Source organism: Oncorhynchus clarkii, chromosome 10, assembly GCF_045791955.1.
Source record: "Oncorhynchus clarkii lewisi isolate Uvic-CL-2024 chromosome 10, UVic_Ocla_1.0, whole genome shotgun sequence".
In the NCBI taxonomy this organism is placed as follows: Eukaryota; Metazoa; Chordata; class Actinopteri; order Salmoniformes; family Salmonidae; genus Oncorhynchus; species Oncorhynchus clarkii.
Genome location: NC_092156.1, coordinates 50856596 through 51000774, shown reverse-complemented (window position 1 = coordinate 51000774; position 144179 = coordinate 50856596). Strand labels below are relative to the sequence as shown.

The following is a 144179-nucleotide window of genomic DNA, read 5'->3' as shown; positions in this document are numbered from 1 at the left end:
CTACCTCTGTATTTTATGCGAGAGTCACTCTGGGAGCAATCAGGTGACCACTTACGCAATGTAGCCACCTATGGCTATTCTTCAACATAAATGCGTAAAACTACATCACAATGCTGTAGACACCTTGGGGAATACGTAGAAAGCGTAAGCTGGTTGATAGCACATTCACAGATCAATAGGGACTCATTGGAATGCAGCGCTTTCAAAATATGGGGCACTTCCGGATTGGATTTTTCTCAGGCTTTCGCCTGCAACATCAGATCTGTTATACTCACAGACAATATCTTTACAGTTTTGGAAACGTTAGTGTTTCCTATCCAAAGCATATATATGCATATTCTAGCACCTTGTCCTGACAAAATATCCCGTTTAAAACGGTAACGTTTTTTATTCCAAAAATGAAAATACTGCCCCTAGAGTCGCAACAGGTTTTAGCTTAAGATTTACACTCTCACTTTTGATTGAAGATTGAGATCCATTTGCAAGGCAAACATCACTAAGCTTGAGACTTTGCTTACATCAACAAGAACCGCACACACTTCTCCACAGCCCAGTACATCACTGGAGCCAAGCTTCCTGCCCTCCAGGACCTCTATACTAGGCGGTGTCAGAGGAAGGCCCTAAAAGGCCAAAGACTCCAGCCACCCCAGTCATAGACTGTTCTCTCTGCTACCGCACGACAAGCGGTACCAGAGCGTCAAGTCTAGGTCCAAGAGGCTTCTAAACAGTTTTTACCCCCAAGCCATGAGACCACTGAACATCAAATAAAATGGCTACCCAGACTACTTCCATTTTTCTTAAAACTGCATTGTTGGTTAAGGGCTTGAAAGTAAGCATTTCACTGTAAGGTACCTGTACCTGTTGTATTCGGCGCATGTGACAAAAACAATTTGATTTGATGTGACAAGAGTGTGCACAGAAGAATTACCGTAGATAGATACACCATCAGTGCAAATTGCATCTGGTTCATGTTACCTGTGTGTGTGTGTGTGTGTGTGTGTGTGTGTGTGTGTGTGTGTGTGTGTGCGGAAAAGAGGCCTTCAAGGAGAGTCCTGCCTGGACACCCCTCCTCACTCCAGTGCCTGTCTTATTTCCAGCTGCTTACATTGGACAAACAGCCAGGATGTCTGGAAAGCAAGGACACATTTTAATTACTAAATGCCTTTATCCAATTATAGCTTCCTTTTCTTTCAATGTTCTTTTTTTTCTCCTTTCTGGTTTTGGACAACAGCTGCCGTGATCTAACGATGTGTCCTCGTTAAAACCGGGGATGGACAGATTTTAAAGGGAGGGAGGGAAGGATGGATGGAGGGATGACGTGGAGGCTCTGAAAAGGAGGGGGGGGGGGGTTTCCACCCAGACTGGCTATTGTCCTGGTCTGGCCTGTGAGTGGAGTGGATGGAGGTGCGATTGTAACTGTAAGTAACTCTATGCCACGTGGCCTACTCACCCCTTTACTGGACTGATATCTGTCTGTCAGTCTGTCTGACAACCACACCCAGCCAACTGGACATCTTCAGGTTTGGTCGCTGTCTCTGTCACTCCTGACCTCTGACCTCTTATCCCTTTCCCATGATCTTTAGTTTGACAGCAGACCAGACTTGAAGTCACCAAAGTCCACCAAAGATCTCTACATTGGACAGCAGTGAGTAGATATCCACATGAGGGCCAAATACATCATATATTACTACAATAGTACTACAAGAGCACATCTATTGCAGAGGTCACCAAAGTTCCCATAAGACTAAAGTTAACAGCATTCTTGCATAAGAGCCTACTAGTAAAACATGATATATTTCAGAGCATATGTGACCCTTTTCAGGAAACTAGGCGTATGTCACGAGTCACTTCTTCACAGGGGAGTTGTTTGAATGTAAACTTTTTTTTATTATCAAAATGCCTTCTTGAACATGAGAAGTTTCAACGCTCCGTATAACACAACAGCCTAACCAGCTCTGCTAGGGCGAGCAATGTTCAGTGAGCTGTTCTGTCATTTATGTCTGGAGGTAGCTAGCAAGTTAGCTTGGGTGCTTGACTTCTGTTGTTAGTACAGAACGCTCTGATCAACCCCTAAAGAGATTCCTTTTCTTTCAATGTTCTTTTTTTTCTCCTTTCTGGTTTTGGACAACAGCTGCCGTGATCTAACGATGTGTCCTCGTTAAAGCTTAAGAGGATGTGAACAATGCTGAATGTGTGTACACAAAGAAGGGCTCTCCAGTAGTAGTACCAAAAGATTCAAAGGCCATTTTCTCAAAAGTCAGTTTACAAGTTGATCAACTTTCAAAGCAATTTCCCATGTGTAGTGTATGATATACCATTTTGTTGCTCTGAATCTTTACTGTTATCCAATGTAAAAAACACAATTTCAAATATTGCTACATAAGACCGATTTGAGCCAGTCGGTCACATATCTCCACAAAAATAACATCTCAGATAGCTGTTGTGTGCTGTGTTTTTCTAAAAAAAAGACTTATTTCTAACTCTTCTTGGTAATGGCGAAGGGTGGATGGTAGCCTAGCGGTTACAGCATTGGGCCAGTAACTGAAAGGTCACTAGTTCAAATCACCAAGGTGAAAAATCTGTCGATGTGTCCTTGAAAAAGGCATTTAATCTTAATTGCTCCAAAGATGCTGTTTATAATGGCTGACACTGACCATGACCCCAGTCTCATGTGGGAGTTGGGATATGCAAAAACACACTCCCAATTCATACGTATGTGTATAATACACACTTGAACATGTGTGAAATAGAACAAGCACCCACCAAATGATTATATAATTGGCTGGTGATTATCTCTGACAGTTAGTTGGCCAGAGATAAAACATTAAATGTTCATTAAAGATAAGCTGACAGACAAACAAAAAATATCTGGCTACAGCAAAATAGTCTACATTGGGAAACCTATGAAGTTGTAACTGAGTTACATACTGTAATGTACAAGCAAGCAGGAGTAACATACAGTGCCTTGCGAAAGTATTCGGCCCCCTTGAACTTTGCGACCTTTTGCCACATTTCAGGCTTCAAACATAAATATATAAAACTGTATTTTTTTGTGAAGAATCAACAACAAGTGGGACACAATCATGAAGTGGAACAACATTTATTGGATATTTCAAACTTTTTTAACAAATCAAAAACTGAAAAATTGGGCGTGCAAAATTATTCAGCCGCTTTACTTTCAGTGCAGCAAACTCTCTCCAGAAGTTCAGTGAGGATCTCTGAATGATCCAATGTTGACCTAAATGACTAATGATGATAAATACAATCCACCTGTGTGTAATCAAGTCTCCGTATAAATGCACCTGCACTGTGATAGTCTCAGAGGTCCGTTAAAAGCGCAGAGAGCATCATGAAGAACAAGGAACACACCAGGCAGGTCCGAGATACTGTTGTGAATAAGTTTAAAGCCGGATTTGGATACAAAAAGATTTCCCAAGCTTTAAACATCCCAAGGATCACTGTGCAAGCGATAATATTGAAATGGGAGGAGTATCAGACCACTGCAAATCTACCAAGACCTGGCCGTCCCTAAACTTTCAGCTCATACAAGGAGAAGACTGATCAGAGATGCAGCCAAGAGGCCCATGATCACACTGGATGAACTGCAGAGATCTACAGCTGAGGTGGGAGACTCTGTCCATAGGACAACAATCAGTCGTATATTGCACAAATCTGGCCTTTATGGAAGAGTGGCAAGAAGAAAGCCATTTCTTAAAGATATCCATAAAAAGTGTCGTTTAAAGTTTGCCACAAGCCACCTGGGAGACACACCAAACATGTGGAAGAAGGTGCTCTGGTCAGATGAAACAAAAATTTAACTTTTTGGCAACAATGCAAAACGTTATGTTTGGCGTAAAAGCAACACAGCTGAACACACCATCCCCACTGTCAAACATGGTGGTGGCAGCATCATGGTTTGGGCCTGCTTTTCTTCAGCAGGGACAGGGAAGATGGTTAAAATTGATGGGAAGATGGATGGAGCCAAATACAGGACCATTCTGGAAGAAAACCTGATGGAGTCTGCAAAAGACCTGAGACTGGGACGGAGATTTGTCTTCCAACAAGACAATGATCCAAAACATAAAGCAAAATCTACAATGGAATGGTTCAAAAATAAACATATCCAGGTGTTAGAATGGCAAAGTCAAAGTCCAGACCTGAATCCAATCAAGAATCTGTGGAAAGAACTGAAAACTGCTGTTCACAAATGCTCTCCATCCAACCTCACTGAGCTCGAGCTGTTTTGCAAGGAGGAATGGGAAAAATGTTCAGTCTCTCGATGTGCAAAACTGATAGAGACATACCCCAAGCGACTTACAGCTGTAATCGCAGCAAAAGGTGGCGCTACAAAGTATTAACTTAAGGGGGCTGAATAATTTTGCACGCCCAATTTTTCCGTTTTTGAGTTGTTAAAAAAGTTTGAAATATCCAATAAATGTTGTTCCACTTCATGATTGTGTCCCACTTGTTGTTGATTCTTCACAAAAAAATACAGTTTTATATCTTTATGTTTGAAGCCTGAAATGTGGCAAAAGGTCGCAAAGTTCAAGGGGGCCGAATACTTTCGCAAGGCACTGTATATTAAGTCTCAAGTTCTCTGTTTCTCCCATGAGTGCTCTGAGATGCACTTCTCAGACCTTCAATGTTAGCTGGCCATGATACTCTAATAGTATTTTCCAGGGCAAAGGATGACTCAGCTTTTTAAAAAGGGAGTATTAGGTAGTGGCTAGTCAGTCACTATCACAGGATATCCACCTACACTGCAGCATCCTCCACAACTCCACAATGAAAAACAGGTTCCCACAACCACAATCCTCCAGACGTGACTTACTGGGTCAGGAGAAAGAAGGGAGGGCGGTAAAAAAGAGGGGGGGGATCATGACCACTGTCAAGAGAAAGGAGGGAAGGCAGTAAAAGATAGGGAGAAAAAGAGCGATGACCCGAGAGAGTTAATGACGTGGAGGATGATATTTAATGTAGCACAGTTACTGCCCTTCCTCCCTGTCTGAGTGGTCCAGTCCAGAGACACAAGCCTGTTTCCTGATCCCTGACCTCTGACTCCTAGCTTGTATAAACCAGACATGGTTCTGTCTCATGTAATATTAAAACACAACGTTCACTGGTGGAAAAAACTCCTCCAGAGTTCAGACACGTACACCAAAGGCAGACACTGTTTTTAGAACAAATATATATTTTTCCCTCAGCAGAGCTCAAAGACCAAAGACAGTTATACAACGTAGGCAACCAACACTGTTTAAAGAACAAAGCACTTTTTCCCAGAACTCAAAGATCAGACCCATCTTCATCGGATGAAAACATTTGCATCTCTGCACGCTCTGCTTCATTTTCAGCCGCTGTCTCTGTCTACACTTTGGAGAACACACAAAGACAGACGCTCATCTATAACTTTGTTCTTGGCCCCGCTCAATCATCCTGTCAGAAGTCATGTGCTGTCTTCACTAAACCACATCATATTTGTTTTTCAATGCTAAGCTTAATCCACACAGTGCTGACAGAACCCTGGAAAAATTAAAAAAGAGAGATAGATCCCTGTCTTTGCAGAAGAGTATAGAAGACATGTTGCAAAAGAGAGAGAGAAAAAGAGAGAGAGAAAAAGAGAGAGATTAGGTTTAGATCTCTTACGTTTAGATCCAAACCACTACACTACACATATTTCTGCAGCGCATGCAGGGAGAATGGGCCCTGCCATTTCCCCTGACTTAGAGCTCTCTGGTCAGTCCAACCTTTCCAATCACTACTCTATGTACATATTTGTAGAGCATTTGTTGGCTTTCGCACACCGTTTGTCAGTTTAGTAAAATCCCTCCTGAACATTAACATGTAAAGTGATATCCAACACAGATCATGGATGCTCTCTGGAGGAGCTGAATTCTCCATCCAATGGCCAGCCAACATTCCACATCTCCAGTGTGGACAGTTCTCCCACCAACAGGGAAGGGAAGAAACAGGAAGAGTTCAGAGACACATTCATTGTGTAGTAGAGAAAGTGTGCAGATTGAAATGGACGATCATTGATTACTATTGCCTGACAAGTGTCTACAAATACCTGTCATTTGAACTGATCGAGACTTGGTTGACTTCTTCACCTTCAAGTCACATTCCTGATTCACACAATTGGGTTTTCAAACAGTGTTATTCCATCTTGTGCATGTGGAAGTTTTCATATTGGGCTGTTTTTAATTTACTTCTGCCAATAACAGATATCGAATAACAATTGTAATTCAGAGTTTTCAACATGATGTGGACCTAATATTAGCTTGTACTGCCCCCTCCTGGTAGGTACTCTTACCTGCTAATGACCATAGATGGTGTAAAGATGAGTCTACAGTGCCCTCTGTTGGGTGGGAGATCATAGTACAGGCTCTTATACTCCCTTCTGGTAGTAATAACATATTGGTAACTGCGGACGTGTGGACATTCACATTTTACACCAACATGTTCTGCAACTAGAACGTTTCCGTAGAGATGAGATTGACTCACACAAACACGACTGAGTCACAACACATGATCTGTGAAAATCTGAGACATTTTAGAGGCATTTTGCCACATAAAGTAGTTGACCTGTGGATGATGGTTTTCTATGCAGGGAGGCATTCATGGAAAAACCATTGCGCTCTCCCAAAAGGTTTCTTAGTATGTGAGTATGGAAAAGGCCACATCAGATTCAGACCTCCTTTAGCTCTAGAGTCTAGACCAGTATAAATAAATGGATGAGGTCAGTGAGCTATGAACTGCAGCCTCCAGATCCACACACACGTGCACACACACCCGCCCCCAGATCTGGACAGCAGCCTGACTTCCACTATAACTGGCCTATGTTAACACTGATCTTTCAACTGTATAGAAGCAAATCCATTATTTATTATTACAGGGTCCTTCAAGGTATAACCTAGTTTATGTATCTAAACATCTATTTACAGCTGTCTGTCCTGACTTAGTGTGTGTGCGTGATTCTAGTTCATCAATCATGTCACTTATACAACCACTTATTCTTAACATACTCCATCCAGTCTACATACTAAAAAGAGACCTCCATTACACACTTAACAATCCCCAAAATCTGTATTTTTACATTTGAGTCATTTAGCAGATGTGCTTATCCAGAGCGACATACAGTACTGAGTGTATACATTTTCGTACTGGTCCCCCGTGGGAATCGAATCCCACAACCCTGGCGTTGCACGCGCCACTCTCTACCAACTGAGCAACACGGGACCCTTGACATCTCTGTGTTACTCCTCTCAGTGTGAATTCTTCATATTGACTGAAAGACTCCCGTATACTGCCTCTTATCATGAATGTCATGCAATACAAATTACACTGTTTTTTCCGCCCCAATAACATGCTTCCAGGCTGACAGACTCACTACTGAAGTACTGGGGTCATATACATACATTTTTAAAATAACAACCAGAATTTCAAAGTACAAAGTGAACTGACAAAAATATACAGTCTATTCTAAAATATCTAGGTATTTCACTGTCACTGTTCTGATGATAGCTCACAGAGCAACATCCCCACAAAAGTATTGTCTGCCTGGTGCTCCATGGGGTTATTGGCAGGTAACAATGTCTATGAACCAGTCAGAACAAGTTCATCCATCCCTGAGGAGGGTCCCTATAAACACACATGCATGCAAACACACACACACATTTCCCCGTTTGCCTGAGTCAACTCAAAGACGCTCAGCATCCAACATTGTAAATTCCCCCTTACCCGTTGTTGGCCTCTAATTTCTTGAAAAACACAGAACTCACATGATGTGAGCCTAACTTAACGACTGGGGGACCACTTGGGTGTTCCCTTCACATCGTCCAAGAGTTCAGCGCCTCGGCAGAGAAGAGGTGGAACCAGAGGTGGAACAGAACAGGCTCTGAGAACATGCACACTGGAAGGAAAACAATCAGAAGTTCTTGAATAGCAAATTAAAAAAAGGAGAGGGGTGGGGGGACGTCAATGTGTATCAATATGTATGTGTGCCACAAGGGAGGATGTTGTGTGAGGTTGTGTGAGGAGGAAGGGAGTCAAGCTCAAGACCTGTCTGAAATGGCACACTATTCACTACTTTGTGAACGCTCTGGCCTAAAGTACAGCACAAAATATGGAATAGGGTACCGTTGTGGAGACACATCCTGTGTGTCTTCCAGTAGAGAGGAATGGAGCCAGATTTAGGACACTGTCCCTCAGTCAGTCCCTGTGTGTCTTCCATTAAAAAGACTAATAATACAGAGTGTTAAAGACCTGCTCCCTCTCTGGGGAGCTTGGCTCTCTGTTGACCCAGCACATGTTCTCTTTCAGTCTGCAGATTATAGAGGATGATGTGGAAGACAAAAAAAGATTTACAAAAGAAAGAAATGTGAATCTGAACATTTCAGCTTGCCACTGCCATAGAGGCAGATAGTGTCAGAATAGCTTTGGAAGATCAGCATTTACTGTGGCTGTTATGCAACCCTAAAAGGTCGGGCATATGTTTTCCGTGTACACAGCTCTGAACAGTTGAAACTGGATTTTAAAATGCTGATTAATTCTCTACTAGACACTAATAAAATACTCATCATGTCTGGTCCTGTGACCTCTCTGAATCGTGGCATTGAACGCTTTAGCAGGATTCTTTCTCTCCACAAACTGGCTGTGTAAATATTGTAGCTCAATAGGTGTAATTTTTTTTGACAATTTTGATATCTTTTTGAAACAAAACACATTTTATAAAGGAAGATGGGATCCACTCACGTCATTTTCAAAGCCATTATAAGGCTGCGTTGAGACAATGACATATCTATGACCCAAGCCCCGCTCAGTTAATCCCTACCATTGTGTCGCTGAGTTTTCATAATGCTTCAGCAAATGTACATTATCCCAGGGGCGTTGGTAGACACAATGTATATCCCTCTAACTGCCCTGAATGCCTCTGCTGATCCTACAGCTATTATATGCTGTAATCATGTGCCTATGAACCAGAGTTAAACTGTTATCACTGAGGCGGTGTGCCCTAGTAGGAAATCCACTGTGTGCAGCTCACCCTGCACTAACATAAATGACATGAGCATGTCTACTTCTGCTACGCTTCCCAGTAAAGCAATGAAAACAATCAAGCCTCACAGAGAAGTGATAAAAATAGCCCACGTTTATGTGCAGTATATAGCTTAAGAATCAAGGTTCATGAAATGAATAACTTGCTGGTAACAGATGACATTCATAAATGACCTTTAATTGGCGTCAGACCGAGGCTCTGCATCTGTCCTCGTCCTCCTCGACCTTAGTGCTGCTTTTGATACCATCGATCACCACATTCTTTTGGAGATATTTGGAAATCCAAATTGGTCTACACGGACAGGTTCTGGCCTGGTTTAAATCTTATCTGTCGGAAAGATATCAGTTGGTCTCTGTGAATGGTATGTCCTCTGACAAATCAACTGTACATTTCGGTGTTCCTCAAGGTTCCGTTTTAGACCACTATTGTTTTCACTATATATTTAACCTCTTGAGGATGTCATTCGAAAACATTATGTTAACTTTCACTGCTATGCGGATGACACACAGCTGGACATTTCAATGAAACATGGTGAAGCCGCAAAATTGCCCTCGCTAGAAGCCTGTGTTTTAGACATAAGGAAGTGGATGGCTGCAAACTTTCTACTTTTAGACTCGGACGAAACAGAGATGCTTGTTCTAGGTCCCAAGAAACAAAGCGATCGTCTCTTGAATCTGACAATTAATCTTGATGGTTATACAGTCGTCTCAAATAAAACTGTGAAGGACCTCGCCATTACTCTGGACCCTGATCTCTCTTTTGACAAACATATCAAGACTGTTTCAAGGACAGCTTTTTGCCATCTATGTAACATTGTAAAAATCAGAAACATTCTGTCCAAAAATGATACAGAAAAATGTATCCATGCTTTTGTTACTTCTAGGTTAGACTACTGCAATGATAAATGTGGATAAAGCACTAAATAAACTTCAGTTGGTGATAAATACGGCTGCTAGAATCCTGACTAGAACCCCAAAATTTGATCAAATTACTCCAGTGCTAGCCTCCCTACACTGGCTTCCTGTTAAGGCAAGGGCTGATTTCAAGGTTTTACTACTAACCTAGAAATTATTACATGGGCTTGCTCCTACCTATCTCTCTGATTTGGTCCTGCCGTACATACCTACACGTACGCTACGGTCACAAGACGCAGGCCTCCTAATTGTCCCTAGAATTTCTAAGCAAACAGCTGGAGGCAGGGCTTTCTTCTATAGAGCTCCATTTTTATGGAATAGTCTGCCTACCCATGTGAGAGACGCAGACTCGGTCTCAACCTTTAAGTCTTTACTGAAGACTCATCTCTTCAGTGGGTCATAAGATTGAGTGTAGTCTTGCCCATGAGTGTGAAGGTGAACGGAAAGGCTCTGGAGCAACGAACCGCCCTTGCTGTCTCTGCCTGGCCGGTTCCCTTCTCTCCACTGGGATTCTCTGCCTCTAACCCTATTACAGGGGCTGAGTCACTGGCTTACTGGTGCTCTTCCGTGCCATCCCTGGGAGGGGTGCGTCACTTGAGTGGGTTGAGTCACTGATGTGATCTTCCTGTCTGGGTTGGTGCCTCCCCTCGGGTTGTGCCGTGGGGGAGATCTTCGTGAGCTCTACTCGGCCTTGTCTCAGGATGGTAAGTTTGTGGTTGAAGATATCCCTCTAGTGGTGTGGGGGCTGTGCTTTGGCAAAGTGGCTTTGGTTATATCCTTCCTGTTTGGCCCTGTCCGGGGGTATTGTCGGATGGGGCCACAGTGTCTCCTGACCCCTCCTGTCTCAGCCTCCAGTATTTATGCTGCAGTAGTTTATGTGTCGGGGGGCTAGGTTCAGTTTGTTATATCTGGAGTACTTCTCCTGTCTTATCCGGTGTCCTGTGCAAATTTAAGTATGCTGTCTCTGATTCTCTCTTTCTTTCTCTCTCTCGGAGGACCTGAGCCCTAGGACCATGACTCAGGACTACCTGACATGATGACTCCTTGCTGTCCCCAGTCCACCTGACCGTGCTGCTGCTCCAGTTTCAACTGTTCTGCCTGCGGCTATGGAACCCTGAACTGTTCACCGGACGTGCTACCTATCCCAGACCTGCTGTTTTCAACTCTCTAGAGACAGCAGGAGCGGTGGAGATACTCTTAATGATCGGCTATGAAAAGCCACCTGACATTTACTCCTGAGGTGCTGACTTGCTTCACCCTCGACAACTACTGTGATTATTATTATTTTACCATGCTGGTCATTTATGAACATTTGAACATCTTGGCCACGTTCTGTAATAATCTCCACCCATCATAGCCTGGTTCCTCTCTAGGTTTCTTCCTAGGTTTTGGCCTTTCTAGGGAGTTTTTCCTAGCCACCGTGCTTCTACACCTGCATTGCTTGCTGTTTGGGGTTTTAGGCTGGGTTTCTATACAGCACTTTGAGATATCAGCAGATGTAAGAAGGGGTATATAAATACATTTGATTTGATTTGATATTCTGACTCTCTGAAACTCACTTAGATAATACATTTTATGATACAATGGTAGCAATACATGGTTATAACATCTACAGAAAAGACAGAAATGCCAATGGTGGAGGTGTTGCTGTTTATATTCAGAACCACATTCCCGTAACTCTTAGAGAGGATCTAATGTAAAATACTGTTGAAGTAATATGGCTACAGGTTCATCTTCCTCACCTAACGCCAATTATTGTGGGAAACTGTTATAGTGTTATGAAATGTAATATCATATAATATTTTAAATTGTATATAACTGTCTTAATGTTGCTGGACCCCAGGAAGAGTAGCTGCTGCCTTGGCAGCAGTTAATGGGGATCTTTAATGAATGTCTGTCTGTCTGTCTTGTGTGGCCTGGCCCTTTAAAAATAGAAAGTAGTGCACTATATAGGGAATAGGGTGGCATTTGTGACGCTGACATGTGACCTTTGGAAGCTCCGCAAAAGCAATAACTGTCCATTAAAAAAACTTTTGAAGGATGCAGTGAAACTGGGTGAAGATTTTACTATCAATGAACAGATCAAAATTGTATTTATGTTCTGTTAAAACCGGAGCGAGGTTCATTTCCATGTCACGTAGCACGTCACAACGAGCTATCAAACAAATGAAAGAGGCCTCTAGAACTAATCAGTTATACTTCTCTCCCCCCTCTTATTCTCTCACTTCCCATCTGTTCTCTTCATCTTTTGTCTGAGAAGCAGAGACATCAATTGATGAAGAGATCTATCCTTCAAAAACTCTCAGGGTACTATGATGGCCCTTTGGGAATTGACCACACTTAGATCATTGTAACAGAGGGAAATTTCAGCCTGTTACAATAAGAGGCAGCACCATCCCTGAGTGACACACATTTATATATCTCCTACAAGCTCAAATAACCAAAGGGCCTTTGAGAGAAACACTGGGCAGCTGCAGGAGGACCCTATCATCATGCCATACCAGCTCCACTGATGTTCTCTTTCTGGAAATGATTTATCCGTCATAGAGTCTCTCCCCTGGCAGTGAGGTCACCTGCAGTGTGTTACAAAGGACAACATTTCAATTACTAATACTTGACGACTATGACTTACAGTACAACTGTGGACTCTATCTACAGTGTCTCTCTGCAGGCTGTGCCAGCTCCAGTTACGTGCTGTCAATGGGAATGATAACCTGACCATATCGCTTCCCCTGGCACCAAGGTCAGCTTTATTATCACCTGCGGTGTGTTTCAAATGGCATAATTTCAATGAATAATACCCATTGACTGTTACTGGAAGAATGACCATCTAGCCTATCCTAATTATGGCTCTTTGCATGCTGTGATCACTCCACCGATGTGCTCTTACTGGAAATATCATAGAGCCTACCTTTGCACAAAAGGTCAACTGTATTACCTCCTATGGGGTTTCTAAGGGCACCAGCCTGGCCAGCACCATACACGTCTCTCACACACACACGCTTGCACGTGTGTGTGCATGCACCAAAAAAACGCACACACACACAAAACAGTCTTCTTGTTATGAGTGGGGGCACAGGTGTGACTTGCACATTAAGGCTGCTCCAAGTTTGATTGGAAAATGACCTGTGTCTTCACAACAACACAGCCCTGGAAAGACTGCCAAAGCTTTTTGCCAAAGACAATGCTCTCTACATAATGTCATTATTTACTCTCTCTCCCTCTTCCTCTCCCCCCATCTCCCTCTCTCTCTCTGTCTCTCCTCTCCTCTCATCCCCTGACCCCAAATGTTTTTTCCCGCAGGCCCCTGCCTCCATCCTCAGTCTAGTAGTGTCAGATCCTGGGTGTACTGAGGGGTCAGTCTGACCAGACAGACTGTTCCCAAAATATCCATCTTGGCTGTTATGGAAGGGAGGACATGTCCCTGGCAAGAACCTGAGATTGTATCAAATATAAACAAATGACCAGAGGGACCAATATGACTGGACTGTGACTAATTGTGGTTAGAGGTTACTAGGGAGGGTTAGATTACTCTTGATAGGTGCGAGAGGACATACAAGGCTCTCTGAGGGAGAAGGTCTTTCTGGTAGGTTTGTTTCACAGAGATCATTTGACAGATGTCTGTTTTCCCGGAAGAGAAAGACTTTGTGAGAGTTTGCTGGGTGTGCTGGGTGTGCTCTCCTCGTTATCTTTAACACGTTATTGTTTACACTAACACAAACAGTCGACGGGCCAGAGCTCGACGCTCCGTCATCCCCGTGCTGATGGACAGGCCTTGAATTTGGAGCTGATCTGACTTGTTCCACATCTCTCTGTAGCTCTCTTATAACCCATCCATGGTTCTGTTGATGCTGGCCATGCTGTAGCTCGAAGAGCCCTATAGGATGGAGATCAATTGGATGAATCACAGGCAGACTTTCAGGCCTACTCTAAAAACAAAGCATCATATTGGGGTTTGATCACCTATTGACAACCTATACAGATTTATGTAGTCTCTTTCCTTCACTTATCTACTGCATGCTCATTGCTTACAGTAGTAGTAAGTTTACCATGCGTTTCACTATTATACGCATAACGCACCACAGCTGAGGACAATCACACTGCAGCACTCCTCACCATCATCAGCATTAACATTGTGGATACGGTAAAGTCATCACTTGCTCGTGCTCTTGATTAAAAACATAATTGTTCGAAAAAGGCAGTCCTCCCTGAATGTTTCTAGTATTGTTTGTGGAATTCAGGAAGTCTTTGTGTCGGCAGTCAGGGATGAAATATCGTCCCGCCTCTGATTAGCCAGTTAGAAAGTGGCCAACGTACTCCGACCACGTGGGTTCACCACATTGATCTCACAATGACATAAGCCCTCTGAGCCACAGCAGCATTAAGGAAGAACATCTGAGATAATTGAGATGATGGTCAGAGAGAGAGAGGAAGCGATGACACAAAGCCAGCATAGACAGAGCAGAGCCTCAGGCCCTATTGCAACATTGGAGAATAATTCAACAATCACAGATGATGGTCAGACAAAGTAATGGCAGCTATATTCTCTTTTTGATTGATTAATACATTGCCTAAGGAAGTTTGTGTTTAAAAAATATATATTCCACCTTTATTTAAACCTTTATTTAACCAGGTAGGCCAGTTGATAACAAGTTCTCATTTACAACTGCGACCTGGCCAAGATAAAGACAAGCAGTGCAACAAAAACAGCAACACAGAGTTACACATGGGATAAACAAACGTACAGTCAAAAACACAATACAAAAATCTATGTACAGTGTGTGCAAATGTAGTAAGTTTAGGGAGGTAAGGCAATTAATAGGCCATAGTGGCAAAATAATTACAATTTAGCATTACCACTGGAGTGATGGATATGCATATGATGATGTGCAAGTAGTGATACTGGGGTGCAAAAAAGCAAAAAAATTAAAATAAATATAGGGATGAGGTAGTTGGATGGGCTGTGTACAGGTACAGTGATTGGTAAACTGCTCTGACAGCTGATGCTTGAAGTTAGTGAGGGAGATATAAGTCTAGTCTAGTGAGATATAAGTCCAGTGATTTTTGAAATTTGTTCCAGTCAATGGCAGCAGAGAACTGGAAGGAAAGGCGGCCAAAGGACGTGTTGGCTTTGGGGGTGACCAATGAAATATTCCTGCTGGAGCACATGCTACGGGTGGGTGTTGCTATGGTGACCAGTGAGCTGAGATTAGGCGGCGCTTTACCTAGTAAAGGTATGTAAAGACTTATAGAAGACCTGGAGCCAGTGGGTTTGGCAACAAATATGTAGCGAGGACTAGCCAGAGCATACATGTTGCAGTGGTGGGTAGTATATGGGGCTATGGTGACAAAACGGATGGCACTGTTATAGACTACATCCAATTTGCTGAGTAGAGTGTTAGAGGCTATTTTGTAAATGACATCGCCGAAGTCAAGGATTGGTAGGATAGTCAGTTTTACGAGGGTATGTTTGGCAGCATGAGTGAAGGAGGTTTTGTTGCTAAAGAGGAAGCCGATTCTAGATTTAATTTTGGATGGAGATGCTTAATGTGAGTCTGGAAGGAGAGTTTACAGTCTAACCAGACACCTAGGTATTTGTAGTTGTCCACATATTCTAAGTCAGAACCGTCCAGAGTAGTGATGCTAGTCGAGCGGGCAGCAATCGGTTGAATAGCATGCATTTAGTTTTACTAGCATTTAAGAGCAGTTGGAGGCCACGGAAGGAGTGTTGTATGGCATTGAAGCTCGTTTAGAGGTTTGTATACAGAATGGTGTCGTCTACGTAGAGGTGGATCAGAGAATCACCACTAGCAAGAGCGATATCGTTGATATATACAGAGAATAGAGTAGGGCCAAGAATTTAACCCTGTGGCACCCCCATAGAGACTGCCAGAGGTCCGGACAACAGGCCCTCTGTTTGGACACACTGAACTCTATCTGAGAAGTAGTTGGTGACCCAGGCGAGGCAGTCATTTGAGAACCAAGGCTGTTGAGTCTGCCGATAAGAATGCAGTGATTGACAAGCCTTGGCCAGGTCGATGAATACAGCTGCACAGTACTGTATTTTATCGTTGGTGGTTATGATATCATTTAGGACCTTGAGCGTGGCTGAGGTTCACCCATGACAAGCTCGGAAACCAGATTGTATAGTGGAGAAGGTACGGTGGGGTTCGAAATGTTCGGTGATCTTTAAAAAAAAAAAAAATGTATCAGTTATTTTACCAGGTAAGTTGACTGAGAACAGGTTCTCATTTACAGCAACGACCTGGGGAATAGTTACAGGGGAGAGGATGTATGAGCCAATCGTAAACTGGGGTTCTGTTTGTTAACTTGGCTTTCGAAGACTTTAGAAAGCCAGGGCAGGATGGATATAGGTCTAACATTTTGGGTCTAGAGTGTCTCCCCCTTTGAAGATGGGGATGACCGCGGCAGCTTTCCAATCTTTGGGAATCTCAGCCGATACGAAAGAGAAGTTAAACAGGCTAGTAAGAGGGGTTGCAACAATTTCGGCGGATAATTTTAGAAAGAGGGTCCACATTGCAGCTCTTTCAGAACATCAGCTATCTGGATTTGGGTGAAGGAGATGCGGGGGTGGGGGCTTGGGCAAGTTGCTGCGGGGGGAGCAGAGCTGTTGGCTGGGGTAGGGGTAGCCAGGTGGAAAGCATGGCCAGCTGTAGAAAAATGCTTATTGAATTTCTCAATTATTGTAGATTTACCGGTGGTGACAGTGACAGTGAGCAGCTGGGAGGTGGTGCTCTTATTCTCCATGGACTTTACGATGTCCCAAAACCTTTTGGAATTAGTGCTACTGGATGCAAATTTCTGTTTGAAAAAGCTAGCCTTAGCTTTCCTAACGGACTGTGTATATTGGTTCCTTTGTTCCTGACTTCCCTGAAAAGTTGCAAATCGCGGGGGCTATTCGATGCTAATGCAGTACGCGACAGGATGTTTTTGTGCTGGTCAAGGTCAGTCTGGAGTGAACCAAGGGCAATATTTGTTCTTAGGTCAACATTTTTTGAATGGGGCATGCTTATTTAATATGGTGAGAAAAGCACTTTTAACCTGTAGCGACGCGCAATCCCGTATCCGGGAGCGTAATTATAGCCTCAAGCTCATTACCATAACGCAATGTTAACTATTCATGAAAATCGCAAATGAAGCTACACAAGCATTTGTGTAAGAGTATTGATAGCTAGCATAGCAGTAAGCCTAGCATTCAGCAGGCAACATTTTCACAAAAACAAGAAAAGCATTCAAATAACATAATTTACCTTTGAAGAACTTCGGATGTTTTCAATGAGGAGACTCTCAGTTAGATAGCAAATGTTAATTTTTTCCAAAAAGATTATTTGTGTAGGAGAAATCGTTCCGTTTTGTTCATCACGTTTGGCTAAGAAAAAACCCGAAAATTCAGTCATTACAACGCAAACTTTTTTCCAAATTAACTCCATAATATCGACAGAAACATGGCAAACGTTGTTTAGAATCAATCCTCAAGGTGTTTTTCACATATCTATTCGATGATAAATCACTCGTGGCAGTTTTGTTTCTCCTCTGTTCAAAATGGAAAAATGCACGCACCTGGATATTACGCAATAGTTTTGACAGAGGACACCGAGCGGACACCTGGTAAATGTAGTCTCTTATGGTCCATTTTCCAATGATATGCCTACAAATACGTCACAATGCTGCAAACACCTTGGGGAAACGACAGAAAGTGTAGGCTCATTCCTTGCGTGACAAAATATCTTGTTTAAACCGGGAACGTTTTTCATCCAAAAATGAAATACTGCCCCCAGAGGTTCAAGAGGTCAAAGAACAAACATCCTCTACTGACGGGATGAGGTCAATATCCTTCCAGGATACCCAGGCCAGGTCGATTAGAAAGGCATGCTCGCTGAAGTGTTTTAGAGAGCGTTTGACAGTGATGAGGGGTGGTAGTTTGAGCACAGGCCCCTTACAGACGCAGGCAATGAGGCAGTGATCACTGAGATCCTGGTTGAAGACAGCAGAGGTGTATTTAGAGGGCAAGTTGGTCAGGATAATGTTTATGAGGGTGCCCATGTTTACTGATTTAGGGTTGTACCTGGTGGTTCCTTGATCATATGTGTGAGATTGAGGGGATTGTAGGACGCCCGGGGTACGAACTCTGAATATAGATGGGGGGCATCAAATCACATATGGTGTCCAGGGCACAGCTGGGGGGGGGGGGGGGGTCTATAACAAGCGGCAACAGTGAGAGAATTATTTCTGGAAAGATGGGTTTTTTAAAAGTAGAAGCTCGAACTGTTTGGGCACTGACCTGGATAGTATGGGGCAACTCTGCCCCCTTTGGCAGTTCTATCTAAAAATGTTGTAGTTGGGGATGGAAATTTCAGAAGATTTGGTGGCCTTCCTAAGCCAGAATTCAGACATGGCTAATATATCAGGGTTGGCGGAGTGTGCTAAAGCAGTGAATAAAACCAATTTAGGGAGCAGGCTTCTCATGTTAACATGTTACAGAAGTCAACAAATGAGAGCGCCTGGGTGTGATGCTGGGGGATACATGGCCAGGGTTACCCTTTACATCACCAGAGGAACAGAGGAGGAGTAGGATAAGGGTAAGGGTACGGCTAAGAACTGGTCATATAGTGCGTTGGGAACAGAGAATAAAAGGGGCAGATTTCTGGGTATTGTAGAATAGATTCAGGGCATAGTGTACAGACAAGGGTATGGTAGGATGTGAGTACAGTGGGGGTAAACCTAGGCATTGAGTGATGAGGAGAGAGCTTGCATCTCTGGAGACACCAGCTAAGACAGGTGAGGTCTCTCCATGTGTTGGGTGTATGACAAAAAAAGCTATCTAAGGCATGTTGAGCTGGACTTTATGGCTCTACGGTGAATTAAAACAATAACCGAAACAGCAGAAGACAAGGCATATTGACATTAGAGAGAGGCATGTGTAGCCGAGTTATCATAGGGTCCAATGAGCAGCAATAGGTGAGTCCAGGAGACGTTCGGTAGTCGATACTCTGCTAGGTGAGCTCAACAGATGGGTCTTCGGTGACAACGCAACGGAAAAGTCTGTTAAAACCACATCGGATGATTACGTTGGCAGACCAGTCGTAATGGATCGGCGGGGCTCTGTGTCGGCAATAAAGGGTCCAGGCCTATTGGCAAAAGAGTTATTGTAGCCCACGAACTAGCGGGTTTACCTCTTCAGCTAGCTGGGAGATGGGCTAGCTCGAGGCTAACTGGTGCTTGCTTCGGGACAGAGTCATTAGCCAGCAGTAGCCACTCGATTGCAGCTAGCTAGCTGCGATGATCCGGTGTAATGGCCCAGAGCTTGCGGCAGGAATCCGGTGATGTGGTGGAGATAAGCAGTCTGATATCGCGCTGTGCAGACTGTCAGGTATTGACCGCTGTCTGGTGACCGAGCTAAAGGTGAAGACCGCTAGCCGTAGCTAACAGTGACTATTAGCTAGTAGCTAGTTAGCTGGCTAGCTTCTGATGGAGGTTCCAGTTATAATGTATAATAATTGCAGATCCGTACCACATTGGGTGGGGCGGGTTGCAGGAAAGTATATTTAGATCGTAGGTCGAAAGTGAGATTAAAATATATAAAAAATATACACAAAAAATATATTTATGTTACAGCCTAGTCTAAGTACCCAGATAGAGAAAAAAATATATTTTTTTAATCGATAATCCATTTTCCAAAAAATAGAATTGCATTACTGTACATTTTTTTCATTAGGTTTCTGAGCTGAGAACATTGTGTAGAGATTGTTTTGGAGTCTGAAAGCTTCTGCTGTATGTTATATCCTATATCCTTTATTTTCAATTGATTGAGACAACATAAAAACAATGAAAACATTTCAGCACAAGGCCTTCCGCAAGACAAGTAGGCATACCACCAGCTGCACCACTGCTTGTGTTGAGATTTCACTTTCAGCAAAAACAAGGGGGTTGGCCCTAATCTCTTTGCACTAAATCCAGCCCATTTAAAGGACATTGCTAGAGAGAGAGGAAGTGGGAAGTAACTTTCTACAACTGCCAAAAATAAATACAGCAGACGTAGCCAGCAAGCCACAGTATCTTGTCGCAGATAAACTGTTGTTACAGCAGGGACAATGTTTCAGAAAAAGTCTACAGAACAAGTTTCAAGTTTCATCATCAGTTCTATAATCTGAATCCACTCTACCTGAAAAGAGAAACCCATGTTCCCTAATTGAATCTGCATCCACACAGCAGCGCTATGGTCGTGTGGGAGAAGCATCTCCAAGGCCTCATTCGGTTTCATTTTCACACCTACACAAAAATCACACACACACAAATTGCTACCAGTTCTACCCCCAGCATACAGCCCAACATAAGGATATATGCCCCCTAGTCACAATTAAGGGTTAGGAGCTAGGGTTAGGTTTAGGATAAGGGCCACTCAGGGAAACTCATATGTTTTATTTTTTTACAATATCTATTTACTGATGGCATACAAGTTTGTTGTTAATGCAAATGAAAGTTCACATTTTCCAGAAGGCATTTCTGCCCCAAAAATGAATATACACTGCTCAAAAAAATAAAGGGAACACTTAAACAACACAATGTAACTCCAAGTCAATCACACTTCTGTGAAATCAAGCTGCGAGCTGTGGCAAGAAGGTTTGCTGTGTCTGTCAGCGTAGTGTCCAGAGCATGGAGGTGCTAGCAGGAGACAGGCCAGTACATCTGGAGACGTGGAGGAGGCCGTAGGAGGGCAACAACCCAGCAGCAGGACCGCTACCTCCACCTTTGTGCAAGGAGGAGCAGGATGAGCACTGCCAGAGCCCTGCAAAATGACCTCCAGCAGGCCACAGATGTGCATGTGTCCGCTCAAACGGTCAGAAACAGACTCCATGAGGGTGGTATGAGGGCCCGACGTCCACAGGTGGGGGTTGTGTTTACAGCCCAACACCGTGCAGGACGTTTGGCATTTTCCAGAGAACACCAAGATTGGCAAATTCGCCACTGACGCCCTGTGCTCTTCTCAGATGAAAGCAGGTTCACACTGAGCACATGTGACAGACGTGACAGTCTGGAGACGCCGTGGAGAACGTTCTGCTGCCTGCAACATCCTCCAGCATGACCGGTTTGGCGGTGGGTCAGTCATGGTGTGGGGTGGCATTTCTTTGGGGGGCCGCACAGCCCTCCATGTGCTCGCTAGAGGTAGCCTGACTGCCATTAGGTACCGAGATGAGATCCTCAGACCCCTTGTGAAACCATATGCTGGTGCGGTTGGCCCTGGGTTCCTCCTCATGCAAGACAATGCTAGACCTCATGTGGCTGGAGTGTGTCAGCAGTTCCTGCAAGAGGAAGGCATTGATGCTATGGACTGGCCCGCCCATTCCCCAGACCTGAATCATATTGAGCACATCTGGGACATCATGTCTTGCTCCATCCACCAACGCCACGTTGCACCACAGACTGTCCAGGAGTTGGCGGATGCTTTAGTCCAGGTCTGGGAGGGGATCCCTCAGGGGACCATCCGCCACCTCATCAGGAGCATGCCCAGGCGTTGTAGGGAGGTCATACAGGCACGTGGAGGCCACACACCCTACTGAGCCTCATTTTGACATGTTTTAAGGACATTACATCAAAGTTGGATCAGCCTGTAGTGTGGTTTTCCACTTTGATTTCAAAGTCCAGACCTCCATGGCTTGATAAATTTGATTTCCGTTGATAATTTGTGTGTGATTTTGTTGTCAGCACATTCATCTAGACTAAAAAGTATTTAATAAGAATATTTAATTCATTCAGATCTTGGATGTGTTATTTTAGTGTTCCCTTCATTTTTTTGAGCAGTGTGTGTATATATATATATATATATATATATATATATATACACACACACACACACACACACAAACACATACATTGGGGCAAAAAAGTATTTAGTCAGCCACCAATTGTGCAAGTTCTCCCACTTAAAAAGATGAGAGAGGCCTGTAATTTTCATCATAGGTACACTTCAACTATGATAGACAACATTTTTAAAAAAATCCAGAAAATCACATTGTAGGATTTTTAATTAATTTATTTGCAAGTTATGGTGGAAAATAAGTATTTGGTCAATAACAAACGTTTATCTCAAAACTTTGTTATATACCCTTTGTTGGCAATGACAGAGGTCAAACGTTTTCTGTAAGTCTTCACAAGGTTTTCACACACTGTTGCTGGTATTTTGGCCCATTCCTCCTTGCAGATCTCCTCTAGAGCAGTGATGTTTTGGGGCTGTGCTGGGCAACACGGACTTTCAACTCCCTCCAAAGATTTTCTATGTAGTTGAGATCTGGAGACTGGCTAGGCCACTCCAGGACCTTAAAATGCTTCTTACGAAGCCACTCCTTCGTTGCCCGGGCGGTGTGTTTGGGATCATTGTCATGCTGAAAGACCCAGCCACGTTTCATCTTCAATGCCCTTGAAGATGGAAGGAGGTTTTCACTCAAAATCTCATGATATGAGATCCTCAGACCCCTTTGTCCTGGTGTGAACTGTGAAATTGTGCCTGTTGTGCCGTTGCCTAAAACTGACAATATATTGTATTGGTTGTCAATGCGTTCGGACCCATAGTAGGAAACATTTTGCCAATCCCATAACAAAATAATATTGTGGGTTCCCAGACACACAATCTAAATTCAGTCCCTTCAGAAATGATTCATACTCCTTGACTTATTCCACATTTGGTTGTGTTGCAGCCTTTATTCAAAATTGATGTTGTTCTCTCACCCATTCACACACACACACAACACTCCATAATTTATTTATTTATTTTATTTATTTTACCTTTATTTAACCAGGTAGGCAAGTTGAGAACAAGTTCTCATTTACAATTGCGACCTGGCCAAGATAAAGCAAAGCAGTTCGACAGATACAACAACACAGAGTTACACATGGAGTAAAACAAACATACAGTCAATAATAAAGTATAAACAAGTCTATATACAATGTGAGCAAATGAGGTGAGAAGGGAGGTAAAGGCAAAAAAGGCCTTGGTGGCAAGGTAAATACAATATAGCAAGTAAAACACTGGAATGGTAGTTTTGCAATGGAAGAATGTGCAAAGTAGAAATAAAAATGGGGTGCAAAGGAGCAAAATAAATAAATAAATTAAATACAGTTGGGAAGAGGTAGTTGATAGGGCTAAATTATAGGTGGGCTATGTACAGGTGCAGTAATCTGTGAGCTGCTCTGACAGTTGGTGCTTAAAGCTAGTGAGGGAGATAAGTGTTTCCAGTTTCAGAGATTTTTGTAGTTCGTTCCAGTCATTGGCAGCAGAGAACTGGAAAGAGAGGCGGCCAAAGAAAGAATTGGTTTTGGGGGTGACTAGAGAGATATACCTGCTGGAGCGTGTACTACAGGTGGGAGATGCTATGGTGACCAGCGAGCTGAGATAAGGGGGAACTTTACCTAGCAGGGTTTTGTAGATAACATGGAGCCAGTGGGTTTGGCGACGAGTATGAAGCGAGGGCCAGCCAACGAGAGCGTACAGGTCGCAATGGTGGGTAGTATATGGGGCTTTGGTGACAAAACGGATTGCACTGTGATAGACTGCATCCAATTTGTTGAGTAGGGTATTGGAGGCTATTTTGTAAATTACATCGCCAAAGTCGAGGATTGGTAGGATGGTCAGTTTTACAAGGGTATGTTTGGCAGCATGAGTGAAGGATGCTTTGTTGCGAAATAGGAAGCCAATTCTAGATTTAACTTTGGATTGGAGATGTTTGATATGGGTCTGGAAGGAGAGTTTACAGTCTAACCAGACACCTAAGTATTTGTAGTTGTCCACGTATTCAGAGCCGTCCAGAGTAGTGATGTTGGACAGGCGGGTAGGTGCAGGTAGCGATCGGTTGAAGAGCATGCATTTAGTTTTACTTGTATTTAAGAGCAATTGGAGGCCACGGAAGGAGAGTTGTATGGCATTGAAGCTTGCCTGGAGGGTTGTTAACACAGTGTCCAAAGAAGGGCCGGAAGTATACAGAATGGTGTCGTCTGCGTAGAGGTGGATCAGAGACTCACCAGCAGCAAGAGCGACCTCATTGATGTATACAGAGAAGAGAGTCGGTCCAAGAATTGAACCCTGTGGCACCCCCATAGAGACTGCCAGAGGTCCGGACAACAGACCCTCCGATTTGACACACTGAACTCTATCAGAGAAGTAGTTGGTGAAACAGGCGAGGCAATCATTTGAGAAACCAAGGCTGTTGAGTCTGCCGATGAGGATGTGGTGATTGACAGAGTCGAAAGCCTTGGCCAGATCAATGAATACGGCTGCACAGTAATGTTTCTTATCGATGGCGGTTAAGATATCGTTTAGGACCTTGAGCGTGGCTGAGGTGCACCCATGACCAGCTCTGAAACCAGATTGCATAGCAGAGAAGGTATGGTGAGATTCAAAATGGTCAGTAATCTGTTTGTTGACTTGGCTTTCAAAGACCTTAGAAAGGCATGGTAGGATAGATATAGGTCTGTAGCAGTTTGGGTCAAGAGTGTCACCCCCTTTGAAGAGGGGGATGACCGCAGCTGCTTTCCAATCTTTGGGAATCTCAGACGACACGAAAGAGAGGTTGAACAGGCTAGTAATAGGGGTGGCAACAATTTCGGCAGATAATTTTAGAAAGAAAGGGTCCAGATTGTCTAGCCCGGCTGATTTGTAGGGGTCCAGATTTTGCAGCTCTTTCAGAACATCAGCTGAATGGATTTGGGAGAAGGAGAAATGGGGAAGGCTTGGGCGAGTTGCTGTTGGGGGTGCAGTGCTGTTGACAGGGGTAGGAGTAGCCAGGTGGAAAGCATGGCCAGCAGTAGAAAAATGCTTATTGAAATTTTCAATTATGGTGGATTTATCAGTGGTGACAGTGTTTCCTATCTTCAGTGCAGTGGGCAGCTGGGAGGAGGTGTTCTTATTCTCCATGGACTTTACAGTGTCCCAGAACTTTTTTGAGTTAGTGTTACAAGAAGCAAATTTCTGCTTGAAAAAGCTAGCCTTGGCTTTTCTAACTGCCTGTGTATAATGGTTTCTAGCTTCCCTGAACAGCTGCATATCACGGGGGCTGTTCGATGCTAATGCAGAACGCCATAGGATGTTTTTGTGTTGGTTAAGGGCAGTCAGGTCTGGGGAGAACCAAGGGCTATATCTGTTCCTGGTTCTAAATTTCTTGAATGGGGCATGTTTATTTAAGATGGTTAGGAAGGCATTTTTTAAAAATATCCAGGCATCCTCTACTGACGGGATGAGGTCAATATCCTTCCAGGATATACCGGCCAGGTCGATTAGAAAGGCCTGCTCGCTGAAGTGTTTCAGGGAGCGTTTTACAGTGATGAGAGGAGGTCGTTTGACCGCTGACCCATTACGGATGCAGGCAATGAGGCAGTGATCGCTGAGATCTTGGTTGAAGACAGCAGAGGTGTATTTAGAGGGGAAGTTGGTTAGGATGATATCTATGAGGGTGCCCGTGTTTAAGGCTTTGGGGAGGTACCTGGTAGGTTCATTGATAATTTGTGTGAGATTGAGGGCATCAAGTTTAGATTGTAGGATGGCTGGGGTGTTAAGCATGTTCCAGTTTAGGTCGCCTAGCAGCACGAGCTCTGAAGATAGATGGGGGGCAATCAGTTCACATATGGTATCCAGAGCACAGCTGGGGGCAGAGGGTGGTCTATAGCAGGCGGCAACAGTGAGAGACCTGTTTTTAGAGAGGTGGATTTTTAAAAGTAGAAGTTCAAATTGTTTGGGTACAGACCTGGATAGTAGGACAGAACTCTGCAGGCTATCTTTGCAGTAGATTGCAACACCGCCCCCTTTGGCAGTTCTATCTTGTCTGAAAATGTTGTAGTTTGGAATTAAAATGTCAGAATTTTTGGTGGTCTTCCTAAGCCAGGATTCAGACACAGCTAGAACATCCGGGTTGGCAGAGTGTGCTAAAGCAGTGAAAAGAACAAACTTAGGGAGGAGGCTTCTAATGTTAACATGCATGAAACCAAGGCTATTACGGTTACAGAAGTCGTCAAAAGAGAGCGCCTGGAGAATAGGAGTGGAGCTAGGCACTGCAGGGCCTGGATTCACCTCTACATCGCCAGAGGAACATAGGAGGAGTAGAATAAGGGTGCGGCTAATAGCAATAAGAATTGGTCGTCTAGAACGTCTGGAACAGAGAGTAAAAGGAGGTTTCTGGGGGCGATAAAATAGCATCAAGGTATAATGTACAGACAAAGGTAAGGTAGGATGTGAATACAGTGGAGGTAAACCTAGGTATTGAGTGATGAAGAGAGAGATATTGTCTCTAGAAACATCATTGAGACCAGGAGATGTCATTGCATGTGTGGGTGGTGGAACTAATAGGTTGGATAAGGTATAGTGAGCAGGACTAGAGGCTCTACAGTGAAATAAGCCAATAAACACTAACCAGAACAGCAATGGACAAGACATATTGACATTAAGGAGAGGCATGCTTGGTCCAGTGAGTGGAGAGGTTGGTTGAGGGTCACGGCGATTTAGACAGCTAGCCAGGCCAACCGGTAGCAAGCTAGCATAGGATGGAGTCTGTTGTTAGCCACCTCTTGCGTTCGGTCAGTAGATTAGTGGGGTTCTGTGTGGTAGAGGGGATTAATCCAAATCACACAACAACAACAAAAATAAGAACAATAGATATAGTTATAGAGGCCCGAGAAGAAAACATAATAATAATAAAAATAAATAAATTGTCCGATTGTCTATTCAGATAGCAGCCGGTAAGACAGCTAACGGTTAGCGGGCCGCAGATGGGCGTTCAGGTAACGTCGCGACAGAGGAGCCAGCCAGATCTCATTCAGGTAGATAACGTCGGCAGTCCAGTTGTGAAGGCCCGGTGGGGCTCCGCGTAGGCAGTGAAACGGGTCCGGATAGGTGACTGCAGCCCAGGAGTGAATGATGGAACTCAGGAGTGCTTGACGGAGCTGGCTAGCACCGGAACAATCGATGTTTGCTCCGGAATCGACGAAAGCCGACTGTCACACGGATAGCAGCTAGCTAGCTGTGAGATCCGGGTATGAATGTCCAGAGAGCAGTTGAAATCCAGGGACATGGAGAGAAAAATTGGTCCGGTATGTTCCGTTCCGAGCCGCGCTGCGCCGTACAAAACTGGCGATAGATTTTCGATAGATTTTCGAGCTAAAGGATAGCTGATGACCACAAACCGTGGTTAGCTGAATACTAACGATTTGCCAGTAAAGAAGCTAACTAGCTTCTGGATTAGCTTCTGGGCTAGCTCCTGGCTAGCTTCTGGCTAGTTTCTGGCTAGCTTCTTGGAGTTTCTGGCTAGCTTCTTGGAGGATTACAGATCTGAGGTAAATAATACTTTTTTATAAATATAAATTGGTGAGGCTGGTTGCAGGAGAGTGTTTAGAAGATGAGTTGATGGAAAATAAAAATAAAATGTATGTGAAAAAAAGTTGTAAATATATATATATACAGGACACAACAAGACGAGGACAAAAGACGTCTGAACTGCTATGCGATCTTGGAGAGAGATAATGACAAAGGGAAAACTTGTTTTGAGAAAAATTGTACTAATTTATTGAAAATGAAATACAGAAATAGTTTATCTAATTTAGAAAGTATTCACACCACGTTGCTATGACAATCCAAATTGAGCTCAGGTGCATCCAACTTTCTTTTGACCTTCCTTGATTAGAATCCACCTGGAAAATTCAATGATTTAGAAAAAAACACACAGTGCATGTCAGAGCAGAAACTATACTATAAAGTCCATAGATTGCCAAGAATTGTGATGAGGCAAATACCTGGGGAAGGGTATGAAACAATTTCTAGAGTGTTGAAAGTTTTAGGCTACTACATGATACAACATTTTTCCCTATACCTATCATGAGGTTGCTAAAACCTAGCCTATAAATAAAAGTTTACAAAGTAGGTGCACACAGGTCAAGAGACAAATTTGAGGTGATAAAGAGTGACATTCAATACCGTCTTGCACACTCTTGCCTGCATCTAGCTGATATAGGGTGTAATCATTAGTCCAACAACTGCAAACGAGAGTTTCTATCGGAAGAATTCACGTATGTTTATCCCGTTTTGTTTTGTTTGCTTCAATTTTAAGAGACGTTTTTCAGAACAGAATCGCCGGAATTAATAAATCCTTAATCACATGTAAACAGAGTTCACTCTCATATCAGCCACGTTCTTTTCCGTCTCTTCCCTTCGTTTGTGGACTTCAATGCACAACAAATCAGCTGTATGTGATCAGGTGAAAAAAACTGTCCAAGCCAAACCTCTACAAACAGCCTACATCGTTGTCACCATGTGAGCTAAGGTAACGCCATAGTCAGCATAGCTAATAGAACTAATGCTTTTGTAAACCCGCTATGGCAATGACCCTATGCACACAGCCAAGGCAATGCTGGAATGGCTTCAGAACAAGAAAGTCCTTGAGTGGACCAGCCAAATCCTGTGGAAAGACTTGAAGATTGCTGTTCACCGCTGCTCCCCATCGAATTTAACAGAGCTTGAGAAAACCTGCAAGGAAGAATGGAAGAAAATCCCCAAATCCAGATGTTGAAAGCTTATACAGACATACCCAAGATGACTCAAAGCTATCTCAAGGCCAAACAGCCACCACTAACATTGAGTGGCTGCTGCCAACACACTGACTCAACTCCAGCCACTTTAATAATGGGAATTGATGTAAAATATATCACTAGCCACTTTAAACAATGCTACTTAATATAATGTTTACATACCCTACATTATTCATCTCATATTACGTATATACTGTACTCGATACCATCTACTGCATCTTGCCTATGCCGTTCTGTACCATCACTCATTCATATATCTTTATGTACATATTCTTTATCCCTTTACACGTGTGTGTATAAGGTAGTAGTTTTGGAATTGTTAGTTAGATTACTTGTTGGTTATTACTGCATTGTCGGAACTAGAAGCACAAGCATTCCGCTACACTCGCATTAACATCTGCGAACCATGTGTATGTGACAAATAAAATTTGATTTGATTTGATAGCTGTAATTGCCGCCAAAGGTGCTTCTACAAAGTATTGACTCAGGTGTGTGAATAGTTAAGTAAATTAGATATTGATGCATTTAATATAAATTTAAATTATGGGGTATTGTGTTTAGATGGGTGAGAAAATAATATTTTAGAATTTCTTTATTCAGGCTGTAACGGAAAAAAAGTGTAATAAATCAAGTATGAATACTTTCTGAAGGCACTGTAAGTATGTTTTTAAGTATGTCTTTACAAATAGCGGTCTGAGAATAAATATCGCCATCACACATTTTGACTCAAACCTCATACTGTATATCAGCCAACTGAATACAAGACAATAATTAAATGTGATGTAAAGTCTATTCACTTTCAGATAAGAAAATATTCCTTAAAATGCTCTCTCAATATTGGATTTTCCATTATGCTTCATAATGTTAGGATATGCTGCCTAGCAACACATAACATTATCTTTCAGATGCTGTTCTTTACACCACACTTACAATTTGTCAACAGAAGTACTTTTCATTACACTGTTAAAATTAACTTATTTGTAACCCTAAAACTAGTAGCAGCTGAGCTGCCACCAACTCCTTACAGTGCACATCCATTTGGCCATACAGGTAAAGGTGTGTATCTCTCTGATAACACAGCTATGTGATTCAAGTTGCTGTGGGTGTAAGGCTGCAGTTACACAAAACAACTTGCAACTGAGTTGCTTCTTGAAACACTTCCATGCAACTGATAAGCAACTCATCTGCAACTTGGTTGCATCCAGTTGCACGCAACAGCCAATCAAAACAAATGCTTTTATCAAACGATCCATTCGAAGGTTCAGAACTCTGACCCAGTTACGTCAACACAGCTGTCAGTGCTGATGGAACCGTGTTCAAGGTAGACAGAAGAGACATTTGCCAAACAGGAGCTGTATAATAAAAAATGTGATTCAGGGCTATTAAAGGTTAATGTACATGCTTTGGCAGTCAATAAATGTAATTTTTAATTGAACACTTAAGTGAAACCTCTTTGACCATTTTCAACTGATATTGTTCAACAGGAACGGCACTAGCTAGCTAGCTTGCTTAGTTAGTTAGTTTGTTGGTAGCTCGTTGCTATCTACATAGCTTGATAAAACGGTGCTAGCAATTTAATTTTGGATAGCTAGCTATCCAGCATTTTGTTTAAATTGAACCTTATACAAAAACCAAACAGTTGGATAAACAAATCGTTTGTGAAATCACAATGTAATGCAAGATGACATGTGAGTTTATAATTCTCAAACCATATGGAATGATATGACAAAACTAAAGCAGATCAATTTTATTGGCTGTTGCATACAAGTTCAATTGGGTTTGAGTTGCATCAGTTGCTAGAAATGATGTCACTTGCAACCTGCTACTGCCACTAAAATTGCGTGAAAGTTCCTTCATGTAACTCCAGCCTAAGGCGGTCTGCAGCCAGGATGAGTACCAGAAGATACCAGATACCAGGTGTTAATGTCTCGATTTTAAACAAGAGGAACTTTTCATGTCTTTCCACCCATCCATTGGCACTGGTAAAGGTGTTTTGTCATTTTCTCTGTCTGATAATACTGTACAGACTGTGGGTGAGATATACTGGTAGTAGTAGTCATCCTGCAGTCTATGTTATTGTCTCTGTGCCACCTGTCTCCTCTCCTCTGCATCCCTCCCACTGGTTGTGTGAATAGACACAGCTCAGCAGCTCACTGTTCCAAATCACAGGACAGTCAGGACTTTTCCCAGGAGCACTGTGGTCTGGCTTAGTCTGAAGATGAAACCTGGCCCCTGGCCCAATTTTCGGGTTTTTGGCATGTAAGAACTGGACAGACTGCTCACACTGGGGAATGGGGTTGGCAGATAGAGAGACACAGCCCAGGCAGCCTGTCTGTGGAAAGTACCTTGAAAAGTCCAAGCAACCTGTGGGCCAGCCCATTGTGTGCAATGCCCTTTGGCTCCACAAAGTTGCCCCGGTGATGACGCAGGGGCCAGATGTAAGAACAAATCAAATGGAGCCCCGGCCTGTGTGTTAGAATTATGAACCCAACCCAACCCCAGGCAGACCCAAACCACCTGTTCATCTCACGCCCAGATACAATGGCCTGGTCTCTCATTTCATATCCAGTCACCGAAGCCAGTGCAATGGTGCCACAAATATGTATCTATTTTTTAATGGCATGGACTAGGCCTATGACACGGCTTATGATGGAAATGTTGACATAAAAGCAATTAAAATTGCAAGGGTAATGTCAATATCAAGTAATTTCATTCAGCAACTCTGAATCCTCCTCAATGTTCTGTGACCATGCTTTTACAGGTATGTTGCCTGCTAGCGGTAGAAAGTTGAAACGGGAACGTTATGGATCCCAGTGCTAGTTATTATAGTTTGGGGTTTTCATATTCTTTTTATTTCTATTCGTTTTTTGTTTAAAAAAAGATAATAGTTTTAGTTTTTCAAATGGGTGTGTTAATTGTTTCATTTCAGTTTACGGAATCATTTTTTCATGATTAGTTTTAGTTTAATTATAATAACCTTGGTCTGTACCATACAGCTGTTGCAAAAACAGCTCCTCTTTCCCATCCAAAACGTATCTAATAAAACACTCATACGGGACACACAACTTCAAACAAATGTTTTCAGGTTTTACACATAATTCACGTGGGATCGTGTCATAAAGATTTTCCAGAGATGATCTCCAAACAGCTTTACGGCCTGATCCATCCATATTACTACCGCTGGCAGAGATGCAGTTCCTTGCCGGGACATTTGAGGTTAGACTGTCTTTCTCTGAAGTCTCCAATCATTTAATTTCTTTGCTTTATTGAGACTCCAGCACAGTTGTTACTGCCAGACAATACAATAAAGCACCTGCTCAGCACGTCAGTGTGTAATCAACAAACACTGGCTTCCTGCTTCCAGGCAAGGCAGACATACTGTAGGCTATATCCAAATATGCCCCCCTATTCACTACAGCCTACACTTTTAAAGTTGGAACTGAGAGTGATGCCACAGGATAACCATTTTTGAGTCTCTGAAGAACAAAACAATGGGAAGGTTCTTTGAAGAAGCATACAAAAATCCCAAACCAGAAATGTTTCGGACCTCCAGGACAGGATTTAAATAGCCCTTCTGTTGGGTTTTTAGAATTAATTGCATATTTCTCAGGGTGCCTTCCGAGTGAATTTTAGAGTTACCAGTACCAACCATGACTGGGTTTTCTAGTGAGGAAGACATGTTTTTTTGCATTCATCCATTTTCAGTCCGCATGGCCTTCAAGTGAGATAAAGTTGTCATTCAAATTAAATTGTTCAATACAACACATCAAGCCTGCAAATCACATTATGCTGGCTTGCAAAGTGATGTGTAATTCCTATTAGATTCCAGCCAGATATGTAATTTTTATTCACCCACAATTCAGAATGACTGCTAGGGTTTGGAAGACCAAGCTATGAGACTACCTTAAACATCTGAATTGGAACAATGTCACGTCCTGGTCAGGGCGTGACTAGGGATTTAGTCTAGTTTATATTTTCTATGTGGGGTTCTAGTTTGTTTTTTCTATGTTGTGTTTTGGTATGAGTCCCAATTAGAGGCAGCTGGCTATCGTTGTCTCTAATTGGGGATCATACTTAAGTAGCATTTTTCCACCTGTGTGTTATGGGACATTGTTTTGAGTAAGTGTGTAGAGCACCTCTGTCACGGTTTGTTGTTTTGCTTGTTTGTTTGTTTGTTTGTTTTGCTAAGCATCACTATTAAATGTGTGTATTATGTGTATTATGTGGAACTTGCGCCTTGGTCCGTCTATACAAACGACCGTGACAAACAACAATTTCAGTAACGGTGCAATAAGCAGTAAATCTGTACTTGACTTTACTATTTATATCCATCTTTGGCAACTTTTACTTCACTACATTCCTAAATAACAGAATGAACTAGTGTACTCACTAAACACAAATGCTTTGTTTGTAAATGATGTCTGAGTATTGGAGTGTGCCTCTGGCTATCCATAAATAAAATAGTCATCTGGTTTGCTTAATTTAAGGAATTTGAAATGAATTACAGTGGCATACAAAAGTATTCACCCCCCTTGGAATTTTTCCTATATTGTTGCCTTACAACCTGGAATTAAAATTCAGTTTTTGGGAGTTAGTATCATTTGATTTACACAACATGCCTACTTTGAAGATGTAAAATAGTTTTTGTGAAACAAACAAGAAATAAGACAAAACAACAGAACTTCAGCGTGCGTAACTATTCACCCCCCCCACATATTACCTTTTAATTTACATGTACTCCAGGTGACTACCTCATGAAGATGGTTGAGAGAATGCCAAGAGTGTGCAAAGATGTCATCAAGGGCAAAGGGTGGCTATTTGAAGAATCTCAAATATATTTTGATTTGTTTAACACTTGTTTGGTTACTACATGATTGTCAGATTGTTGTGATGTCTTCACTACTATTCTACAATTGTTGAAAAAAGTAAAAAATAAAGAAAAACCCTTGAATGAGTAGGTGTTCTAAATGTTTGACCGGTTGTGTAGCTATTTAAACACACAATTCTATAAATCAACCTGCAATAGGGCATGCTGGGAAATATGATGGCTGTGGTTTTGGTTCAACTCTGGTTATTACCACCACAGTGTTCATTTAACTCTTTACAGTTTTCATTTGGCTCGAGTCAACACTAGAAAATGTTCAACAAAAAAATATACATTGGCCAATTTGGTGTGTGCTATGAAAGGGACATATCTGCATGCTTCCATACAACTTTGTAGAATTCTGAAGAACAGTAGATGCCAAGTAAAAAAAAAAACACACTTAACTCAAAGGTTCTTTATCAGGCAAGAGTTCTCCAAGAGCTGAGGAAGGACAATTTCAGAACCTTTCTTTTTTTCAGAGTAAATAGTTCACTACTTTTGTCAAAAGCCTGATGGGGAAAAGGGTGTTATTTTACACATAGCCATAGTCTAGCTTCTAGCCCAGCTAACAGGCCTCAGCTCTCCCGTCAGCATACTGACACTCCAAGCCTGGGCTGCCTGGGTCACAGGAACCTTCCACAAACTGATTAAAACATTCAGGAATCTCTGACTTACTGAGAAACGGGCTGGGCGTTACTAACACAGGAGATTAGCCCAAAAGTAGTCATTAGGACAGGACCACACTGCTCTGTTACACACACACAGACAGACATGCCAAGCCACAGAGGGACACAAACAAGTGGACAGACTGCTACTATTTTAGGTCAGATAACCTCACCACCATGCCCTCTGTTTAAACTGGGCCAAGGCACCAATACCATCATTCAGCCAAGTAAGTGGTGATGTAGAGAGAAAGAGACTCATATAGAGAATTAGAGAGAGAGGTCACTGTAGTCTCCCTCCACTGCCTCACATTTTGGATGGAGAGATGATACGTGTACATTTTAATACCATCCACATTAACTGGTGACTTCATGTCGTTGACAGTTTACGGGTGAGAGTCCATACCGCAATCACTGCTAATATTAACCTGTCCACAGAATTACCTCTAATATTAACCCCTCTAGGGGTTAGGTTTCTTGCCCAGGCACTGTTTCAAGAACATAATGCTATTTACACAGAACCACAATGTTTACAGGGAGCCTGACTTCATCTGTTGAGTGTTTACTATCATGGGTGGCGGTGGGGAAGTATGAGAGAGTGAAGGCGGGAGAGGTCATATTCCATACTAATTAAATCTTCATCAAACTGCATCTTCGCCAAAACATATCATTCTTTCTGACTGACTTCACAAACATCGCTCTGGTTCGAGAACGTATTCCCTCGCCAATTAAAATAGTTGGGGGAGGAGAAGGAAGAGGAGGAGGACTAGGGAGCGTGCACTGGCCTTGTTCGGTCTTGTTCTTGTTCCATTTAGGCACAGTACAGTGTGTACTCATTGCTGAAAAGCTCCACAGTAATAAAATGGACCAGCACCATTGAGTAATAGCTCTGCTGTTTTAAAAACATTCCATGGCCACCATGCCAAATAAACAATAAAAATAGATACATGTCGAATTGTGAAAGGTGCTGGAGGACTTGGACCAAGCACTTGCTGAGACACACAGACACACATGCACACGCAGACACACACACACACTGTATCCTGTGGAGAACAGTCTCCTGACTGCGGCATCCAAGGAAAGACAGTCTCCACACTGAGCCCAACACTGTTCTCAGACCATGAATCGCAGTTTAGGGACTTCTAATTCAAGGGGCGGAAGGAGAGGGATAGCCTGTAAAGTTGGAACAACATGCAACATTTCCCAACTACATGAGATGGAGTATAGTCTTGTGTTCACAGTCATTTCCTAATGGTTGTAACGACGTTCGTCTGTAGGAGGAGAAGCGGACCAAAAAGCAGCGTGGTGGTTATTCATGTTCTTTAATGGAAAACTGAACGATACATGAAATAACTCAAATCTACAAAACAACAAACGGAACGTGAAAACCTATACAGCCTATCCTGTGACAACAAACACAGTGACAGGAACAATCACCCACAAACACACAGTGAAACCCAGGCTACCTAAGTATGATTCTCAATCAGAGACAACTAATGACACCTGCCTCTGATTGAGAACCATACTAGGCCGAAAACATAGAAATGCCCCAAAACATAGAAAAACAAACAGACTGCCCACTCAACTCACGCCCTGACCATACTAAATAAATACAAAACAACAGAAATAGAGGTCAGAACGTGACAGTACCCCCCCCCAAAGGTGCGGACTCCGGCCGCAAAACCTTGACCTATAGGGGAGGGTCTGGGTGGGCGTCTGTCCGCGGTGGCGGCTCTGGCGCGGGACGCGGACCCCACTTCACCATTGTCTTAGTCCGCCTTATTGTCCGCCTCCCTGGCTTACTCACCATGGCCACCCCTCTCAATGACCCCACTGGACAGAGGGGCTGCTCGGGACAGAGGGGCAGCTCGGGACAGAGGGGCAGCTCGGGACAGAGGTGAAGCAGCTGCTCGGGACAGAGGGACAACTGCTCGGGACAGAGGGGCAGCTGCTCGGGACAGAGGGGCGATAGCAGCTCGGGACAGAGGGGCGATAGCAGCTCGGGACAGAGGGGCGATAGCAGCTCGGGACAGAGGGGCGGCAGCTGCTCGGGACAGAGGGGCGGCAGCTGCTCGGGACAGAGGGACAGCTGCTCGGGACAGAGGGACAGCTGCTCGGGACAGAGGGACAGCTGCTCGGGACAGAGGGGCGGCAGCAGCTTGGGACAGAGGGGCGACAGCTGCTCTGGACAGAGGGGCAGCTGCTCGGGCGGCCCCTGGCTGACTGACGGCACTGGCGGCCCCTGGCTTACTGGCGGCCCCTGGCTGACTGGCGGCACTGGCGGCCCCTGGCTTACTGGCGGCACTGGCGGCCCCTGGCTGACTGGCGGCACTGGCGGCCCCTGGCTGACTGGCGGCACTGGCGGCCCCTGGCTGACTGGCGGCACTGGCGGCCCTGGCGGCCCCTGGCTGACTGGCGGCACTGGCGGCCCCTGGCTGACGGGCGGCACTGGCGGCCCCTGGCTGACGGGCGGCACTGGCGGCCCCTGGCTGACGGGCGGCACTGGCGGCCCCTGGCAGACGGGCGGCACTGGCGGCCCCTGGCAGACGGGCGGCACTGGCGGCCCCTGGCAGACGGGCGGCACTGGCGGCTCCTGGCAGACGGGCGGCACTGGTGGCTCCTGGCAGACGGGCGGCGCTGGGCAGACGGGCAGCACTGGCGGCGCTGGGCAGACGGGCGGCACTGGCGGCGCTGGGCAGACGGGCGGCGCTGGGCAGACGGGCGGCACTGGCGGCGCTGGGCAGACGGGCGGCACTGGCGGCGCTGGAGAGGAGGAAGGCTCTGGAACCGCCGGACTGACGGGCGGCACTGGCGGCGCTCGGCAGACGGGCGGCGTTGGCGGCGCTGGGCTGACGAGCGGCACTGGCGGCGCTGGAGAGGAGGAAGGCTCTGGAAGCGCCGGACTGAGTAGCTCTCGTAGCGCCGAACAGGCGGGAGACTCCGGCAGCGCTGGAGAGGAGGAAGGCTCTGGTAGCGCCGGAGAGGCGGGAGACTCCGGCAGCGCTGGAGAGGAGAGAGCCCCTGCAAGGATGGGCCGGAGAGACAGCCTGGTACGGGGAGCTGCCACCGGAGGGCTGGTGCGTGGAGGTGGTGACGGATAGACCGGGCCGTGCAGGCGCACTGGAGCTCTTGAGCACCGAGCCTGCCCAACCTTACCCGGTTGAATGGTCCCGGTCGCCCTGCCAGTGCGGCGAGGTGGAATAGCCCGCACTGGGCTATGCAGGCGAACCGGGGACACCGTGCGCAAGGCTGGTGCCATGTAAGCCGGCCCAAGGAGACGCACTGGAGACCAGATGCGTAGAGCCGGCTTCATGGCACTTGGCTCGATGCCCACTCTAGCCCGGCCGATACGCGGAGCTGGAATGTACCGCACCGGGCTGTGCACCCGCACTGGGGACACCGTGCGCTCCACAGCATAACACGGTGCCTGCCCGGTCTCTCTAGCCCCCCGGTAACCACAGGAAGTTGGCTCAGGTCTCCTACCTGGCGTAGCCATACTCCCTGTTAGCCCCCCCCCAAGAAATTTTTGGGGCTGACTCCCGGGCTTCCTTGCCAACCGTGTTCCCTCATATCGCCGGCTCCTCTCTCCGGCTGCCTCTGCTCTCCTCGCTGCCTCCACCTGTTCCCATGGAAGGCGATCCTTTCCCGCCAGGATCTCCTCCCATGTGTAGCAACCCTTGCCGTCCAACACATCATCCCAAGTCCATTCCTCCTTGTGCCGCTGTTGCCCGTTACCACGCCGCTTGGTCCTGTTGCGGTGGGTGATTCTGTAACGACGTTCGTCTGTAGGAGGAGAAGCGGACCAAAAAGCAGCGTGGTGGTTATTCATGTTCTTTAATGGAAAACTGAACGATACATGAAATAACTCAAATCTACAAAACAACAAACGGAACGTGAAAACCTATACAGCCTATCCTGTGACAACAAACACAGTGACAGGAACAATCACCCACAAACACACAGTGAAACCCAGGCTACCTAAGTATGATTCTCAATCAGAGACAACTAATGACACCTGCCTCTGATTGAGAACCATACTAGGCCGAAAACATAGAAATGCCCCAAAACATAGAAAAACAAACAGACTGCCCACCCAACTCACGCCCTGACCATACTAAATAAATACAAAACAACAGAAATAGAGGTCAGAACGTGACAATGGTTCATCTCTCATGACAGATGTAGCTGGCCAGACCAGCGTGCACACGATTGGTTCTGAGTGCTGATATTACATAAGAGTGAACAAGAACTATGAGCTGCATTTTACATCACAGGTTTACATTAGTTTCAGACTTGAGGTTAAAGGTCATACTGAAATGGTTTTAGGCATCCTTCATCCTTAAACGCAATCATTATAATCTTCATCTTTATCATCTTCATAATCATCTTAATTTTCATCAAGTAGCAAAGCAACACCACATTCTAATGGAGCCTGACTGACTACCTTCGTTGACAGATATTATCAACGTCCATGTCATCCCTCTCCAATATAAGGGCTGCCCAAGTCATTTTAGGTCAAAAATCCATGTAAATGTCTTCACATGTGAACTGGAGATTACTGCATTTCTAAATCTTTTAACGTGTCATGCTGTTGATTCAGTGTGTCTGGCCAGATACAGTCTTGGCTTGTAAAAAAAGACTCCTTGTGAGCCGGCTGGGGTTTAGTTCATGCATGGTGCATACTTCAACCTCTTTCCATTTTACTGAAAATGTCCAGTGTTCCCCAGACCTTGACGTCAATCCGTAGCTGGATACTGAGATACTGCCCAGACGCGGCCTCCCAATAGTAAATTCACAGAAAAGAAATTGCCAAGAATCACTGTGATTCTTGCAAAGTGGCTACACTCTACACTGAACCCAAACCGGCTGCGCGCATGCGCCATCGTGTATAAATGTATTTTGTCCCCCCACACCAAACGCGATCACGACACACAGGTTAAAATATCAAAACAAGCTCTGAATCAATTATATTAATTTGGGGACAGGTCGAAAAACATTATCCATGTATGGCAATTTAGATAGCTAGCTTGCACTTGCTAGCTAACTTGTCCTATTAGGTAGCTTGCTGTTGCTAGCTAATTTGTCCTGGGATTTAAACATTGAGTTGTTATTTTACCTGAAATGCCCAAGGTCCTCTACTCCGACAATTGTTCCACACATAAAACGGTAAACCGAATCATTTCTAGTCATCTCTCTTCCTTCCAGGCTTTTTCTTCTCTTGACTTTATATTGAGATTGGCAACTTTCATAAATTAGGTGCATTATCGCCACTGACCTCATTCGTCTTCAGTCACCCACGTGGGTATAACCAATGAGGAGATGACAGGTGCCTTGTAAAGGTGCCTTGAATAACATTGGGTTCAAAAGATTGCCACTGTGAGGGAACTTTTTCAGTTCTAAAAGGTTCCTCGCGGAACAGGTTCAAACAGGAACTTTTTTGTGATGGGAAGGGTTACATTTTTAACCTTTTTACTAACATATTATAGCAGCGGAAGCCTATCATAAGATTGGAGGTGTGGCTTTCAGATAGTTATTTTTCGCCACCAGTGAGAGTAAATGTAATTCCTGATCATCATGTTAAGTTTGTTCACTGCAAATTGCCCTTTCCTTGAATATTACATTGCTGATTACATATGGTAATAAAGTAGCTTAGCTGAGCCTGCTAACATCAGTAGCCTACACTCCTCCCCTCCCCCTTCCCTTCCCCCACCCCTTTTTCTCTTCCCCCACCCCTTTTTCTCTTCCCCCCTGTTCACTGTTGTTGGGTTTTAAAGGGAGTTGGCCTCCATCTGGTCAGTAGCACAGGCTGGAATGAGGAGGCACCATGTAGTGCGCCTCTTCTTAACCTTTTGCGTGTAGGGGGCAGTATTTTTGTTTTTGGCTAAAAAACATACCTATTTGAAACTGCCTATTTCTCAGCCCCAGAAACTAGAATATGCATATAGATTAGGATAGAAAACACTCTAAAGTTTACAAAACTGTAAAAATATTGTTTGTGAGTATAACAGAACTGATATTGCAGGCGAAAGCCATGTTCTTTACCAGGACCAGCTCAAGCGGTACCGTAAGTGTGGTGAACATGGCTACCTAGCAGACGCCTGTGAAAAGGTGGTCTGCATGAAGTGCCGAGAGGTGGGCCACCGCTACGAGGAGGGCACAAACAGAAGGTCGTGCAACCTCTGTGGCGAGTGGTCCCACCTCATCCCCGGCTGCCCCTCCTGGGCCAATAAGGTCAGGGCTGGCAGGAGGGAGGCGGCGATGGCGGACCGGGCTTCCGAGCACCAGGGAGAAGGAGCGGCAGTTGCCCTGGTGGTAGAGAAGATGGTGGTGGTTGTGGTGGAGGGGGCATGGGCGGCAGTGGTACAGGAGGTGGTAGTGGAAGAAGTGGGAGGAGAGGACAAAACCCTCCCCACCCCAACCCCCCTGCCCCAGACTGAGGTGACCCCTGAAGGAGAAATAGAAAAGAAAGTCGGCTCTGGAGGCGGCTCGAGTGAGAGCTCCCCAAGTGGGTCAGACAGTATGGAGACTGTGTTGGAAAGAACCATGGAGATGGTGTCAGGAGATACGGGGAGAAGGGGAGTAGATTCTGGATGGACGAAAAATAAATGCTGAGGGGCTCTCCAACCCCGAACAGGGTGAGGAGAAAAAGGGCAAAGTGGAATGGGAGAGCTCCCAGGGAGAGGTAGAACCAAGAACCTTCCCCGGCAACTCCCCCAACCAAATCTCCTTTTTAAGTCCCGTTTTAACCTCCTTTCCCTGCCACTCCCCCTTTACCCCGGAGGGAGAGAGAGCAAGTACCTGAAAAGGAACCCCCTTTTAACTGTTCACCCTTTTAAGGCTTTTAAAATCACCACTATAAATGTCAGGAGCGTAAAAACAGAAATAAGAGCACAGTCGGTTTTATCCTTTTTAGAAAGGTTTAACTCAGATGTGTTTTATTACAGGAGTGTTGTCTACCCTTTTTATCTTTTACAGAAAATGAGAGGATAAGTGGCAGCACGGGCCCTCCATTTGGAGTGGTTCCAATTTTAATAAGAATGACGGTGTTGCCATTTTAATCAAGACCCCACAGGTGAGGGGGAACACGGTGGTGATAGGCGAGCGTGCTCTTTTAGCCAATTGCACTTTTATGGGGAGGGATTTTAATGTGCTAAATGTGTATGGTTTTAACGATAAACATGACCGGTGCGCAATTTTAAAAGACCTGCAGTCCCACATGCTAGGGAGGGATCCTCTAGTGGTGGGTGGGATTTCAACTGTGTTTTAAGTAGAGCAGACAGGAGAGGGGCGGGAGAGGATTTTAAGGTAGATAGGTCAAGTGTTTTATTGCAAGGGTTGTGCAGGGATTTTAAACTGACTGACTGTTTTAAGGCCCTGCATCCAAGAGAGGAGGGCTTAACCTGGACCAGTGGTGATGGCACCAAGCCTCTCGCATTGACTATCTGTTTACCCGTGACTGTCCCCCAACTTGATGCTAGAATAACCCCTGCTTTCTTCTCAGATCACATAATGCTGAAGTGCACCCTTTCAGTAACTTCAGGTGTTACTGTGGAAAGAGGGCTCTGGAAACTGAACTGCTCCCTTTTAGAAGATGATAGAGTAGTTTGTCAGTACAGGGAGCTGTTCAACAAGTGGCAGACGCTACAGGACTTCTTTGACATACGAGCGCAGTGGTGGGAAATGGAGAAGGGTAGGACGAGGACCTTCATTAGAGAGATAGGAAAGAAGAAAAGTAAAGAAAAAGATAGACGCATGGTGGGACTGCAGAGGCGACTGGAAAGGTATTTTAACCATGAAATTAAAGAAGTAAAAAAGGAAATGGCATTTTTAGCAGAACAGAAAAGTAAGGGGGTTATTTTAAGAAGTAAAGGAAATGGAATTAGAAGGGGAGAAGTGCACAAGATACTTTTTAAAGAAAATAGTAAAGGTAAAACAATGATAGGTTTAAAAAACAAAGATGGGGGTTTAAAAACATATACAGAAGGAATAAAGGAAGTAGTCAAGGAGAGTCAAGGATTTGTATGGGGAACTGTTTGGAGTAAAGGATGTGTGTGAGGAAAACATGGGGGGACGTTTTAACATATAACAACAACATAACAAGACGAGGACCCAACACAGGACGAGGACCCAACACAGACGACCTAACAAAAGACCTGATGAGGACAGAAATCGACCAACGACTGAAACATTTTAAGAGGGGTAAGTCACCGGCGGAGGATGGCCTCCCCTTGGGGTTTTATCTGACCTTTTTTGGATGTTCTAGCCGATGAACTTCTGACTGTTTTTACTGACTTTGAACACCTTGACAGACTACCTGACAGTTTTAGAGTAGGGATCGTGACTCTTACACCTCAAAAAATTACAGGACTGACCTGAAGAACTGGAGACCGATTACCCTTTTAAATTTGGATTGTAAACTTTTTACCAAGGTTTTAACTAAACACCGCTCTCTTCTCTCTCTTGTGCAGGAGCGGCAACCAGTGTGTCCAATTACGATTTGGTGTAACGTGGCCCATCCTGCTATTCTGAATTGGCACTCGGACCTTCCCTGGATGGTCGCCCACGAGATCCTCCCGGTCAGGGCCGTTATGCACTCCCGGGGCATGGCGAGGATATCTGCATGCCCCTGACCTGGTTGTGGCCAAGAGGAGCCGGAAAGGCACTTGCTCTAGGAGTGCAGAGCTGCCAGGGACCTGTGGAAGGAAGCAGGCCCCCTGATCTCCCCGTGTCTGCCGGCAGGGGAGGACCTAACGCCCCAGCTTGTGCTGTATGGTGTTACATGTCTGAAGGATGCACTGTGGTCCTCCTGCAACCTGCTGGTAGCAAAACGAGTAGAGACCACCCCCCCCCCCCCCCCAGGCAGCGGCCATGGTAGCCACGGAAGCCCTGGGATGGTACAGAAGAAAGGGGGCCTCGACCCCAGGTGAAGGGTCCCCCACAACACCCAAGGTACCGCGGTCACGGCCTGACAGCGCTGCAGTGCCTAGGGGAGGGATCTCCTCTGGGCCCCAAAGGACAACACGGAAATTGATTCAGAGGGGCAGGAGGCGGCGAGTTTGATAAGGACTCACCCCGTCCTGTACAAAAGACCGAAGAAAGTCTTTTAACAAAGTGACTTTCCATGTCTTAAAAAATGTTTTACTTTTGTTAAATCCTTTATACAGATTTTAAATGGCTTTTACAGAATTAGACCTTTTACATAAAAAAGTAATTTTAGTTATGGTTGTTTTTATTGGTACAACATGTACTTAAACATATTTGTAATATTCAAATACTGTGTTTCATGCTTTTATACCGTTTTTAATGTGGAAAAAATCAGGTTCAAAAATATATGAGCTGTTTAAAAGGAAATGCAACAATAGAACTTTGCAAAAAAAAAGAAAAAAAAGTATGAAGTAATCCAACATTGGGAACTAATCACATCTGTAAGCCTGATTAACACTACAAGCCTGTCAGTGTCCAAACTTAACATGTGATGATAATACAACAAATTCTCAGGAATGACATTTACTCTCATGGATGGCCAAAAAGTCCTATCTGAAAGTCACACCCCTACTAAGTCACGCTTTCGGTCGTTTTCTTTAGAAATAGCCTGGTTGGGTTGTCAATGCTAGGTTATTGATGCTGGGTGATTAAGATATGACCCAGCGTGTCAGATCTGAAGACTGGAGGTGTGTCTTAGTAGGGGTGTGGCTTTCAGATAGTTATTTTTGGCCGCCCGTGAGAGTAAACGGCATTCCCATTAATCTGTTCAGTTATGTTGTTATCATATGTTAAGGTTGAAAACTGACACATAGTAGATTTAATGAGGCTTATACAAGTTGAGGCCTATGCATGTTGAGATTGTTACCACTTTGTTAAAATATAATGTTATTCATGTTGTATTAGAATATGTAATGTGCAAAAATATGCAAGTAAAGTGTGTGCAAAATTAACATAATGAACAAGAATTACATTTACTCTCACAGGAGGCCAGAAATACATATCTGAAATCCACACCCCTAGGCGGCCATGCCTCCTGAATATAACCTATGGATTACATTAAAAAAGACCCAGCTGCTGGGTCAAACCAGCATGACGCTGAATAAGGAACCCAAACTCAGGATTAAATTACCAAATAACCCAAACTGGGTAACCAGATTTTTTTGTTGCTGAGTGTAAAAGTAATCAGTTTCTATAGCAATTATGATCTGTCAAGGTGTGGGCAGAAAGAATGTTGCAATATTTTTCAGTGATATTTTCGAATTAAACATGCATGCTGCCTATATAAGAGTGCCTGTCCCCACATTCTGCAAGATCGATTGTCTATACACTACCGTTCAAAAGTTTGGGGTCACTTAGAAATGTCCTTGTTTTTGAAAGTAAAGCTACTTGTTTGTCCATTAAAATAACATCACATTGATCAGAAAGACAGTGTAGACATTGTTAATGTTGTAAATAACTATTGTTGCTGGAAACGTCAGATGTCTTATGGAATATCTACATAGGCGTACAGAGGCCCATTATCAGCAACCATCACTCCAAGTTTATCAGTTTAAAAGGTGAATTGATCATTAGAAAACCCTTTTGCTCAGAACTGCTGTCCTGATTAAAGAAGCAATACAACTGGCCTTCTTTAGACTAGTTGAATATCTGGAGCATCAGCGTTTGTGGGTTCAATTACAGGCTCAAAATGGCCAGAAACAAAGAACTTCCTTCTGAAACGTATCAGTCTATTCTTGTTCTGAAAAATGAAGGCTATTCAATGCAAGAAATTTCCAAGAAACTGAAGATCTCGTACAACACTGTGGACTACTTCCTTCACAGAACAGAGCAAAATGGATTTAACTAGAATGGAAAGAGGAGTGGGAGGCCCCGGTGCACAACTGAGCAAGAGGACAAGTACATTAGATCGTCTAGTTTGACAAGTCCTCAACTGGCAGCTTCATTAAATAGTACCCGCAAAACACCAGTCTCAATGTTAACAGTGAAGAGGCGATTCTGGGATGCTGGCCTTCTAAGCAGAGTTCTTCTGTCCAGTGTCTGTTCTTTTGCCCATTTGAATCTTTTATTTTTATTGGCCAGTCTGAGATATGGCTTTTTCTTTGCAACTCTGCCTAGAAGGCCAGCATCCCGGAGTCGCCTCTTCACTGTTAATGTTGAGACTGGTGTTTTGCAGAGCCTCTCAAGCTCAGTTAGGTTGGATGGGGAGCGTCACTGCACAGATATCAGGTCTCTCCAGAGACGTTCGATCAGGTTCATGTCCGGGCTCTGACTGGGCCACTCAAGGACATTCAGAGACTTTTCCAAAGCCACTCCTGCATTGTCTTGGCTGTGTGCTTAGAGTCGTTGTCCTGTTAGAAGGTGAACAATTTCCCCAGTTTGAGGTCCTGAGAGCTCTGAAGCATGTTTTCATCAAGGATCTCTCTGTACTTTGATCTGTTAAAATTTCACTTGATCCAGACTAGTCTCCCAGTCCCTAATGCTGAAAAACATCCCCACAGCATGATGCTGCCATCACCATGCTTCACAGTAGGGATGGCTGTCGTGCCTTTTACTGAGAAGTGGTTCCCGTCTGGCTACTCTAACATAATGGCCTGATTGCTGGTGCTGCAGAGGTGGGAAAACCTTCCAGAAGGACAAGCATTTCCACAGAAGAACTCTGGAGCCCTGTCACAGTGATCATCAGGTTGTTGGTCACCTCCCTGACCAAGACCCTTCTCCCCGATTGCTCAGTTTGGCCGGGTGGCCAGCTCTAGGAAATTGTTCCACTTAAGAATGATGGAGGCCACTGTGTTCTTGGGGACCTTCAATACTTCAGAAATATGTTGGTACCCTTCCTCAGATCTGTGCCTTTCCAAATTAAGTCCAATTAATTGAATTTGCCGCAGATGGACTCCAATCAAGTTGTAGAAACATCTCAAGGATGATCAATGGAAACAGGATGCACTTGAGCTAAATTTCGATTCTCATAGCAAAGGGTCTAAATACTTACAGTATGTAAATCAGATATTTTAGTTTTTTATTGTGAATACACACAATACACAATTTCTAAAAACCTGTTTTCGCTTTGTCATTATGGAGTGTTGTGTGTAGATTGATAAGGATGTAATGCAACAAAATTTGGAAAAGGGGAAGAGGTCTGAATACTTTCCGACTGCACTGTACATATACAGTGGGGCAAAAAAGTATTTAGTCAGCCACCAATTGTGCAAGTTCTCCAACTTAAAAAGATGAGAGAGGCCTGTAATTTTCATCATAGGTAGAGTTCAACTATGACAGACAAAATGTAGGATTTTTAATGAATTTATTTGCAAATTATGGTGGAAAATAAGTATTTGGTCAATAACAAAAGTGTACCTATGATGACAATTACAGGCCTCTCTCATCTTTTTAAGTGAGAGAACTTGCACAATTGGTGGCTGACTAAATACTTTTTTGCCCCACTGTAATACTTATTATCGACTGTGGCCTAAAACATTTTATTGTCTTTTCCCTGACATATCTCAATCAGTCCAAAGTTATATGAACAGTGATCAGGCCTGATACTAAACTAAGCTCAACAATCAATACTTTTTTTCCCATCATGACATGAATCTTCAATTTATAGCATTTAACATACCAAGTTACGAAGGCAAATGATCCCTTCTGAATGAACAGACAGAGGCTTGCGTCCAAGCCAAGCTACTTTGTTAAAAACTATTCAACCAAACATTTAAATCACATCCATATTACATGGAGAGAACTGTTGTTTTTGTAGTGAAATTTAAACACAGAATTATTCGACTGCTGATAAACCCACTTAATCCCTTAGCAAACCATTCCTGGAAATACGGAGAGAGAAAAAGCCAATGTCTGGATGTTCTACTGCTTAAAGTCAAATAAAGTGAGGACCTGTCAAGATCCATAGAGCTGTAGGAAACCTCACCACAACCTCCTCTCCTAGCCAACTAGATACTCTACATTGCTGTATGGGTCAAATAGTGTTACATTTTCTTGCCACACTAACCAAAATGTTTAGTTATTACAAGGGTCATATGAAGGACCACATCTCTTTAGGGAAGAATTGCTCCTGTCAGCGTAAAGTTGAATATATTCACGGAGAACCATAAGAGGAAAGTGCACTGAATTACCAAGATAAGTGACTGGCAACCCCATAGAAGCAACTTTACACTCTCAGGATCAAGACTTCCCTAGACAGATGTGGTCCTTCATATTTTATATGGCCCTTGTAATAACTACACATATTATGTGAATAACATACAGTACCAGTCAAACGTTTGGACACACCTGTCACATTCTGACCTTAGTTCTTTTGTTATGTCTTTGTTTTAGTATAGTCAGGGCGTGAGTTGGGTGGGTTGTCTACGTTAGTTTTTCTATGATTTGCTATGTCTGTGTTTGGCCTGGTATGGTTCTCAAGCAGAGGCAGCTGTCAATCGTTGTCCCTGATTGAGAACCATATTTAGGTAGCCTGTTTTCTATTGTGTTTGGTGGGTGATTGTTTTCTGTTGTGTATCTGCACCAGCCAGAACTGTTTTTGGTTGTTTCTCATTATTTTTGTTATTTCCGTGTTCACACATACGACGCTGCATCTTGGTCCTCCTCTTCTCCTTCATACGACGACCGTTACAACGCCTACTCATTCAAGGGGTTTTCATTATATTTACTATTTTCTACATTGTAGAATAATAGTGAAGACATCAAAATTATGAAATTAAACATAACAGCTCAAATAGCAAAGAGAAACAGTCCATCATTAATTTAAGACCTGAAGGTCAGTCAATCTGTAAAATGTCAAGAACTTTGAAAGTTTCTTCAAGTGCAGATGCAAAACCCATCAAGCGTATGATGAAATTGGCTCTCATGAGGACAGCCACAGGAAAGGAAGACCCAGAGTTACCTCTGCTGCTGCAGAAGATAACTTCATCAGAGTTAACTGCACCTCAGATTGAAGACCAAATTAATGCTTCAAAGAGTTCAAGTAACAGACATCTCAACATCAACTGTTCAGAGGAGACTGCGTGAATCAGGCCTTCATGGCTGATTTGCTGCAAAGAAACCACTACTAAAGGACACCAATAATAAGAAGAGACTTCATTGGGCCAAGAAACACGAGCAATGGACGTTAGACCTGTTTAGATTTTTGGTTACAACTGCGGTGTCTTTGTGAGATGCAGAGTAGGTGAACGGATGATCGCCGCATGTGTGGTTCCCCCCGGGAAGCGTGGAGGAGGAGGTGTGATGGTGTGGGGGTACTTGGCTGGTGACACTGTCTGTGATTTATTTAGAATTCAAGGCACACTTAACCAGCATGGCTACGACAGCATACTACAGCGATACGCCATCCCATTTGGTTTGCGCTTAGTGGGCCTATCATTTGTTTTTCAACAGGACAATGGCCCAACACACCTCCAGGCTGTGTAAGGGCCATTTGACCAATAAGGAGAGTGATGAGGTGCTGCATCAGATGACCTGGCCTCCACAATCACCCGGTTGGTTTGTGATGAGTTGGACCGCAGAGTGAAGGAAAAGCAGCCAACAAGTGCTCAGCGTATGTGGGAACTTCTTCAATATTGTTGGAAAAGCATTCCAGGTGAAGCTGGTTGAGAGAATGTCAAGAGTGTGCAAAGCTGTCATCAAGGCAAAGGGTGGCTACTTTGAAGAATCTCAAATGTAAAACATATTTTGATTTGTTTAACACTTTTTTTGGTTACATGATTCCATATGTGTTATTTCATAGTTTTGATGTCTTCACTATTTTTCTACAATGTAGAAAATAGTAAAAATAAAGAAAAACCCTTGAATGAGTAGATGGATCCAAACTTTTGACTGGTACTATGGAGCAAAGGGCCACAGATGCATCTGCAGCAATATAACAGATGATAAACTGTTCTTTACTGTTGAAGTCCATGGTGAGAGAAGGGTATGGTCTGCTTTTCTGTTCTATTCTATGAAGATGACGGTATGATATGGTGTGCTACCTCTCAAAGAAGGTGCCAAACAGCAGTCTGAAGGTCTTCTGGATGTTCTCAGTGCACAGCCAGATCCGTTGGTCCTTCATCAGCAGACACAAGACGTTCAGAGGTACGTCTGCCACGGCTGCACGCATACACAGAGTCAGAGTCAGATTCGTACATACATGAATGCACGCAACAGTCAGATTCAGATTCATACATACAGTCACGCATTCAAGCAACCGGTACAAAACAGATATAACATGTGCTAGATGATACAAATACTGGGCCATGGTTCTGAAACAAGAATAAAGGCAAATGGATAGATACCCTTAAATAGATGAACACTGCTACCTCAAAACAGTGGTATGATGCTGCCCTCCAGAGGCTGGGCAAGGTTACACCACCTTCTGGACATAACTGAGTGGCATATGCTCATTTTAGATTATCTAATTTAGAAAGTTAATATTGACATCTGTTTTTGCAGAGATAGTCCTCATAGATACAGTCAACTGTCTAACAGTCTATCACGTACACTCAGAAAAAAAATATTCTAAGTAGAACCATACAGGGTTCTTTGGTTTGTCCCCATAAGGTAACAATTTTTTGGTGCTGGGTAGAAACCTTTGCAGAGGATGCTTTCTAGAACCCTCTATGTAAGGTTCTTTAAAGAACCACTTCTTTTTGGTACTATCTAGAACCCTCTATGAATGGTTCTGCCTTGAACCCTCTATAAAAGGGTTCTACCAAGAACCATTTTATCAGCTGAAGGTTCTTCCTAGAACCCTCTATGAACTTACTAGCCTTCAATTGTTATTATATATGACAATATTTTACATATACCATTGAGGGCCGAGTTATACCCTAACACAGTGGTTCGCAAACTTTTTATAGCCCGTACCCTTTCCAACATTCAACCTCCAGCTGCATACCCCTCTAGCACCAGCATCAGCACACACTCAAATGTAGTTTTCCATTATTGTAAGCCTGCCACATACACACACTATACGGTACATTTATTAAACATAAGGAGGAGTGTGACTTTTTGTCACAACCCTGCTTGTGGAAAATGACAGATCTTATCTTAGGATCAGGGCACAAATAATAATATAATAATCAATAATTTTGCTATTTATTTAGCCATCTTACATATAAAACTTTATTTGTTCATCGAAAATTGTGAATTACTCTCCATAGGTTAATCAGAAGGGTGTGCTTGAAAGGATGTTCATAACTCTGCAATGTTGGGTTGTGTTGGAGAGAAATAATTTCCCACACACAGTCTGTGCCTGAATCCACTCTCACATAGGTATGTGGTTGCAAAGGACAAACAGCACGATTTGCCAAGGCAGGATATTCTGAGCACAGCCCAATCCAGAAATCTGGCAAGGACTTCTGATTAAATTAAATTCTTACAGAACCGCTTCTTGTAATTTCGATGAGGCTCTCTTGTTCAGATATCGGTAAGCGTCTGCTGTTTGGTGCTTTCCCAGGTAAAAGGGCAGTAGCTCTTCGGCTGCATCAGATTCACAACTGTCAGTGTCCATGCTAGCTGGGCTAACAACAAATGTAGAATTACTGATGCTAGCATTGGATGTGCTCATTGAAGCAGAACAACTTGTGTCGTTGACAGGTGTGGGTGTAGTACTGCTGGAAGTAGCAGTACTACCAATAGAGCTGGTATGTGTCTCTATGGCCTTACTTTTTTTAACCATTCATCTATTTTCGAGCAAACGGAATGAGCAGCAACTACGTTTGGCAACATAGTGGAATTCCCACAAGAGAGTAACGGTTAATGTGATGTTAATTATTTGACTAGGGTACCTGTATTTGACATTGTGTTGTTATTTTGCTGAACACTAGATGGTTTAATTATCTTTTTGGCAATGAAACGCGGCAACTCAGGCGAGAAAAAAATCTCACCCAAATGTATAGCCCCGTTGGAAAATGTGGAGAAAAAAAACAGAAATGGAAATACCTGCCCTGACACATTTGTGTTAGGAATCTCCTGGTTTACAGTAGTGGTGGGGAAACTAATCTTCCTGAAGATTTGAGGTTTTCTAGCAAATTGTGTCCAAAAAAAGGTTCATTGCTCAACGCTTTGATTAACGCAGTGTACACTAGTGGCACCTGCTGGTCCAAATAATTTATAGCAGCCAAATTATACTGAACAAAAATATAAGGGCAACAATATCAAAGATTTACTGAGTTACAGCCAGCAGCATACCACCCTGCATGCAACTGCTGACTTGCCTCTGAAGCTAAGCAGGGTTGGTCCTGGTCAGTCCCTGGATGGGAGATCAGATGCTGCTGGAAGTGGTGTTGGAGGGCCAGTAGGAGGCACTCTTTCCTCTGGTATAAAAAGTATCCCAATCCCCCAGGTCAGTGATTGGGGACACTTTACAATTGGCTCATTCATTCTAGCCACACACTCAACTCCTTTCACCCCACATCAACCATAGACTCACATTCTCAACAGTTGCACCATCCCAGAGCAACACTCAAGGTTTGATTTACGAATGTATATACAGTTGCAGCTGTATGAGGCCTGAAAAACTGTGTCAAATGGGGAGATTTTCTTAACCATTGTCACATCTTAGATGGAGGTCAGTTTCCTCCACCAGAAATACCCACAACATGGTTGCCCTTATTGACCATATTCTCAAGCATCCTCGTGGAGTCAGACCTTTGATTTTGTGCCATCAGGGCCAAAATAATATGCCCCCTCTCTGAATGTCCGAGTGTGACCCACTCCCCATAGGTTACTGCAACTAGTGGTGCCAGCACTGCCACTGCCTGGGTGGGGGCACCCCACCGGAATCCCCACCGGCTAGGTACAAGGTCATTGTCAAGGTTCTCATTAGCAGCTTTGAGAATTTCCTTGTATATTATGTTCTCCCTTCAGGGGAGGACCAACCCTGCCAAGCAGGCTCAGAATCTTGTATTGCTTTTACACCATGATAGGACAATAAATAGATAAGATGTATATCCCTCATCTGAACAACATTGAAAGCTCTCAACTCCTGCTCACAGCAATATATATACAACCATTTCCTTTCTCACGCAACGCCACACTTTCCCAAACACCAGAAAACACACCTTCCATCCACACATACTGTGCCTTCCGTTTACTGAGTTCTCCACCATGTTGAATTAGTGCTTTTGTGATCTAATGACTATATTTGAAGATAAAAACATGTTTTTTTGTTTTTTTTGCAGCAATCCATAACCTGGCTAGAATTGTGCCTTTCCTTATTTGTCTCCTCTATGAGAACTTTGTAATTTTTAAAATAGCCAGTAGTCTTTGGTTCTCTGATCTGGTTATCAACATACAGTTTATCGACGAGGAGAGATATGCGTTCCCTTTTCAATCTATTTTCCTTGAAACTTGGATACAGAACTTTACGCCGTTCTGCAATTTATTTTGGGAACTGGTCATTCATTCCAATTTTTGTGCCAGCAAGTCTTTTAATTATTTTATCTTTAAAGAAAGTACATTTGGCAACGATTCATACCTCTGCCCTCTGTCCGAAGTGATGTACACATTCGAGTTGGATTTTGTCGATAGCTTCTCGTGGAATCTGAAGCGCTGTAAGGAGGAACTCTAACTACAGATTCAGGCACTTATTTCTCTTGGATATCTGTAAGTACCAGATTCTCTCTCATGGATCTAGTCTGTATTTCAAATAAGGCTTCTCTCAGAACGACGTTCTCCTTTTTATGTTCATTAACTCCGGTTTCAATCTTATTGACTGTCCCTTTTAGCTTGTTTTTGTCTCTCCAATTTCACAGCTTTTTCGTCACTCATCTAGAGGCTTGCCTTCAACTCTTTTATATACTTACTGACTAGTGCAAGTGTACCCAGTTTGTCATTTATTGATTTTAACAGATCGGTTTTGACCTTTACCATTCCCGGTGGTGAAAATATGTCTGTAGAAGTCTTGTTTTTGCTTTGAAATAGGATTCCCTGTCTTACTATCCGTCATGTTTGGGTGTTGCTTGTTTTCGTAATATTTGTTGATACATTTCTTTAGTCTTATGATTTGTTTTGTCATCCAGATTGAAGAATATATTGAAGTCTAACTTACCGATATTGAAAATTACGTTTTTATCTTGAGGTGGTCTACATAGCTGTGTTCAGTCCGCCATCTAGGTGTTTATTTTATTTTAATTTTTTTTACTTAAGGACGGTAAAGTGCGTTGTAAACTTAACTACATTCGGTGGTCATCTAGCCAGCTAGCACCTAGATAACCACATTTCCTTGACCTAACCAAAATAGCTTGTTACCGGCTAGCAAACAGGGTTACCATATCACATGGCTCCAGTGACGCCTGTCGATTACAGAGGTCGGAAAACGTTAAAATGCACGAGTCCTTATTGGACTAGTGGTTACAATCTGGTACATATCACATAACCATCCATGCTTAATATCAACTGAGAGACCTAAGATTAGCTAGTTCGCCACAAAAGCCAGAAGAATGGCGGGATGTGTATTCTTGTATAATAGCCACATTATTGGCTAATTAGCATGTCATTTGAGGGATAATTACAGGCAAATATTGATATGTTTTTGTCCAAGAGAGATTTGCGCAGTTATCAAAACGTCACGTCAGGGTAAGCCTACACGAAACAGTTCTAAAACCCCTTGGAACCATTTCTGGGGTTTACCGCTAGGTTTTATGGGTATTATGACTCATACTGTGGTACTCAATAGGGTTCGATTTCCTCAACTTTATTTAATGGTGAGAAGGCGGGGGAAATACCTCCTCTCCTCCCCCGAAATAACCGAGGGAACCTTTATTATTATTATTTTTTTTTACAATGTCCGGTACAGACAGGGATGATATGGAGGGTAGCAGTTTCTGGCTCAGGTTCAAGGAGACATGCCATTCCACTGAACCTGCCCCGGACACGGTTCCTTAGACACTGAAGATCCTTCTCTGGGGGCTCTCGGGACAAAGGGTTGTAGCCTTCGGCCGGGTACAGGCTCTCCCTTGACTGCTCCTGGTTGGGCACGGCTGGCTTCATCCACTCGCATTCCACATCCGTACAGCCGATTTTGTGATCCGCAAAAATAGCCAATGCACCCGCATAACTATACTTATGAGCTCCACAGTCACCTATATAGACCTGCCAATTGGAAGGATGTTCTGTGCCACATGCCTTTCAATGCATGACTTTGAACAACTTGAAATCCATTTGTCAAAGGAAATATTCTATATCAAGTTTGATTTTATTGACATTACAGCTGTAGAATATTTAATAAACTAATTTTCACATGAGGACAAGTTCAGTTTTTCCATAAACTTGGATTTCATTATATCACTTGACATCAGTTTGTAGATGCATCAACATTTTGACTTATGTCCCCTTTTCCCCATGCGTGACATCAGGCTCACCCCACGAGAAGCAGTGCATGATCAACGCCACCGCAAGGAGATAAGCTGAAAGTGATTTACTCTCTGTCTGGGGGTAAGACATAATTGAAATGTCAAAGATAAAAATTCCTGCTGTGCCCATGATAAAATGAAAGGGAATTGTGTTGTACTACTGAATGGAAATGACGAGATGCACTCAGACCAGCCTTTGTGATTGAACTTAACTTAACTAGGTCTTTCCTTGCAGCACACGACTGAACTATCATCAAGATAAGACTAAACTTGAGCCTGCAGGACTTGCTTTTTGGAATGTGGTGTCAAAAAAGTAGAGGATCTCTTTATTACGGACAAACCTATCCCCATCTTTACCACCATTGAATCTATATGTTTTGAACATGACAGTTTACAAACTAAGGTAACGCCAAGTAATTCCTTAACTTCTTCAAATTGTTCAACAGCTACACCATTCATTACAACATTCAGCTGAGGTCTAGAATTTAGGGAATGATTTGTACCAAATACAATGCTCTTAGTTTTAGAGATGTTCAGGACCAGTTTATAGGACCAGTTGCTGATGCTTTTATGGTTGAACCATCAGCATACATGGACACACATGCTTTGTTTAATGCCAGTGGCAGGTCATTGGTATAAAATAAAAAAGTAGATGGCCTAGAGAGCTAGCCTGCGGTACACCACACTTTACATGTTTGACATTAGAGCTGCTTCCTTTAAAGAAAACCCTTTGAGTTCTATTAGATTGATAGCTCTTGAATCCATGATATGGCAGAGGTTGAAACGCCATAACACATACCTATCATACCTACATATCAACAACAGGTTATGGTCACTAATATCAAAGGCTGCACTGAAATCTAACTGTACAGCTCCCACAATCTTCTTATTAGCAATTTATTTCAACCAATCATCAGTCATTTGTGTCAGTACATGTTGCGTTACCTTCTCTATAAGCATGCTGAAAGTATGTTGTTAATTTGTTTACAGAGAAATACATGGATAAATAAAGGATAAATTGGCAAAGTGGGTGGGGTTATATAATGCCTGTTTGGCCCTGTTCAGGGGTATCGTCGAACGGGGCCACAGTGTCTCCCGACCCCTCCTGCCTCAGCCTCCAGTATTCATGCTGCAGTAGTCTGTGTCGGGGGGCTAGGGTCATCTCTCTCTCTTTCTCTCTCTCTCTCTCTCTCGACTACCTGGCCTTGATGACTCCTTGCTGTCCCCAGTCCACCTGGCTGTGCTGCTGCTCCAGTTTCAACTGTTCTGCCTGCGGCTATGGAACCCTGACCTGTTCACCGGACACACTACCTGTCCCAGACCTGCTGTTTTCAACTCTCTAGAGACAGCAGGAGCAGTAGAGATACTCTGAATGATCGGCTATGAAAAGCCAACTGACATTTACTCCTGAGGTGCTGGTTCCTCTCTAGGTTTCTTCCTAGGTTCTGGCCTTTCTAGGGAGTTTTCCTAGCTACCGGGCTTCTACACCTGCATTGCTTGCTGTTTGGTTTTAGGCTGGGTTTCTGTATAGACCTTTGTGACATCAGCTGATGTAAGAAGGGCTTTATAAATCCATTTGATTGAGTTATTGATCAATACAATAAAAAAGTGCATTTTATTTGGTCAAACACAAAAACAGTTTGCTAAGAGCTAGCAGCAAACTTAACCCCTACTGAGTTTCTGGACCTCACATTTCAAACTACACTCTGTGGAAACCCCCAACCATCTTTATTGCTACCTTTATGACCGCTTTGATTATATCATAGGTATCCATATGTTCTGCAGGAAATGTGATGGTATTAGTACATACACTAACAAGGGGGTAAAAGACACAATGCACAAGGACTTTTTTTTCTTGTCTTCTGTTTTTCTTCCCATTCATCTTTTTCATGCTTTTCCTCACAATTCTCTTCCTCTGAATCAGATACATAATCCAACAGTCAAGTCCACATCCCATTACATGTAATAGGAAGAGCAAAACTCTCTCCTACCTATGGACGTCACACTTCATCTGCTGCCTTTTGGCAGTTAGCTTACTTTTAACTAGCAGTAAAATGAATGTAACATATTATATCTGAAATGGGGTGATAAGGTATGGAAGATCAACATCTGAGCTTAGGGACCTACAACAAAAGAATGGACAGACAATAACACAATTATTTCAATTGGAGTGGTATCAATTGATAGACTGTCTCTGTGTACAAGTCAACAGCATCCATTGAAAGGACATTTTCTACACTGAAATGGATACCGTTCAAGGACAACTCTCATCCCTTGCCATCATCTCCATGTAGACGGGCAACTGCCCCCCCCCCCCCCCTTTTGAAAGCCCTCAGATCAATTCCCCCTACCCTTCTCCAAACTCAGTTGGGGTCACAACTCACAAACTCTGTTGCGAATTAGAATAGTAGAATACACAAGGTGCAGTTTCTAAATGTGGTTGTGCATCAGCAGTTTTTCTGTTATGTCAGTCACTGATTGTCAATCAAATAGCCCATCTCAGCAAAAAAAAAAATTGATTGCCAAGTTTGTTTAGTGGCCAGCTATCTTAACTTGTTATCATGGTCGAACTACCCCATTAGATTTAGTTAGTCAGTCTCACTCAGATATCATTTTAAAAATGTCTTTCCACCCTGTGGCTAAGTTGGTAGACCATGGCGTTTGCAACACCAGGGTTGTGGGTTCAATTCCCATTAGAGAACAGTATGGACAAAAAGGATGAGAATGTATGCACTCACTACTCTGGATCAGAGTGTCTGTTAAAATACAAAAATGTATGGCAAAATGTGATAATTTGCAGTAAACAATTAATTTTCCTCTCTACCCCACGGCATAATGAGTAGAATTGCATGAAATTAGTCATAAAATTGCAAAATCTTCTCTCCACCCCATGGCAAAATGTATAGAATTGGACAAAATGTATTCTAAAACATAAAAAAAATGATATCTTCTGTCAAGAGGGGGGCCCCTGAAGTGTGTTGCTTGCAATGTGTGTGGGGTTTGGATGTGTGTACGCAGACCCATGAGAAACTGCGGCCTCTCATGATGAGCTCAGATTTTGTTGTGGCCCCCACCCCCATCAAGTTAACAATCTCTGATCTGGATCGAGATACTTTTGAAACTGAGGACCAACCCAAAGAATTTTACATTTTAGTCATAGATGTCTTTACCCAGATGGATAGACAGATGGACTTTGTTTAAAAGTAGGCCTAAATGTATTCTATAAAACGCTGATCTCATTTTTTTATGAGCTGAAATAAAGATCCCAGAACTGTTCCATATTCACCCCAATTTTTACATTGCTGTTAGTGACATTTCTCCTTGGCCAAGATAATCCATCCAAATGACAGGTGTGGCATATCAAGAAGCAAAAAAAAAAGCATGATCATTACAGATGCACCTTGTGCTGGGACAATGAAAGGCCACTCTGAAGTGTGCAGTTTTGTCACAACATAATGCCAGAGATGTCTCAGGTTGAGGGAGGGTGCAATTCACATGCTGACTTCAGAAATGTCCATCAGAGCTGTTGCCAGAGAATTGAATGTTCATTCCACGTCGTTTTAGAGAATTTGTCAGTACATCCAATCCAACCAATACATTCAATACTGTTTTCATTGTCCTTAAAACAAGTCAAAATGAGGCTCAGTAGTGTGTGTGGCCTCCACGTGCCTGTATGACCTCCCTACAATGCTCCTGATGAGGTGGCGGATGGTCTCCTGAGGGATCTCCTCCCAGACCTGGACTAAAGCATCCGCCAACTCCTGGACAGTCTGTGGTGCAAAGTGGCGTTGGTGGATGGAGCGAGACATGATGTCCCAGATGTGCTCAATTGGATTCAGGTCTGGGGAACGGGCAGGCCAGTCCATAGCATCAATGCCTTCCTCTTGCAGGAACTGCTGACACACTCCAGCCACATGAGGTCTAGCATTGTCTTGCATTAGGAGGAACCCAGGGCCAACCGCACCAGCATATGGTCTCACAAGGGGTCTGAGGATCTCATCTCGGTACCTAATGGCAGTCAGGCTACCTCTGGCGAGCACATAGAGGGATGTGCGTCCCCCAAAAGAAATGCCACCCCACACCATGACTGACCCACCGCCAAACCGGTCATGCTGGAGGATGTTGCAGGCAGCAGAACGTTCTCCACGGCGTCTCCAGACTGTCACGTCTGTCACATGTGCTCAGTGTGAACCTGCTTTCATCTGTGAAGAGCACAGGGCGCCAGTGGCGAATTTGCCAATCTTGGTGTTCTCTGGCAAATGCCAAACGTCCTGCACAGTGTTGGGCTGTAAGCACAACCCCCACCTGTGGATGTCGGGCCCTCATACCACCCTCATGGAGTCTGTTTCTGACCGTTTGAGCAGACACATGCACATTTGTGGCCGGCTGGAGGTCATTTTGCAGGGCTCTGCTGGTGCTCCTCCCGCTCCTCCTTGCACAAAGGCGCAGGTAGCGGTCCTGCTGCTAGGTCGTTGCCCTCCTACGGCCTCCTCCACGTCTCCTGATGTACTGGCCTGTCTCCTGGTAGCGTCTCCATGCTCTGGACACTACGCTGGCAGACACAGCAAACCTCTTGCCACAGCTCGCATTGGTGTTCCATCCTGGATGAGCTGCACTACCTGAGCCACTTGTGTGGGTTGTAGACTCCGTCTCATGCTACCTCTAGAGTGAAAGCACCGCCAGCATTCAAAAGTGACCAAAACATCAGCCAGGAAGCATAGGAACTGAGAAGTGGTCTGTGGTCACCACCTGCAGAACCACTCCTTTATTGGGGGTGTCTTACTAATTGCCTATAATTTCCACCTGTTGTCTATTCCATTTGCACAACAGCATGTGAAATGTATTGTCAATCAGTGTTGCTTCCTAAGTGGACAGTTTGATTTCACAGAAGTGTGATTGACCTGGAGTTACATTGTGTTGTTTAAGTGTTCCCTTTATTTTTTTGAGCAGTGTATATATGTATATGTATTTATGAGTATGTATGTGTGTATGTATTTATGAGTATATATATATATGTATGTATATGTATATATATATATATATATATATATATATATATATATATATATATATATATATATCTGTGTACAGTGCCTTGCGAAAGTATTCGGCCCCCTTGACCTTTGCGACCTTTTGCCACATTTCAGGCTTCAAACATAAAGATATAAAACTGTATTTTTTTGTGAAGAATCAACAACAAGTGGGACACAATCATGAAGTGGAACGACATTTATTGGATATTTCAAACTTTTTTAACAAATCAAAAACTGAAAAATTGGGTGTGCAAAATTATTCAGCCCCTTTACTTTCAGTGCAGCAAACTCTCTCCAGAAGTTCAGTGAGGATCTCTGAATGATCCAATGTTGACCTAAATGACTAATGATGATAAATACAATCCACCTGTGTGTAATCAAGTCTCCATATAAATGCACCTGCACTGTGAGTCTCAGAGGTCCGTCAAAAGTGCAGAGAGCATCATGAAGAACAAGGAACACACCAGGCAGGTCCGAGATACTGTTGTGAAGAAGTTTAAAGCCGGATTTGGATACAAAAAGATTTCCCAAGCTTTAAACATCCCAAGGAGCACTGTGCAAGCGATAATATTGAAATGGAAGGAGTATCAGACCACTGCAAATCTACCAAGACCTGCCGTCCCTCTAAACTTTCAGCTCATACAAGGAGAAAACTGATCAGAGATGCAGCCAAGAGGCCCATGATCACTCTGGATGAACTGCAGAGATCTACAGCTGAGGTGGGAGACTCTGTCCATAGGACAACAATCAGTCGTATATTGCACAAATCTGGCCTTTATGGAAGAGTGGCAAGAAGAAAGCCATTTCTTAAAGATATCCATAAAAAGTGTTGTTTAAAGTTTGCCACAAGCCACCTGGGAGACACACCAAACATGTGGAAGAAGGTGCTCTGGTCAGATGAAACCAAAATTGAACTTTTTGGCAACAATGCAAAACGTTATGTTTGGCGTAAAAGCAACACAGCTGAACACACCATCCCCACTGTCAAACATGGTGGTGGCAGCATCATGGTTTGGGCCTGCATTTCTTCAGCAGGGACAGGGAAGATGGTTAAAATTGATGGGAAGATGGATGGAGCCAAATACAGGACCATTCTGGAAGAAAACCTGATGGAGTCTGCAAAAGACCTGAGACTGGGACGGAGATTTGTCTTCCAACAAGACAATGATCCAAAACATAAAGCAAAATCTACAATGGAATGGTTCAAAAATAAACATATCCAGGTGTTAGAATGGCCAAGTCAAAGTCCAGACCTGAATCCAATCGAGAATCTGTGGAAAGAACTGAAAACTGCTGTTCACAAATGCTCTCCATCAAACCTCACTGAGCTCGAGCTGTTTTGCAAGGAGGAATGGGAAAAAATTTCAGTCTCTCGATGTGCAAAACTGATAGAGACATACCCCAAGCGACTTACAGCTGTAATCGCAGCAAAAGGTGACGCTACAAAGTATTTTAACTTAAGGGGGCTGAATAATTTTGCACGCCCAATTTTTCAGTTTTTGATTTGTTAAAAAAGTTTGAAATATCCAATAAATGTCGTTCCACTTCATGATTGTGTCCCACTTGTTGTTGATTCTTCACAAAAAAATACAGTTTTATATCTTTATGTTTGAAGCCTGAAATGTGGCAAAAGGTCGCAAAGTTCAAGGGGGCCGAATACTTTCGCAAGGCACTGTATATATGTGTTTATATATTTATATATGTATGTATATGTATGTATATGCATTTATGAGTATGTATATGTATATATGTATATGTATGTGTGTATATATATATATGTGTGTGTATGTATATGTGTATATATAGATAACTTAATACTTATTTTCCACCATAATTTGCAAATAAATTCATAAAAAATCCTACAATGTGATTTTCTGGAATTGTTTTTCTCATTTTGTCTGTCATAGTTGAAGTGTACCTATGATTAAAATTACAGGCCTCTCATCTTTTTAAGTAGGAGAACTTGCACAATTGGTGGCTGACTAAATACTTTTTTGCCCCACTGTACATGTACATTTGCGCATGCTTCCTTACTTGGGTGGATACCAACCAACGTTTAAATACCATAGGAAGTTCAAAGATACACATCTGTGACATCCTTCCTTGTATGCATATAGAGAAGTACAACAAACCCATGTTAGAATTGGGTTAACTCACCCATTCAATGATGCTTGCTGTGCCTCTCAAACTGATGTGGACCTCAAAGGTTTGAAGGGCATGGCAATCTTCACCTCTTCCCCGGTTGTGGTATGGGCACTGATCTACAGGTAGCACAAGATAGTTTGTCAGATGTATTAAACTGTCTTCATAAGTGATGGATACATGCTTGACAATGATGTCATCCTCGCAAATCACTTGATGTGGGTCAGGCGTGTCTGTGGATGAAGGTGTGTCTGTGGATGGAAGTGCCTGTGGCAGAAGAGTCTTCTAAAAGGATGGAGTCATGCACTGTCTCTTCCACACTGATGACCGGTAGTCTGTCAATGCACAGCTGTGGATGGAGAAATCCACCCGTTCTGTTTTAATACATAGAAAATAATGTGGATAAATCATTTTTGAGATGTAGCATAAGAAGCACATACATGGCTAAAGGCATACAATTATAAACATACCTCACACAAAATGAAGGAATGTATTCTTCATCTGAGCTGCTATCCCCAGAATCTTCAAATTCGTCAGACTCCTCTTCAGAATCTTTGTTCACCTGTGATTCCTTTAAGGGACTCCATGTCTCATCAGCACCACTCTCAGCACCAATTTCATCATCCCAATCAATGCAATCAAAAATAAGACATAATAATAATAGAATGGTCAATTGTAAATACAAAGACCAAAAGTAAGCACACTAGCACATCACAAATATTAAGAGCAATCCAAAGTGGCGCAGTGGTCTAAGGCACTGCATCTCAGTGCTAGAGGTGTCACTACAGACCCTGGTTTGATTCCAGGTAGTATCACAACAAGCCTTATAGGCCGGCGCACAATTTTCCCAACATAAGAAGAATCTGTTCTGACTTGCTTCGATAAATAAAGGTTAAATAAAAAAAATACCTTTGGGATGAATTGGAACACTGACTGCGAGCCAGTCCTCATCTCACATCATCAGTGCCTGACCTCACTAATGCTCTTGTGGCTGAATGGAAGCAAGTCCCCGCAGCAATGTTCCAACATCTACTGGAAAGCCTTCCCAGAAGAGTGGAGGCTGTTATAGCAGCAAAGGGGGGACCAACTCCATATTAATGCCCATGATTTTGGAATGAGATGTTTGACCAGCAGGTGTCCACATACTTTTGCCAATGTAGTGTATTTTGTGGTGAGGATTCATCTGTTTGGTGTATAAACAGGTTTGTGGCTGATGCCTTGTGAGGTGAACTAAGATGTTCACTACCTGTCAAAAGTTTTAGAACACCTACTCACTCAAGGGTTTTTCTTTATTTTTACTATTGTCTAAATTGTAGAATAATAGTGAAAATATCAAAACTATGAAATAATACATATGGAATCATGTAGTAACCAAAAGTGTTAAACAAATCAAAATATATTTTATATTTGAGATTCTTCAAATAGCCAACCTTTGCCTTTGATTTATTTAACACTTTTTTGGTTACTTACATGTGTTATTATTTCATAGTTTTGATATCTTCACTATTATTCTACAATGTAGAAAATAGTAAAAATAAAGAAAAACACTTGAATGAGTACGTGTTCCAAAACTTTGACTGGTAGTGTATTTACTGACGCCAATCAGAGCAATAATCTCTTGCCAAGTCCAAACAGTTTTCGTAATTAAAATTCATAGTACTTGAGTGTGTAAAATGAGTGTGTGTAAAAGTCATGTGCCTTCACCCATAACCCCTTTAACCTTTATCTCACCTTCTGTGTATGTATTTGCTCTGTGTTAACATTCTGTTTACCCTCAAACTTTTAACATACTGTGCTGGTGCATATGGAATATGTGGGCAAACAGATGTTCTAGAGTCTATAGGCTGCAGTAGATGAGGGAATCATAGGACAGAGAAGGTGAGACCTTTGTAGCAAGCATTACACATTGCATACAAAAAACTAAAACCAGTTGACTAAACAAATATAATTTAAAAACATTTCCAATATGAATACCTTTGATATGTCCTGATATGGTTTAGGGGATTGATACCTTCATATCTTCTAGTTGTAGTAAATTGGAACCAATAATTTTGTGAGTGTCACACCCTGACTTCACTTCCTTTTTTATGTCTCTATTTTGGTTTGGTCGGGGAGTTGGGGTGGGCATTCTATGTTGTTTTCTATGTTTTATTTTCTATGCGTTTGTCCAGCTACGGTTCCCAATCAGAGGCAGCTGTCTATCGTTGTTTCTGAGAGCCTTTTCCCACCTGGTGTTTTTGGGTACCGTAATTTCCGGACTATAAACCGCTACTTTTTCCCCACGCTTTGAACCTAGCGGTTTATACAATGACGCGCCTAATTTATGGATTTTTCCCATCATTCTGATTACGGTTGTCATTTTGTCACCCTCATCATGGCAAAGACACGGAGAAATGCATATGATGCAGCTTTCACGTTGAAGGCGATCGATCTGGCTGTTGGAAAAGTAAATAGAGCTGCTGACAGCGTGGAGCATTGTCAAAAAATCCACTATCATCAACGGGTTTCGAAAGGCTGGACTGCTGCGTGTTGAAGAGGGCAGAGATCCAACATCGGATGAAGCAATTCTGAGGCTATTCAACTCCGACACCGAAGGAGATGACTTCAGTGGTTTCAGTGCACAGGAGGAGGAAGATAGTGACCAATGACTTTCTTGGTAGGCTACTGTTTAATTTTTGTTACAAGCCGTGTTTCATTTAAAGGCTGTGTAAAGTTAATTTGTTTCAATGTACCGGTAGTTTTATTGCGGTTTATAGACATGTGCGGCTTATTTATGTACAAAATACATATTTTTTTATAATTTAGTGGGTGCTGTTTATATTCAGATGCGCTTAATAGTCCAGCAATTACGGTACTAATCCAGTTTATCAGGCAATATTAACCAGGTGAAATTGTGTCATTTCTCTTGCGTTCATTGCACGGGTAGTTGCTTTCTGTTTTGTACCTGACGGAGCTGTTTCTGTCATTCCTTTTGTTATTTTGTAGGTTTCGAAGAAAACATGTACCACTCTGCACTTTGGTCCACACCTTCTTCCACCAACGGCCGTGACAGTGAGGCTATGTACAGTATGTACGGCAGATATGAGATTGATGGGCTATTATGCTTTGCCTTTACCTGTATACTGGGTAAAACAACATCTGAAACCACAGCTGTTTGTAAAACTAGGATAAATCTGATCATGAATGGACAGTTTGACATATCGAAAGTCCATATTCATGACCTATTTCCTAAAAACAGGTTGTTTCTACATGGTTTGTATGAGCATGGTCTGGTCAACAATCTGGTTCGGTTTGTGTGTCATAGGACTCATAGGGCAGCAGCCTCTAGATACAAAAATTTATAAAAAAATATATATATTTTTGTGCAGATGAGACCATCACACAGTCTAGTGATGCCAAGCCAAAGGAGGTCAATAAGTGTAACCAGCTAGAGCTGAAGGGTCTGGAGTCTATCGCCCCTCTGGTGCGGTCCGTGGAGGAGACCCCAGAGCCCATCTCCACAGAGGTGCGTGGGACCATCCCTACCTGGATCCGAGGCAGCCTCCTCCGCAACGGCCCAGGGAAGTTTGAGTTCGGAAACCAACAGTGAGTCACACCTTTAGACAATTTTATTGGAACAACTTAGACCAACAGCCATTAGACCAGTAGAATAAAACAAAAACATTGGAATTACAAGAATTAACCTATTCTCTTTAGCATTTGACCACATCTATTTTACATTTAACAACAAAAATATGAGGATGTTAGCCTGTTCTCTGACTTGTTTGTTCTGTCTTGCCAACTCCTAAAGTGTTTTGGACAACAGCCAAGTAAATACAAACAGATCTAGAACCACGCTACAGTATATAGATACATGATGAATTCACTTCCAGTTCATTCATGACAAATATATCACCACTGTCCTGTTCTGTCCACTAACCATGACGTAGCCCTAACCTTTTTCTCTTTCTCTTGCCGTTACCTATCCCCACTGTCATTTATTCTTTAGCTACAACCACTGGTTTGATGGGATGGCCATGCTGCACCAGTTTAAGATTGAGGATGGCAAGGTGACCTATAGGAGTCGCTTCCTGCAGAGTGATGCCTATAAGAAGAACAGCGCGAGGGACCGCATCATGGTGTCAGAGTTTGGCACGGTGGCCATGCCCGACCCCTGCAAGAACTTCTTCATGCGTTTCCTCTCTCGCTTCGAAATACCAGGTTAGTCACAGTCACTGAGAGAGTGGCGGGATATAAGCCAAGCAGCTGTACGAATGATCTATTGAGAAACATTTTACAGTTGCACTTACACCTAGTAAGTTTTATTACGGTAACAGCATTGTCATTATCTCCTCTGAAGCATATACTTTTAGTTTTACAGATGAATAAATTCAAATACATGTAATGGAGGAATATGTTTAAACGCAGTCGGTCAAAAGAGAGGTTTGATGGTCGATTTAGTCATTTTCATCCTGCCTGGGAGCCTCCCCGTAGCTTGCCGTCACATGATTGTCAGTACGTGGTCCTGTGTGATGGCAAATGTAGTCAGTGATCACTATTTAGTTAAATAATCTTGATCATCACTCGATCATAATAAACAAAATTTAGAGCCCAAAACAATGCCCTTAGCCGTTGTACATTGTCCAAATATCACAACCCCCCCGAGTTGCCTTATTGCTATTATAAACTGGTTACCAACATATTTAGAGCAGTACAAATACATGTTTTGTCATATCCGTGGTACACAGTCTGATATACCATGCCTGTCAGCCAATCAGCATTCATGGCTCGAACCACCTGGTTTACATTGTCTGGTGTATCACGGCTTTCAGCCACTCAGCATCCAGGAGCTTTTTAAAATTTTTATTTTTTTAAAATGTAACCTTCATTTAACTAGGCAAGTCAGTTAATAAGATTCTTATTTACAATGAAGGCCTACCCCGGCAAAACACGGACAACCCTGGGCCAATTGTACGCCGCCCAATGGGACTCCCAATCGCGGCCGGATGTGATACAGCCTAGAATCGAACCAGGGACTGTAGAGATGCCTCTTGCACTGAGATGCAGTGCAATTGAGAATTTCAATAGCATTTTTCTACGGTTGGCCATGCTTTCCACCTGGCTACCCCTATCCCCGTCAACAGCCCTGCACTCTACACAGCAACTTGCCCAAGCCTCCCCCATTTCTCCTTCATCCAAATAGCTTATTTTCTGAAAGAGTTGCAAAATCTGGACCCCTACAAATCAGCTGGGCTAGACAATCTGGAACCTCTATTTCTAAAATGATCCGCCTCAATTGCCAGAGAAGTGAGTGTTCATTTCTCTACCATAAGCTGCATCCAATGTCATTTTTGAGGACTTGGCAGTACTTCCAACCAGACTCTCAACCACAGACCACATGTAACCATACTTGTAACCATACCATACCGTACTTCCGGCGCCGACAGAGATGGCCGCCTCGCTTCGCGTTCCTAGGAAACTATGCAGTTTTTTGTTTTTTTACGTGTTATTTCTTACATTAGTACCCCAGGTCATCTTAGGTTTCATTACATACAGTCGAGAAGAACTACTGAATATAAGATCAGCATCAACTCACCATCAGTACGACCAAGAATATGTTTTTCGCGACGCGGATCCTGTGTTCTGCCTTACAAACAGGACAACGGAGTGGATCCTATGCAGCGACCCAAAAAAACGACTCCGAAAGAGAGGGAAACGAGGCGGTCTTCTGGTCAGACTCCGGAGACGGGCACAGCGCGCACCACTCCCTAGCATTCTTCTTGCCAATGTCCAGTCTCTTGACAACAAGGTTGATGAAATCCGAGCAAGGGTAGCATTCCAGAGGGACATCAGAGACTGTAACGTTCTTTGCTTCACGGAAACGTGGCTTACTGGAGAGACGCAATCCGAAGCGGTGCAGCCAACAGGTTTCTCCACGCATCGCGCAGACAGGAAAAAACATCTTTCTGGTAAAAAGAGGGGCGGGGGCGTATGCCTTATGACTAACGTGACATGGTGCGATGAAAGAAACATACAGGAACTCAAATCCTTCTGTTCACCTGATTTAGAATTCCTCACAATCAAATGTAGACCGCATTATCTACCAAGAGAATTCTCTTCGATACAAGCATTTCGCTACACTCGCATTAACATCTGCTAACCATGTGTATGTGACAAATAAAATTTGATTTGATAACCAGGCAAGCCCAGGACGTCCACATCCGGTTTCTTAATTTGCGGGATCTTCTGAGGGGGCTGGGGCGGAAGCTGAGGAGTGTTTTTATCCGTAATAAAGCACTTGTGTGGAAACAAATTCTCATTGGCTGGCCTTGGCTCCCCAGTGGGTGGGCCAATGGCTGCACCCTTGCCAAGTCATGTGAAATCCATAGATTAGGGCCTAATTTATTTATTTCAGCTGACTGATTGCCTTATATGAACTGTAACTCAGTAAAATTATTAGAAGTTGACTTTATTTTTTTGTTCATTATTTGTGAATGCAGCTGCCACTTTAAAGCCATTGGATGATGTTTGTCATAGCACACTGCCCTTTATTCCGGGTGTCAATATTAGTACTCATCACTGCAATCTTGACCAGAAAGTTGGTTGGCCATCTGATGTCATGTAGGTTGATACATTGCTATGTTTTCACTTTTTAAAAGACTTCAACTTTACCTAACATGATAACTAAACTTTAGACATACGAGTTACCACACACGGTCTCAGGGACAGTTAACTCTGGATATTCCTTTGGTCTATACTGAGGTAGATAAATTAGCTTTCAGTTTTCTTGCACCTTATTTGTGGAACAATCTTCAATGTTCTGGTGCCGCTAGGGCGATTCAGAAAGCTGATTGACGACCTTATTACTAATGAATGTTTGTCTTTCTGCTTGCATTTTGTATTTTTTTGTGTATTTTCTGTAAAATAGACCTTGGTCTCAGTATGACTCCCTGGTTAAATAAATAAATAAACCCTTCTATTGTGTATATGTACGTATACGAGAGACCACCATGATGTTACATAGCAAGCTAATTTTGCTCCCGTTGGAGAAAGTTGCATTCTGTCTGCATGGTTCTCTGCATGACTGTGCTCTGTATTTACAAATCTGTAATTGTATAATATAGTTGACAGTACGGTAAGGGGCAACACCTCACCCATGAAGTGGCAGGCCACACAAGCTCACAGATTGGGACCGCCGAGTGCTGCAGTGCGTAAAAATTGTCTGTCCTCAGTTGCAACACTCACTAACGAGTTCCAAACTGCCTCTGGAAACAACACCAGCACAACTGTTTTTCAGGAGCTTTATGAAATGGGTTTCCATGGCCAAGCAGCTTCACACAAGCATTATATCCCCATGCGCAATGCCAAACGTCGGCTGGAATGGTGTAAAGCTCGCCACCATTGGACTCTGGAGCAATGGAAACACGTTCTTTGGATTGCTGAATCACACTTTACCTTCTGGCAGTCTGACAGACACATCTGGGTTTGGTGGATGCCAGGAGAACACTACCTGCCTGAAAGCATAATGACAACTTTAAAGTTTGGTGGAGGAGGAATATTTTTCTGGGGCTGTTTCAGGCAAGACCCCTTTGTTCCAGTGAAGGGATTTCTTAACGTGAAAGCATTCAATAACATTCTAGACGATTCTCTGCTTCCAACAGTTTGGGGAAGGCCCTTTCCTGTTTCAGCATGACAATACCCCTGTGCAAAAATGGAGGTCCATACATAAATGGTTTGTCGAGATCGGTGTGGAAGAACTTGACTGGCCTGCACAGAGCCCTGACCTAAACCCCATTGATCACCTTTTGGATGAATTGGAAGGCTGACTGTGAGCCAGGCCTAATCGCCCAACATCAGTGCCAGACATCACTAATGCTCTTGTGGCTGAATGGAAGCAACTCGTCGCATTGTTCCAGCATCTAATGGAAAGCCTTCCCAGAAGAGTGGAGGCTGTTATAGCAGCAAAGGGAGGACCAACTCCATATCAATGCCCATGATTTTCAAATTAGATGTTCAATAAGCAGGTGTCCACATACTTCTGGTCATAACATAACTTATTTAAAAAAAAAAAATTATATATTTTTTTGGTTGGGACATTTACAAAGTTTGCATAGACAAGATGTGCAACAATTGCCTGCTAGGGTGTGTGTCCATTTGACTATCTTGTTTAAGAACTCCTGGAGGTGAGAGTTTTTGTAAAAATCTGGTGTTGAATAAAATTGTAGTGGTTGAAGTGTTAACCATTTAGGTATTAATAAGTTGGTGACAGCCTGTATTTTAATAAATAAATAAAAAAAACTTTAATTTAACTAGGCAAATCAGTTATAAACAAATTCTTATTTTCAATGACGGCCTAGGAACAGTGGGTTAATTGCCTTGTTCAGGGGCAGAATAACAGATTTTTTTACTTTGTCAGCTCAGGGATTTAACCTTTCGGTTACTAGTCCATCGTGCTAACTAACGCTCTAACTAGGCTACCTGCCTAGGTAGCCTGTATGCCCTCCCTCCTATCTGTTTCATGTCTCATGTAGCCAGCAAAGGCAAGCATGGATAGAATTCAATAATTGACAAATATTTGCCATGTTATAATAATCCTCATGTGCCAATATATCGCCACATCCATGTCACTGTGAAATTTACAAGAATTCCTGAATTGCTTTGCCTAGATTTTCCGGTTGGCTGGCAAGTTTCACCATCAAAATATTTCACATCTACAGGAGTGCAAGTCAGGACAATCCTTATCATGCAAATAAACATTATTTTTATAGTTGAAAATAAAATGTGTTTCCATTTGTTGAGAAATCCACCTGTCGTAGGGATAACAATGTTATCAATCTTTAGAGCATTTCTTCTATATTTGCCATTTCCATTACACATGTCGGTATATTTTTTGCGACATTGCTTTTGTCGAATAAACCTGGGTCAATGGAAACCTGCCTATTGTCAATATCTCAGTGCTATTTCATGGTGTAATCTCAAATGTAACCTTGCTAGAGATAGTGGTGTCTGTTCTAGTGCGGTTTCCAGATTCTGCTGATCTGTTCTATTTAACAGTGAAGAATGTGACAATGTACTTTATTGAATGTTTTTTCAAGACTAATTCAGAGCAAGTAAAATGAATTTGACGAAGAATTCCTAAATGAGATGTGTCTCTCTTCCATCTGTAACTCAAGCTGGTCTGTGGCCCGTGGTGTCCCTCCTTCCATCCTTCCATCCAACCTTGGATTGTAGCCAAGCCCCTGAGGCCTCCATCAGGTCTCCCGGGGCACATACCAGCTTGAGTTACAGTATGAACAGAGGCACATCTCATGTAGGAATTATTTGAATTGAGTTTACTTGTTCTATATAGTCATGAGAAAACAATTTCCTCTCCAGAGTTTGCATACAGCAATAGGAGTCTTTGCAAGTAATATTACTGTTTGCAAGCAACATTAATCTTTAATTTTCAATGCAAGCCATGCAGAGACGAGTCATTTCCAATGTTTATAAAAAAAATTAGGTTTCCAATGATGTAATGTCACTCACTCATTTATTTTGTGTAGGCCTACACCAGAAAGGAAAATGAAGAAATATCAGCAGCAACATGATGCTTTTAGAATTATTAATTTCTACATTCTATTTTTTCCCTGCAGAGGCCACAGACAATGCCAGTGTTAGCTTTGTAAAGTACAAGGGAGACTGCTTTGTCAGCACTGAGACCAACTACATGTACAGGGTGGACCCAGAGAGCCTGGAGACACGGGATAAGGTACAGTAATGACACAATAAATAGGCCATAAGAGACAGCCAAAGAGAACAATGAGCTCAGTGACCAGACATTTCACAATCATACCCATGCACAAATGTACTGATTTACGTAACTTATGCAGTGTTTGAAATATACAGTGTGATTGTATTCAGCCTCCTTCACTTTTTCCATGTTTTATGTTACAGCCTTATTCTAAAATCGATTAAATCGTTTTTTCCCCTCATCAATCTACAAACAGTACCCCAAATGTATTATTTAAAAAAAAAACATAAGTATTCAGAACCTTTACTCAGTACTTGGTTGAAGCACCTTTGGAAGCGATTACAGCCTCGTACTTGTGGAGTTTCTCCCATTCTTCTCTGCAGATCCTCTCAAGCTCTGACTGGTTGGATGGGGAATGTTGCTGCACAGCTATTTTCAGGTCTCAAGAAATGTTTGATCGGATTCAAGTCTGGGCTCTGGGTGGGCCACTCAAGGACATTCGGAGACTTGTCTTGAAGCCACTCCTGCCTTGTCTTGGCTGTGTGCTTAAGGTCATTGTCCTGTTGGAAGGTGAACCTTTATCCCCAGTCTGAGGTCCTGAGCGCTCTGGAGCAGGTTTCCATCAAGGATCTTCATCTTCATCACCGTTCATCTTTCCCTCGATCCTGAATAGTCTCCCAGCCAATGCCGCTGGAAAACATCCTCACAGCATGATGCTGCCACCACCATGCTTCACCGTAGAGACCTCCCTGACCATGGCCCTGCTCAGTTTGGCCAGGCAGCCAGCTCTAGACAGAGTCTTGGTGGATCCAAACATCTTCCATTTAGAAATGGAGGCCACTGTGTTCTTGGGGACTTTCAATGCTGCCGAAATGTTTTGGTACCATTCCCCGGATCTGTGCCTTGACACAATCCTGTCTCGGAGCTCAATGGACAGTTCCTATGACCTCATGGCTTGGTTTTTCTTCTGGCATACAGTGTCAACTGTGGGACCTTATATAGACAGGTGTGTCTTTTCCAAATCATGTCCAATCAATTGAATTTACCACAGGTGGACTCCAATCAAGTTGTAGAAACATCTCAAGGATGATCAATGGAAGCAGGATACACCTGATCTCAATTTCAACATGTTTTCCCTTTGCCATAATGGGGTATTGTGTGTAGCTTGATTTTTTATTTTTATTTTTTTAATTCAAATTTAGAATAAGGCTAACGTAACAAAATGTTGAAAAAGTCAAGGGGTCTGAATACTTTCTTAATGATTCTTGTAATTGCCAAAGTCTCTTTGGGGTGTCCGAAGTCTATCTTTGTGGGGGCTCACATTGGTATTTTAATTCTCATGGAGTGCACCTGATTTGTTATGGGGATGATGAGGCCCCCTGTCATTCCAACCCTGATTTATATAATACATATTTTTTTGTCATTAGGAAATTGAGAACATAATGTGATCTGTGTTTGACTTTCTGGTCAAACTCCCTCTACTCCTTACTATCTGCTGACACATTGATGGTGGACTTGGACCCTCATACACCTGACCTGACATACAGTAGTAACAGCTGTGTCGTTTATCTGACCTGTTCTTCCTACTATAGGTGGACTGGACAAAGTTTATTGCTGTGAATACGGCCACTGCTCATCCTCACACTGAACCAGACGGCACTACGTACAACATGGGCAACTCTTATGGCAGAAAAGGTCAGTCTACATAGAAGCTTCACAAGGCCCACATCTGCAGAGCTCTACGCTGGCATTTTGTACAAGGAGCACATGTGCTCCGAAGTTAAAAAATATAGGAGCACAAAGAAATGTTGGCGCACAATGAAAAATATTCAACATATTAGTAAGAATTTCCAGCAATTACACAACAGGAGCACCAGCATTTTTATTTTTTGATTGAGATGTTCCCTACATTGGGCCTATATAAATTCTAGTTACTTTAAAAGACCATCCCCTAAATAAGCTTTCATTTTTCCTTTTTTTCTGTTCTCCGTTACCGAAAAAAATGGCTTCTGGCAAGAAGTTGTGGCAAACTCAGTATGGATATGCAAATTAGATCACGTTTTTGGTTACTGTGTGTTAAACAACATCGAAATGTATCTACATGAACCAAATCACAACTTTAAATTAACTAACTTCACAGAACAAAAAGAAACGCAAACTAAATGTTGTAAATAAACTAAACAACAGATATTCAGTGTCTTCAACAGATACAAATTAATCCAATACAACTTGAAGTCATCAGCATGGTAATCTAGAAAATAGAAAGACTGTATTTTTACCAAATCAATTGTGTAATCTTTTGTAGCTACAACATTTACATGACGGCATGTAAACACTATGGGGATGTGAATTATTTACATGAGGCAAATGATAACCGAACAATACATTTAACCAATGAAAGTTCAATATTTAACCTCTCTTGGGTAGGTGGCAGTATTTTCACGTCCGGATGAAAAGCGTGCCCAAAGTAAACTGCCTGTTACTCAGGCCCAGAAGCTAGGATATGTATATAATTGGTCGTTTTGGATAAAAATCACTGAAGTTTCTAAAACTGTTAAAATTATTAAAATTATATCTGAGTATAACAGAACTGATATGGCAGGCGAAACCCTGAGGACAAAACCATCACCAAAAATAAAATTCAGCTTACCACTGTTGTCAATGGCTGTCACTTATTATAAAGCTAAATCCTCCCAGATTGCAGTTCCTAGGGCTTCCACTAGATGTCAAGTGTTTAGAAAGAGTTTCATGCTGGTTATTGGAACAAATAGCCAGAAATTGTAGTTTTTCTAGGTGGCTCCCATTTTGGCTGTAGTGTTTCCAAGCGAGTGGAAGAGTGCGTTCTTTGGTATTTTTCTCTGGTGAAGACTAACGATTCTGTCTTAAATGTTTATCATTTATGTATTAGGGTACCTAAGGTTTGATTATAAACGTTGTTTGACTTGTTTGGAAAAGTTTATTAGTACCGTTTAGGATTAAGTTTGTATGCATTTTGATGGAGGGAAACTGGGTGGATTATTGACTGAAGCGCGCTAGCTAAACTGAGTTCATGGATATAAAGGACATTATCAAACAAAACAACCATTTGTGATTTATCTGGGACCTTTTGGAGTGCCAACAGAAGATCAAAGATAAGGCATTTATTATATAGCTATTCCTGACTTTCGTGGTTGAAATGTTTTTCATGCTTTTGTACGCGGGGAGCTGTCCTCAGATAATCGCATGGTGTGCTTTCGCCATAAAGCCTTTTTTAAATCTGACACAGCGCCTGGATTAACAAGAAGTTAATCTTTATTTTGATGTCAAGTTCTGACCTTTATTTCCTTTGTTTTGTCTTCATTTAGTATGGTCAGGGCGTGAGTTGGGGTGGGCAGTCTGTGTTTTTCTATGTTGGGGTTTTGAGTTCAGCCTAGTATGGCTCTCAATCAGAGGCAGGTGTCGTTAGTTGTCTCTGATTGAGAATCATACTTAGGTAGCCTGGGTTTCACTTTTGAGTTGTGGGTGGTTTTTTTTCGTGTGTGTGGTTGCCACACGGTACTGTTTCGGTTTCGTTCATTTCACGTTTGTCTTTAAATAAACGTTATGGACACTTGCCACGCTGCGCATTGGTCCATCGATCCTTTTTACAGATGGTCCATCGATGGTCCATCGATCCATTTTACAGATGTATTACACTTGTGATTTTATGAAAGTTAAATATTTATAATTCTGTAGTTTGTAGTAGTTTTAGCGCTCTGCAATCTCACTGGATGTTGGCCAGGTGGAACGCTACCTGCCCATAAGAAGCTTTAACAACATAATAATTAAAACGAAATCAAACGCAGTTGAGAAGTATTGCCTTTTTGAGTGAACTTTGGATATTGGTGACCCTCGAAGTTCTTTGTCCAAGCTTGTTGAGCCGCCACCGGAGTCTCCCGGTGCACTGAAACAATCAGAAAACATAACACAATTAGTCTAATAAAAACAATAATCTTAAAAGGTAGACATTGAGTTACACCTAATATTGCAAGTCATATTACTTTCCCCAAAATGAATGATTGTTTCTTATAAAAATGCTGGGTTAAAAATAACCCAATTTGGGTCATTTAAACAACCCAGTGCTGGGTTAACATTGGCCAAACACAGCATTGAGTTAATAATTCAACCAAGCGGTTTTGGGTTTTGCATCTAACCCTGCTGGGTAAAGTACACTGTATGGCTGGGTTAAAACCCAGTATGTTGGGTTGTGACAAACCCAGCACATTCGGTTGGGGGATTGACCCAGCAGCAGGGTCATTTATGTAATCCTTGGGTTATTTTCAGTGCCATCCTACTTTTAATTTTGCTTGCATATTTTTTTCCTTCACTACCATCCCACCCCTCCCTTCCCTACACATACACAATCAAGATAAAATTATGAATTTCAAATACTGTACATCACGTCAGAAAATGTACTATATATTTTTTAAATAGCATGTTGAAACAAAGCCATATTGTCTAAATATGTAATATTTCATAAAATGGGATTGATTATTAGAATGTATTTATTTAATGAACCAAACATCAGATTAAAGCCTCAGTTGCGCTTCATGTGCACACTCAGATTGCAATCTGTGAAACAAAGCATGCATGCTTGACATTGTCTGTCTTAATTAAGAGGTATTAACTAGGGCTGTGGCGGTCATGACATTTTGTCGGCCGATGATTGTCAAGCAAATAACTGCAGATCTCACCATAATTGATCGTTAATTAACATGAACACATTTAGCATCTCCTGTCTTCCACGCATAGCATACAAGCCACTGATGCAGACCTTCGGAACATCTACATTTTAAAAAGTCTAAATCCTTGTAAAATAGCCTACACCATCACAATAAATCCATGATTTATTTTAGACGGGTTTAAATAAAGATTAAATGAAGAAAAAATAGTCCACCTCAGAAGAAGAGACTAACATTCTCTAAGTTGTTATTTAGGCCCTGATCTGGCTATGCCATATTGCTGTGGGCTACACTAGTTCATTTAGCAGGCAATATTTGCTTAGAATTCCGTGGCATTATTGTATAGAATACAATTGAACATAATCAAATAGAAAGTATAATTTCCCCAAACAATTTGAGTTAGTGCGCACATACGACTATTCTGTGTTGAGCAGTTAACAAAGAAACAGGTCCTCATATTATGCTTAATTTAGAGTTTTTATGCAACTTCAGTTCTGATAAAAAATGTTGGGCTATATGTTTAGATTTTTTTATACATTCTAAGGCTGCATGATGCGACTAATGATATTTTTTTTTAAAGTTGAATGAAAGGTATGAGCTTTGCTTTTTTTCTCAGGCTACACACACTTCATCAGACTCTCATACACAATTTGACAAGCACTTGATAATGTCTCCAATTTCCTGGCGGGAATCCCATTTGTGTGGGATTCCCCTCCCCCAAAAAAATAAACCATGCCGCCAGTGGCCATTGTGCCCTTGGGCTGAATATAATCATTATAATTCCCTTATCTGGGCTGCTTGCTCCGAAGCACCTCTCACTCACATGGCTCTCCTAGATATCTCAATTCTCATTAGCCAATGCCAGTCATTGACTACAAGTGTAGACACACATCAGGGCCGCAACTGTGTGCGTCTTTATCCAATTCCGAGGCACATAATGAAGATATTGGAAGAACAGTCTACATTTACTTTTCGGCAGCCAGCAAGATGAGTAGGCCTAACAAACAGCAAAATAACTACCCTATGTCAATCTACTATCCCCCATAGTACAAAAGTTTACCTATTCTGTGTGAGAAATACGTATTCCAAACATAATCTGAGACACTTGTGGGATTTTTAATGGGGAAAATGATCTTCCCCAAACTGGGAACGCTCGCGCTGCATATTTATACTGCACACAAGCTGGGCATCATTCACAAGTGATAATATGCAGTATCATTCACAAGGGAAACAAATGTCATCTATGCACTTAAATAGTGAATGGAGGATGCTTTCTCCGTGGTTCATTTTCATGCCAGCCAGGTAGGCGATACTCCTGTTGTAAAGAGAAGCAATGTGCTTAATATTAGGAGAGTTGAGAAATAAATATAGTAGCCATAGCCTATAGAAAGCTGATGGGATCCTCTTTTTAATAGAGGCCAACACTCTGTTTTCTCACGCAATTGCAATGCCTATAGAAATGTTGTGCAACATGATTACATTTGCATTGATATCAGAGTGGTTAGAGGGACAAGAGTGCTGAGTACCAGGCAGTTTGTTAGGATACTAATGACCATTAGCAGCATCAGAGCTTGGAGAAGACTAATTACTCTGACTAAATGGTCATGTGGAATTTGACTGCCGTCATGACTTGTCTGTCAGACAGTGTCAGAGCTAATTAATAGATATTCACTGACTAGTGGTATAAAGTACTTAAGTAAAAATACTTGAAAGTACTGCTTGAGTAGTTTATTTGGGTATGTACATTACTATTTATATTTTTGACAACTATCTTTTACTTCACTACATTCCTAAAGAAATGTATGTACTTTTTACTGCATAATTATCCGTGACACCCCAAAGTACTTTGGATGATTAGCAGGGCATGAAAATGGTCTAAGTCACATACTTATCAAGAGAACATCCCTGGTCATCCCTACTGCCTCATCTAGCGGACTCACTAAACACATGCTTCATTTGTAAATGATGTCTGAGTGTTGGAGAGTGCCCCTGGCTATCTGTAAATAAAATAAATAGTGCCATCTGGTTTGCTGAATAAGGAATTTGAAATTATTTATACTTTTGATACTAAAGTATATTTTAGCATTTACTTTTTATACTTAAGAATATTTAAAACCAAATACTTTTAGAATTTTACTGGGTGACTTTCACTTTTTACTTGAGAATTTCTATTAAGGCATCTTTTACTCAAGCATGACAATTGGGTACTTTTTCCACCATTGACACATCTTAGGTGACAGCACACACACACCATACTGTTACGCCATAAAATAATGGTCTACATTTGGGTCGAGTTAAAACATTGTTACACAGAACAAGTGTCAAATATTACTCTACTAAGGACATGAACTAATGACTCATTACTTAACTATTTAATTCAAAAAGCACTTCACATTTTATATTTTGTAATTAAAATGCATTGTGATGGAAAGAAAGTGTACCAGAATGTGCTTCAGCAGTTGAACTAAAGGCGAAGGAGCAGCATACAGTACTATAAGCAAAAACAGTCAAAAATGCAATAAATAAAAGAAGTCAATTTAACAGAGCTATAAATAGTTTCCGAAGAGCATTTTGGCATTGGAAGGAGACACTCATGGAACACATCAGCTGGAGGGCTGTGCTTCCTCCTGTCACTTCTCAAACTACATACAAGAGCAGATACTTGTCCACTATTGCTCAGTGGAGAAGAGATTCTGTTTCTGGCAGTGAAACACTGGTTTGTAGGGATTCCCATGTTGGGGCATAGTGGGAATGTTGATATCAAACACATAATTGGACTTGAGGCACTGGATGTGTGCTTCAAGTAGTGTACCTTGCTCCAAAACCAGTCAACTAATGAATGTTTTATTTTATTTAACCAGTTAGGCCAGTTGAGAACAAGTTCTCATTTACAACTGCGACCTGGCCAAGATAAAGCAAAGCATTGCGACAAAAACAAGTTACACAAATGTACAATGGAAAAATCTATGTACAGTGTGTGCAAATGTAGAATTGTAGGCAGGTAAGGCAATAAATAATTACAATTTAGCATTAACACTGGAGTGATAGATAATGCATATGATGATGTGCAAGTAGAGATACTGGGGTGCAAAAGAGCAGGACGATAAATAACAATATGGGGATGAGGTAGTTGGGTATGCTATTTACAGATTGGCTGTGTCTAATCGGTAAGCTGCTCTGACAGCTGATGCTTAAAGTTCAAGAGGGAGCTATGACTTCAGCTTCAATGATTTTTGCAATTCGTTCCAGTCATTGGCAGCAGAGAACTGGAAGGGAAGGCGGCCAAAGGAAGTGTTGGCTTTAGGGATGACCAGTGAAATATATCTGCTGGAGCACGTTTTACGTGTGGGTGTTGCTTTGGTGACCAGTAAGCTGAGAAGGAAGGGCTTTACTGAGCAAAGACTTATAGATGACCTCGAGCCAGTGGGTTTGGCGACGAATACATTGGGGCAAAAAAGTATTTAGACAAACAAAATTTAGACAAAATGAGAAGAAAAAAAAATCCAGAAAATCACATTGTAGGATTTTTAATGAATTTATTTGCGAATTATGGTGGAAAATAAGTATTTGGTCACCTACAAACAAGCAAGATTTCTGGCTCTCTCAGACCTGTAACTCTGTCCTCCAGAGGAGCCTCTTAAATAAGAAGTTACTGGTCTGTGAGAGCCAGAAATCTTGCTTGTTTAATGGCACCTGTTTGAACTTGTAATCAGTATAAAAGACACCTATCCACAACCTCAGTCACACTCCAAACTCCACTATGGCCAAGACCAAAGAGCTGCCAAAGGACACCAGAAGCAAAATTGTACACCTGCACCAGGCTGGGAAGACTGAATCTGCAATAGGTAAGCAGCTTGGTTTGAAGAAATCAACTGTGGGAGTAATTATTAGGAAATGGAAGACGTACAAGACCACTGATAATCTCCCTCGATCTGGGGCTCCACGCAAGATATTACCCCGTGGGGTCAAAATGATCACAAGAACGGTGAGCAAAAATCCCAGAACCACACGGGGGGACCTAGTGATTGACCTGCAGAGAGCTGGGACCAAAGTAACAAAGCCTACCATCAGTAACACACTATGCCGCCAGGGACTCAAATACTGCAGTACCAGACGTGTCCCCCTGCTTATGTACCAGACGTGTCCCCCTCTCCATTTTGGAATGGAGATGCTTAAAAAGAGGCTGCGAATTTTTGCAGCTTTTTGTTAAAAATCGCGCAACATTTCAACGTCCTGCTACTCATGCCAGGAATATAGTATATGCATATGATTAGTATGTGTGGATAGAAAACACTCTGAAGTTTATAAAACTGGTTAAATCATGTCTGTGACTATAACAGAATGCGTTTAGCAGGAAAAATCCCAAGGAAAACTGTTCACAAAAAAAACAAAATATCCCTCCGCCAGTCTCTAGTCTATGGCAAGGGAAAATAGATAGGGCCCTGTTTACAATGCCTACAGCTTCCAAACGATGTCGCCAGTACTGTCAATTGATTTTAAATAGGCACTTCCTGTCGTCGAGCACACCACAGGAAGTTATGAAAGAGAGAATGTGGACCATGATTTCAAAACGTGCTGCTATTGAATACAGATCGCCCCATGTTCAATTTGATCGATTATTAACGTTTACTAATACCTAAAGTTGTATTACAAAAGTAGTTTGAAGTGTTTTGTCAAAGTTTATAGGTAACTTTTATTTTTATTTTTTATTTTTATTTTAATATGACGGTGCGTTTTGGAACGGTGCTTTTTCATGGATCAGACGGGCTTCATAAATGGACATTTTGGGTATACATGGACGGATTTAATCGAAAAAAAGACCCAATTGTGATGTTTATGGGACATATAGGAGTGCCAACAAAGAAGCTCGTCAAAGGTAATGAATGTTTTATATTTTATTTCTGCGTTTTGTGTAGTGCCGGCTACGCTAATTATTTTGTTTACGTCCCCTTTGTGTATTTCGGTGGTTGCATGCTATCAGATAATAGCTTCTCATGCTTTCGCCGAAAAGCATTTTAAAAATCTGACATGTTGGCTAGATTCACAACGAGTGTAGCTTTAATTGAGTACCCTGCATGTGTGTTTTAATGAAAGTTTGAGTTGTATCGAGTACTATTAGTTGTCACACTGAAATTTCCGCTGATGTTGATCCCTGTACAGGGACAGCAGCCGTAACAGGTTAATGTGAGTCTGGAAGGAGAGTTTAGTCTAACTAGACACCTAGTTAGTTGTCCACATATTCTAATTCAAAACCGTCCAGAGTAGTGATGCTGGGCGGCTGGGGGCAACTATCGGTTGAAGAGCATGCATTTAGCTTCACTAGCATATAAAAGCAGTTGGAGGCCACGGAAGGAGTGTTTGTACATCATTGAAGCTTGTTTGTAGGTTTAAGTGTCCAAAGAAGGGCCAGATGTATACAGAATGGTGTTGTCATTTGAGAAGCCAAGGCTATTTAGTCTGCTGATGAGATTGCACTGATTGACAGAGTTGAAAGCCTTGGCCAGGTCGATGAAGACTGCTGCACAGTACTTTCTTCAATCAATGATGGTTATGATATCGTTTAGGACCTTGAGCGTGGCTGAGGTGCACCAATGAAACCAGATTGCATAGTGGAGAAGGTACGGTGGAATTCGACATGGTCGTTGATCTGTTTGTTAGCTTGGCTTTCGAATAATTTAGAAAGGCAGGGCAGGATGGGTATCGGTCTGTAACAGTTTGAGGGGGATGACTGGCAGCTTTCCAATATTTGGGGATCTCAGATACGAAAGCGAGGTTGAACAGGCTAGTAATAAGGGTTGCAACAATTTTGGCGGATAAGTTTAGAAAGAGAGGGTACAGATTGTCTAGCCCAGCTGATTTGTAGGCATCCAGATTTTGCCTTCCCTGAAAAGCTGCATATCACGGGGCCTATTCGATGCTAATGCAGAATGCCACAGGATGTTTTTGTGCTGGTCAAGTCTTGGTGAACCAAGGGTAATATCTGGTCTTTGTTCTACATTTCTTGAATGGGGCATGCTTATTTAAGATGGAGAGGAAAGCACTTTTAAAGAGCAACCAGGCATCCTTTACTGATGGGATGAGGTCAATTTCCTTTCAGGGTACCCGGGCCAGGTTGATTAGAAAGGCCTGCTGGCTGAAGTGTTTTAGGGAGCGTTTGACAATGATGAGAGGTGGTCGTTTGACCGCGGACACATTAGGCATGTAGGCAATGAGGCAATGAACTCTGAGATCCTGGTTGTAGACAGAGGTGTATTTAGAGTGCAAGTTGGTCAGGATGATATCTAAGAGGATGCCCATGGTTACAGATTTAGGATTGTACCAGGTAGGTTCCTTAATTTGTGTGAGATTGAGGACATCTATCTTAGATTGTAGGACAGCCGGGATGTTAAGCATATCCCGTTTTAGGTCACCTAACAGTACGAACACTGAAGATACATCTGGGGCAATCAATTCACATATGGTGTCCAGGGCACAGCTGGGGGCTGAAGGGGGTCTATAACAAGCGGCAATGGTGAGACTTGTTTCTGGAAAGGTGGCTTTTTAAAAGTAGAAGCTCATTGTTTGAGAACAAACCTGGATAGTATGACAGAATTGCAACTCCGCACCCTTTCGCAGTTCTATCTTGTCGGAAGATGTTATAGTTAGGGATGGAAATTTCAGGATTTTTGGTGAGCATCCTAAGCCAAGATTTGGACATGGCTAGGAAATCAGGGTTGGTAGAGTGTGCTAAAGCAGGGAATAAAACAAACAGGGAGGAGGCTTCTAATGTTAACATGCATGAAACCGAGGCTTTTACGGTTACAGAAGTCAACAAATGATAGCACCTGGGGAATGGGAGTGGTGTTGGTGGCTGCAGGGCCTGGGTTAACCTCTACATCACCAGAGTAGGATAAGGGTACGGCTAAAGGCTATAAGAACTGGTCGTCTAGTGCATTCGGTACAGAGTAAAAGGAGCAGATTTCTGGGAGCAGAATAATAGATTCAAGGCATAATATACAGACAAGGGTATTTGTAGGATGTGAGTACAGTGGAGGTAAACCTTGGCATTGTGTGACGATGAGAGAGATTGTCTCTAGAGGCACCATGTAAATCAGGTGAGTTCACCGCATGTGTGGGGGATGGAACAAAAGCGCTATCAAAGGCATATTGGGCAGGACTCGGGGCTCAACAGTGAAATATGACAATAACTAACCTAAACAGCAATAGACAAGGCATATTGACTTTAGGGAGAGGCATGTGTAGCCAAGTGATCATAAGGTCCAATGAGTAGCACTAGATGAGTCAAGGAGCCAATTCCGTAGTTGCTGCTATGCTAGGCGAGCTGGAGACACGGCGATTCAGATAGTTCGCCTGCTAGAAGTAGAAACCTGTGAGCAGTCCCCAGCAGCCAACACAAATGGGTTGGGGTCTGGTCACTGCCACCTGGTGAAGGTATTCAACCATATTGAGGTGCAGGTAGCCTAGTGGCTAGAGCTTTGGACTAGTAACCAAAAGGTTGCAAGATTGAATCCCCGAGCTGACAAGGTTAAAATTGAACAAGGCAGTTGACCTACTGTCATTGAAAATAAGAATTTGTTCTTAACTGACTTGCCTAGTTAAATAAAGATAAAAACATTTGGATTAAATAGGCTGAATGATCAACAGGTGAATTATCTTTGTCTTATGCCCTACAATTTGCAAACAGTCCAAAAAGGCCATACAATTGCATTTGTTACACTCTGAAACGCAAGTGGGACTACACTTGATGGCATTCTTCCCAAATCTCAAACTCTTGAATTATATTTTTTCTTTCCTGATAGACCCGGCTCGTTTTATTGACAGCGGTACTGGCTTCCGCCAAGTCCTCACGCATTGGGCAACTGATGTATTGTTATGCTTTTATTGTTGATCTCTGGTAATGTGACCAAACCCTGAGACTGTAGATACCATGCAATCGCTACCGACTCCCTTTGATTGCAGTTAAAATTAACGTAAATAAGGACTCCCACATCACACAAGTCAGCTGGTACAGATCGCCCTTGACTTCGGGAGACGCACTTCATTATCTTTATGATGTCATGCATAAGCTAAATGACTCTGAATTCATTATTTTAGAAGATGTACATCTGTATTAGACTCTTTTAAAAAACTGCTTGACTCTCTGAATCTTACAAAATTAATGAATGTGCCTACAAGACCGAATCCAAGAGCACCTAAAAAATCGATGCTATTGGACATTCTTCTAACGAGTTCACCTCACAAATACACATCGACTGGGATATTCTGTAAGTAATCACTGTGCAATTGCTTGTGTTAGAAATACAAAAATGAGCAAAGCCAAGCCATTAACAAATTAACAAAGTCCTGATTACTCTGTAAAGCAGATAATTACTTTTTTGTCATTTTCTATTTTTTTTTTACAAACAGAAATATTCTTTGACAAAAACAATAGACAATTTAACATTTACTTACATATCCACAAATATTAATGACATCAAACTTGCTCAAATCCACCATATTTCTAATGCCTGTGACATCAAAATGTGTAATGTTTTAGCCAGATGAACAATTACTTTTCCATTGCAGTTAACTTTTTATGGCTGTAGGGGCAGTATTGAGTAGCTTGGATGAAAAGGTGCCCATTGTAAACGGCCAGCTCCTCAGTCTCAGTTGCTAATATATATATGCATATTAGTACTGGATAAAAAACACTGACGTTTCTAAAACTGTTTGAATTATGTCTGAGTATAACAGAACTCATATTGCAGGCAAAACCCTGAGAAAGTCACCTTCCTGTTCTAATTTTTTCTGGGGGTGGCAGATTTTCAACCCAGCTCTCATTGAAATTACAGCGATATATGGATGAGTTCACTTCCTACACCTTCCACTAGATGTCAATAGAACTTTGTCTGACTCTAATGTTTAGGGGGGTCAAATGAGACAGGAAATAGTCACCACTGCCATGAGTTGTGAATGCGCATAGTGAAAGCATGGGCAACTCAAGGGAAGGACCTGCGTTCCACCGCTCATTTGAAGTCATTCTAATTCTCCGGTTGGAATGTTATTCAAGATGTATGTAAACGACATTCTAAAGATTGATTCAGTACATTGTTTGACATGTTTCTACTGACTGTTACGGAACTTTTGGACATTTCGTCACGTTATAGTGGACGCGCTTTGTGACTTTGCAATTGTGTACCAAACGCGCTCACCAAAGTAGCTAATTGGACATAAATAACGGACATTATTGAATAAATCAAGTATTTATTGTGGACCTGGGATTCCTAGGACTGCATTCTGATGAAGTTCATCAAAGGTAAGGAAACATTTATGTACTTTATGGTTTCTGTTGACTCCAACATGGAGGTTACGTTTTCTCTTGTTCTGAGCACCGTCTCAGATTATTGCATGAGTTTCTTTTTCCGTAAAGTTTTTTTGAAATCTGACACAGTGGTTGCATTAAGGAGAGGTATATCTATCATTCCATGTGTATAACTTGTGTTATCTACATTGATGAGTATTTCTGTTGAATGATGTGGCTATGCAAAATCACTGGATGTTTTTGGAACTAGTGAATGGAATGCTCCAATGTAAACTCAGATTTTCTGATATAAATATGAACTTTATCAAACAAAACATGCATGTATTGTGTAACATGAGTGTCATCTGATGAAGATTATCAAAGGTTTGTGATTCATTTTCTCTGCTTTTTCTCCCTCTCTCTTTGGCTGTATTTTAGTGAGTTGTTGGTGAGCTAACAATCGTTTGGTGCTTTCCCCGTAAATCCTATTTGAAATCGGACACTGGTGGGATTAACAACAAGACTACCTTGAAAACGATATGTTTGAGGAATTTTAATTTATATTTCTGTTCTTTTGAGTATGGCACCCTGTACTATCACTGGTTGTTATATTGCTCCAGGTAACGGGATCTCGGCCATAAGAAGTTAATCACTAGTCTGGCTAACACCTAACTCTTGAAGTGCTCCTTTTTTTTTATTTTTATTTTTTTTATTTCACCTTTATTTAACCAGGTAGGCTAGTTGAGAACAAGTTCTCATTTGCAACTGCGACCTGGCCAAGATAAGGCATAGCAGTGTGAACAGACAACACAGAGTTACACATGGAGTAAACAATTAACAAGTCAATAACACAGTAGAAAAAAGGGGAGTCTATATATACATTGTGTGCAAAAGGCATGAGAAGGTAGGCAAATAATTACAATTATGCAGATTAACACTGGAGTGATAAATGATCAGATGGTTATGTACAGGTAGAGATTGGTGTGCAAAAGAGCAGAAAAATAAAAATAAATAAATAAAAACAGTATGGGGATGAGGTAGGTGAAAATGGGTGGGCTATTTACCAATAGACTATGTACAGCTGCAGCGATCGGTTAGCTGCTCGGATAGCAGATGTTTGAAGTTGGTGAGGGAGATAAAAGTCTCCAACTTCAGCGATTTTTGCAATTCGTTCCAGTCACAGGCAGCAGAGAACTGGAACGAAAGGCGGCCAAATGAGGTGTTGGCTTTAGGGATGATCAGTGAGATACACCTGCTGGAGCGCGTGCTACGGATGGGTGTTGCCATCGTAACCAGTGAACTGAGATAAGGCGGAGCTTTACCTAGCATGGACTTGTAGATGACCTGGAGCCAGTGGGTCTGGCGACGAATATGTAGCGAGGGCCAGCCGACTAGAGCATACAAGTCGCAGTGGTGGGTGGTATAAGGTGCTTTAGTGACAAAACGGATGGCATTGTGATAAACTGCATCCAGTTTGCTGAGTAGAGTGTTGGAAGCAATTTTGTAGATGACGTCGCCGAAGTCGAGGATCGGTAGGATAGTCAGTTTTACTAGGGTAAGTTTGGCGGCGTGAGTGAAGGAGGCTTTGTTGCGGAATAGAAAGCCGACTCTTGATTTGATTTTCGATTGGAGATGTTTGATATGGGTCTGGAAGGAGAGTTTACAGTCTAGCCAGACACCTAGGTACTTATAGATGTCCACATATTCAAGGTCGGAACCATCCAGGGTGGTGATGCTGGTCAGGCGTGCGGGTGCAGGCAGCGAACGGTTGAAAAGCATGCATTTGGTTTTACTAGCGTTTAAGAGCAGTTGGAGGCCACGGAAGGAGTGCTGTATGGCATTGAAGCTCGTTTGGAGGTTAGATAGCACAGTGTCCAAGGACGGGCCGGAAGTATATAGAATGGTGTCGTCTGCGTAGAGGTGGATCAGGGAATCGCCCGCAGCATGAGAAACATCATTGATATATACAGAGAAAAGAGTCGGCCCGAGAATTGAACCCTGTGGCACCCCCATAGAGACTGCCAGAGGACCGGACAGCATGCCCTCCGATTTGACACACTGAACTCTGTCTGCAAAGTAATTGGTGAACCAGGCAAGGGAGTCATCCGAAAAACCGAGGCTACTGAGTCTGCCGATAAGAATACGGTGATTGACAGAGTCGAAAGCCTTGGCAAGGTCTATGAAGACGGCTGCACAGTACTGTCTTTTATCGATGGCGGTTATGATATCGTTTAGTACCTTGAGCGTGGCTGAGGTACACCCGTGACCGGCTCGGAAACCAGATTGCACAGCGGAGAAGGTACGGTGGGATTCAAGATGGTCAGTGACCTGTTTGTTGACTTGGCTTTCGAAGACCTTAGATAGGCAGGGCAGGATGGATATAGGTCTGTAACAGTTTGGGTCCAGGGTGTCGCCCCCTTTGAAGAGGGGGATGACTGCGGCAGCTTTCCAATCCTTGGGGATCTCAGACGATATGAAAGAGAGGTTGAACAGGCTGGTAATAGGGGTTGCGACAATGGCGGCGGATAGTTTCAGGAATAGAGGGTCCAGATTGTCCAGCCCAGCTGATTTGTACGGGTCCAGGTTTTGCAGCTCTTTCAGGACATCTGCTATCTGGATTTGGGTAAAGGAGAACCTGGAGAGGCTTGGGCGAGTAGCTGCGGGGGGGGGGGAGCTGTTGTCCGAGGTTGGAGTAGCCAGGCGGAAGGCGTGGCCAGCCGTTGAGAAATGCTTGTTGAAGTTTTCGATAATCATGGATTTATCGGTGGTGACCATGTTACCTAGTCTCAGTGCAGTGGGCAGCTGGGAGGAGGTGCTCTTGTTCTCCATGGACTTCAGTGTCCCAGAACTTTTTGGAGTTGGAGCTACAGGATGCAAACTTCTGCCTGAAGAAGTTGGCTTTAGCTTTCCTGACTGACTGTGTGTATTGGTTCCTGACTTCCCTGAACAGTTGCATATCGCGGGGACTATTCGATGTTAGCGCAGTCCGCCACAGGATGTTTTTGTGCTGGTCGAGGGCAGTCAGGTCTGGAGTGAACCAGGGGCTATATCTGTTCTTAGTTCTGCATTTTTTGAACGGAGCATGCTTATCTAAAATGGTGAGGAAGTTACTTTTAAAGAAAGACCAGGCATCCTCAACTGACGGGATGAGGTCAATGTCCTTCCAGGATACCCGGGCCAGGTCGATTAGAAAGGCCTGCTCACAGAAGTGTTTTAGGGAGCGTTTGACAGTGATGAGGGGTGGTCGTTTGACTGCGGCTCCGTAGCGGATACAGGCAATGAGGCAGTGATCGCTGAGATCCTGGTTGTAGACAGCGGAGGTGTATTTGGAGGGCCAGTTGGTCAGGATGACGTCAATGAGGGTGCCCTTGTTTACAGAGTTAGGGTTGTACCTGGTGGGTTCCTTGATGATTTGAGTGAGATTGAGGGCATCTAGCTTAGATTGTAGGACTGCCGGGGTGTTAAGCATATCCCAGTTTAGGTCACCTAACAGAACAAACTCTGAAGCTAGATGGGGGGCGATCAATTCACAAATGGTGTCCAGGGCACAGCTGGGAGCTGAGGGGGGTCGGTAGCAGGCGGCAACAGTGAGAGACTTATTTCTGGAGAGAGTAATTTTCAAAATTAGTAGTTCGAACTGTTTGGGTATGGACCTGGAGAGTATGACATTACTTTGCAGGCTATCTCTGCAGTAGACTGCAACTCCTCCCCCTTTGGCAGTTCTATCTTGACGGAAGATGTTATAGTTGGGTATGGAAATCTCAGAATTTTTGGTGGCCTTCCTGAGCCAGGATTCAGACACGGCAAGGACATCAGGGTTAGCAGAGTGTGCTAGAGCAGTGAGTAAGACACACTTAGGGAGGAGGCTTCTGATGTTGACATGCATGAAACCAAGGCTTTTTCGATCACAGAAGTCAACAAATGAGGGTGCCTGGGGACATGCAGGGCCTGGGTTTACCTCCACATCACCCGCGGAACAGAGAAGGAGTAGTATGAGGGTGCGGCTGAAGGCTATCAAAACTGGTCGCCTAGGGCGTTGGGGACAGAGAATAAGAGGAGCAGGTTTCTGGGCATGGTAGAATATATTCAGGGCATAATGCGCAAACAGGGGTATGGTGGGGTGCGGGTACAGCGGAGGTAAGCCCAGGCACTGGGTGATGATGAGAGAGGTTGTATCTCTGGACATGCTGGTTGTAATGGGTGAGGTCACCGCATGTGTGGGGGGTGGGACAAAGGAGGTATCAGGGGTATAAAGAGTGGAACTAGGGGCTCCATTGTAAACTAAAACAATGATAACTAACCTGCACAACAGTATACAAGGCATATTGACATTTGAGAGAGACATACAGCAAGGCATACAGTAATCACAGGTGTTGAATTGGGAGAGCTAGCTAAAACAGTAGGTGAGACAACAACAGCTAATCAGCTAGCACAACAACAGCAGGTAGAATGGCGATAGATTAGGCAGAGAGGGTCGGATTAACTACACACAGAGCCTAAGTGCGGCTGGGGCCGACAGATAAAACATAAACAAGCAGAATGGATTACCGTGAATTAATGGACAGTCCAGCCTGCATCAGCTATGTAGCCAAGTGATCAGTGTCCAAGGGGCAGCGGTGGATGGGGCAGGGAAGCTGGACTGGCGAGTGTTATCCAGGTTAGAAAACTAACAATGACTAAATAGCTTGTAGCCAGTTAGCTGGTTAGCTTCTGAAGGTTCTTGAGTGTGTTCTAAAAATGTAAAGATAATAGCGGTTCCGTATCACATTGGGTGAGGCAGGTTACCGGAAGGTATAAACAAATTAAAAATCGAAAAGGGATAGAAAGTAAATATGGGTTCAGTGAGTGTTTGGGACGCGGCGATTCAGATGGTTAGCAGGCCTGTGCTAACAAGCTAACAGTTAGTAGACGGTGCTAAACACGGTAGCAGTTAGCGGACCGGGCTAAACAAGCTAGCAGTTAGCAGGCCGAATTTGCAAGCAAGGAGATAGCAAGGGCTAGAGAGTTAGCCTTTGGGGACGTCGCGATGGGGGGAGTCTGTTTATTCCTCTTCATGCGGTGACATCAATGGACCGGTCGTGGGTCTGGATATTGTAGCCCAGGAGCTCAAAATGTTCCGTTTGCGATGGGAATCCGGGGGTGAAAAATAAAATAAAAGATAGGTCCGTTATGCTCTGGTTAGAGTCGCGTTGTTCGAACTGGCGAGAGCTTGACTTCAGAGACGAGAATGGCTCTTTGATGTTGTCAGCACAAAGTGTTGTGTTGTGTCTTTCTCACTCAAACACCCAGAGCCACACACATCCCCTGAGCTCCACCTCCTTCTACAATGGTTGGCTTTTCAAATCAAAGCAATGAGGTCTCAACCCCAAGGGGAAGAAAACACATTTGAGAGAACGAATCAAGCCCCGTCTCACAATTTACTAGCAAATACGGCATTAAAAAAAACCTAGAGCCGATTGACGCACCGGTGTTCGACGTTGTTGAGATCAGGGCTCTGTGCATACCAGTCAAGAAGTTCCACATCGATCTCGACAAACCATTTCTGTATGGACTTCGCTTTGTGCACGGGGGCATTGTCATGCTGAAACAGGAAAGGGCCTTCCAAAACTGTTGCAACAAATTTGGAAGAACAGAATCGTCTAGAATGTCATTGCATGCTGTAGCATTAAGATTTCCCTTCACTGAAACTAAGGGGCCTAGCCCAAAAACAGCCACAGACCATATCCTCCTCCACCAAACTTTTAAGTTGGCACTATGCATTGAGGCCGGTAGCGTTCTCCTGGCATCTTCCAAACCCTGATATTTCCATCCGACTACCAGATGGTGAAGCATGATTCATCACTCTAGAGAATGCGTTTCCACTGCTACGAAGTCCATTGGCGCTGAGCTTTACAACACTCCAGCTGACGCTTGAAAAGTTATTGTGCTGACGTTGCTTCCAGAGGCAGTTTGGAACTTGGTAGTGAGTGTTGCAACTGACTACAGACGATTATTACATGCTACGCGTTTCAGCACTCGACGGCCCCATTCTGTGAGCTGATATTGGCAAGAAAAGGTATGTGAACCCTTTTGGAATTACTTGGGTTTCTGCAAAAATAGGCAAACAGTGTGCTTACAATAATTTGCATGTTATTAGTTTATTTTTCTATATTCAATACATAATTTAAACATTCACAGTGTAGGTTGGAAGTATGTAAACCCCTAGACTAATGACTTCTCCAAAAGCTAATTGGAGTCCGGAGTCAGCTAACTTGGAATCAAATCAATGAGACGAGATTGGAGATATTGGTTAGAGCTGCCCTATAATAACCACTCACAAAATGTGAGTTTGCTATTCACAAGAAGCATTGCCTGATGTGAACCATGCCTCAAACAAAATACATCTCAGAAGACCTAAGTTTAAGAATTGTTGACTTGCATAAAACTGGAAAAGGTTACAAAAGTATCTCCAATAGCCTTGATGTTCATCAGTCGACGGTAAAACATATGGTCTATGAATGGAGAAAGTTCAGCACTGTTGCTACTCTCCCTAGGAGTGGCTATCCTGCAAAGATGGCTGCAAGAGCACAGCGCGGAATGCTCTGAGGTTAAGAAGAATCCTAGTGTCAGACTTACCGAAATCTCTTGAACATGCTAACATCTCTGTTGATGAGTCTATGATACATAAAACACTAAACAAGAATGGTGTTCAAGGGAGGACCCCACATTGCTGCACATCTGAAGTTCACAAAAGATCACCTGGATGTTCCAAAATATTCTGTGGACAGATTAAACTAAAGGTGAGGTGTTTGGAAGGAGTACACAACACTATGTGTGGAGAAAAAAAAAGCACACCAACATCAAAACCTCATCCCAATTGTAAAGTATGGTAGAGGGAGCAACATGGTTTGTTGCTGCTTTGCTGCCTTTATGGCATGGATAGCTTGCTATCAACAGAAAAATGAATTACCAAGTTCATCAAAACATTTTGCAGGAGAATGTAAGGCTGTCTGTCCGTGAATTGAAGCTCAACAGAAGTTGGGTGACGCAACAGGACAACGACCCAAAACACAGAAGTAAATCAACAACAAAATGGCTTCAATAGAAGAAAATACGCCTTCTGGAGTGGCCCAGTCAGAGTCATGACCTCAACCCGATTTGAGATGCTGTTTCAAGACATCAAGAGTGGTTCACTCCAGACATCCAAAGAATATTACTGAACTGAAACAGTTTGGTAAAATGGAATGGTCCAAAATTCCTCCTGACATTGTGCAGGTCTGCTCCGCAACTACAGAAAATGTTTGGTTGAGGTTACTGCTGCCAAAGGACGGTCAACCAGTTATTAGATCCAAGGGTTTTCATACTTGTTGCACCCAGCACTGTGAATGGTTGCACGGTGTGTTCAATAAAGACATAAACGTATCATTGTTTTTGTGTTATTAGTTTGTTTGTCTATTGTTGTGACTTCGATGAAGATAAGATCACATTTTATGACCAATTCATGCAGACATCCTGGAAATTCCAAAGATTTCACATACTTTTTCTTGCCACTATGTGCCATATCACTTCACGGCTTAGCCGTTGTTGCTTCTATAAATGTCCACTTTACAATAACAGCACTTACAGTTGAACGAACGGGGCAGTTCTAGCAGGGCAGAAATTTTAACTGACTTGTTGGAAAGGTGGCATCCTATGACGTTGCCACGTTGAAAGTCACTGAGCTCTTCAGTAAGGCCATTCTTCTGGCAATGTTTGTCTATGGAGATTGCATGGCTGAATGCTCGATTTTTATGCACCAGTTAGCAACGGGTGTGGCTGAAGTTGTGGAATCCACTAATTTGAAGGGGTCACCATATACATTGTAAAAAAAAAAAAAGATGTCCAGCTTCTTGGACTTCCTGGACACTTGTGCAGAACAATTCATAGATGTAGCTATAAATGCTACAAAATCACAATAAGTGATTCCAGATAACTTGTTTGACATAACCTTTGCAACTAGTTGCTGTGCGTTCACTGCCATGTCTTCAACACCCTTCTCCACTCCACATAATCTAGGGGATTTGCTGTACAGTCCTGATCCTTGACACCTCAACCGCTTTTACCCTAAAAGGTTACTCAGGTCAGAGAATTAGGGAATATGATCCCCACCAGTTACAACATTTTACATTCAGACTCTTCAATAACATATTTCTAACGTATGCAAACACTTGACACGTGGTCACATTGCATATGGTTTCGCACGAGCGCTCTCACAAGGCATTTCATACGGGGGAAGTTGGAAGTTTACATACACTTAGGTTGGAGTCATTACCTTGTTTTTCAACCACTCCACATTTCTTGTTAAGCTATAGTTTTGGGTAGTCGGTTAGGACATCTACGTTGTGCTTGACACAAGTAATTTTTCTAACAATTGTTTACAGACGGATTATTTAACTTATAATTCACTGTATCACAATTCCAGTGGGTCAGAAGTTAACATACACAAAGTTGACTGTGCCTTTAAACAGCTTGGAGAATCCCAGAACATTGTCATGGCTTTAGAATCTTCTGATAGGCTAATTTACATAATTTGAGTCAATTGGAGGTTTACCTGTGGATGTATTTCAAGGCCTACCTTCAAACGCAGTGCCTCTTCGCTTGACATCATGGGAAAATCTAAAATCAGCCAAGACCTCAGAAAAAATTGTAGACCTCCACAAGACTGGTTCATCCGTGGGAGCAATTTCCAAAGGCCTGAAGGTACCACGTTCATCTGTACAAACAATACTAGGCAAGTAAAAACACCATGGTACCACGCAGCCGTCACACCGCTCAGGAAGGAGATGAGTTCTGTCTCCTAGAGATGAATGTACTTTGGTGCGAAAAGTGAAAATCAATACCAGAACAACAGCAAAGGACCTTGTGAAGATGCTGGAGGAAACTACAAAAGTAGAAGAAGCCACTGCTCCTAAACCACCATAAAAAAGCCAGACTACAGTTTCCAACTGCACATGGGGACAAATATCGTACTTTTTGGAGAAATGTCCTCTGGTCTGATGAAACAAAAATTTAGCTGTTTGGCCATAATGACCATTATGTTTGAAGGAAAAAAGGGGTAGCTTGAAAGCCCAAGAACACCATCCCAACCGTGAAGCATGGGGGTGGGAGCATCATGTTCTGGGGGTGATTTGATGCAGGAGGGACTGGTGCACTTCACAAAATAATTTTGCCTCATGATGCCATCTATGTGGATATATTGAAGCAACATCTCAAGACATCATTCAGGAAGTTAAAGCTTGGTTGCAAATGGGTCTTCCAAATAGACAATGACTCCCAGCATACTTCCAAAGTTGTGGCAAAATGGCTTAAGGACAACAAAATTGAGGTATTGGATTGGCGATCACAAACCCTGACCTCAATCCCATAAAGTTTTGTAGGTAGAACAGAAAAAGCATGTGCGGGCAAGGAGGCCTACAATCCTGACTCAGTTACACCAGCTCTGTCCGGAGGAATGGGCCAAAATTCACCCAACTTATTGTGGGAAGCTTTTGGAAGGCTACCCAAAACGTTTGACCCAAGAGAAACAATTTAAAGGCAATGCCACCAAATTCCAATTGAGTGTATGTAATCTTCTGACCCACTGGGGATTTAATAAAAGATATAAAAGCTGAAATAAATAATTCTCCCATTCTGACCTTTCACATTCTTAAATAAATTGGTGATCCTAACTGGCCTAAGACAGTGAATATTTACTGGGATTAAATGTCAGGAATTTTGATAAACTGAATTTAAATAGTCTTGGCCAAAAGTTTTGAATAACACAAATTAATTTTCAATCTGCTGCCTCAGTTTGTATGATGGCAATTTGCATAAACTCCAGAATGTTATGAAGAGTGATCAGATGAATTGCGATTAATTCCAAAGTCCTTCTTTGCCATGCAAATGAACTGAATCCCCAAAAAGCATTTCCACTGCATTTCAGCCCTGCCACAAAAGGACCAGCGGTCAGTGATTTTCTCTAACACAGGTGTGAGTGTTGCCGAGAACAAGGATGGTGATCACTCTTTCATGCTGATTGAGTTCAAATAACAGACTGGAAGCTTCAAAAGGAGGGTGGTGCTTGGAATCATTGTTCTTCCTCTGTCAACCATGGTTACCTGCAGGAAACGTGCTGTCATCATTGCTTTGCACAAAAAGGGATTCATAGGCAAGGATATTGCTGCCAGTAAGATTGCACCTAAATCAACCATTTTATCTGATCATCAAGGACTTCAAGGAGAGCGGTTCAATGGTTGTGAAGAAGCCTTCAAGGCACCTAAGAAAGTCCAGCAAGAGCCAGGACCGTCTCCTAAAGTTGATTCGGCTGTGGGATCGGGGCACCACCAGTACAAAGCTTGCTCAGGAATGGCAGCAGACAGGTGTGCGTGCATCTCCACGCACAGTGAGGCAAATACTTTTGGAGGATGGCCTGGTGTCAAGAATGGCAGCAAAGAAGCCACTTCTCTCCAGGAAAAACATCAGGGACAGACTGATATTCTGCAAAAGGTACAGGGATTGGACTGCTGAGGACTGGGGTAAAGTCATTTTCTCTGAATCCCCTTTCCGATTGTTTGGGGCATCCAGAAAAAAGCATGTCCGAAGAAGACAAGGTGAGAACTACCATCAGTCCTGTGTCATGCCAACAGTAAAGCATCCTGAGACCACTCATGTGTGGGGTTGCTTCTCAGCCAAGGGAATGGGTTCACCCACCATTTTGCACAGCCATGAATAAAGAATGGTACCAACACATCCTCCAAGAGCAACTTCTCCCAACCATCTAGGAACAGTTTGACATACAATGCCTTTACCAGCATGATGGAGCACCTTGCCATAAGGCAAAAGTGATCACTAAGTGGCTTGGGGAACAAAACATCAATATCTTTGGTCCATGGCCAGGAAACTCCCCAGACCTTTATCCAATTGAGAACGTGTGGTAAATCCTCAAGAGGCGGGTAGACAAACAACTTACAAATTCTGACAAACTCCAAGCATTGATTATGCAAGAATGGGCTGCCATCAGTCAGGATGTGCCCCAGAAGTTAATTGACAGCATGCCATGGTAGATTGCAGAGGTCTTGAAAAAGAATGGTCAATACTACAAATATTGACTCTTTGCATCAACTTCATATAATTGTCAATAAAATCCTTTGACACTTATGCAATTATTGTAATTATACTTCAGTATTCCATAGTAACATCTGACAAAAATATCTAAAGACACTGAAGCAAACTTTGTGGAAATTAATATTTGTCATTCTCAACTTTTGGCCATGACTGTATTTGGCTAAGGTGTATGTAAATGTCCGACTTCAACTGCATTTCCCAGCTTTACATAGGTTGGTAGATACTCTTCATAAATAATACAGATAAACTTTGCTCCTTTTTCCCATGATGGGTTAAGCAATGTGCATTAACTACACTTGGATTTTTCTGCCTAAGATATTGATTGTCAATATCCCAAACTTTTTCCCGCTGCCCTGCTCCGAAAATCAAAGCTGTCCACTTCATGCATCGATACCTTCGTGAGCCACAATAAACACACTCATTTCTTTAGATACACACACACACAATATCAACACCATACTGAACCACTCCTGCTTATTCCACTTTTATCAGCGCAGCCTTCACCATCTTTGTGACTTCAATAGGGATTCCCAAATGTACATCCTTATCCAAAAAACATACTCAAACATGCAACAATTCATCCGACTCTTTTTCCACAAAATGTTTTCAATTTTTGGATCACAGTTGTCGACTCATCTTTCTCATTAACTATATTTCACTCACTTTCAGCATTAAAAAACAACACTTCTGCTCCAGCCATCTCAACCTCCCTCCATGTCTTTCACAATCACGGCTTCTGGTACACTTTTTTCCACTCGAGGCAATAAATGTTGTGACAGGTTTGCAACAGATTCAAATAGTCAGAATAGCCTGTCAGAAATACTCTGGTGGCCGTTTTGCCACTAGTGGCCAAAGCTTTGCCGTAGATTCACCACTAGTGGCAAAAGTTTGCAAACGTCTGGCAACATTTTGTGGCACACTATTTAGTTTGCAGCAAATTTGTCACAAACTTGTGGGAAGGTTGCCACAACAAATTCATTTTGGTAAGGGACCTACTAAATGTGATTTATTTATATATATTTTTTTTAGTGGCACTGTTGCTGCCAAATTAAAATTCCAGGTAGCACAGCAAGATATTTAGGAGCATATACGATCAAAATGGTAGCACTGTATAGTCCTGATTTGGTTTTTCATCAAGTACACTTAAAGGGGCACTTCACCATTTTGACAACATAGTAATACAAAAGTTGACGTTTTTTCTAGAAATGTAGACACTGGTATGGTGCAGGAGGTATAAAACGGTGAGATGTACCTTTTTAAGGCAGTATTGTAATATTCAGTAGAAGTCTGTATTACTGCATCTTAAACCTGAGTGACTCAAGACAGAAGTAATGGTGCTGATTTAAACCAGTAAGAGATATGAGTTTTATTTATGTCTGAGCTCAGATGGGTGAGGGGGTAATAATCCTCCTCAAACATGCCAAGCTGAAAACCTCAGACAACATTGGCGTCATCTGTGTTGAGCAATGAGCACACACTGGTTAACTTCTTCGGGATAGGGAGCAGCATTTTCACTTTTGGATAAATAGCGTGCCCAAATTCAACTTCCTGCTACTCATCCCCAGAATATAAGATATGGATTTTTCATTGGGAAACCAGATTTCTAAGGGACTTGTTTGCAGTTCCTACCGCTTCCACTGGATGTCACCAGTCTATAGAAATTGGTTGAGGTTAATCCTTTGTGTAATGAAGAAGTACGGCCATCTTGAACAAGTGTCACGTCATGTGTACTGTTTGATAGTTGCGCAAGACCAGAAAGCATGCTTGAGTTTGTCCTCCTGTATTGAACACAGATCATCCGGTCTTCTATTTTATTGATTATTTACGTTTAAAAATACCTAAAGTTGTATTACAAAAGTAGTTTGAAATGTTTTGGCAAAGTTTTACATGTAACTTTTGAGATTTTGTGACGTTGGTCAAGTTGGAACCAGTGTTTTTCTGGATCAAACGCGCCAAATAAATGGACATTTTGGATATACTAATCGAACAAAAGGACCATTTGTGATGTTTATGGGACATATTGGAGTGTCAACAAAAGAAGCTCTTCAAAGGAAAGGCATATTTTATTTGTCGTGCCTGCAGAGTTGAAATATGCTACTATCATTGTTTACTGTTGTGCTGTCATCAGATAATAGCATCTTATGCTTTCGCCGAAAAGCCTTTTTCAAATCTGACATGTTGGCTGGATTCACAACGAGTGTAGCTTTAATTTGCTATCTTACATGTGTGATTTAATGAAAGTTTGATTTTTATAGTATTTTATTTGAATTGAATTTGGCGCTCTGCATTTTCCCTGGCTAGTGGCGAAGTGGGACGCTACCATCCCGCCTATCCCAGAGGTTTTTAATTTCCGACAACATTATTTACTGTGATCTCTGTGAGATACTTGTATACAATAAATTAATTGTATTTATATACAATTCTTGTCTATATACAAGTGTGTTTTATGTGGCTCTGACACAATATCACAGGGTGACAGGTTGTGTAGAAACAGTGTTCCTGTGAGTTTAGATAATTTATTGTATACACACCAGTGTTGTGACACAGTATTACAACACTGCGAGAGGTTGTGTACTAACTGTGTCCCTGTCATTTTAGGTGCCTTGTATAACATAATCAAAGTGCCCCCTAAGAAGAACAATCCTGAAGAAACTCTGGAGGGGGCTGAAGTGCTCTGCTCTATTGTCCCTGTAGACAAGGCCAGGCCCTCCTACTTCCACAGCTTCGGTAAACCTATCAAACACTTCATGCAATACCTATGCAATAAGAGCCAAAACAACCATGGTTGTGTCCCAAATAGCAATAGTGCACTTATTTTGATCAGGGCTGGTCAGAAGTAGTGCACTATATAAGGAATAGGGCGCCATTAGGAATGCATCCCATGACTTCCCTTAGATATTGTCACTGTACGTCTCTATCATATCCATAAGGAACAAAATGTACCCTGACTTAAGTGTCAAACTTCCAAGTCTCATTTTAACTTGACAGAAAGCCAGAAATGAAGGTTCCTCTGCCCTTAACCCTCCTTATACTCATGTACACATAATCTCACAATGTCACTACATAATGCTATTTTAGCAATGACAATCATTTTGAAAATGGGCGGGGTGTATTTACAGGTATATGTATCACTTCTCCTTTCTGTAGCAAAAACATATATAAATGAAAGTCAATTCAGGAAGTGATTTGAATAGAAAAAATGAAAAACCATCCATTCAAATCGACCCCATCCCCAAATGAAAACAATGTATTTGACTATCTATTACTATGTAATATATCTTCGCTTCTTCCTGTAGCCATGTCAGAGAACTATGTGGTATTCATAGAGCAGCCTATCAAAATGGACCCGCTGAAGATCATCACAGCCAAGAAGAGGGGGGAGAGCATCTGTGAGGGGTTCTACTGGGACCCCAAGCAAGATACTGTCTTCCACCTGGTTGACAAACACACAGGACAGGTGAGAGGTTGACAGGACAATGCTTTTAAAGGCCTTCATAATGCAAATAAATAACTCATATGGTTCTATTACAGAAGCCCTGAAGCCTAAGACAAAAACGTGTATATATAAAAACGTAGTCTCTTGGAATGATCTTGTTTGAAAGTCTTAGTATCTAATTTAGTATCTAAAAATGAATGATTCATCTCGTTTCGTGTACTTCATTTTTACTTTGTCTAATTAGGCCTCATTTGAAGTAACTTTTACTTCACTAGCTGTTTGTCCCTCTCTCCTCTGTCTCCTCTAGACCAACTCTGTAAAGTTCCACACCAAGGCTCTGTCAGTGTTCCACCAGATCAATGCTTATGAGGAGGACGGCTTCCTAATGCTGGACATGTGTTGCTCTGACAATGGGGTGGCCCTTAACAACTACCTCATCCAGAACCTACGCAAGTCAGGGAAGGCTCTCGATCAGGTCAGCATAGAAATACAGTGCCTTTTCCACATTTTGTTGTGTTACAGCCTGAATTTAAAGTGGATTACATTCAAATGTTTTGTCACTGGCCTACACACAATACCTCATGTCAAAGTGGAATTCTTTTTTTATGATTTTATTTATTTATTTTTTTTTTTTTACAAATTAATTAAAAATGAAAAGCTGAAATGTTGAGTCAATAAGAATTCAACCTCTTTGTTATGGCAAGCTTAAATAAGTCCAGGAGTCAATCTGCTTAACAGGTCACATAATAAAATGTATGAACTCTGTGCAACAGTAGTGTTTAACATGATTTTTAATGACTACCTCATCTCTGTAAGTCCCAAAGTCGAGCAGTGCATTTCGAACACAGAGACCAGGGAGGTTTTGCAACATCTTTCAAATAAGGGCAACTATTAGTAGGTAACAAAAGCAGACATTGACTATCCCTTTGAACATAGTGAAGTCATTAATTACACTTTGGTGTATCAACACAACAAGTCGCTACAAAGATACAGGCGTCCTTCCTAACTCAGTTGCCGGAAAAGAACAGAATTGCTCCGGGATTTCATTGTGAGGCCAATGATGACTTTAAAACAGTTACAGAGTTTAATGGCTTTAATAATTAATAGATGAAAACTGAGGAGGGATGAACAACGTTGTAGTTACTCCACAACACTAACCTAATTGAGTTAATAAAAGGAAGTCTGTAAAGAATAACAAATAGTCCAAAACATGCATCCTGTTTGCGACAAGGTACTAACGTAATACAGCAAAAAATGTGGCAAAGCAATTCACTTTTTTGGCAATAATACAAAGTGTTATGTGCGGGGCAAATCCAATGCAACACTTTACTGAGTACCACTCCCATATTTGTAAGTGGTGGCTACATCCTGTAATGGGCATGCTTGTAACTGTTGAGGACTGGGGAGTATTTCAGGAAAAAAATACATGGAATGACGCTAAGCACAGGCAAAATCATAGAGAACCTAGTTCAGTGTGCTTTCCACCAGACACTGGGAGAGGAATTCACCTTTCAACAGGACAATAACCTAAAAAAAGGCTAAATCTACACTGGAGTTGCTTACCAAGAAGACAGTGGGTGTTCCTGAGTGGCTGAGTTACAGTTACGAATGAATTCTGCTTTAAAATCTATGGGAAGACCGGAAAATGGTTTTCTAGCACTGATCAACAACCAATTTGACAGAGCTTGAATAATTTTAAAAAAAGTTATTTGAGGAAAGCTCTTAGCAACTTACCCAGAAAGACTCATAGCTTCAATGACTGCCAAAGGTGCTTCTACAAAGTATTGACTCGGGTGTAAATACTTATGTAAATTAGATTTCCGTATTTAACATGTCAGCTGATTGTATTTAACATGTCCTTAAACATGTTTTCATAAAGTGTAGATGGGTGAGAGACAAGTAATCTAATACATTTTGAATTCAGGCTGTAGTCTACATTTTGTTGTACTAAGTCAAGCGATATGAATACAATAACAGCACTTATAGTTGCCCAGAGCAGCTCTAGCAGGGCAGAAATTTGACGAACTGACTTGATGGAAAGGTGGCATCCAATGACAGTGCCATGTTGAAAGTCTGAGCTCTTCAGTAAGGCCAGTCTACTACAAATGATTGTGGAGATTGCATTGCTGTGTGCTCAATTTTATACACTTGTCAGCAACCACATAATATTATGTGGACACCCCTTCAAATGAATGGATTTTGCTATTTCAGCCACACTGGTTGCTGACAAGTGTATAAAATCGAGCACACAGCAATGCAATCTCCACAATCATTAATGTGTGTGTGGTAGCAATACAATTATATATATATATATATATGATGTAAACAGAGGTCTACTTTCTTGGGGACCTGAATATTGACTGGTTTTCATCAAGCTGTCCACTCAAGAGGAAACTTCTCACTGTAACCATAGCCTGTAATCTGGTTTTGGTTATTAATCAACCTACCAGGGTGTTAACAAACACTACAAGAACAAGATGATCCACATGTATTTATCACATTTTACTAATACTGTAGAACTTTGTTCTAAAGCTGTATCCGTACACCATTGGATGCAGTGGTCACAATATAGAAATATAGTGTCTATTTCCAGGAAAGCCAAAGTTCCAAAAGCTGGGCCAAAAATAGTGTATAAGATCATGTAGATGAGGAAAATAACATTTGTTGTTCTGACATGATTAATAAGGAGCACCCAGGTGTGGCACTTGATGGATTTATGAAATCGCTTCTTCCAATTATTGATAACATGCAAAAACAGAGCTCGAATAGAAGTGTCACAAAACAAACAATACCTCACAATGATGGGGTGCAAAGAACTGAACTAAATAGTGTGTGATAATGACGTGTGTGTGAACAGGTGATCAGAATTTAGGTGATTGGGATCTGGGGGGGAGCTGCGTTCAGGGGATCTGTGTTTGAGTGTGAGCTGGAAAATGGGTTGGAAAGTGAGCTGTGTCCAGGGAATCTATGTGTTTGAGAGTGAGTTGGAAGCAGATGTTACATTTTAATGATTACTTCATTGGCAAAGTGGGCAAACTTAGGCAGGAAATGCCAATAATGAACAGTTAGCCATCGTACTCATGCATAAAAATCAAATAATGAAAGAAAAGCAATGCATATTTTGTCAAGTTAGCCAAATACCAAATACTAATTGAGTGTATGTACATTTTTGACCCACTGGGAATGTGATGAAAGCTGAAATAAATAATGATCTACTGTTCTTACATTTCACATTCTTAAAATAAAGTGGTGATCCTAAATTACCTAGGATAGGGAATTGTTACTAGGATTAAATGTCAGGAATTGTGAAAAACTGAGTTTAAATGCATTTGGCGAAAGTTTGTAAACTTTGACTTCAACTGTAGATTCAATAGTTGTAAAGATGGGGAGAGGTTTGTCTGCAATTAAGATATGCTCTTCTTTTTTGACACCACACTCCAAAAAGCAAGTCCTACAGGCTCTAGTTTTGTCTTATCTTGATTATTGTCCAGTCGTGTGGTTGTGCTTCAAGGAAAAACCTGGTTAAGCTGCAGTTGGCCCAGGACCGATTGGCACGTCTTGCTCTTCATTGTAATCAGAGGACTGATATAAATACTATGCATGCCAGTCTCTCTTGGCTAAGAGTTGAGGAGAAACTGACTGTCACTTCTTCTTTTTATAAGAAACACCTCTCTGACAAACACAATTACCCCGCCAGACATACCACCAGGCGTCTTTTCACAGTCCCCAAATCCTGAACAATTCAAGAAAGTGAACTGTACTATATAGAGCATTATTAAAGGAATGGAACTCCTTTCCATCTCATATTGCTCAAATGAACATACCTGGTTTAAAAAATCAAACACCTCACTGCACAATACCTCTCCCCTATTTGACCTAGATAGTTTGTGAATTGATTTATAGTCTACGTGTGCCTTTTAAAATGTTTTATATCGTTTTGTCCTTGATCTATTCTTGTCTATTAATGTTGTGTATGATGTCATGTTTCATATTTTCTGCGGACTCCTGGAATAGTAGCTGCTGCTTTCGCAACATCTAATGGGGATCCTAATAAAATACCATTTATGCTATTACATTGGGATGCTGCTAGAGCTGCACAGTGAAGCGAGCCTACCAGATTAGTTAAATGCCTTTTATGTTCGCTTTGAGGCAAGCATTTAACTGAAGCATATATTAGAGCACCAGCTGTTCCGTATCACTGTGTGATCACGCTCTTTATAGCTGATATGAGTAAGACCTTTTAAACAGGTCAACATTCACAAGGCCGAGGGCCAGACGGATTACCAGGACGTGTACTCGGAGCGTGCACGGACCAACTGGCAAGTGTCTTTACTGATATTTTCCACCTCTCCCCAACCAAATCTGTAATACCTATGTACTGCACATGCTTCAAGCTGACCACCATAGTCCCTGTGCCCAACAACGCCAAGGTAACCTGCTTAAATGACTAGCACCCCATAGTCTGTAGCCATGAAGTGCTTTGAAAGGCCTTCAGTCTTCAGCCGCCCAAGTCATAGACTGTTCTCTGTGCTAATGCATGGCAAGACGTACTGGGTCTCCAGGTCCAAAAGGCTCCTTAACACCTTCTACCCCCAAGCCATAAGACTGCTGATCAATTAATCAAATGGCTATCCGGACTACTTGCATTGACCCCTGAATCATTGCATAGTAACTTTACCCCTACCTACATGTACAGTGCATTCGGAAAGAATTCAGACCCCTGAATTTTTCCACATTTTGTTACAGCCTTATTCTAAAATAATTAAATACAATTATTTCCTCATCAATCTACAGACAATACCCCATAATGACAAAGTGAAAACGGGTTCTTTGACATTTTTGAAAATCTATTCAACTAAGATAAAATACATGATTTTACATAAGAATTCAGACCATTTGCTAGGGGACTCGAAATTGAGCTGATCATTCCATTAATAATCCATGTTTCTACAACTTGATTGGAGTCCACCTGTGCCAAATTAAATTGATTGGACATGATTTTGAAAGGCACACACCTGTAAGGTGTAAGGTCCCACAGTTGACAGTGCATGTCAGAGCAAAAACCAAGCCATGAGGTCGAAAGAGTTGTCCACAGTGCTGCAAGACAGGATTGTGTTGAGGCACCGACCTTGGGAAGGGTACAAAAAAATGTCTGCAGCATTGAAGAACACGGTGACCTCCATCATTCTTAAATGAAGGAAGTTTGGAATCACCAAGACTCTTCCTAGAGCTGGCCGCCCTGCCAAACTGAGCAATCAGGGGAGAAGCGCCTTGGTAAGCGAGGTGACCAAGAACACGATGGTGACTCTGAAAGAGCTCCCATTTTCCTCTGTGGAGATGGGAGAACCTTCCAGTAGGAAAAACATCTCTGCAGCACTCCACCAATCTGGTCTTTGTTAGTGGCAAGGCAGAAGCCACTCCTCAGTGAAAGGCACATGACAGCCTGCTTGGATTTTGCCAAAAGGCACCTACAGACTCTCAGACCATAGGAAACTAAATGATCTGGTCTGATGAAACAAAGATTAGTCTTTGTCCTGAATGCTAAGAGTCACCATCTCTATGGTGAAGCATGGTGGCAGCAGCATCATGCTGTGGGGATGTGTTCCAGTGGCAAGGACTTGGAGACTAGTCAGGATCGAGTGAAAGATTCATCTTTCTGGAGCAAAGTACAGAGCCAAGTACAGATCCTTGATAACTTGCTCCAGAGCATGCAGGACCTCAGACTGTGGTGAAGGCTCACCATCCAACAGGACAACAACCCTAAGCCAAGTCAACGCAGGGGGCCCTTCGGGACAAGTCTCTTAATGTCCTTGAGTGGCCCAGCCAGAGCGCGGACTTGAACCCGATCGAACATCTCTGGAGGGACACGAAATTAGTTCTGTTACGACTCTCTCTATCCAACCTGACAGAGCTTGAGAGGATCTGCAGAGAAGAATGGGAGAAACTCCCCAAATACAGGTGTGCCAAGCTTGAACGTCATACCCAAGAAGACTTGAGGCTGTTATCGCTGCCATAGGTTCTTCAACAAAGTACTGAGTAAACTTACAGTATGTAAATATGATGGCGTCTTTATCATTATTTTGTTACTTTTGAACTTTTAGTTGATTTATTAAATATGTTCTCAGCTCTTATCGTCTTAAAATTGCATTGTTGGTTAAGGGCTTGTAAGTAAGCATTACATAGTAAGGTTGTAGTCGGCTCATGTGACAAATAAGAATTTGATTTGATGTTCACATCCACTCTATTTGTTCCTCAGGTCTACAACACCATGTACAAAGCTTTTCCCCGGCGCTTTGTTCTGCCCCTCAATGTGACCAACGACACACCGACAGGTGTGAACCTCAACACACGTCCCACCAGCTCTGCCACTTCTTTCAAAACAGCTAAAGATAAGGTATGCTGGAAATGTGCACGATTCTGTTATCTATACTGTATGTGTTGTTAGTAAAAGTTAATTGTGTTAGAACTATGCATGTTTCTGTAAACTGATCTATCGTATGTGTGTGAAAAAGATATGGCTATTCTGGGAAGCCAGCAACCGGGGGATTCCAAGTTTGAATCCTTGTCCAACGGGAAAAATCTGACAAAGTGAGTTGGAATCCGGCAGTTGCTGGTATCAAATCCTAGATGCCATTGCCTGCCGTTGTAATCTTGAGCAAGGCACTTAACCCCCCACAACAACAGCTCCCGGGTGTAGAGTATGGCAGCCCACCACACCTCTCTAAAACCTATATATGTGTATTGTTGTGACTTGACTAATATTAATCTGAAGTCTTTATCTATTATTAACTTACTATGTTTAATTGTTACCGGAATAAATTAATCATGTAACAATTAACTCATTAGGATCTGGTGCACCACCGGAGCGGTAATTCTCCCGAATTAAACTAAAAGGCCTTTACCTATCACATATATTTGTAACCTCCTTGCATTTGCAAAAACACAAACCATACTAATGTTTCAGTATTACACAAATTAGTTTAATAATTTATTTACTAGCTAATTAAATGGGAACACAGGATAAACATACACACTCTGCACCAGTTAATACACTGAAAACAGGTCCCTAGCGGAATGACAACATCAATTACAAAGAAGAGTTGGAGGGGGGAGAGAGGGCCAGAGACACCTAACATTGGTACATTCAGAAACTACTCTTACCTACAGCAACCATATAGTTTGCACACGAACCGCCGCTCACTTTGAGAAAGAAATCATGAATGTATTCACAGGAAATGCCTGGGTTTGCCGGCGGTCTCTCGGTGAACCAGGGCAGCCTTTCTAATGGGGGTTGGGCCTTTTCGCTGCACGCTTGTAAGGCTCTGATTGTTCGACATGGTTCCAACAAGTGTTCTGCTGTTGTCCTTCGTAGTCGTCCGGTATCCGGTGACTGACTTGTCGTGTAGTCCTGAATCGAACTACTGAGTTCATTTTCTTTCCATTCGCTCTTGAAGATGCCAGCCGTATTGATGGTTGAGAGTATTGGGGTGATAAGAGTAGCATAATAGAATGATTTGAGCAGAGTAAAAGGATGGATCCTACGCTTTCGAAGAAACCTTACCTAGAACAGCTAATCAGCCATACAGGTGATTGTATCGTCTCCACCTCGTGTTGAGACTCACCGTTCAAACCATTTTAAACCTGTAGCTGCCGCTTCAAGCTTTTATGGTCTTCTGTGTTTGTTCTTAACACATTTTTATATTTTGCTCGAAAGGGGTGGTTCCGGGCAAGCTGGCACGCCCCTGACCTCACTCCGAGGAGGTGATTACGCACTGTGCTATGTAAAACAATTATCTCTTATAGCTTCTCAAATCACATCCCTCTCTCTTAACACTTCCATCATTTTTCATATTACATGCACAACTCAGTGTGGAAACTTTATATGTATTAGGTACACTTTCCAAGTTACAATATCCTATAACATTTTTAATGACATCACAAAATGACTAGTGTAATTTAGATCGCCTCTGACCATTCCACACATTCTACATTCAAAATATTGTTGCAGTGTTCGCTTTTGAACGCGTTTCAGCGGGAAAAAGGTCTGAGACAAAGCATATTCCTTTTGTGAATTTTGGAGAGCACAATACAATCTTCTCCCCTGATTTACACCAGGACATCAGTTGTTAATCCCAGCTAGTTCTTTCCTTCCCCATCTACGGGTGAAAGGGGGTCTGATTGAAGTTATTCATTGCAAGCCTGATCTGCCCTGTCTGGAATCACATGGACAGTCATGTGTCCTTTGAATGGGTTGGGTTAGAAGGTGTTACTGTACTTAACTGTCTTTTCATATGTTTTCGATATTCTCACGTTTGACAACAAAATAATTGTTTAGAGTTCTAGTGCACGTGTTATCGTACTGTGGTGAATGTAGTGCAACCTATCTAAATGCTCTGGAACCTAACCCCTGCCAAGTCTGGTTGTTGACAACCGTTTTTTGCAACATGATGGCTGTTCCCAATATTAGTTGTGTGTTTGGACTTATTCCAAGTACTATTGTTACGAATCCCTTTTGGCCCGACAGTCTAGGGGGGGATGGTAATGAGACCCGTAACATAACTCATGCAAATTATAATTGTGACAAAGCAAAAGTGTGAACGAAATAACCAGGACAACTGAAATCTACCGTCAAACTCAAGGTTTATTTATAAACACACGGTAATGGGGGGAGCAGGAAAAGGGGCTGAGCTGGACCCAAGGAAAGAAACAAGTATTCAAAAACACCCCTAAGCTAGACTAGCCTACTTTAACAACAGCTAACTAACCAAAAATACAGTGGGTGGTCCGCCCAGTTCTAACTAGTGTATGCCCATGGGCGACTTGTCTTGGTTTCCCCTTTTCCCACCAGCAATCAAACACAAACACCATAACCAAAAACAATACTCACAGGGGATGACAAAGTGCTATGGAGGTGCTCAAACAAAAGAGAGGTTAAGACACAAAGAGAGAGTGAAACACAGAGACCTACAGACATGGCATTTACAAAGAGATTGAGCTCTAGAGCAAACAACTGATGGGGTTTTTAAACCAAGGGAAAGGAACTGTGATAGGGTAGGAATCAGGAGGATTGTCTTCTGATTGTTGATTGGATTGGTGACTGATTGGGGAGTGATGATTTTCACCTGTGAGGGGAGAAGGAGAGAAAAGAAACACACACACAGGATACACACACAGGATACTTGTATCCGTAACAACTATATACGTATTTATAACATACAGTATTTGACCTACACAAGTATTAATATACAGTATATATGCTTAAATATATAAATATGCTTCATGTTCACTGTGGTAGAATATTTATTTTGATTAGCAATTTTCTGCATTTATCAGTACCACCAGGTAACCTGATTTGAGGTGTCCATGTAAACAGAATTATTAGTGAAATCGTTCTTCTTGCAAAGCATGTGAACAGTTTCATCTGACTATTCACAATAATCGTATTATTGTGTGCTTGTACTCTCTTCTATCCATTGTGAATAAAATAACGGGCAACTGGGCATTTTTTTTACATGACCCTAAATATGATGATGATGATGATGATGATAATTGCTTAATTCATTCAGGAACACTTATGTGGATGCACCTGCTTTAAAAATTCTTTGTATCCCTCATTTACTCAAGTGTTTTCCTTTATTTTGGCAGGTACCATTACACTTCTGTGGGAACCGTAAAAAGTCAATCAATCACTGAAGGGTGCTTGTGTGGAGAAAGTGTCAGCTTTCTTTAAATCATTGAAGGGAATTAAATTGCAGGCTTTTACCTTTTCAAATCAGATTGTATTGGTCATCTACACATATTTAGTACTTGTTATTGCGGGTGTACCAAAATGCTTGTGTTCCTAGCTCCAACAATTCACAGCAATACACATCTAAATGTAAAATAATAGAATTATGAAATGTATAAATATTAAGACGTGCAATGTTGTAGTGGCATTGACTAACATACTGCTTTACTCATTTCATATGAACATACTGTATGTAAATATATTCGTAGTGGCTAGTGGTCAATTTATTAAAGTGACCACTGTCTATAAGGCAGCAGCCTCTAAGGTGTGGGATTGAGATGGTAGCTGGCTAGGGATGGCTATTTAACAGTCTGAGATGGAAGCTGTTTTTCAGTCTCTTGGTCCCAGCTTTGATGCACCTGTACTGACCTCGCCTTCTGGATGATGGTGAACATCCCGTGGCTCAGGTGGTTGATGTCCTTGATGATCTTTTTGGCCTTCCTGTGACATCGGGTGCATTGGGCAGACCGCACCACCCTCTGGAGAACCCTGCGATTGTGGGTGGTGCAGTTGCCGTACCAGGCGGTGATGCAGCCTGACCGGATGCTCTCAATTGTGCATCTGTAAAAGTTTGTTAGGGTCTTAAGGGACAAGACAAATTTCTTCAGCCTCCTGAGGTTGAAGAGGCACTGTTGCGCCTCCTTCCCCACACTGTCTGTGTGGGTGGACCATTTCAGATCGTCAGTGATGTGTACCCCGAGGAACTTGAAGCTTTCCAACTTCTACACTGCCGTCCTGTCAATGTGGGTAGGGGAGTGCTCCCTATGCTTTTTCCTGAAGTCCACGATCAGCTCCTTTTGTTTTGTTGATGTTGAGGGAGAGGTTATTTTCCTGGCACCTCTCCACCAGGGCCCTCACCTCCACCTGTAGTCTGTCTCGTCATTGTTGGTAATCCGGCATACTACTGTTGTGTCGTCTGCAAACTTGATGATTGAGTTGGAGGCGTGTGTGGCCACGCAGTCAAGGGTGAACAGGGAGTATAGGAGGGGAGTGAGCACGCACCCTTGTGGGGCCCCTGTGTTGAGGATCAGTGAAGTGGAGGTGTTTTTTCCTACCTTCACCACCTAGTTCAGTTACCTTTGCTTTCTTGGGTACAGGAACAATGGTGGATATCTTGAAGCAAGTGGGGACAGCAGACTGGGATAGGGAGAAATTGAGCCAGCTCACATGCTCTGAGGATGCAGCTCGGGATGCCGTCTGGGCCAGCAGCCTTGTGAGGGTTAACGCTTAAATGTCTTACTCCTTTCGGCCACAGAGTATGAGAGCCCACAGTCCTCGGGAGCTTTCCGTGTCAATGGCGAAGGTGTCCGTGACGTGGCTGGTTTTCCCTTTTGTAATCCGTGATTGTCTGTAGACCCTGCCACATACGTCTTCTGTCTGAGCGGTTGAATTGCAACGCCACTTATCAACTCTTGTTCAGCCATTAATCGGTTTGGTCTCTTTGTGTTCTGGTCAGGTGGTGTGCCAGTTTGAGGCTCTCCATGGAGAGGACCTTTATGAGTACGGAGGCCTGGAGTTCCCTCAGATCAACTACAGCAAGTTCAACACACGGCCCTATCGCTACTTCTACGGCTGTGGCTTCAGGCACCTGGTGGGAGACTCAATCCTCAAGATTGACCTGGAGGGAAAGAAAGTCGAGGTGAGTTTTGTAACAATATTCTTGAGCAGTGTGCAATGTTCCCTCCCTTGTGGGGTACTGAGCAAATTTCAGGTCTGCTGAGCGTGAACTTGAACTTTGTGAAAAGTCTTCTACCGTGTGTTTACTGTGAACACAGGCTGTACCCACAGTTTTAACAGTGGCCAAATAGGCTGCCTGTGGCTATTTGATCATACAATAGACCTACCAGTGTGGTCTGCCATCAAAATGATCAATGGAGAAAATACATCCCATAATATTTTAACATGGAAATAGCTATTCTATCATTCAGCCTACAGTAGCAGCCAATGTGTGGTGTACAATGTAGGCCTACATACCATGAGATTAAAAAAGACATGCAGGGCTTGACTTAACCTGTTTGTCCACTTGTCCTTCAGACAAGGAAGTGACTGAAAATGTTGTTGTGGTGTTTGATGCAATAAACCACTTTACATATTATAATATTCTCATACCATTAATAGAGATTGAGGCAAATTATGCTACCCTCTGCCTATTGGCTACTTAGGCTTGAATTAGCTGTCTCAAAATACAACACTGCCCAATTATTTGTTTATTTTCTGTGTATTTTACCCCCTTTTTCGATCGTCTCATTGCTGCAACTTCCCAACGGGCTTGTTACTCCTATGAACAGAAAGTTAAATATTCCTCTATATTAAAAAAGACCCAAGCCGCTAATAAGGGAAGGGAAAGGGTGATACTTAGTTGCAAAACTGAATTGCATTCAACTGAAATGTGTCTATTTGACCCGACCTCTGAATCAGTGAGGTGCGGGGCGTTGCCATAATTGACATTCACGTCATCGGCACCCGGGGAACAGTGGGTTAACTGCTTTGTCCAGGGCCAGAACGACAGATTTTGTACATTGTCAGCTAATAACAATAACACAAGCCTATAGATACTCATTCATTACTACTGAAGTGCCTGCTGAAGTGCTTTTAAAAGCAAATTTTATGGCTTATAAAAGTGTCGAATAGGAAAGTGTTGACTGTGCTGAGTAAGAACTTAAACATGAACTCACTCATAAAAACAGCACCTCATTGCTGTATTCTTTGAGTCGCTCTCTAGTCATGGTTTTAAACGTTCTGAAATCTCACAGTATCAACTTTGCTGTAGCTCTCTTTAATGCCTGCTACGTTACTGCCGACACAGTAATCTGATCCATCCGTTTGGCCAGCGGTAGGCGGGAAGGCAGCTTGTACCTTCAGACACCTGAAAACGGTTCATAATGACAACAGTTAGCCTACCCGGCATGCAGGACAGCTACAGCGGCTGCACCTACTGCCAACAGCCCTAGACAAAAAAAATAGGAACACAAGGATTTATCGTTGGGTTTTTAAAGAAATATTTGGGCATCGATTACGAATGCCTTGGAGACTCCTGCTCTAAAAATTTGAGTGAAGTTCAATCTCGCGCTTCTGTCTGCCACACAGAAGAAATATCAGCAGTCTTGGATACTGTGCGGCCTCCCTCGCCCGCAGCTTTAAGGGAATTGCTTATGTGTGCTTCTCTCTTGATGCTACTCTGTCACAGAGCGCTTAACTGTTATCATACACACATAGAGATTTGCTGTACCCAAGTCATGGCAAGGATAATCTCAGAACCCAGAACCAAATCTCACACGCAATTGTTAAATCTGTCACGAGAGACTAAGTCAAGGCAACTTGCCACTTAAACTATTATGTACAGTAACTTGAGTTGGTTACTGTACCCATTCACACAGTATAAGAAATAAACATATCTACTGACATGAAGAGACACTCCAATCTTCTCTACAGTCTATATCAGTGTTTCTTAACCCTTTGTCCCTGATATACAGTGCATTCAGAAAGTATTCAGACCCGTTCACTCTTTCCACATTTTGTTACTATGACAAAGCAAAAATAATTCCTTGGCTTGGTTTTTGCTCTGACATGCACTGTCAACTGTGAGAACTCATGTAGACAGTTTGCCTTTCTAAATCATGTCAATCAATTTAATTTACCACAATGGGACTCTAATGAAGTTGTAGAAACATCTCAAGAACTATCAATGGAAACAGGAGGCACCTGAGCTAAATTTCAAGTCTCATAGCAAAGGGTCTGAATACTTATGTAAGTAAGGTATTTCTATAAACCTGTTTTCGCTTTGTCATTATGGAGTATTGTATGTATAATGTTCAATCAATTTTAGAACAAGGCTGTAACGTAACAAAATGTGGAAAAATTCAAAGGGTCTGAATACTTTCCTAATGCACTGTATATGTGCACTCAACTCAAGCACTAGTGTTCATTTAGGTGGCAATCTATAGAGTTAAACCATAGCCCTTTTTTGCGCCCACAAGGACCGATAAGCTAAGAGACATCTGACCTATATATGGAGTTCAGTTGAGATGGTTCACTTGAGAACTGAACATTAGGTCAGAGAGAACATATCGAAATCATTGGCTGAGCCTAATTACAGAACAAAGAAAGTTAAGTATATTGAAGTGTTAGAAAAGTAATTAAATTGCGCTAGTTTCTCATAATTCACGAAAAGAATGCATTAGTGATTCTTATTTCCTGCAAATTTCTGACAAAGTAACACCTGTTTCTGTGCACCTATGTGTTGTTCTTTAGCCAGCTAACTATGGAGCCAATTTCAAAATAAAAAAATAACATGTTTATTGTAATTCCACTGTAAGCAAAAGTAAAGTAACGCATGAGAAACACTTTTCAAGCAACTTCGATACCGTTACAACACAAAGTGACTTTTCCGTAGCAGGTTAGGAGAACTTACAAAGCAGGTATGGAGAATTAACGTAGCAGGATAATTAGGTTAGGGTTAGTGAAAATGCGCTCCTAACCTGCAACGAAAGTCCCTTCCGGTCATAAATACACTACATGACATAAAGAGATCGATCTAGATACCTGCTTGTTGAACATCTCATTCCAAAACCGTGGACATTAATACAGAGTTGATCCCGCACTTTGCTGCTACAAGTCTCTCTCTTCTGTGAAGGCTTTCCACATTGCTGCGGGGACTTCCATTCAGCCACAAGAGCCTTAGTGAAGTCGGGCACGGATGTTGGGCAAAGAGGTGTGGCTCGCAGTCGGAGTTCCAATTAATTCCAAAGGTGTTCGATGGGGTTGAGGTCAGGGCTCTGTGCAGGCCAGTCAAGTTCTTCCACACCGATCTCGGGAAGAAAAAAAATAACTTTGTGCATGGGGGCATTGTCATGCTTTCTACAAGGGTATTCCCTAAACTATTTCCACAAAGTTGGAAGCACCTAGAATGAATTTCATTCATAATATCACTTTTTGTCCGATATAACGCTGACCAGATAGCGTTTGGATATGTATACCAAACGCGCTAACAAAAGAAGGTATTTGGACATAAATAACGGACATTTTCGAACAAAACAAACATTTATTGTGGACCTGGGATTCCTGGAGTGCTTTCTGATGTAGATCATCAAAGGTAAGGGAATATTTATGTAATTTCTTGTTTTTGACGCCATCTTTGTGGCTGTGTTGTTCTTACTTTTGAGCGCCGTCTCAGATTATTGCATGCGTTTCTTTTACCGTAAAGTTTTTTTTAAATCTGACACCGGTTGCATTAAGGAGAGGTATAACTTGTATTTTCATCAACATGACTATTTCTGTAAATTGATGTGGCTCTGCAAAATCACCGGATGTTTTGGAACTACTGAACAAAATATGCCAATGTAAACTCAGATTTTTCATATAAATATGAACTTTATCAAACAAAACTTGCATGTATTGTGTAACATGAAGTCCTATGAGTGTCATCTGATGAAGATAATTCAAGGTTAGTGATTATTTTTATCTTTATTTCTGTTTTTTGTGAATGCTATATTTTGCTGGAAAATGACTGTGCTTATAGTGGTTTGGTGGAGACCTAACAGTCTTTTGTAGTGCTTTCGCTGAAAAGCCTATTTGAAATCGGACACTTTGGGATTAACAACAAGGATATCTTTAAAATGATATAAAACACGTATGTTTTAGGAATTGTAATTATGAGATTTCTGTGGTTTGAATTTGGCACCCTCTATTTTCACTGGTAGTTGTCATATCGATCCCGATATCGGGATTGCAGCCATAACAGGTTAACTGACTTGCCTAGTTAAATAAACATTTTAAAAATAGTAAAAAGCGTGAAGAGGGCCATGATGGGAAGCAAGAGTAATAATGTGTCGGAGTGGAAGGTGGTGACGGTATTTGAAACCACAGGGCCTCATTTACACCCTATCCATCTCAGTTGAGAAAGTGAGGTGAAGTCAAATTTGCCTGGTTCATTGGAAATGGAAGATTATTCATATTTTGAGTTAGCCAGGCTCTGCAAGGGAAGATTCTGCAAATGGGAAGAAGATTGAAAGCTTATGCTAGGTTGAGGGGAGTCATCACTGGGATCCCAATATCTATGTCCATAAACAATATTATAGAAAATGTATAGGGAGGCAGAGTGATTGAGGCCAAAATGTTGATCAGTAGGAAAGAGGGCCAAAGAAGTGAACGCTTATCAGTGCTGCTGAGGTTTGAGAAGGTTTTGCCTGGAAAAGTACAGACAGGATTCCTTAGTTTCAATGTCAGATAATTTTTCCCATCCCCATTGCAGTGTTATAAAATGCCAAAGAATGGGACATGTGAAGTGTAAAGAAATGAAAATATGTACCAATTGTGGAGGGGAACATGATTACGGTGAATGTGGGAGCAATGTGAAGGGTAAGATTTGTAATTGTGGGGAGAACAGTGCAGCATTTGGTGGATGCCATGTGCATAGAGAGGCTAGGAGATATAGAATCAGTCATGATGTATCGTATGCAGGGGCTGTAAAACCGATTAGTGGAACTACAGTAAGGAATGATGCAGCTTCCATGGCTGCTCCTGTACTAGGTGGACTTAATGTCGGGGATGGTGCTTCTGTTGGTCTTGGCATGGTTTTGAGACCTGTTTAGAAATCTTGTGCTAAAGAATGTGATGTGTCAAAGGATACTTTGATAGTGAATAAAGTTATCAACACGACTCTGGTTGTGTAATGCAGAAATGCCAGGTTGAAGGTTAGAGGGGTAAACAAACACACTGAGGATTCTTCCTGTCTTGGTGGACTGATGGTGGACTCACGACCCAGGGCTACCAGATCTCGGGATGCTCATGCTGTCAGGAAAGTACCTGAAAAACATTGTAGATATGTTTCTCCCAATCTCTTGCATTGCTAAACCTATGTGCATTTCAAGAAGTACAGTTATCTGGCGGATGCAAAAATGTGGCATGTACAGTTTATCAAAGGAACCTATTGTAACCTTACTAACTAAGAGTTGGACAACCTAGTAACATCTGTGAATGCTAGTACTCATATTGGTTATCGAATTATGAAGGGATGCCTACAACCTTTAGGCCATAGCGCCCAGTGGACAAGAGTTTCAGCCTCATGCATTGTGTAGATTCGGCAGGTATACCGTCAAGAATGGCTTCTATGATTCAGTAGTTTCACAGTACATTAATGAGAGAAATAAATGAGTGATGGCTGATATTTAATTTACCTCATGTACTTTAATCAAGTTATTAGAATCTACATACTGGATAGTACTAACTTGCTCCTCAATCACATTTAGGGTCTGGGGAGAACAAAGGGTCAAACATTGACATGGCTTGATGCATGTTTTCAGGCTGTGGCTGTGGCAGGGGAAGCTTTATATCTGGCAAGAGTGTCCTTAATCAATGGTACAGAAATATTATTTGTTCATCATATTGATAATCTTACAAGCTGATTATCAAATTGACACTCCGGGACAAAGCAACTCCAGACCAGAAATTATTGGATAGATGTATACGAAACATCTTGGCTTTTCAGAAGCAAGATTTGCTTATAGCGATGTTGCTTTCCAGTTGCCATATTGCTCTCTGGGGCAAAGGTCAAATTTGCAATTTAACACTTATTTATTTATAAAAAAAAAAATTGGTACATTTGCAGGATCGGATGCTTCCAACATATTTTACAAGCTTCTACACAGCCCTGAGAAGGACGGCTTGCTGGACCTTGTAACAGCGTTCATCGGTTCAAAAATGGTTGGTATAACCACCCCTGATTTTTATTTAGAATTTCCAATGATGTCAAGCAAAGAGGCACTGAGATTGAAGGTAGGCCTTGAATTACATCCACAGGTAAACCTCCAATTGACTAAAATTAGGTCAATTAGCCTATCAAAAGCTTCTAAAGCCATGACATAATTTTCTGGAATTTTCCAAGCTTTTAAAGGCACAGTCAACTTTTGACCCACTGGAATTGTGATTCAGTGAGTGAAATAATCTAAACAGTTAGAAAAATGACTTGTGTCATGCACAAAGTAGATGTCCTAACCGGCTTGCCAAAACTATAGTTTGTTAACAAAAAACTAGTTTTAATGGCTCTAACCTAAGTGTATGTAAACTTCCGACTTCAACTGTATGTCTACAGGCTGTGCGGTTTAGACCAGGTAATTCCATGGCCTGTATTCAGAAATGTCTTCGAGTAGGAGTGTAGATCTAGAATCAGTTTTGCCTTTCATATCATAATGGATAAGATTATATGGGACCCCTATGCTTTCTGGCTTATTGAGATCAGAGGACCATGTGTGCATAACATTTAAGACTGACCAACATTAATTCAACCTCAGGACAGTGTTTAGCCTCTCGGAAAATGAATAGACTTGTACAAAGAACATTTATTTTACTAGTGTCATTATATAACTCACTTAACTCACCTGCCTTGGTCCTGGACCTCACATTTCAAACTACACTCTGTGGAGACCCCCCACCATCTTTATTGCTACCTTCATGATTGCTTTGAATTCCTCATAGGTATCCATATGTACTGCAGGATATGTGATGTTATTAGTACACTATATATACAAACGTGGACACCCCTTCAAATAAGTGGATTTGGCCATTGCAGCCACACCCGTTCCTGACAGGTGTGTAAAATCGAGCACACAGCCATGCAATCTCCTTAGACAAACATTGGAAGTAGAATGGCCTTACTGAAGAGCTCAGTGACTTTCAACGAGGCACCGTCATAGGATTCCACCTTTCCAACAAGTCAGATCTTCAAATTTCTGCACTGCTAGAGCCTGTGATTATCGTTACATGTCATCAACTTTGAACACAGACCAAAGAGCCCAATTCCCACCTACCCCAGGATACTATTTTCTCTGATTGTGGTTCGGAAAGTTAGGACTATTGAGATGAATCAAATGCGTGTCATGTACTTGTTATTCTCTGAAAATAGGCAACTCTTTTTCTTGCACTTTACAAAGATTTTTGGTGTTTTTCCATATTTTCCTTTTTAAGTCCTCACCAGTCTGCATCTCTGCTCTCTCTGTCTCAAGGTGTGGTACCAGAAGGGTTTGTTCCCCTCAGAGCCTGTGTTCGTCCCCTCGCCAGACGCCGTGGAGGAGGACGATGGGGTCATCCTGTCCGTGGTGGTCACGCCCACTGAGGTAAAGGTCATGGGTCGTTATATCGCACTATATCGCATATAGCTAAATTATCAAAAAATGATCTTAGTGTTAGGCTTTCACAAGGCAATTCAGAGAAGCAGATTGTAATTTTGGTGCGCATAAATAGAGAAGGGAGTCATGAGTGCACAGTTGCCAGAGAGGAAGGAAACCGCTCAAGGAATAGTGACTTTAAAACAGTTAGAGTTTAATGGCTGTGATAGGAAGAAACTGAGGATGAATCAACATTGTTACTCCAGAATACAAACCAAAATGACAGTGAAAAGAAAGAAGCCTGTACAGAGTACAGTTATTTCAAAACATTCAACCTGTTTGCAATAGGAAACTAAACTAAAACTGCAAAACATGTGGCAAAGAAATTAACTCTGTCCTGAATACAAAGTGCTATGTTTGGGGCAAATCCAACACAACACATTACTGAGTACCACTCTTCATATTTTCAATCACGGTTGTGGCTGCATCATCTTATGGGTATGCTTGTCATCGGCAAGGACAAGGTAGTTTCAGGATAAAAAGAAATGGAATAGATGGTAGTGGGCAGTAATATATTTGACGGGATGACTAGTCATTCGGCTTTGTCCGCTGTCTTCCAACTCCAGGTGTCAGAGAGCACATAAATTAGGGCGGAGCATACAAGAGCCAAGCTAAGACACAATCCTAGAGGAAAACCTGCTTCAGTCTGCTTTCCAACAGACACTGGGAGACACATTCACCTTTCAGCAGGACCATAGCCTAAAACACAATGCCAAATATGCAGTGGCGTTGCTTACCAAGACGACATTAAATGTTCCTGAGTGGCCTAGTTATAGTTTTGACTTAAATCGGCATGAAATAATGTACAATCCAGGTGTGCGGAGCTCTTAGAGACCTGCCCGTAAAGACTCACACCTGTAATCGATGCCTAAGGTGATTCTAACAAGTATTTACTCAGGGGTGTGAATGTAGATTCGATATATCCGTATTTAATTTAAAACATTTGCAAACATTTTAAAAAAAAAACTTGGTCGTTATGGGGTGTTGAGCGTAGATGGGGTGATGAATCAATTTAATGTTGAATTCAGCCGGTAACACAACAAAATGTGGAATAAGTCAATAGGTATGAATACTTTCTGAATTTATTTTATATCCTCTATAAATACGAAATTAAATACAAAACTCTTGTTTAGTTTACCTTAGACACATGTTTAAGTTGTACCTATTTTTGGCAGTGGATAAGAATGCAAAAGTGTTCATGCTGAAGCACCGCAAGCACAAAAATAAATATGAGGGATGAATGAATTGAACTTTGTCTCAAAGTAAATCTAAAACTGCACTGTTCAAACTATGCGTTAACATGCAGTTCTTAATGTCAGCACTAAATGTCAGCATCAGCAACTCTATTGAGTAGATTCACCACAGGGCTTTACAACAGTCAAAGGTCATTTAAAAAACACGTAATGGCAACCTTGCCATGAGAGCTTGTTATGGCAACCTTGCAATGAGAGCTTGTTATGACAAGAGCAGGCTAACTGTTTATTACCAAAATGTTTTGGTAACACTTACTTGACACTTATCATACATAACACGTCATAACCATGTCATAATTAAGTGAAAATGCCCATTATATTTTTTTACATTTATTTAATTGAACTTTTAGTTAACTAGGCAAGTCGGTTAAGAACAAATTCTTATTTACAATGACGGCCTACCCCGGGCAAACCCTAACCCGGACGACGCTTGGCCAATTGTGTGCCGCCCTATGGGACTCCCAATTACAGCTGGTTGTGATGTCAAGAAGTCTAGTACTTAGAGTTGGCCCACTAAGCAAAAGGTTGCTGGATCGAATCCCCGAGCTGACAAAGTACAAATCTGTCGTTCTGCCCCTGAGCAAGGCAGTTAATTAACCCACTGTTCACTGGGCGCCAAAGAGTTGGATGACGATTAAGGCAGCCCCCCCCACACCTCTCTGATTCAGAGGGGTTGGGTTAAATGCGGAAGACACATTTCAGTTGAAGGCATTCAGTTGTACAACTGACTAGGTGCGCCCCAACCAACTTGACCTGATACATTCTGGAATCAGGCCAGAATCTGTAGTGATGCCTCTGGCACTGAGGTTCAGTGCCTTAGACCGCTTAGCCACATGGGAGCCCCCTCAGAAGCCAGTGTTTGGAGGATATATTTGCACGGGTGTTAAGGCCGAGACGAAGTTGAGGCCAATATATCTTCAAGGGAGTTATCAGTTTATACAAGGAGTTACCAACATATTCAAATAATGATTGACATATTTTCATTAACTGTTATTTTGATTAAGTTATTCATACTATTTCATCCTTCCACAAGATATAGTCTCGACACAAATCTAGGGTTGCTACCCAAGCCGGCTGGTTGCTCGTTTTATCTGTTCGGGAGCCAGTGACGTGACCCAGTCGTTCAGTCTTTTTGTTTTTGTTTTGTTTCTCTGGATGGCGACCCAGTCCATACTGGATGGCGACCCAGTCCATACTGGATAGCAACATTCTTATCCCTTGCATGTTAGCTAGCCAACTACGGCTAACTTGTCAAGTCAAACAGTGCAGCCAGAATAATAACAGTAGCTGCATTTGCATTTGTTTCTCGTGGCATTTATTTGGATACATCCATAACAATGATCTAATGAGGCATGATTTAACCTGGAAGAGAATTTGCTATCTCATCAGGACACTGTTCTTCAGAGGAACTAACCAAAAACACAGCTAGCACAATCACTTCAAACGGCAGTTGGAAAGACTGCAAACTAGCTGCACTTCGTTTTGTTTGACCTTTTTTCAATTTACGTTTCTTTGAAAATTATAACACCAAATCATGATTTCGACTGACTGAGAAACGCTGTCTGTCTTGTCCTGACACGATACACGCAGGACAGCTGGAGATTGAATTTGAAAATTGAAGCAATATTTCAAATGTCGGAGAGACGGACAGCAAGGTTTATACAAATATCCACTGTTGAAAACTACATGTTAGTCTAAAATAAATTTAAGTTAATGTCCAGATAGTTTTTATAGTAGAGATCAAGTTTATACCTTGCCTGGCTGGGTTGATGAGTCAGAGGATTGCACAATAAGATTACTGAGAAAATAGGAATTTTGACATCATAGATTTAGCAGGTGGTAACTTGTGGAATAGACACCGGCTTGAATGAGGTTTTAATCAATCAACATTCAGGATTAGAACCACCCGTTGTATAATAGGTAGGTATAACAAGTTGTCAGTTATGACATATCATAATATGGTCATAACACTGTCATGACACATATTTAGATCTTTTGTGACATATATTGCATTATCTTATGGCTGGTTATGACACACACAAGTGTTAAAACCCACACAACGAACCACACAAGGCAAAACATTCCACTACACCATAGCCTATAACATTTTCTGAAATTGACCATATTTAATTACCATTGTAATTGCGTACAAATTGATGTCAGACATGCACCTACCCCAATGCTCTGTTGCGGATGACTGTGATGAAAGCAAGAGCAGATTTCAGGATCAGGACAAGAAACACTCTTTTTGACTCATGACTGACATAAGGGCATGTATGTGATAGGCCTATCTGGCTTACATGATTATGATGGTCAATATGCTTGTTGACAGTGTCATAAGTGCATTTTCTTAGTCCAAGTAAAGTGACACAGGATGGTCATAATGCTTCATGACAGTGTTATTTAAAAAATATGATGGAAAAAAACTAAACTTCTTGGCAGGGAAAAACCACATTTGAATAAGATTGTCAATCCACATTTATGTAGGTGTCATATCAACCATAAAATAATGAAATGTATGTCACAACAGGTGTAAATATATTGGTCATGACAGTGTTATGACCATGTTATGAAAGGTTGTCAGCTTTTATGACATATTATGACATGATTATGACCTTTTTTATGACGCTGGGTGTTAAGTAAAGTGTTACCATTTTCTTACTAAATCATAAGGTAAATTACAGTTGAAGTCGGAAGTTTACAAACACTTAGGTTGGCATAATTAATAACCTCTTGGTTCCCTTCAGCGGGATCATTTTCGTCGTCGTCCGGTGAATTGCAGAGCGCCAAATTAAATTACTAAAAATATTTAGTTTTCATGAAATCACAAGTGCAATACACCAAAACACAGCTTAACTTGTCGTTAATTCACTCGTCGTGTCACATTTCAAAAAGGATTTACGGTGAAAGCAAACCATGCGATTATGTGAGGACGGCTCTCAGCAGAAAAAACATTACATACAGCTAGCAGCAAAATAGATTGGTCAGAAAAGCAATAAAATTAATCCCTTACCTTTGATCTTCGTACAGTATGTTTGCACTCACGAGACTCCCAGTTACACAAATGTTCGATAAAGATTATTTTTATATCCAAAAACCTCCATTTGGTTGGCGCGTTTTTGTTTTGTATTCCACAGGCTCGTGCAGGTCACGACGGGCAGACAAATTCCAAATAGTATCCGTAAAGTTCGTAGAAACATGTCAAAAGTTTTTTTTAATCAATCCTCAGGTTGTTTTTACAATAAATAATCGATAATATTTCAACCGGACGGTAGCCTTTTCAATAGGAGAGTGAGAGAAAAGGTCTTGCTCCAGGCACTCGCGCATGCACAAACCTGAGGACACCTAGCTATCCACTGACGCGATTTGATCAATCTCGCACATTTTTCTAAATAAAAGCCTGAAACTATGTCTAAAGACTGTTCACACCATGTGGAAGCCACAGGGAAAGGAATCTGGTTGATGTCCCTTTAAATGTAGGATAGGCATGCAATGGAAAAGAGGTTTCAGAATAGCAGCACTTCCTGGTTGGATTTTCCTCAGGTTTTCGCCTGAAATATCAGTTCTGTTATACTCAGACAATATCTTGACAGTTTTGGAAACTTTAGAGTTTTCTATCCTAATCTACCAATTATCTGCATATTCTAGATTCTGGGCCTGAGAAAAAGGCTGTTTACTTTGGGAACGTTATTTTCCCAAAAATAAAAATAGTGCCCCCTGGTTTTAAGTCGTTTAGGACATCTACTTTGTGCATAAGTTATTTTTCCAGCAATTGTTCAAAGACAGATTATTTCACTTTCACTAAACAGCTTGGAAAATTCCAGAAAATCACGTCATGGCTTTAGAAGCTTCTGATGGACTCATTGACATAATTTGAGTCAATTGGGGGCGTACCTGTGGATGTATTTCAAGGCCTACCTTCAAACTCAGTGCCTATTTGCTTGACATCATGGGAAAATCTAAAGAAATCAGTAAAGACCTCAGAAGAGAAATTGTAGACCTCCACAAGACTGGTTCATCTGTGGGAGCAATTTCCAAACGCCTGAAGGTACCATGTTTACCTATACAAACAATAGTACGCAATTATAAACACCATGGGACAGCGCAGCCATCACACCGCTCAGGAAGGATACGCATTCTGTCTCCTATCGATGAAAGTACTTTGGTACTAAAAGTGCAAATCAATCCCAGAACAATGACAAAGGACCCTGTGAAGATGCTGGAGGAAATGGGTGCAAATGTACCTATATTCACAGTAAAACATGTACTATATCAACATAACCTGAAAGGCCGCTCAGCAAGGAAGAAGCCACTGCTCCAAAACTGCCATAAAATAAGCCAGACTACGGTTTGCAAATGCACATGGGGACGAAGATCATACTTTTTGGACAAATGTCCTCTGATCTGATGAAACAAAAATGGAACTGTTTGGCCAAAATGACCATCGTTATGTTTGGAGGAAAAAGGGAGAGGCTTGCAAGCTGAAGAACACCATCCCAACCGTGAAGCACAGGGATGGCAACATCATGTTGCGGGGGTTATTTTATGCAGGAGGGACTGGTGCACTTCACAAAGATGGAATCATCAGAATGCAAAATTATATGGATATATTAAAGCAACATCTCAAGACATCAGTCAGGAAGTTAAAGCTTGGTCACAAATGGGTCTTCCAAATGGACCATGTCCCCAAGCATACTTCCAAAGTTGTGGAAAAATGGCTTAAGAATAACAAAGTCAAGGTATTGGAGTGACCATCACAAAGCCCTGTCCTCAATCCTATAGAACATTTGTGGGCAGAACTGAAAAAGCGTGTGTGAGCAAGGAGGCCTAAAACTGACTCAGTTACACCAGCTCTGTCAGGAGGAATGGGCCAAAATTCACCCAAGTTATTGTGGGAAGCTTGAGGAAGGCTATCTGAAACGTTTGACCGAAGTTAAACAATTTAAAGGCAATGCTACCAAATACTAATTGAGTGTATGTTAAATTCTGATCCACTGGGAATGTGGTGAAAGAAATAAAAGCTGAAATAAGTCACTCTATTATTCTAACATTACACATTCTTAAAATAAAGGGATTATTCGGAATGACGTAAGACAGGGAATTCTTACATTAAATGTCAGGAATTGTGAAACTGAGTTTAAATGTATTTTGCTAAGGTGTATGTAAACTTCCCGACTTCAAATGTACACTGTTATTCAATACAAAATGCTTTGGCTATATATTTCAACTGCAAATGTCGTGCACTTATGACTGAAAAAGTTAATGCAGAAAAATGTTTGCCACTCATGTTCTAATTTGGCTGGCTAGCTGACAATTGTATTTCATCATTAATGCAAGCACATGGCCTGAATGATAGATCTGTGCCAACTGTCTTGCTTTTTGCAAATTTTCTATGTAACCTTTGTTTAATTACGCAAGCCAGTTAAGAACAAATTCTTATTTACAATGACACTCTAACCACTAGGCTACCTGCCAGCCCCATTGCAGATTTCCAACTACTAATATCTGCGCTTTATCCGTGGAATAAAGGCCGACGTTATCAGTAGGGCTCTAAACACATAATTTGCAAAAGTGGCCCAATTAACGGGAGGGATGTGGGCAACTTCTTGTCGCTGCGGTGGTCAAGTTCAGAGCGGCTGTTACTATACAGGCACTGCATTCCAATTTAGCGGCTTGTCAGTGCCCATATCTGCCATTTCTAACCCATATAAAGGTAAGTTAATGGGCTACAGAAAATGTGATTTATTTATTTTAACATGTTGGTTTTCATTTTCAATGAAAACTTGAATGTGTCATCAATCGTATTCATACTACAAGCCTGTTCACTCAACCATTCATTAGGTTCATTTGGGAACATTTCCTGAGCAGCAACCTTGCCATACTTATACAGCATTGTTAAAGATTCATTTAGAATGTTTGAGTGTTGATAGAGGTTCATCTTTAATGTTCTTGAGTGTTGATGTAAATGAATCTGGAAGGTTCTATCTCTCTATCCAGGATAAGAGGACATTCCTCCTGGTTCTGAATGCCAGGACATGGGAGGAGCTGGGGAGAGCTGAGGTGCCTGTCAACGTTCCTTACGGTTTCCATGGGGCCTTCAACCCCACCGCCTAGATCAGTGATACTGACCTACCAACTACCCCTATCTCCCTTCCTCCCTCCCATTCCCTTTTCTGTCCATGCAGGCACATGCCCAGAAAGGAGTCTACCTGTGCTCAGCTCATGCACATGCCCCTCTCCCACTCGCCAAGTGCCCTTTTGGGTGGTGGTATAATGACGTTTTTTGTATACAGTTATTGTGGTTCTTCTGAACCAACTGCCCGAAAGTCCCCCCCCATCCCCTGTTCTCCTTCCATTCCTTCCTCCCTCCTTACTTCCTCCCTTATACAACCCACTGTCATGAAACCCTCATGGTCAAACCCACTTAAACCCCCAGAAAAAGGATCAAGCAAGGGGGCTGCCTTCCTGTGCGATGCATGCAGGACCTGCGTGTTGTGGCAGAGATCATTGCAGCACAGTTGGCATTTTATTCATGCTGAGGACCGTAAGTGGGCACAGACAGACACCTATGGGATGAAAAAGGTTTTGTGTCCTGCAGATAATTTGGAAATGGTTGTCTTTTTGCTTTGTATGAGTTAGCCTACCTATTGTATTAAAACAACTTTTTCCCACGTTATTTACACACAGAATGCAATGCTTGAAGTTCAGTAGCCTACTTCTCCTCTCCTAGTTGGGAGTGAAAGATCAAGTACAAATAGAAAGTCGTTTGGGGGTCTGGGGGCCACGTGACAAATACAGCGCAGTGCAGCTGCCTTTGCTTCACAAGTAAGCTAGATGTGTCTTTTTTTTATTTGAGAATATACAGAACATTTATTCTGATCAGTTCTAAATGATTGATATTTAATCACCCCAAAATTCCTTGAAAAATCTATAAGTAGGGTTCCACTGCTGTTGCGCAGTGGAACCCAGAACGATATGTGGCCACCAGAAAGCCCAAGAGCCTGACCCCCTCCGGAAGTTGCTGTAGCCCTGCTTGAGATATAGCCTGTATTGGCTATTGGTTGAGACACAGAGCCCTTTTTAGGAAAGGCTCATGCACATGCCCCTCAGGTTGGGAAATTGGAAATGTAAATTGAGCCAAGTTGAAGGTAATAGTGCATTTAGGTCAGTGGCAATTCTAGTTGAAAAATTGGAATGCATGCGATCAAAGCCACTCCATAACACAACAATAAAGAATACATTAATTGTACTATAACGGTGCCCAAAAACTGTTAGGGCCTTTAAAACCATACGTTTTTTCATTTTTATTGTTATATCTTTAAAATGAATAAGACAAAACAAACATTCAGATAGGATGATGGGGACAATTTCAGTGAAAAACATAAGATGGCAAGTTTCAGAATGCTAACTTCCAAAATGAGTGTGCCACATGACATTTATCATGAAGTCACCCAGGTGTCCCACACAACTAGCCGAAATGTGGCCAAATTGGTGAAGTTATACATTTTGAATGGAATAACTATATACAAAATACCAATACAAAATACCAATACCATGGTAAAATAACCCCCCCCCCCCAAAAAAAAAATGGAGAAAAACATAAATTTACTTTAGTTACTATATATTATTTCAATATACATTTACAAAATAACACTTTCAATATTTGGAAGACCCTCAGTCCTCTACATAATATTGTGCTGCTGATTCCAGGTGCCATAGCAGTCTCTTTCTGCTGTAAAGCAGAGGGTTACCAAGCATGTGGTGCAGGTGATGGGGGACTTCATTTTGCAAAGAACACAGCGACGCCTCCATGCTGTGCCCTTTTGGCCCTGAGGCACATCCATGTCTGCAGAAGTACATTTGGGCAGATGAACACCACTTGTGGCATCAATGCCTTCCTCTTGCAGGAACTGCTGACACACCAGCCACATGAGGTCTAGCATTGTCTTGCATTAGGAGGAACCCAGGGACAACTGCACCAGCATATGGTCTCACAAGGGGTCTGAGGATCTCATCTCGGTACCTAATGGTAGTCAGGCTACCTCTGGCGAGCACATGGACGGCTGTGCGGCCCCCAAAAGAAATGCCACCCCACACCATGACTGACCCACCGCCAAACCGGTCATGCTGGAGGATCTTGCAGGCAGCAGAACGTTCTCCACGGCGTCTCCAGACTGTCACGTCTGTCACATGTGCTCAGTGTGAACCTGCTTTCATCTGTGAAGAGCACAGGGCGCCGGTGGCGAATTTGCCAATCTTGGTGTTCTCTGGCAAATGCCAAACGTCCTGCACAGTGTTGGGCTGTAAGCACAACCTGTGGACGTTGGGCCCTCATACCACCCTCATGGAGTCTGTTTCTGACCGTTTGAGCAGACACATGCATATTTTTGGCCTGCTGGAGGTCATTTTGCAGGGCTCTGGCAGTGCTCCTCCTGCTCCTCCTTGCACAAAGGCGGAGGTAGCGGTCCTGCTGCTGGGTTGTTGCCCTCCTACAGCCTCCTCCACGTCTCCTGATGTACTGGCCTGTCTCCTGGTAGCGCCTCCATGCTCTGGACACTACGCTGACAGACACAGCAAACCATCTTTCCACAGCTCACATTGATGTGCAATCCTGGATGAGCTGCACTACCTGAGCCACTTGTGTGGGTTGTAGACTCCGTCTCATGCTACCACTAGAGTGAAAGCACCGCCAGCATTCAAAAGTGACCAAAACATCAGCCAGGAAGCATAGGAACTGAGAAGTGGTCTGTGGTCACCACCTGCAGAACCACTCCTTTATTGGGGGTGTCTTGCTAATTGCCTATAATTTCCACCTGTTGTCTATTCCATTTGCACAACAGCATGTGACATTTATTGTCAATCAATGTTGCTTCCTAAGTGGACAGTTTGATTTCACAGAAGTGTGATTGACTTGGAGTTACATTGTTGTTTTAGTGTTCCCTTTATTTTTTTGAGCAGTGTATATACAGCTGAATATGCGCTGTACCAAAACAATGCTGTGCGCAATGTGGCTCCTTCCGGTATGAATCGTCAATGGCGAATGAACCTCTTTACGCCGGAGTTTACTACATGGGTTGGTCTTCCAACACAAACATTACATATTGCCATTTACCTCAGCTCATTGGCTATCTACCCAGCTAGATTTCAAGACGATCAGTGGTCATTGGGTTAAAATACAGTCAATCAACGAAACAGCGGGCAAATGATCGTGCACAATGATGTCATTACTTGTAGTCTTCAAATCGGTTTATTTCAGTCAATACGTCCCGCAAAATGACCCATCAGGTTTGTTTAACAAACCAGTTGATTGCAATGTGTGTGTACCTGTGTATTTACCTCAAATGTTTCATCAAATGGAATGAGACGGAATTCACGACACAAGCGGTTCACAAAATGTTTCGTGTTAGGCTATAAAAATTGATTTTATCAAACAAAAGACCATTTCATTGTGTAACAATGAGCATTGGGATTGCAAACAGGAAGATCGTCAAAGGTAAACAATTTATTTTATTGCAGTTTGTGATTTTGTTACGCCTGTGCTGGTTTAAATAGTTTTTGTTTATGGGGCTCTATCCTAAGATAATCGCATCGTGTTCTTTCGCAGTAAATCCTTTTTTAAATCTGACAACGCAGTTGGATTAGCAAGATTCTAGGCTTTCGAAACATGTGAGATACTTGTATTTTCATGAATGTTTAATAGGACTATTTATGTAGCGATCACCGTATGTTGTCGAATTTCATCCCGCTAACAGGTTCGGTGTGCAGAGAGGTTAAGTTCCTAGGTGGCTGGTAGCCAATCTAGTACATAGTGGGATCGAATGGAGGACATGAAGGTATTTTAAACTTTGTAGCTTTTACTGTATATGATTCATTGGTGAATTTTTATTCACACCCTAGTGGGTGTGAAAAGGGGAATTGTGAGGGTTGAAAATATGCTTGGCCTATCATGAGGGTGTCTGTGTGTTAGAAGTAACATTTTGCAACAGTGTGTGACTAGCGGAAAGGCTGTTGCTGGCCTTGGGTGTAGGCAGTTATCATAAGTTGTTGGGGACACATACAGAACGTAGTGTAGAGAACAAACGGTCTTTTGTTAGATAACAGGAGCCAGGTGTGTGATAACTGTATCGAGAGTATGAGAGCATAGATATTCTACACAGCTGCAACGCCTGACCGCTGAAGCGCCTAGGGGCTGGGACCAGTTCGTGCGCCATCAATCAACGATAGGCTGAGTGAGTTTAAACCACGCCCAGTCTCTACTCTGACAGGCCGGCTCGGAAGCAGGAACTACTTCTGTCAAAGTATATTATAATAACTTTGTCAGGAACAAGTCAGTTCTCTGTACTGCCCTGCGTGGTGTTGCAACTTACGGGTTCGCTGTATTTGCCACTTATTGCTTAGCTAATAAAAAGTACATAGTATACAATCGGTGACTCAGTGTCATACTTATCCTGATACCAGATTCGATTGACGCAACCCTTAACACTATCAACGGGACATTAAAAACAGTAATATCTTAGGTTTCGTCGAGGCTGAACAACGAATTTAATAACATACAGCTAGCGGGTTATACACTATCGGCAGGATAGAACAGCAGCCTCTGGTAAGACAAGTGGTGGCGGTCTGTGTATATTTGTAAACAACAGCTGATGCACGATATCTAAGGAGGTTAGAAGTCAAGGTTTTGCTTGCCCGAGGTAGAGTATCTCATGATAAGTTGTAGACCACACTTTCTACCTAGAGTTTTCATCTGCATTTGTAGCTGTCTACATACCACCACAGACTGATGCTGGCACTAAGACCGCACTCAATGAGCTGTATACGGCCATAAGCAAACAAGAAAACACTCATCCAGAGGCGGTACTCCCAGTGTCCGGGGACTTTAATGCAGGGAAACAGGGAATCAGTTTTACCTCATTTCTATCAACATTAAATATGCAAACGGAGGGGGAAAAAAACTCTAGACCACCTTTACTCCACGCACAGAGACGTGTACAAAGCTCTACCTCACCCTCCATTTGGCAAATCTGACCATAATTCTATCCTCCTGATTCCTGCCTACAAGCAAAAAATGTAAGCAGGAAGCACCAGTGACTTGGTCAATAAAAAAGTGATCAGATGAAGCAGATGCTAAACTACAGGACTGTTTTGCTAGCACAGACTGGAATATGTTCCTGGATTCTTCGGATGGCATTGAGGAGTACACCACATCAGTCACTGGCTTTATCAATAAGTGCATTGATGACCTCATCCCCACAGTGACATACCCAAACCAGAAGCCATGGATAAAGGCAACATCTGCAATGAGCGAAAAGGTAGAGCTGACGCTTTCAAGGAGTGAGACTATAAGAAATCCTGTTATGCTCTCCGACGAACAATCAAAACAGGCAAAGCATCAATACAGGACTAAGATCAAATCATACTACACAGGCTTCAACGCTCGTCGGATGTGGCAGGGCTTGCAAACTATAACCGACTACAAAGCGAAACACAGCCGTGAGCTTCCCAGCGACATGAGCCTACCAGACGAGCTAAATTAACACTGAAACATGCATGAGAGCATGATCTGTTCCGGATGACAGTGTGATCACGCTCTGCGCAGCCGATGTGAACAAGTCAACAGGTCAACATTCACAAGACCGCAGGGCCAGACGGTTTACCAGGATGTGTACTCCGAGCATTTGCTGACCAACTGGCAAGTGTCTTCACTGATATTTTCAACCTCTCCCTGTCTGAGTCTGCAATACCAACATGTTTCAAGCAGACCACCATAGTCCCTGTGCCCAAGAACACCAAGGTAACCTGCCTAATTTTGTTAACTTTAGCTAGCTATGACATACGGTTTGTATTGCTAGTACTCTATGGTTTGGGATTATGGTTAATTGTTTATCTGGCTAGCAAGCTAGCTACATGTCTGAACAAAAGACCCCAAGTTAAAGCTTGACGTTAGATTAATCAATCTATCAAAGTTATTTATAAAGCCCTTCTTACATCAGTTGATGTCACAAAGTGCTGTACAGAAACCCAGACCAAATCTCCAAACAGCAAGCAATGCAGGTGTGGCAGCACGATAGCTCGGAAAAACTCCCTAGAAAGTCCAGAACCTTGGAAGGAACCAGGCTATGAAGGGTGGCCAGTCCTCTTCTGGCTGTGCCGGGTGGAGATTATAGCAAACATGGCCAAGATGTTCAAATGTTCATAGATGACCAGAATGGTCAAAAATGAATAATCACAGTGGTTGAGGTGCAACAGGTCAGCACCTCAGGAGTAAATGTCAGTTGACTTTTCATAGTTGATCATTCAGAGTATCTCTACAGCAACTGCTGTCTCTAGAGAGTTGAAAACAGCAGGTCTGGGACACGTAGCATGTCCGGTGAACAGGTCAGGGTTCCATAGCCGCAGGAACAGCAGCACGGCCAGGTGGACTGGGGACAACGAGGAGTCATTAGGCCAGGTAGTCTTGAGGCATGGTCCTAGGGCTCAGGTCCTCAGAGAGAGAAAAAGAGAAACATAAGTGAAACATAAGATGTTACTATTTTTTGATGTCCCGTTGGTAGGATAATCTTACTCGTATGTCATCAATTTTTTTTCCAATGATTGCACGTTAGCAGGAAGAGCGGATGACAGTGGGAGTTCATTCACACGCCTAGGGATTCTCAGAAGGCTGCCCGATCTACGGCCCCTTTTCCTGCATATTTTCTTCTCGCAAAAGGCGTGGATCTGGGTCAGTTCCAGTGAAAGCAGGATATCCTTCTCGTCGGACTCGTTAAAGGAAAAAGTTTCTTCCAGTCCATGGTGAGTAACAGAGGTTCTGATGTCCTGAAGTTATTTTCCGTCATTAGAGACGGTAGCAGCAACATTATGTACACAATAAGTAAAAAAAAGAAGTTACACAAACCCCCAAAAACTATCAAAATAGCATAATTGGTTGGGAGAATGTAAAACGTCATGTTCTTCGGCGCCATCTTGTAGCTTCTTTTTTATTTTCATAGCAATGTTATTATGTTACCTCTTTGTAATATGTTATTGCTATGATATTGTATTCTAATTACTAATAATTCCTCTTTATTCCGTGCTTTCAGAAACAAACAATATTTGCCAATATCATGACTGGAATTGGACATCTTTTGAGCTGAATATTGAGGCATACACTAATTAACAGTTAAACTGGATGAAAACACAGCAAGAAAACACATAGGCCAATAGATAAGTTGTCTATGTTATTGAAGTTTTGGTGATGGTTGAACAACAGCTTGTTTTACTAGCTGTTGATGCTGCAGTTTAGCTCACTAGCTACATACATAAACAACATAAACAACAACACTGAATGGCTCAGAGTGGGAGTGAGAGGTTACGTGATTGACCTCCGGCACGCGCCACATGTATCAATAAATCACTATCAGAAAATGTTTTGTGTGGTAATTATTTATTTACTTACTGTTTTATTCACATGTTTTCAAGTCCTGGTGACAAATCATGCATTCTGATTCTTGTATAGATTGTAATGGAAACATGTGTGTAAAATACTTTTTGACTGTTGTACTGATTATGATGAGCTAAGCTCATTCCAACTATGTATGGAGCCATGTTTGTTGACATACAATACATTCTGGGTTTCACGGAAACCACTAAAGATATAACAAAATGAGGTGAGGGTTCACTCATTTGTGAATGATGGGATGTGAACGATGGTGGACGACACACCCCTTTCAATATGTATACTATTAACAGACCAAACAAATCTTGTCTCCTCTTATTATCTTTGGTTGATGTGAAAAAACAAACATGGCAGGCAAGCACAAACTACCCATAGTTGGATTACTTTAGTTTTCTGGAAAGTTTTACTCAATTATTTAGATCAATGGTGAGCTCTCCCGTGATGTATTTAATTATAAATAGTAATTGCTATTAGCTAATGTATATTGTAGTTTCTGTCAGCCGAGAGTTATAAAAATATGACCGCTTGTGTTATGTCACTCTTTCCTCACTTAGTGCTAGGACAAATGTAGCCTACATTTTCAGATTTTGATGATTGTGTTACGCTGTAGCTACTTCTGTGAATGTCTGAACATTGCATCCAAAAATAAACTGGTCACATTCTGGAAATAACTTTGTAAGGACTGTGTTTGTGCAAAATATTTCTGTGAAAAAACAGTGTGGCCAGCTCAAATGCTGAATGTTGCTTTAATCGAAACTGGATGTTCTAAATTAGCATTATAATCACACCGGTTTGAGCATAAGCTGAAGGTTCCACTGTAGAATGATCACTCCCATTTTTTGGTACATGTGAAAAGGTTAACCTTGTTCTGTACACTTCACAAACAAAGGGCATGTGGTTTGGTCAGAAGAATGCCCCTTTTCCCACTGGTGTGATTACTCCTCTGAGGGTTTAGAGCTTGAGGTAGTCACCTCATACAAGTGTTTGGGAGTATGGCTAGACAGTACACTGTCCTTCTTCTCTCAGCACATATCAAAGCTGCAGGCTAAGGTTAAATCTAGACTTGGTTTCCTCTATCGTAATCACTCCTCTTTCACCCCAGCTGCCAAATTTACCCCGATTCAGATGACAATTTTACTCATGCTAGATTACGGAGACGTAATTTATAGATAAGGGTGCTCTCGAACGGTTAGATGTTATTTACCATTTGGCCATCAGATTTGTCACCAATGCTCCTTATAGGACACATCACTGCACTCTACACGCCTCTGTAAACTGGTCATCTCTGCATATTTGTCGCAAGACCCACTGGTTGATGCTTATTTATAAATCCCTCTTAGGCCTCACTCCCCCCTATCTGAGATAGCTACTGCAGCCCTCATCCTCCGCATACAACAACCGTTCTGCCAGTCACATTCTGTTAAAGGTCCCCAAAGTACACACATCCCTGGCTCCCTTGTCTTTTCAGTTCGCTGCAGCTAGTGACTGGAACGAGCTGCAACAAACACTCAAACTGGACTGTTTTATCTCCATCTCTTCATTCAAAGACTCAATCATAGATACTCTTACTGACAGTTGTGGGTGCTTCGCGTGATATCTTGTTTTCTCTACCTTCTTGCCCTTTGTGCGGTTGTCCTTGCCGAATAATGTTTGTATCCTGTTTTGTGCTGCTGCCATGTTGTGTTGCTGCCATGCTATGTTGTCTTAGGTCCGTCTTTATGTAGTATTGTGGTGTCTCTTGTCGTGATGTGTGTTTTGTCCTATATTTTAATTGTATTTTTGATTTTTTTTCCCCAGCACCCCGTCCCAGCAGGAGGCCTTTTGATAGGCCGTCATTCTAAATAAGAATTTATTCTTAACCGACTTGCCTAGTTAAATAAAGTTGAAATAAAATTAAATCCAAATAAGAAAGATATTGACTAAGAAAACGATGAATTCCTAAGAACATTTTAAGGAATTAAATGTAATTCCCATTTTTTTTTTCCTTTAAGAAGCTTAAGTTTTTTCCGTAAATAGTGTTTTGTGAATCCCGGGCCTAGTGTTCCAGGTGTAACAGGGTTATCATGTTCCTGTTAAATTGTGACTTTTTCCAAAATTATGTTTTTCATGTTATGAGAGACATCTACTGGTGTTATGTGATACTGCAGTTATGTGGTTACATCCTAGTCTTTGCAATCTCCAGCTAAAATCAATTGAAATCAAATGTATTTACATCAGCTGATATCTCAAAGTGCTGTACAGAAACCCAGCCTAAAACCCCAAACAGCAAGCAATGCAGGTGTAGAAGCAAGGTGGCTAGGAAAAACTCCTAAAAGGCTTTCCATGGTTAACATCTGAAGTGGCCGTACAACCTTTACTGTGATGCAGCGTCCGGAAACATCAGGGCTTTCATACTTTTTGTGCTGGACCTCCAACCCCCCACCTACCATTAACCAATCATGTCAATGCGGAGCTATACGGAGCCCTCTGCATTGTTACGAAATTTGAGAGGCCCACGGCTATGTGGTACGGAGCTTGATTTGGCCTCCGCAATTGCGTCACACATACGAAGCCTCCAACTACATTTTCAGATCTAGTAGAAATTGGCTTTTAGTTTAATTTACCATAGAACCCCACAGTGTATGCATCATAATACCCATAAAACCTAGCAGTCAAACACATAAATGATTCCAATAATTTTTTCACCATTCCCATAGGAGATTTTGGAACCACTTCAAACAAGTTCTGTGTTTCATGTAGGCTTTCCTTGGCGTGACGTTTTGATAATCGTGTAAATCACTCTCGGACAAGATGACCTGTATAAGTATATTCGGCTTTATTTAATCACCTATTCAAAAATGCTAATAAGCATCAAAGTTGACATCATGCAAGAATACAAATCCCTTCAAGATCCTGCATGTTGTCTCTAGCAGACACTAGCTACTAGCTAACTTGATCCAAAACAAAAGATATTGAACATTTTAATTTGTTGCATATTTGATATATCTAATATTTGGCTTATTTATGCAGTTGGTATTGCACAGAATGCTATTCTAGTAGCAGTCAGATATTTATAATATGCAATGAATACTAGGCTAGGTTTTTGCAAAGAAGCTAGCTTGCAAGTCACAGTAGTTACCTACCTAGATGATAATAGCAACATACCCTTATTTTACCAGATCCCCTTATCCTTCAGCCAGTGGTCTATAACTATATGAACAAGATGAAGTATATTTCAATTGATGGTGTTTTAATGCACTGCTGCATTAAAAGCAATTCACAACTAACTTGTTGACGTTCTGTTGCAGATTCAAAGATTACATCATTGCCGAATGTATCCATAATCATTAATGAATAAGCATATTTATTTGACAAAAATGCACCTAGTCACTCATCAATCAAGTCAAAATCAAACAATTAAATTGTTTTAAATGTATCAAAATAGTAGACAATACGGACATCTGTCTTTCATACATGACATATTTAAACATCTGACTTCAAGTATATATTAAGTTATCTATTCATTAATAACACAAACCTGGGACATCGAAGAGCACCATATGAACTGTTATTACTATCCCGAGAGTGCATCGATTCTTCTGCTTTTCCATTTCAGGAATTAAAAGAGTACAAATAACAAACTTGAAAATAGCAACTGGATGTGTAAATTGGGTTTAATATAAAATACTAGGTTAACTCCAGCAGAATGAAGCACACTTAACAGAATCAAAACAATAAAGCCATGCCTAAGTGCTGCTATATCAACACCATCCTTGTCAATTTAACAGGTCCATGTTGTTGATGTCAATTGTTAGCAACACATTTATTACTGCATTCAGCCTGAACAGCAGAATAATGCTGTCATCCTGCTTACACAGGTGAAAAAAAGGTTGCAAAAACAGTACACAACCCTTTTTACTAGATGTTATCATATTAGGGGAAGAACAAGTGAAGACAGCAGCATAGGGAAAATGGGTAAATGTAGGGTGGGTTTATAGATAAATGCATGATTATCTCATAATTATTTTTAAAATAATGCTATATATATTTTTATTTTTCAGATTTTAAGATGGAGTTCCAAAGTGTCTGAAGTTGAGGGAACATGGGACATAAAAGACAGTGTGGAATCGTGCTGACCCCAATAGTTGATACAATGTTTCAAGTTCATTGTAGACATGCCATGCGTAGCCAATGTGATTTATAGGATATGCATTTTTTTTATCAGGATATGTTCTACCTGCAGGCTGCAATGTTATTTGTTGGATTTGTAGGCAATGTTTTTATATACAGTAGTTGGCAATGGCAATAGAAGTTACTTTATAGGTTTGTATAATTTTAATTTAGATTTGGATACATTTTTTATAAACCACATAACAATGATTTTGAGAGAGACGTTTGTCACGATCGTCGTAAAGAGGTGACCAAAGCGCAGCGTGGTGTGAATACATAAATTAATGAAGACGAAGAACATTTAACAAACTATACAAAACAACAAACCGAACGTGAAGCTATAATAATACTAGTGCAGACATAGACAATAACCCACGAAATACCCAAAGAAGATGGCTGCCTAAATATGGTTCCCAATCAGAGACAACGATACACACCTGCCTCTAATTGAGAACCAACCATAGACATAAACACCTAGATAGTAAACAATTCCAAAAACGTACAAAACCCCTAGACAGTTCAAAAAACACATACATCACCCATCACCCCTGACCTAACCAAAACAATAAAGAAAACAAAGAATACTCAGGGCAGGACGTGACAACGACGCACATCAAAATATAAATACAAAATGCAATCAGAAAGAAAAACACAGTAATAAGGTACTCAATCAGCTTTCTGAATTGCCCTAGAGGCACCAAATCAATAAGTGTGCGGACATTTTGGAGATTGTTCCACAAGTAAGGTGCAACAAAACTAAAAGCTGATTTACCTAACTTGGTAGAGACCAAAGGAATTTCTGGAGTTAGCCATCCCTGAGACCGGGTGTGGTAACTCGTATCTATAAAGTTTGGTAATGATAGGTGCAGTGAAACTTTTTGTAAAATGACTTTATAAATGAAAACACAGCAATGTTTCAACCTATGTGACATCAAAGGGGGCCAACCAACTTTTTGGCAGAGAATGCAGTGATACAAACATTTTACAAAAATTGTCTCCCGTAATAAAGCGAAGTGCACTATGATAGACTGCATCTAACGGCTTTAATGAAGTGGCAGCTGCGTTAAAATAGATGTCACCATAGTCAAGGACCGATAGGAACATTGACTGAATAATCTGCTTTCTGCCATTTAGCGATAGTCCGGACCTGTTTCTTAGCTTCTTAAATAACTTATCGATATGCCATTTAAAAAAGACAGCTTTTCATATATCCAGCTGCCCAGATATTTGTAAACAGAAACACGATCAATATGGACACCATCCAAAGTACATATGCTTAAATCAGTGTAAATCGGAGGGTACTTGAAGTAGGCTACCAACTCCACACCCACAGACACAAACAAACACTATCAAGAATACCAAGCTTCATCTACAGTTGAAGTCGGAAGTTTACATACACCTTATGCCAAATACATTTAAACTCAGTTTTTCACAATTCCTGACATTTAATTGTCTTAAACATTCTCTGTCTTAGGTCAGTTAGGATCACCACTTTATTTTAAGAATGTGAAATGTCAGAATAATAGTAGAGAGAATGATTTACTTAGGCTTTTATTTCTTTCATGGGATTTCCAGTGGGTCAGAAGTATGCATACACTCAATTAGTATTTGATAGCATTGCCTTAACTTGTATTTTCACTGGATGAATTGCGTGCTCATAGTGAACTGCATCCTACTCTGTCCTAGATTGCTAATAAATGCATATTATTATTATTATTATTACTATTGGATAGAAAAAACTCTGAAGTTTCTAAAACAGTTTGAATTATGTCTGAGTATAACAGAACTCATAGGGCAGGCAATCTCCCAAACAAGAAGTGAAATTCTGAAAGTTGGGACAACTTTGACGTCATTGCCCCCTCCTTTCCCAACAAGATATGGATCTGGAAGCACTTCCTACGTCTTCCACTAGATGTCCTCATTCAGTAGAGTGGAATGGAGCAATTTCTGTGAACTTTGACCGAATGGGAGGGGAAATAGTCAGTGTCCTGACAGAATGCCATTTTCCTGTGGCATTTCTCTGTGGGTGCTACCGCAATTCCATTTGGCTCCAGCTAAAAACGTATGATCCGGTTGGAACGTTATTGGATATATATGATAATAACTTCCTGAAGATTGCTTCTCTACTTAGTTTGACCAGTTTATTCGACCTGGAATATATATTTTGGAAGGTTTCGTGCAAGTTATCTTGGACCAGCATTCAGTTTTTGGGCACGTGAGCTGAAAGGGATAGCAAATGCAGCTACTTGGACACTAGTATTGGACATTATGGAACAAAACAACGATTTATTGTGGAACTAGGACTCCTTGAACTACATTCTGATGAAAGATCATCAAAGGTAAGGGAATATTTATGTTGTAATTTCGTATTTCTGTTGACTCCAACATGGCGGAGAAATACTTTTACGTCTGAGCGCCGTCTCAGATTATTGCAATGCTAGGCTTTTTCCGTAACGTTTTTTAAAAATCTGACAAAGCGGTTGCATTAAGAACCAGTGTATCTTTAATTATATGTAGAACATGTATCTTTAGTCAAAGTTTATGATAAGTATTTCTGTTATCTGGCGTAGCTTTCTATAATTCCTACGGATATTTTGGAGGAATTTCTGAACATGGCGTCAATGTAAACCGAGATTTGTGGATATAAAAATGCATATTATCGAACAAAACATATGTACTGTGTAACATGTCATATGACTGTCATCTGATGAAGATTTTCAAAAGGTTAGTGATTCATTTTGTCTCTAATCCTGCTTTTGTGATTATCTTTGGCTGGAAAAAATGGCTGCGTTTTTCCTTTGATTTGGTGGTGGTCTAACATAAATATATGTTGTGTTTTCACTGTAAAACATTTTAAAAATCTGACATGATGGGTAGATGAACAAGATGATTATCTTTCATTTGAGGTATTGGACTTGTTAATGTGTGAAAGTTAAATATTTCTAAAGAATATTTTTGAATTCCCTGCGCCACCTTTTCAGCTGAATGGGGGGGTGGAGTTCCCCTCGGGGAATGCCTTGCCATACAATTTAAACTTGGGTCAAAGGTTTCGGGTAGCCTTCCACAAGCTTCCCATAATAAGTTAGGTGAATTTTGGCCCATTCCTCCTGACAAAGCTGGTATTACTGATTCAGACTTGTAGGCCTCCTTGCTCGCACACGCTTTTTCAGTTCTGCCCAAACATTTTCTATAGGATTGAGATCAGGGCTTTGTGATGGCCACTCCAATACCTTGACTTTGTTTTCCTTAAGCCATTTTGCCACAACTTTGGAAGTATGCTTGGGGTCATTGTCCATTTGGAAGACCCATTTGGGACCAAGCTTTAACTACCTGACTGATGTCTTGTGGCTATATTGAAGCAATGTCTCATCATTTTCCTTTCTCATGAAGCCATCTATTTTGTGAAGTGCACCAGTCCCTCCTGCAGCAAAGCACCCCCACAACATGATGCTGCCACTCTTGTGCTTCATAGTTGGGATGGTGTTCTTCAGCTTGCAAGCATCCCCCTTTTTCCTCCAAACATAACAATGGTCATTATGGCCAAACAGTTCTATTTTTGTTTCATCAGACCAGAGGACATTTCTCCGACCTTTGACCCCATGTGCAATTGCAAACCGTAGTCTGGCTTTTTTATGGCGGTTTTGGAGCAGTGGCTTCTTCCTTGCTGAGCGGCCTTTCAGGTTATGTCGATATAGGACTCGTTTTACTGTGGATATAGATACTTTTGTACCTGTTTCTTCCAGCATTTTCACAAGGCCCTTTGCTGTTGTTCTGGGATTGAGTTGCACTTTTTGCACCAAAGTATGTTCATCTCTAGGAGACAGAACGCGTTTCCTTCCTGAGTGGTATGATGGCTAAGTGGTCCCATGGTGTTTATACTTGCATACTATTGTTTGTACAGATAAACGTGACACCTTCAGGCGTTTGGAAATTGCTCCCAAGGATGAACAAGACTTGTGGAGGTATACAATTATTTTTCTGAGGTCTTGGCTGATTTGATTTTCCCATGATTTCAAGCAAAGAGGCATTGAGTTTGAAGGTAGGCCTTGAAATACATCCACAGGTATACCTCCAATTGACTCATTATGTCAATTAGCCTATCAGAAGCTTCTAAAGCCATGCATAATTTTCTGGAATTTTCCAAGCTGTTTATAAAGGCACAGTCAACTTAGTGTATGTATACTTCTGACCCACTGGAATTGTGATACAGTGAGTTCTAAGTGAAATAATCTGTCTGTAAACAATTGTTGGAACATTTACTTGTGTCGTGCACAAAGTAGATGTCCTAACCGACTTGCCAAAACTATAGTTTGTTAACCTCTAGCGTCGAGCAATCCCGTATCCGGGAGCGTAATCATAGCCTCAAGCTCATTACCATAACGCAACGCTTCCTATTCATGAAAATAAATGAAATAAATATATTCAAACACAAGCTTAGCCTTTTAACAACACTGTCATCTCAGATTTTCAAAATATGCTTTTCAACCAAAGCTCCACAAGCATTTGTGTAAGAGTATTGATAGCCTAGCATAGCATTAAGCCTAGCATTCAGCAGTAAACATTTTCACAAAAAACAAGAAAAGCATTCAAAGAAAATCATTCACCTTTGAAGAACTTCGGATGTTTTCAATGACGAGACTCTTAGTTAGATGGCAAATGTTCATTTTTTCCAAAAAATATTATTTGTGTAGACGAAATAGCTCCGTTTTGTTCATCACGTTTGGCTAAGAAAAAGACCGGAAAATGCAGTCACTTACAACGCCAAACTTTTTTCCAAATTAGCTCCATAATATCGACAAACATGGCAAACGTTGTTTAGATTCAATCCTCAAGGTGTTTTTCACATATCTATTCGATAATCTGTCAGTGGTGGCAGTTGGCTTCTCATCAGAAGCAAACGGAAAAATACTGCAGCTGGAGATTACGCAATAATTGCAACGGAGGACACCAAGCGACCACCTGGTAGATGTAGTCTCTTATGGTCAATCTTCCAATGATATGCCTACAAATACGACACAATGCTGTAGACACCTTGGGGAAAACGTGGAAAACGTAAGCTGACTCCTAGCTCCTTCACAGCCATATAAGGAGTCATTGGCATGAGGCGGTTTCAAAAAATGCGGCACTTCCTGATTGGATTTTTATCTGGGTTTCGCCTGTAACATCAGTTCTGTGGCACTCACAGACAATATCTTTGCAGTTTTGGAAACGTCAGTGTTTTCTTTCCAAAGCTGTCAATTATATGCATAGTCGAGCATCCTTTCGTGACAAAATATCTTGTTTAAAACGGGAACGTTTTTCATCCAAAAATTAAAAGAGCGCCCCCTATATCCAACTAGTTAACAAGAAATCTGTGGAGTGGTTGAAAAACAAGTTTTAATGACTCCAACCTAACTGTATGTAAACTTCCGACTTCAACTGTATGTTAGCTAGCTAGTTAACTAACAATCTAGACTATTCTGTTTGTTTAGAAAAGCCAACTAAGCTAAAGTCGTTGTGAATTTAGTCATGTAGTCATCTAGACAGGCTAATGTTGTTAGCTAACCATGAGCTAGTTAGCTAGATAACAGGTATTGCATATGTTTAAAACATGCAGGAAAGGAGGAGCATGAGCAGCTGAGCAGTTAAGCAGTATTGCGGAGTGACACTCCAAAATACAAACATTTTTGATAAATATGTTCTATTGCAATAGGCTGCAATAGGCCTTGCGGTGAAGCGAAGAAAACATTCCAGAAATTTTGCTATAAACAACTTTGAGCTTAACCAAACTGGTGACTGTGGATCCATCAGATGACAGGCTGTGGGATCTGGAATCAGTCATTGACCAACACCACTATTCCAACTGCGACATGGATTGCAGGGATTCCTTACCTCAGACTGGCCGTAAGAACCAAGTCTCTGCCAAACAGCCTGCCAGAAGATTTAGGAACTCCTCCACTGAGACCATTGATTTAGGCAATAAGGCTTGAGGGGTTATGGTATAGTGCCAATATATATCACGGCTAAGGGCTGTTCTTATGCATGATACGCATGAGATAGGCCATATACCACAAACCCCCAGGGTGCCTTATTGCTATTATAAACTGGTTACCAATGTAACAATTTCTTTGTCATACCCATGGTATATGGTCTGATATACCACTGCTTTCAGCTAATCAGCATTCAGGTCTCGAACCCAGTTTATAATTAAATCCCTTTTGCGTGTGTGCATAAGTATAGATACATTCACAGGATAGTTTGAGCGATGAAAGTTGGACAGAGGATCTCAAACTCTGAGCAAGAAACAATTGGACAAACTTAAAGAAACGATTGTTAGCTACTGTCTGGCAATTGTGCCGTTATTATGTGCCAGATGTTAAGACTACAAACAGTTATTAAAGGCCCATTTGTGAGACTGACATATCATTTCAATAGGCATAAGCTACATATTAAAATCTGTTTTTATGATTGTAATTCAACTTTGCCATGTTTTGCTTAGATAGATGCAGGTAGCCTATAGCCCCTGATACGCCTACATTTAAGTGATAATGCCCGAGAAGCCGGTGTTTGGAGAATATATTAGCACAGGTGTT

General features: G+C 42.0%; 1 protein-coding gene across 1 annotated transcript; it reads left to right on the top strand.

The window, feature by feature from the left end:
• Nucleotides 1-65040: 65040 nt before the first annotated feature.
• On the top strand, nt 65041-126137 carry LOC139419634 (carotenoid-cleaving dioxygenase, mitochondrial-like). The gene is made up of 12 exons (XM_071169617.1): nt 65041-65161; nt 65565-65780; nt 65814-65823; nt 71190-71303; nt 72878-72980; nt 98985-99113; nt 99683-99843; nt 100130-100297; nt 106079-106216; nt 111066-111248; nt 118609-118719; nt 126021-126137. Exons 2-12 carry the CDS (start codon nt 65587-65589, stop codon nt 126135-126137), a joined length of 1428 nt encoding a protein of 475 aa, XP_071025718.1. The 5' UTR covers nt 65041-65161; nt 65565-65586.
• Nucleotides 126138-144179: the final 18042 nt, after the last annotated feature.

Bases quoted from the DNA above. Each gene is read 5' to 3' on its own strand.
- LOC139419634 (XM_071169617.1), top strand. From the start codon at position 65,587: ATGGCCATGCTGCACCAGTTTAAGATTGAGGATGGCAAGGTGACCTAT. The intron at 100,298-106,078 runs GTCAGCATAGAA...TTTGTTCCTCAG, and splicing joins CAGGGAAGGCTCTCGATCAG to GTCTACAACACCATGTACAA. The intron at 111,249-118,608 runs GTGAGTTTTGTA...CTCTGTCTCAAG, and splicing joins TGGAGGGAAAGAAAGTCGAG to GTGTGGTACCAGAAGGGTTT.